The sequence below is a fragment of the Sycon ciliatum genome, chromosome 1 (assembly GCF_964019385.1).
Source record: "Sycon ciliatum chromosome 1, ocSycCili1.1, whole genome shotgun sequence".
Taxonomy (NCBI): domain Eukaryota; kingdom Metazoa; phylum Porifera; class Calcarea; order Leucosolenida; family Sycettidae; genus Sycon; species Sycon ciliatum.
This window is the reverse complement of record NC_088643.1, coordinates 77,045,759-77,189,937: the sequence shown is the minus strand read 5'-3', so window position 1 is coordinate 77,189,937 and position 144,179 is coordinate 77,045,759. Positions and strand designations below refer to the sequence as shown.

The window sequence follows — 144,179 nt, the reverse complement described above, 5'->3', positions numbered from 1 at the left end:
AAATTTTGGCCGGTGAGAAACTTTGGCCGATCTCGAAATGAAACATTTGGCTATGAACAAACTTTGGCCGATTGGGGTTCAATCTAGCATCTTTTGCTCTAGAACAAACTTTAGCCTGCGATTTACTTTGGCCGGTTGGCACCAAGCGGCGATATCAGCGAAATTAAATCGCCTGCGAAAATTAGTTGATTTACAGTATCCTCTTTCCTATGCATGCATGTTGCCAATTGTTGGTGCAGTACAAGTTTAGTGTTGAAAGCAGCATTTCAAGTGTTGTGATTATTGTGAGGTTTTGTTTGAAATCTTAATTTTCAGCTATCACATTTCGTTAATTTCTTACTTTTTAGACGGGGTCCATGGACTAGAACACAATAACTTTTTTTAGAAAACTGCCATAAAGCAGTTTTTATTGCTATAATAGTAAGGTGTGCTTGCACGGCTTCTGGTCATGTCACAGTTCATTCCCATTATGCAGTAGAGAGCACGAAGTCCTTTCTCAAATCACAAGCACTACTAGTACTACTACTACAGCAAGACAAAGTCAAAGCAGAGGCCAGGCCCTACCTCAGCCTAGGCGTGGAGCAGTTCAATGCTTTTCGCAAGATTTGCTGTGTCAGCTTGGCAGGACTACACCTCACTTGGTTCATGTCGTCACGTGTTTTGACACTAGACAGCTTGGCTGGGTGAATAAAATGATCCCGGCTGCAGTTCAATGCATCTTTCCAATAGGGACACCAGTCTCTCCAAAGATATCTCCCATTTAGTCCTATCACGTCATCGCTGTCTGCCGACAACAGGCGCAGAAATGTTGGAATGAACAGTTCGAACTGCAAGCCTCGCAGGCTCTCGATGGCTACCACGGCCAAGAACTCCGGCATCAGTCGCTGGGGCATGTAGCCAAAATCAGACCCATGCTGGAAGATGAGCTCGTCATGGAACAGCGCCGCTTGCCTCTTCTTATAGCGCTGCGGCAGATCACTGTTCCACCTTTGCTGAAACGCAGCATAGTTCAATTGGCCATTGGACGCAAACGGGTTGTTGAATCGCCAAGTGCCAGGATTCTGCTTGACATTGGCAATCCTGATGGCTTCCTCACATCTAGGTACTAGTGAGCTGGTACGATTGTACAGCCATACACGATCCCAGCTAAATCGTTTGTGGGCAAATATCAGGCGGAAGTTGACGAATATGTCATCGGGCATCCATAGCAAACCATCGTATCCTGGATTGTCGCTCCAAGCTTGCGCTATAGTCTGCTGCTGGAGAAATCCTCTCAGAGGATCTACTGTACGCTTGATCCCCAGAGAGCTGTTGGCAACGGGCCCGTAGAACACAACCTTTCCTGCCAGATGCGCATACATGCTTTCGATGTAAGGGATATTGGCGTAGAAGTCGTTGTTGAAAATCACCACGAACAAGATGGACTTGCATGCTGGGTTCCCAACACGTTGATGTGAAGAATAGTCGTTCATTCGGACTGACAGCAGGTCGGTCTTGAAGAAAACTGTAACAGCTACCGCCAGACAAGTGATCACTGATGCGTGCAATCTACCTATGTGTAAAGCCATTGCTAGGATACCTCTGCTAATACCCAGCTACTAGTATTCGTAATAGTCCGCTTATATGACCAAACCTGAAAAGGCCACTCGTATTTCGTTCCCACTATCGGGGCACCCTAATGGAGTAATGCTCTGCTCTTGACTCTACACACCACCTGTACTGCTTTACAGATACCTGACTGACCCAGACTGTTGCTACTTCGATAACTAACTAAATTTTACTTCAGAAACGCGTCGAACCAGGTAATACCACCACACTATACGTAAAAATCGCAGTACAAACTTTCATGCATATCTCAGTACAATTACAACTACAAGTCGGTACGCAACCACACTACACTTTTTTTTTTCGGCATAGAATGATGACGTTTTCACGCGACCAGCACGTGACGTTGTCGTACCAAAGCGTGTGCCATGCGCTGGAAAAAACCGGGAAATTCAAAAACGCTAATGCTAGACGACCAGGTACAAAAACAAAGTTGTACACAGGAGGAGATGGAGCGCGAAAACGACAAACGTGGCTTTCTACACATGACAGGAGTGCGGCAGTTGCTGAAAACCTACAAATCGCATTTTGCATTTCGCACGCGTCGGCATGACGATTTCTACTGTAATGGTATACGCATCCCATATTTGGACCCCCTACCCCTGCATGCAGTAGTTCGTACACACTTTATAACCTCCATATTTGACCCATTAACCCCTACCCCAAAAAAACAAAAAAATTACACCCTACCCCAAGTCCGTGCGCCAGACCCTGTTTTGGCCCGATTTTTATTTTCTGCGCGGGAACCATACATGCAGACGTTATGCAGGGAAAGATGACGACGCCGGTCAGTAAATTGTCGGTCGATTTGTTGCCTACCTCGAGGCCAGTCGGTGAAATGAGGGCTTCCTTCTTCAAGAAATATGTTGCCAGTCGTTAGTCGGATGCCACTCGTCTTCTAAACATCGTACTTGATGCAACCAGCGCAGTTGGATGGACGGGAGGCGAGGAATTTATCGTTTTCGATTTTCACCCTATTCTGGGTTGCCATTACATTGCAGCTGGCAGCACCACGAGGGATTTTTTTGCACAAGGGAGACTAGGTGAATTCAACTCCTCAGAGATATCGCCATGACAGGGTAAGGTTATTTTAGCCCTGAAATTGTGTACAAACCAACGGCACGAAATTATGGAAATATTTATTTTTTCGCAATAATTGCATGTTGGTTGAAAAAATGTAGCCATCTTTGTATTGTGGCATCCTGGCGGTGTATTTCGTAACTATACTGCATGACAATATTATTTATGAGAAATGGCAGCGATTGTGAACAATGTACAATAAACAGCATTGGCAAAATTGATGCAGAGCTGTATGGTACTTTAGTACAATTTGCCTGTATATTGGTATTTTACACACAATGCATGAAACAGAAGAGCAAAATTATTATTGACTTATCAATTTATAGTTAGGACATGAATATGAAACCCATGACCAATGCCAATGACCCAGAGTCTGTGCACCTGCATTCAAATAATTATATAAAAAATCCCTTGTGGCATAATCATGTACGCTGTGCATACACATGCTTGGGGGGCGATACTTGCTGCTTTACATGGTGGAAATTGTGGTGCTATGCTGCTTGGTATGTGTGTGCGCGCGCGTGTGTGCGTGTGTGTGCGTCTGTGTGTGCACACTTCACTTTCCGGCTGTGTATTGATGCCTATGTAGATATCACTATGATCAACAGGGTCAAACGCTTCCAGCGGACAACAGTGGATCACCTCATTTCTCCCACTGGAGTGGTCCTAGCTTGAAGTGATGTATGACTATCAATTCTATTGACTAGCCTTGAGGCATGTACCAAACGTCAGCATGTCTGTGATATCAATACATCACACTTACATTTGAAAGCTATATGCTGGAAGGCAGTCAAGTGGGCTTTTCGTCAAACACAACCCTACCAATGAAATGAAGGCAACGGGCAGAGACCACTAATGGTAGGGCCACACAAGGTGGCTGTGCCAGTGGGGAAGACCCAGCTCAACAAGGTGTTATTGCAAGTTTGATCGGAACAGCACCCTGGTCCAAATCCTCAATATCAGTGAATCTTACTGGTCCATGTGGCTGCTGCCTTGACTCGTGATGCCTACGATTGGATGCAAGCTGCACGAAGTATGTCGCAAAGAAGAGTACAATGGATCTTGAACTTAGCACGAGAGGCGTGCACTTCGTTGATAACAGCAGAACCTTTGCATGACTATCATAACACTCTCCTTATTGCAATATTTAGCCAATGCTCCATTTGTTGTAGCAGCTACCACACAACTACAAGTATGCATTCATTACCTGGCTGTCTTGTATAAACTTGTGAATGCAATCACGTGATGCTTTGTGCACATATGCTCCCATACTTTAGCGGATGTGCGCGTGTGTGTATGTGTGTGCATGTTTATGGGTGTGTATGTTCGTGCACGTACGTACGTGTACATGTCTCTGCGTTTACATGTACATGCAGACGTGTGTGGGTCTGTTGAAAAAAGCGCATGAAAACGTGATGTATGTACGGGTGTATGGTAAACGTATTCTTTGCTCCATGCGTCCGCCGTGAATGAAGGTACGAGACTTTATGTGTCATAGCTTGTGGCGGTTGTTCTCTAAATAGTAGCACCGTATCCAGGCCATCCGCAGATGCCATTTTTTCACTTCAATTCTGCATTGGCTCAGGTGCTGTGTTTGTAGTGTCATCCTCCGTGCATGAATTATTTATATTTCTTTCCCACCTCAGTACTGTATTTGGCTTGATATTGTTGCTGTTGTACATACAAGTATAGGCACATGCATTGATCTGCGAGGGTTTGTGTTTGGAGCTCCAGCAACCTGTTGAGGTTCGTGTTGTTTATAAATTCGTGGTCTACGGATACAATGGTCTGGCTGGTACATCGTAGAATACTAGGACCCCTTGAACGATTCTGTCGGTCGTTCCTAAGTTCACCAATTGAAGACATGTGTGTGTCAAAATGTGTCAAAAATACAGTGTTGACAAAACGGTTGGTATCACCGCTGTCGGATATTTTGCACAAGCCAAAATTGGAGGATGGACTGTTGGCTAATATCTCTTTCTAAATAAATAAGCCGGAAATAGCGAAACCCTTGTACAAACCAACGGCACGAAATTATAGCATGTTCAACCAAAATATCAGCGACATAACGAAAACGCAAACGACGAGCGAGAACTCAACTTCTCGTTATTTGTTATCGCCACGGACAAAACTGAGGGCAGAGAACAACTATTAGGTTGGATTTCGACAACGATCTGAGACAAAGAACTCACGGAGGACGTAAACCAAAGGACGACGAAGGAGACGCCATTGAGTATTCATCTCGCGATATCTTGAGAAAACTGCAAAATCTGACAAATCTGGAAAATAAAAGTGCAACTTTAAAGGGGAAGTTCACCCTAAAATCAAAATCAGATATGTTATTGGGAAAAATCAGCTGAGTCGATTGGTGTATGTCTCGTCTCCATCCGGTGACTATAAGTATAACCGGAGATATACGCAACTGAAATATCACTTTGATCCCCGGTTTTTGGCGCCGCCATGGCGTTACGAATCTGTGACGTCAAAGAGATAGAGGAGCTCCTGGAGCTCGGAACTTTTACTTGGAGTTGGACGGAGAACTTTAGGGTTCACGGATTGGCATGCTAGCGTCGCCAGCTACATCATGCACGTGACAGGCGCGTGCATATACTGTCCCACACAATCGGTCAGTGCTCAAATCGCATTTTCCCATCAATATCACTCACTTTCAACTCTACGGGATTCATTACGGTTGGCTCAAACTGCCTGAATTTTTGAATCCACACGCACGAAAGACGTTCCAAGACTTCCACCGTTCGTATTTTTTCAAACGAGTGCCGGGTTTTCCAGTAACTTTGGCCAAAGTTCGGCTAAAAAAACAGGGGAGCCGTTGCGTTTCCGTAAAATACTGAACGGTAGAAGGATAGCCAAGGTCGAGAGCAAAACAACAAGCCATTATTTGTCAAAATCGAACAAGAAACGGCTCAGCGCATCTATTTTCCGTGCACGCGCGCGCGTACTTTGGCCGACAAGGTGTGGAGAATTTCTGAAGAAGAAGAATAACAAGAGCAGCAGCGCTCGGAACAGCCGTGCTGGATACTTCCAATCCCGACGATGGAGCGTGTTGGCTGTCGTGAGCTGCTGAAACGACCATGACATTTCTTTTTCTTTGTATACCCTAGATATCTTGACGTGCCCTAGCTCAGTTTCGGCCTCTTTACTTACATTTCTTCCATGGCATCAGCGGCCAAACAGCAAGAAGAGCAACAGATCGAGATTTGCAGGGCAAACAAAGGATGCGTGCAGCTACATCTAGTCAGGTTCGATGCAGCTGCGCTTTGCCAGAACCTCAGCAGATAAGAAAAGACGACAGAGTGTCTCAGATGGAGCTGGATCTTTCGCCAAGACCGCCACCCCCGCCATCATCAAGTCCAGGTCAGTCAGAAAAATGCAAAGCCCGAGTGAAGTGAAGCCACTGAAGCCAAGGAAAAATTCAAAAAGTACGCTCTCCGGCTAGACTTCGAGTCGATATTTTTTTACTTCGATAGGCGCTGTCGCGGCCTGTAACGCGCGTCCATAATCCAAAATGGAGGCGCACGTGACGGGTGCTTTTAGTGGCAAGCCGTGAACCCTAAACTTGGAAAGTGAAGTCGTGAATGTCCAATGCGGAAAGTCAAGCAGTATGAGGCTCAGAGCGGAGACGATTCAGGGTAGGTCTACCTCCTTGTCAGGAGATGACAGTGACTCCGAGGAGAGCGAGTTGGACGCCAGCGAAGGAAGCGGAGTATACCGAGGATGAGATCATGCAGATGGCGAGTGCGGAGCAAGTTGGTGTAAATGCTGACGAAACTGCAGCGGCTGCTGCCGACACTGACCCTGCTGCTTGCTTAGAGGACTGCTGGCCACCTGCCGATCGCGTTGGCAATACGTCCTGCTATGAATGTGGCAAATGCGTCGTTCAATTATTGCGGAACGACTGCATTTGCTGCAAAGATGTTCCGGAATCGGCAGCCGCGGATTGGTTACTGAGTCTGGCTGCATTACTTGCACCTCACAGTTCGAGGAAGGCTGCAGCAACCAGCACGCACTGTACATTGTACTGCGTGGCTATTTGGGCAAGATCCATCAGCAGGCCGGATCGAAGCCATCTGAGTTTGGAAACCGGTACGTGCTAATAGTGTAATATTGTCGTCGATTTTGCATCGGAGAACTGTATTTTCTCATCAAAATTTTAAAAATACTGTTCCATGGTGCAAAAATATAACCAGGATATTGGCTTGTATACTTCTTCAAAAATTTGTTGTTGTAGTGTGCTGCTGTTGCACTGAAATGTACGTTGACATGTGAGACTAACAGCAGGAAGATCTACTCCCTTGTTCCCCAAAGCAGCTCGCACCGTTACGCAGCATACCGACAATACATATGGCTGATGTTCGGAAAACTTGGCCAAGGAGTCCGGTGGAACACCTGCATAATGGACAAACGGCAAAGCAATCATAAGCTGTCACTATTTGTAGTCAGCCAGGTGCTTGCACGTGTGTGTGTGTGTGTGTGTGTGTGTGTGTGTGTGTGTGTGTGTGTGTGTGTGTGTGTGTGTGTGTGTGTGTGTGTGTGTGTGTGTGTGTGTGTGTGTGTGTGTGTGTGTGTGTGTGTGTAGCTGTATGGTGTAGACCAGGCTGAATTGTGACGGTCAATTCTTCAGCCTTGCAAGCTGTTGAATGGTGCAATTCCAGCACAAGTTGCTATGGCTTCTGCCGTAGCATTGCCATCATTGCCTCCGGCGATTGGCGTCAAAGGTGTGTGTGTGTGTGTGTGTGTGTGTGTGTGCGCGCGCACGCCCGCACGTGTGTGTGTTTATAGCAAAAGAATAGTCATGAAAATGTACTGCCAGTGTTGCAAGCATATGTACGTGTGGATTTGATCTACACAGTGGGTACCATAACATCACCTCTAAATTTCCCGTGTGCTGACGGGGGTCTGTGTGCACGCATCAGCAGATATCATGCCATCGTCTGGACTCAATGCGCATGCAACTGGAGACCGAAAAGCTGCGGCATATGGCTCAGAATAGGCTTGAGCTAGGATCATACTCGCAAAATACACGCAGATAACAGTGACAATGCAACACAATAAAGACTTTCTTGGAATTGAAACTTACCAAGCAGAGGACAGAGCTAGTGACCACTGTATGCCTTTTCACGACATGTAAAACTTGAATTGAAATAAAACAAAAATATATCGCACGATCTTCTGTCTTCATTCAGTACCTTGCAATCAACACACTGCAAACAGCTTTGTACCGGTATCTGTAAATAATTTTCTCTACAAGTATACGATGTACTCAACACAGTGGGTGAAACTGCCCTCTCCAACTCGCGATGTACAGACAAAATTTCAACACGCTCTCAAAGCACGAAATCACCAGAACCATTCACTCACCTCTTCTCTCTCCTGCCTCTCCTGATACTGCGACATCCTTCGCTTCGCTGGGGGACGCCTGTCCGGGAAAATCGATGGCACAGCGTCTGCTTTCAGCTTTCGGCGGCACGTTTTGCCCATCTCTCCGTGCAAGTTCCTCTGGAAGGCATCTCCTCAAAATGTGCCGAACAAATTGCACAGCTCTCCTCAAACTTATTTGGCAAATTCTCGCGGTGAATCGTTGCAACCCATTCCGCTCGGAGAGCTTTATCCCACGGAATACGATGCACCGTGGTCCCAGGGGGCTTGCCAGACTGGTTAGAGCAGCCGACAGCACAGCAAACCGTCATCGTGGTTGAAACTGTTCAGGTCGCAAGAAAGAAACTCCACAAACGCCACTCTTTCTCGCTCACTGAAAAGCAAGCAGACCGGGAACCTCTATCTCTTTGACGTCACAGGGTGTGGAGGGGGTGTGCGCCGGCCGCATGACGTCATTTTGCATGACGTCATGGTAAATTTCAAATTCAAATATCTCCAGAACGGCGTATCGCACGGCGATGGGACCTTCACCACCGAACTCAGCGCCTCGAAATCTACAAACTGTGAAATTTTGATTTTAGGGTGAACTTCCCCTTTAAAGGGGAACTCCGGTCCAAAATCACCCCCATTTTTTATTGCGGAATCCATTAGAGTATGTCGTAAGTGGTAGAATGGCGAAAACCAGAAGCTTCTACGACAAGGATAACATACCTAAATTACCAATTGCGATTTTCCATATTTGGCACGAGGGGGCCCCCGCCCAGCTGTGACGTAAAACGTTCTCAGTGACCTCCAAATTTTTTTATTCAAATGGTAGACCTGCAGAAATTTTGAAAAAGGTATTCACTGTTTTTTCGTATTCATTCGATCATCATGTTGGAGGAAGAGGAGACCACGGGAGGTATGGAGGTGGACGCCACTTCGGATTCAACAACACCGAGGCCTTTTAGGTTCGAGCCGAAGCGCGCATCAGCGTCTGCGAAACTGTCTACAAGTAATATTTCTGAGACTAATAATAATAATAATTCGCGGGATTCGCGTTGGCATCGCTTGATTGAATGTTCAGAAACACACAAACTAGCCTTCGCTTCCGCAGGCCACCACTATGCCTATGCCTTGCACACCTGAGTGGCGAATGCAGACCTCACAAGTGAGTCAGGGGAGAGTAGGTGAGTCTCTCAACCAATCGGGCGTGTAACGGGCCATAACCCTGTAAACTGCATCCTTGTTACCCTCACTCCGAGCTGTGAGTACCCAGTTGACCGTGGGTGTCGGCGCAGTTCACCACGCATAAAGAGTCTTTACTCACGTAAAAAGTCTTCACACGCTCCCTGCTACCAGCGCGGGTCTCGAACTCGGGACCTCATGATTCGCAGGCAGGCCTGCAAACCAATCGGCCATATGCGTTGGTACTTTCTGTTTCTGAGACTACAAAACAGATGAACGTGAAGAGAACGCTTTGGTTGCAAGTGCTCGCGTGAGAAGCACTGCTTCATGCCGTTGCGGACAATGCAGCATGATGTGGAGCGAGGTCGAGTCGACTTGTTGCTGGGAGGTTCCTGCAGCTTTCAGTAAACGCGGCGAGCAGGAAGGGCTGCAGTGCATCATGCAGCACTCAGAGTTTGCTGTTGTTTGCCTGCAAAAATCAGTGCTCGAGGTGGCATTGCTTTCCTTCGAAGAATTTCGGGCAAGGTGTGGACCGTGGTCAAACAGGTGAGGATTCACTGAATCGGTTTCATTATTTCCTTTCTTTCCATGTTTCATGTACCGGTACAAAATACTAGTAGATGGGAAGTGTTGTGCAATGATTTTGTGTACAGTATTCAATTTCACCAACTTCCATCACACAATCATGAAGTTCTATTGCACCCATGCCAATATAATTATACTGGTACACGATGTCTTTCATTCATACTATTCCTAGCACTGAAAGTGTTTCAACTGTGTGTAAAAGTGATGTAAATTTGAAAAAAGGCCAAAGTGTCTTTAGTATAGTAGCCCGTAGAAATATTAATTCGAATCCGAAACTATTTACACTGAAACTATTTACTTTTACACAATCATGAAGACACTCGTGGTATGTGTATCTACATCTCTCCAACTGTTTTGTGCAGGATTTGGAGACATGTGGCGTATAGACAATACACATGGTTCACCCATGGATACTTTGGACGCAAGCAGCGGCGTGTGATACCGTCTTGCGTGGTATAAGCGTGATAAAGCAGCTGTACCAGAAGCCAATGCAGATGCGCACTGGGGCTTTGAGGAAGCAGTTGGACATGATGATGATGATAATGCTTCTTGGCCTGGTTGACGTTCACATAATCATTGGTACATGTGCATGCAGAATGTAGAAAACAGTTGACAGACACGATTTATAACTATTCTTGACTCGGGCAATATTTGTGTTTTCGGGTGGGCGCATGCTTTGCACCAATGCAGCTGCAGGAACAATCTGGTAAAGTTGACAGATACAATGGCACAAGACTGTACTGTGTTCGGGAGCATGGGGTTGTGCCGGTGCCGTGTGCCGTTGCGAATGCCGAGAATGGTTGTATGCACATCGTTCAACAGGTCCTTCAAGAAGTTGCAGGACATTGTCGTGCAGCTTCTTGGCCACTTTGTGCTCTTGGTGTATTCCAGCCTGTACCTGAGCACACCCTCCTTGGTTTTGGCGTGCGCTCTCCCTATATTGGCATTGTGGGACAGACATGCCGACTGTACCCGTGCTCTCATGCCATTGTACGAAAAGTGGACACGTTTTGGTGCCCACTTCAGTATGACAGCATGGAAAATTTCCAGACTACAAATCATACTGTACCCTGTATTTGTGGCAGTGTAGCTGCAACCGGAAAGTAACGCAATGGAAACTTACAGATAAAGAGAACCGAAATAACACACATGATAACGTTCCATGTACATTACATCAATTCTCGACTTCACTGACTAGGATTTTGAGTAGAGGACTTTGAGTAGGACTGTACTCTGTAGTCGTTTAGAGCTACGTTCTGGACGGCACAAAATCATGCCGTTCACTTACCTCATCGTGCTCACGTTCCTGGAAGTAAATCGAAGATGGTCTGCTTTTGCTGGCAGCAGAGGTAGAGGAGCTACTAACTATTAGTATGACATGCACCGCCAAGTTCAGGATGGCAGAGACCCTGGCTTCAAGCGTCGCTGCTGCTTCTGCTTATAGCCACCAATGCTTTGTGCAAACTCTTGTTGGAAATTTCTTTCATAGCACATCTCAGTGAAATGCTCAGTGCAGACACGATTATTTTTCGTCGGAGAAAAATCCTTCCAACATACTCTCCATAGCCAAGCTGTCGTCAGGTTCGCGTCAGCCAGAGGAAAGCCATGCTACGACAGCCCGCAGGCGCCTCTTTCTTCGTGACATTGTTGCATCCAGAGACGCAGCAGCGAGTCGTGACAATAAATCGGGCATGGCACAGAACAACAAGCACTTCAACAATGGCCAAGGACTTTTCATTCTTGCTTCAATTATTTGAAAATTTCATCTGAGTGGACCGGGCTGAGAACGTTTTACGTCACAGGGTGGGAGGGGGCCCCCTCGTGCCAAATATGGAAAATTGCAATTGGTAATTTAGGTATGTTATCCTTGTCGTAGAAGCTTCCGGTTTTCGCCATTCTACCACTTACGACATACTCTAATGGATTCCGCAATAAAAAATGAGGGTGATTTTGGACCGGAGTTCCCCTTTAAGACGACTTTTTCTGAACTGGCGCACGGACTGTACCCCCAGTCCATGCGCCAGATTCAAAAAAGTCGTCTAAAAGTTGACTTTTCATTTTCCGCACTGGGCAGTTTGCGGGTACTTTTTGAGTCGCATTCTCAATGGTGGGCAATTTTGGAAAATGGGTTTGTGTCTATGGCTCGTTAGTTTTGGCATTTCGCTACCTGTGTGGTGAGCCTAAAAATTGCGCTTAGCCGTGGCAATGCAATGGTGTATTCCGTTTTTCAGCCAGATGACTTGTTTCGCTGTGGTCCGGCATCTTCCTAGATTCTCAGCAGTCGTCGAATTTGAGTATTTTCGAAACATTTTTTAGGGTGCAGGCGTGGGGCAAGGCTCTCACTCCCAGCCAATGGCACCATTTGGCATAACTCAGCCCTATGAACACGTCACCAGGCCCTCGTTAGTGTCCAGCCCATATTTCCAAAAAATGGACTGGACTTGAAACTTGAGTGTACAGACAGTACTATGCATTATGCACGTAATGACCGTATGCAATAATTCTCGCAAGCTACACGACAAGGACTCGCTGCAGAATAACATAATGATATTCACACCATATGCCATTGTGGTGCACCGTGATACCAATGACAGCATATTTATCGGTGATCAATTGCCTACTGAGTCGCTCCGTTGCCGAGAACGTCAACTTTGCGGACTGCGGAATGACCCGCGACACCGCCAACCACCCTGACACAACGCCAAATGCTGAAAGAGCTGACTGATACGGTACCTAACAAGTTAACTGGATAATGCTTATCTTCAACAAAACCAGGGCATAAAACAGTGCTATGATAAACTACCTCCAGTCACCGGAAACAAATACAGTGCATTACGCATACGGATAGAGATTGCACTAGTACATGTATAATAGTATACCAATCTTAGAGTAACAAAACAAGTTATCGGGTCTATACCATCAGAGTTGGCAGCTATATGTATTGGATTCTCCTGGTGTGCAGAATGATGCTGGTGGCGTGGTTCATATCCACTGTTGGCTTGCTGTCGTCGGGGTCAATCACAGTACTTTCACTATCTCACGTCTAAGGCATTTTATAGTCCATATGGCTTGGATCACAACGCCATAATTATCCACACGAGAATGGTAATAAATCCAGATTACTAAGGCCTTCTTCATTGCAGTTGGCGCAATATGTTCACGGGCTCGCGTCTCCGACCTCCAAACTGTAATTATAGTTGGCTAGTCTGTTGTTTATTGGCAGACAAGAATTGTGATGCTTCTTCAAATAGGCATTTAGCGATGTCTGTCCATGACATATTCAGCATTGCTGTGTGTGGAAGGAAAGGTGCAACAACATTAGATTGCTGCTGGCCATAGACATCAAACTGCAACATCTGGGCTTCAGCTGTCACAGGTCCATTGACAGAGAGACTGCCGCATATTGCACATACTGCAAACTATTGACTTCATGCCATTGCCTCATGGATCAGAAGTCACCACACTGAAAGAAGAACAGCAAAGGAAAACAGAACTGATGCAGTTAATTGGCTGCAACAAATTTGCTCCTTCATTTCATTCGACGACTCTTGAATTTGATAGTCGTGCAATGCAAGAAAAAAGTCAGAGAGCAGGATCTAGGGGAGCTATTAATGGGTATGCACCAGTGCTGTGGTGCCTATAATAATTAGATGCTCACAATTTCACCACAATCATGCACATTATACTGACATATTTACACTATGCAACCTAGTAGTCAACAAATTCAGAAAAAAACTAGTATTTCAGCTGGTGAAATATCCCACCTCTATCCCCTAAGCTCAAATGTCCCTGTAAAATTGATAAAGGATTGGTAGATGCTCACTCGGAGTGGTGTTTGAAAAGTAACACAACAGTTCATGACGAATTAGAGCATGCTCAATTGTCTCTTCTCATAAAATCACAATATTGCCTGTGCGTGGTTTATTTCGGGTGCAATTGTGGGGCACATAGGTATCACTCTAATTTCTTGTGCATTCGAAAGATAAAGCTTTGTTCTATCACCCCACAAAGCGGCTTTAGTGTCCGCGATGGGTAAATGCCTTACCTGGTGTGAAATTGGTGACCATATTTCTCGTTTCAGCCATTACCAAAGTGAGACATTCGTCCTTGGTGGCTGCTCACGAACTGCAAGCTCCGAAATAATTTTCCAGGGTACGGCCATAGGTGTCTACATCACTCCGAGCCATCTCTTTAGTGTAGGAAAGGTCTCCTGACGAGACTAGAAGGGCTCTAAGCAGCAAATTTCATTGAAATATTCACCATTCGGAGATAGGCGAAATCAACAGAAAACAAGCCCGCAGGTGCGGCGCCTTGGAGGCTACGATTCCCGCGAGAAAATGAAAATCGGTCTCTCAAGGGCCTTGGCGCACGGACTGCCCCTAGCAGTAGTTCGTACGTACACACTTCATAACCATATTTGACCCATTTCCCCGCTGCCCGGCATGCCCCTGCATGCAATAATTAGTACCAATAAAATAGGAGAGCACCTTTGTGTCATTATTGCAATTTTCGCTGTTTACTTTAGCTATCTTCTTTCTTTCTTTCTTTCTTTTTGCGCTGTTTTACCACCTTCTTACTGTATTTAATCCACTGTTCCTGTTCCTTTTCCCTTGCCTGTATTTCACCTGATGAGAAGGCTTGAAAGTATACTTGTGAAGACAAAAACTTTCAAGATGTTTGTAATGAGCCTGAAGTGTGTCCTTTTTATGAGTATTATCGCATTTTTGTCTCAGAGGAAACTGTAAAAATTTTAAAAAATAAATTTTTCAATTCTCCGATTTAATAGGAGAATTGAAAAATTTATAACATCCTATGCTTTTAAAGCGGGATTCACAGAAGCTTTTTTGCGATGCGACGCGATCTGCGATGGATGCGTGCGATGCGAACTCGCGAAATACCATTCACAGAAGAAGTCAGCGATGCGACAAATTCTTGCTGATTTGGGTACGTCACCACATACTACTGCCGTCACTAGGTCCCAAATCTCTTTTTCTCTGGCCTTGCCTTCTGCCCACACTAAAGCTGGTTTTTCTCGTCTTGGCTACATAGGTTCTGATCGGTGGAATATGCTGCCTTCCACTGTTCGCTCTTGTACAGATTATCGCCCATTTGTTCGTTCATGCTTAACCTTTCTAGGGGCTCCCGTAAGGGCCTGGTCAGACTGCGGCAAATCTTGGTTGCCTGACGAAAAAAGAACAGCGTCCAGAATTTGAATCGCGATCACACTACGGTTGCGTTTGGTTGGGCATTTTCGGAATGTAAATGACAACCATTCTGGAATGGGAATCGGCAAGAATCACCTGACCAAACTAACGCGCCAGAATCAACTAGGAATCACTTGACAAAACAATTCCATGATGTCGTTGTGGAACGGCGGCTGTCTTTTCTTTTACCCGACTCTAGTTTCCTTGAGAGAGTCATGGTACTTCTGAGGGCATGATTTGAGGCACTTGAACCTGTTGCTACATTGTTTGGCTCGTGGCAGCCATTATCATTTTTGATTCCGGAATGAGAATGCTCATTCCAGCATGTGAGGTGGAATTAGGCCTTGACGGATTATGCTAGCATAATTTTTCGCATAATTCCTACCAAAATCGAATAATCGCATAATTCGAGGCAAATTGCATACGAATCGCATAAAATTGGAATAATCCGCCTGTTCGCATCAAATTCCATACAGTTGTACATGTTCTACAAGTACAAGTACAAGTAGATGCACTAGGAAGTTGTGGGTTTACGACTCCCTTGGTAACATGTCCAGTCCACTACAATCAGTGATGGTCGTAGCTAGGTCGGACGGTGCGTTGACCCCGTTGAACTTTTGCTATTACAGTACAACGCCCTCTACAAAAAAAATCCCCTGTTATTTTGCACAGAACCATTATGCATTAGCAGCATATGTGAGCATAATGCGGCATAATATGCTAACTTTTAGCATAAAAATAGCATAATTCTGCAATTTTTTCAGCAATGCGAAAAGCATAATTTCACGAAAATATTAGCATAATCCGTCAAGGCCTATGCCACGGTGTGCGAGCCACCCAGGAGCCAAACAAATGCTTTTACATTTTTTCACATTTTCGTGCCCATTCTGTCCGTGCGCGGGACCCAAACCTAAAACAAGTCCAGAAGCAGCCATGGGTGGTGGGGTAGGGCCCCTCAACGTGGCCCTGGAATCTGTCACAACGGAACGAGTGGGCGTTCTCTCGCGGACTCCCACAGACCAAAGTCAATTTTTTAATTTTTTAGGTTTAGGGTGTGCTACGAGGTCGTACCTTTGATACAACATCCAGTGCTGGGACCTCCACAGCAAGCCATTTCCACAGCGCTGCACACCAAATCCAGGATGCCCTCAGAAACCGGCAAAGACTGCCACTCACGTTTCACTACTGCCTAGTACTGAATCCTACCTGACTTCTTGACACGACTCAAACTTGCCAAAGTCACTAAATCAACGTCAACTACAATAATCAAGCCACATATCTGCAACATCACGAGGGTGCTGGCAAAAGTCCTGCTGCACGGCGGCGGGCTTCGCCCGCCGCCGTGCAGCCCAATACGTGGTTTTTTAACGTGATTTTTTGGACTTTTTTGGACTTGGGGCAAAATTCTGCACACTTTCGCGTGTTTCCATAATACGACAAGTTGCGCACGGTCTGCTCACATTCAAATACAGTGCTGCCAACAAATGACAGCATGCAACAAAAAAATCTTTCCTTGCAAGGGCACATTTTCGGCCATAACTCTTGAACGACTGGTCAGATAGGGACACAATTTTCAGAGAATTTGCAGCTATTCATGCTCTTTCAACTGACGTAGCACTCAATATGAATTTACAAATTAGATTTTTCAGCGAATTTTTGGGTAGTCTGCCACCTTAATGCTGCAAAGGAGCACTCAACCTAGCATTAGCAACCAAAATAACTAGCATTGCCAAAAGCATTTTTGCCCTAAAAAACTAGCATTAGCCGCTGAGGCCTAAGTCTGACCAGGCCCTAAGAAGACCATAGGTCTGTGGGAAACACCCTAGTAAAATAAATAAAATAATAATAATGATATTCGCGCGGTTTGATACAACTTGTACAAATTTATAGGCAACTCTTGAACCTTTGTACAACTTTGCTGTAGAAAAGGTCAAAATCGTACGCCAAATCGCTTTTCGCATCGCATCGCATCGCAAAAGTTGAGCCAAGCTCAACTTCTGCGATGGCCTGCGATGGCCCTGTCACGGCTGTTAGCTGCACTTGGATCGCGGCAACTTAGTTTTCTGCACGTGAACCATGAAAAATCAATGCATGCTCATGCATGTTCATGCATAACCAGTCAGCTGGCCTGCTCGCCCACGCATTTGACAGGTAACAATTCCATCAAATTTGAGATATCGCTTCGTTCTAAGTCTCAAAACAGTTCTAAAGTCACCAAACCACGCTGGTAATCGATGGCTATTCAATGTTAACATCTTCAGGAAGACTTCAGCCGTTTCCCGAGAGTTTGGGCATCGTTGCCGTTATTTTTCACGGTGTTCTTCTTCCTCTTGTCTGGAGCTGCAATTGCATCCTGGAATTATTTGAAAGGTATTTCGTGCGGGCTGTGGGGGGTTCCAACAGGCATAAACTGACATCGCTATAGGATAACTGGTAACTTTCACCCTTCAAGGAGGTAGAGCAATGAGAATTTTTTTGTGGCGGTCGTCCAATTTTTGTGGCGGTCGTGGCTGCATTTGTGCACTTCCAAGGCTTTCATTCTGCCTGATACTACTCTCTACTGTATGGGAATCGTTGTTTAGGCACATGTAGCTGTCTTATTTGGTAGATCTGCTGTTTTCAATCACTTGGGACACTTTGTCTAGCCTATTTGTCTTTCGTTCGTGCCATCTATCAGTTTTGTGGGGTGCCTTGACCTGTATTTGTGAAGTTCTCGAGTAAAGACCCCAATTCTTGACTGGAGTCACGTCTTGAATTTGCTGGGTGAGCCCTCGTTCACGCAGTTGTACTTATCGTAATAGTCAATATCTGCTTGCTGGACGGACTAGCGGCTAGAATAGGGATGACCAAATACATGTAGTCCAAGTGTGTACTAGTACACGATTATTGTTTCCATCATCGTGAAATGAGCGTTGTGGAATTGCAGTCGTCTGCCTTTGACACTGAGGACATGAGGAGAGTTGATTGTTACTTCTGCTCAGCAATGAAGCGATCATCAGCTCTCTTTGTTCTAATTATTGAGAGGACATACAGGCATCGCTATCAAGTAAAGATTAGGCAAACCTCGCCAACCTCCAAAGAGAGTCGAAGATATTTTCTCCAAATGCAAAGACGATCTTTGTGAGTTTGTGACTTGCATTTGCGTGCATACATGAGCAAGTCACGGACCACGGCACGTGCGCGGTTACCATGCCATCTCGAACCGACGCCATCTTTCTAAGTTGCCGCTTCTTGACAGCCGTGCTGTTGCGGCAGTTGCGTGGGGTCCGCGATGGTCGCGATTTGGGGATTTCCCGGTTTCTGGGCCATCGCAGGCCATCGCAGAAGTATAAGGCTGTGTTTACATGAGAAATTTCAACCCGGGTCGAGTTCAGCCCGGGTTGAAAGTCTGTACGATAGACAAAAGAGGTGAGCGTTTACATGAAGACAGTTGACCCGGGTCAAATACTGATATGCCGCCAAAAGTCCACTTCTCCAGTCCTGTATGGTCACGTGAATCCGTTCGCGCGAAATTTGCATCTGCAGTGCCGTTCAAACCTGGCGCGAGATACGCACAGAAGTACGTTTGTACGAATTTCTTGACCCGGGTTGATTTCAACTCTCCCCTTGGGGGGAGGGTTGAAATCAACCCGGGGCGAAATTTCAACCCGGGTCAAGCGCAATGCGTCATGTAAACGCGCCATTCACTTTGTGCACATGGCGGGTTGAAATCTGACCCGGGTCGAACTCAACCCGGGTTGAAACGCTTCATGTAAACACAGCCTAAAGCGGGATTCACAGAAGCTTTTTTGCGATGCGACACGCGATGCGACAGCCGCGAAACCGGGAAATCCCCAAATCGCAACCATCGCGGACCCCACGCAACTGCCGCAACAGGGCCATCGCAGGCCATCGCAGAAGTTGAGCTTGGCTCAACTTTTGCGATGCGATGCGATGCGACAAGCGATTTGGTGTACGATTTTGACCTTTTCTACAGCAAAGTTGTACAAAGGTGCAAGAGTTGCCTTGAAATTTTTACAAGTTGTGTCAAACCGCGCGAATATCATGGTGACGTACTCAAATCAGCAAAACTTTGTCGCATCGCTGACTTCTTCTGTGAATGGTATTTCGCGAGTTCGCATCGCACGCATCCATCGCAGATCGCGTCGCATCGCGTGTCGCATCGCAAAAAAGCTTCTGTGAATCCCGCTTTAGTTGAGCTTGGCTCAACTTTTGCGATGCGATGCGACAAGCGATTTGGTGTACGATTTTGACCTTTTCTACAGCAAAGTTGTACAAAGGTGCAAGAGTTGCCTATAAATTTTTACAAGTTGTGTCAAACCGCGCGAATATCATGGTGACGTACCTAAATGATTAATCAGCAAAACTTTGTCGCATCGCTGACTTCTTCTGTGAATGGTACGAGTCTTTCGCGAGTTCGCATCGCACGCATCCATCGCAGATCGCGTCGCATCGCGTGTCGCATCGCAAAAAAGCTTCTGTGAATCCCGCTTTATGCTCTGGCTTCTAAGGGCCTGGTCAGACTGCGGCAAATTTTGGTTGCCTGACGAAAACAGAACAGCGTCCAGAATTTGAATCGCGATCACACTACACATGTGGGGAGAGTGAAAATTGAAACTTCATTTCGAGCGTCAAGTGGTAATCTCCACGAACGACGTCAAATTCCTTCACCTTGGGGATCGCCAACACCTTCAGTGCAATCCTTGCAACCATCCGTATGAGTTTTGTTGTTGTCCGTGGCCAATTAGCTCCTCGATATCGAGATGAAAAAATCAGTGATTATAAGCGTCAATGGCGTATCAGCGTCAAATCCTGTTTGGAGCGGAAAAGCGTGGTCCGTTCTTGCTTTTTTTTTGGAGCGTCAACTCTCGCTTTTGCCGCTCTGGCGGCAAGTTACTATGGAGATTCGGATTATAATCCTAGGATTATTTCGATTTTGCCGCAGTCTGACCAGGCCCTAAGGGCCTAGGCCAGGGTAGGACTAAAGCCAAGGGACAAGCCCAACTTTTTTTGCAGTTTTCTGTCATAAAAAAATAAACGTCACAGGCTGCTCTTCGCAGGTGTCCGCGTCGGAGCGGTCCGGGCGAGCGACCGCATCTCAGTGGGACACTTGTCCGTGGCCGTTGTACTGGAAATCTGTGGCAGAACCTTGCCATGCCAGAGGCTACACACACCCGGGTACCTATACCGGGATAGACAAATCCTTGGTGTTGCTCCTTTCATTTTTATTTGTTCTTGCTGAGAAAGAAACGTTGCTGCTTGGAAAGCTTTCTGTTCACTCCAGCGACTTTCCTCTAGTAACGTTGCTCGATGATAATGATCATAGCTCGTGATACCAATGGTGAAGAGAAGCTGGGTTTCTTGCCATTTTCAACTTCCTGGCTCTGAAAATATAGCTTGAACAAATAAGAGCTCCAAGTATTTTAGTTTTAGATTTCGATGTGCCAGACCTATCGTTACGAGATGCAGAGATGAGGAGCAAGGGAGGCGTTGGATTAATGCCAATAATGGTGTTTATGGCCCAGACAACGCCAGCGATTTTCACTTGTCAAGAGGACAGTCAAGTTGGAGCAGGCAGATGACAGATTATTTGAGCATTTATAGCGGAGTGGGTGGTTTGCTAAAGAGAATCGTCTCAGTACCTCATGGTTACTAGTATCTGACAAATGCCTCTTATTGCTAGTCTGCATTAGAGCATAGCAGAATTGATCATGTCACAAGTAGTGTCAAGACTTGATGTCCTACGATTATACTCAGATCATGTTGTAACTTCATGGGAATATCCGTCCTGCCACTTTACGCTTTCCCAAAATTGCCTGCAGGAGTCACATGCCTGTGCAAGGGACAATGCGTTTGCATTGCTTACGGATGCAAGCGGATGGAGTGTAGACCAGATGAGAAAAAGTGATCCGGATATTCAACTAGCTTGGACCGCCATTATAAATTTGCCTGATGCCTGGACTATCTGAACATTGCTCCAAACCAATCCACAAACCAATCGCCCATTCATCAGCTATCGAACCTTTCATCAAAACATAATGCAGTGCATGCCTACTACTACTCAAACGAGATCAACGGATGCCACATGCCACACAGATACAACGTGGAGGCTCAGTATTTTCAAGACCCCGTGCAGTCTAGACAACTAGAACAACGAGGTTTGCACCTAATGTCCCTCGATTTGCTTGCCGTATTTAGTTCCTTGCAATTGAAGCAAGCCGTATCCGAGGAGGTCACTGAGTTTGCAGTGTCGTCGTCGCGTGTATGTTGCCGTGGTGCTCTCTACCCTCCTGTACGGCGCGGAGACCTGGACAACGAAGGCTCCGGACCTACGACACCTCAACCTTTTCCACCATCAATGTCTCAGAGCTATCGTTGGAGTGTCGCGACGGCAGCAATGGGAGACCCACGCAACGTCCTCAGCCCTTGCAAAGACCCTTGGAGTGCCTGAGGACATTGGTCACATCATACGGGAATGACGTTTGCGCTGGCTTGGACACGTGGCACGGAGGGAAGATCACCGGTTGCCGAAGTGTGTTCTCTTCGGTGAACAGCCTGCCCCGCGCCCCGCACGTGATCCACGCAAGAGTATGTATATGTTATGTGCCACACCAATTTCGCTATCTGTATAATATTATGCAGCACAGTGGCAGGCATAGAGAGAGAGAGACGTTTTAATGTCTCTGATGTGAATTCTTCACTACTACATAATCTACATCGTACTTGTATGATCGAGCGTATGAGTGTGTGTACTTGCATGATCGAGCGTACAAGTGTGTGTGTGTGTGGGTGTGCATTTGCAGATTTGGTGCTTCTCTTGCGACGGGCGTATACATGGTGTGTGTGGGTGCATCCGTGAATGCCCCACGTGTGGGTAAATATACAGTCATGTACGTGTTCTGTGCCATTCAATTTCACTAACTGTATATGCAGCACAGTGGCAGGCATAGAGAGAGAGAGAGAGAGAGAGAGAAAGAGAGATACGTTTTAATAATGTGTCTGAGGTGAATTCTTCACTACTACATGTACTTGTATGATCGAGCGTACGGATGTGTGTGCGTGTGAATGTCCCACGCATAGCCACGTGCGCGGTGCCACACAATTTCATTATGTGTAGAACAGCGGCTGGTAGAGAGATAGAGACAGAAAGACAGAAACGGAGGGATGCTGCGCATAAAGAGCGACAGACAGAGACACAGACTCAGAGAGAAAGAGACAGAGACAAAGCACAGACTGAGGAGAAAACAGACAGAGACAGACAATCAGACACAGAAAGATCGAGACACAATTAGAGGGACGCACATAATGAATGACAAAAGGAGAGACAGACACAAAGACTCAGAGAGCCAGAGACAGAGGGTCCTTAGGGAGAGACAGAGAGAAAAAAAACTGAGAAAGGGAGAGGCAGATCGAGAAGGAAGAAGACACAGAGACTGAGAGAGGGACAAAGAGAGACAGAAGAAGAGAAGCAAACGGAGAAACAGCGACATAGGTACAGGGCCAAGAAATCAGACAAACATAGAGAGACAAGCAGAGACAGACCAAGACAGGGAGACAGCTGGAGAGTTACACAGACAAACACAGATAGGCAGACAGAAAGGCCGAGACGAAGATTCAGAGAAACACAGAGACAGACAGACAGAGAGAGAGAGAGAGAGAGAGAGAGAAAGAGAGAGAGAAGAAGAAAAAGAAGAAGAGAAGAGAGAGAGACACGCGCACACGCACACACACACACACACACAGAAACAGAGAGAGAAAACTGAGAAAGAGACAGAGAAAAGTGACCGAGTGAGGGACAAAGAGAAACACACAGAGAAAGACTGAAGAAGAGAAGCAGACAGAGAAACAGAGACAGACAGATGGAGACAGAGAAACAGAAAGGAAGACAGACAGACAGACAGACAGACAGATGGACAGACAGACAGATAGGGACAGGCACACGGACAGAACGAGATAGGCAGACAGCTAGAGAATGACAAAGACAGGCATACAGAAAAACCAAAACACAGACAGAGACACATAGACACAGAGAGAAAGAGGGGCAGACAGATAGATAGATTAATAGAATAGAGAGACTGACAGACAGAGAAACATGTGGAGACACACAGATACGAGAGATTTCGTTCGTTGGATTTCTAATACTGAAGTAGTATAATACAAGTAGGTAGCAGCATAATGCACACAGATCTAGAGTGCTGAGAGTTGTCGAATGCGGCGAAAGCAGAGTGTAGTAGACACTACTGTACAGGAGTGAAGCAAAGCTGATTTGTTGTAATGCTGCCTGACTGCTTGCCTGTGTGCAATAATGAGGTGAACTCATAAAACAGTGAGCCGAAAAAAATACGATTAAAAAGCCGATTCACAAACCAGGTAAAGACAGGAAGAGAAGGAAAGATATGTGCGCATATACCCTGCACCCGTGCACGCACACACACACACACACACACACACACACAGAAGGGAGTTGATAGGTGGAGAATTGCGAAAACAGGCACCCAGTGTGCCCTCAAGGAGATAAAGAGATAGAGATAGATAGAGAGATATTTTTGGCACAGTATATTCGGCCCTGGTTTAAATATGGCTTTGGAATTTATTTTTCATTGCAATCAGGTTCGGCCTCATTTCTCTGTGCTGTGCTAATGAGTCCAAAAAGGACGAAACAGTTCTGGCCCCAGATTGGATAGATAGATATAGCTGAAGATAGAGAGAGAGAGGGAAAGAGAGAGAGAGACATAGGCAACTGTCTTGGTCGTTATCATCCGATGTATTCCGTGTGGCGTAGACCAGGTGTGCATTGAGAATCCTTTCACAAGGCATCGCAATAATTATAATTACGGAATTGGGCAGTAATGCGGTGCTAGTCTTGATATGTTTCACTCAGGTCATGTCTGATATCGTTGGCATAAGAGAAAATCAGTGGGTGTACATCCACTGCACTTGCAAACTTGCGTGTCTCTCTTGCGACGAATGCACATGGTACTTGGTGTCTGTGTCAATTGGCTCATTCTGTGGGCGAGTGGTCACTGCCTGAGTTCAATGTCGGAAAAGGTAAGTAGCTCTAGAGTGCAGTATAGAGAAAATTATGCCAAATACGCGGTCATTAGGAGAGACTATACCAGCAACTTCGACTCATGTACTTCAATATCTAATTGGATCTGTATAGAAGACGCTGCTCAGTGGTATTGGAGTTATGGTTGATCAACAGCGTATCTTTTAGGTACATGTGGCATCCATTGGTCTTGTGTGAGTGACACTAGGCATGCAACCGGACAACGTTGGTGAAAGGTTTCATTACCAAAGAACTTGATTGGTTTGCCATTTAGCTTCGCGGCTTCCTGTGTGTCGTCACATCGTTTCCGTGGACTGGTTTAGATTCTTGCCCACGTTTCCAGGAGTCCAGCCAATTATTAGCAGCCGAAGCTATTTGAATAGCCAGATTATGTCTTCTTATCTGCTCTGCACTCCATCCGCTTGCATCAGTAAGCAATGCAAACACGTTGTCCCCTGCACAGGCACGTGACTTCTGCAGGGAATTCCAGGAGAGCGTAAAGTGGCAGGACGAATTACCGTGAAGTTGCCACATGATCCGAGTACAATCGTAGCACATCAAGTCTTGACACTACTAGTACTTGTGACTGGATCAATTCTGCTATGCTCTAATGCAGACTAGCAATAAGAGGCATTTGTCAGATACTAGTAACCATGAGGTACTGAGATGATTCTCTTCGGCAAGCCACCCACTCTGCAAAAAAATGCGCCAAAATTAATAATCTGTCATCTGCCTGCTCCAACTTGACTGTCCTCCTGACAAGTGAAAACCGCTGGCGTTGTCCGGCCATAAACACGATTATTGGCATCAATCCAACGCACTAATCCAACGCCTTCGTTGCTCCTCATCTCTGCAGCTCATACCAATAGGTCTGGCACGTCGAAAAACTAAAATACTCGGAGCTACAAGCTACATTTTCAGAGACAGGGAGTTGCAAATGGCAAGAAACCCAGCTTCCCTTCACCTTTGGCATCACGAGCAATGACCATTTATCAGCCAGCAATGTTTTACTAGAGCAAAGGCGCTGGCGGGAACAGAAACAGCAACGTTTCTTTCTCAGCAAAAACAAATAAAAAGGAAAGGAACAAAAAAGGATCAACACCAGGGATTCGTCCATACCCGGTACCCAGGCCAGGTGTGTACTACCCCTGGAAAGGCTCTCCCACAGATTGCAGTACAAAAGCCACGGCCAAGTGTCCCACTGAGGTGCGGTCGCTTGCCCGGACCGCTGGGACGCGGACACCTACGAAGAGCAGCCTGTGACGTTTATTTTTTATGACAGAAAATCCGCAAAAAAAGTTGGGCTTGTCCCTTTAGCCTTTCGCGGCTACTACGGCTGTCTAAGCGCAAGGAGAGCTACAGCAAAGTCGTTTGCTGGATGCGCTGCTGCTTGGCTTTCTCTCTTGCTAGGTCTGCGATCCGGTGCGTTCGAGGATCACGTTCCGTTCGCCGCCGTCACATCAACCTTGTGCCTGTCGACCTCGTCCAGGCTGAGACTCGCCTTGCTAGGCACATTCACAGCCATTTTAGCTCCCTCCTTATTGGACTGTTTTCACAACCATTGTAGCTTCCTCCGTATAAGGCTGTGTTTACATGAAGCGTTTCAACCCGGGTTGAGTTCGACCCGGGTCAGATTTCAACCCGCCATGTGCACAAAGTGAATGGCGCGTTTACATGACGCATGAGGTATATTATGTATATACATGTAGCAATAAAAACTGCTTTATGGCAGTTTTCTAAAAAAAGTTATTGTATTCTAGTCCATGGACCCCGTCTAAAAAGTAAGAAATTAACGAAATGTGATAGCCGAAAATTAAAATTTCACACAAAACCTCACAATAATCACAACACTTGATGAGGAGTGGAACACGAACGATAGAACAAATACAGACGGTCGTGCGCTAAATTCTGTTTTCAATGATCTTGGCTTGAGTCTGGTGTCAAAGAATTGTGGCACTCGACCGTCCAGCCATTCGAATCCAGCACTAGATTTGGTATTATCAAATGCACCTGATGTCTTTGACAATTGCATTGTGGGGATGCCACTGACGGACCACTGCCCTGTCATATGCTCCGCATCCTGGTCAGCACTGTCTGCAATCTATCGCTCAGTATCAGGAGCAACCAAGGGTCAGACTAGGGAGAACACCACAGAGAAACGAACAATCAATTTCAACAAGTTGCGCACAATACTCAGTACTATGCACTTGGAAGAGTGTATACTTGGGGAGGACGTGCACATTGACTACAGATGCATGGCACTGTGCTCATCGTTAGATCAAGCCATCGCACGGTCCACCCTCGTGACTAACAAAACCTTCCGTGTGAATACACAGCCTTGGTTCACTTCCTCGCATAGAAAAAACCGTCAACGAGTCTCACGCCTGTACAAACTTCACCGCCGAGACCTACACAATCCGACGCTTAAAGCAGCATACATTCTCTGCAGAAACGAGTACCGCAACACCATACGGAAAGCTCGAGACTCGTATTTGTCTACACTGGGGACATCGAGGCTAAGCAAAGGCAGAGCAGGCGGCTACTCGTGGTGGAAAAGAGCAAAGAAGATATGCAACATTGGCAGTAAGCCGCGTGGAATACAACTTCTCGCGGATGATGACGGCACCCACACATCTAGCAAAGCCAAAGCTGAAATCCTTTGTGAATTCTTCAGGAAGCAATGCACCGCAGATTCCCCAAATCAGCAACCAAGTCGTTGTCCATCATCCAGCACCATTGATGACCAAGAGCCATTTTCGTTCACAAAAATCAAATCCACAGATGTCTATGAAGCTGCAAGAACATTGTCTGTGCACAAATCATCTGCTGACAGTTACCTATCAAATGCCGTCCTCAGCCGCTGTGCAGACATCCTGTGTGTACCTCTGGCTAAACTATTCAACTACAGTCTTGAGCAAGGCGAGTTCCCTTCCGCTTGGAAGATGGCCACGATTATCCCAGTGTACAAGGAGAAAGGTTGCCCAACTCACCCTACGAACTACCGCCCAATATCCCTCCTCCCCTGTATAGCAAAACTCTTTGAAAAAATAGTAGCGAAACAACTCCAGGCTTACCTAACAATAAAACAGAAGATATGCAGTCAACAATACGCGTACGTGAAGGAGAAGTCTGCGACAGACCAGCTTATTATACTTACCCAGCAAATGGCCGACTACATTGATGAGCGTCTGAACTTCGACCTGGTCTCGCTAGATTTCTGCAAGGCATTTGACAGAGTAAGCCACTCAACTCTCCTCCGTCAAGTCAGCAACTTCTCGGACCATAAAGTCACTGCCTGGACTAAGAGTTATTTGCAGGATCGAAGCATAGCCGTGAAGATTGAGTCATGCATGTCAATGCCCAAAGTCACCAACTGTGGTGTTCCCCAGGGATCGCATCTGTCTCCTCTACTGTTCGTGATCTACATTAATGACCTACCAGAAGCCATACATCATTCGCACACCTTCTTGTTTGCGGATGATGTCACTCTACTTTTGCCGTACAAAGGCTCTCTGTCAAGTCCTGGTATCCAAGCGGACATTCATGCATGTCAAAACTGGGCCAGGGAAAGAGGCGGAGAGTTTTCGCCCTCAAAAACTTCTATTTTAAGCTTCCGTTATAAGCCAGCGGCAGCATCGTCACCAGCACCAACATCTGCCACCTACACTATGGAGGGTCTACCTCTTCCCAGTATTGACATCCTCAAACATCTGGGAGTTCGCTTCAGTGCAGACCTAAACTTCCGTCAACACTACCTTGACATCAGTCGCAAATTCAAGCAGAGAGTAAGCCTACTTTGTCACATGGCACATCGTCTTACACCGCAGGCCATGATGCTCCTCTACAAGTGCTATGTTAGACCTGTGATTGAGTATAGCGTCGTAGTGTGGTCCTTTCGTCTTCGTTCAAGCGACTTGACTGAGCTGGATAGAGTGACAGTCCAGGCCAGGTTTGCAAGATCCTACCTTAGGAAACGCAAAATCCAAATCGACTTTAATACACCCAAGCAGGATCTTAATAAAAAAGCTAACATTGAATCCCTTCTTTACCGCAGGCAGTTTTTAAGCTTGGTTACCATGCACAAATTTATTTTCAAGTATCGACGTTGCCTAGCTTCATTCCATTTCAATATCACGCAGAGTGCGAGACGCCCTAACAAAATTATTCTCCCTAAAGCAAAGACCACATCAAAATCGTTGTTTCTCTTCCAAACCTCCCTCTTATGGAACTGCCTCCCACCAAGACTAACTGCAGAACCATCCATTATTGTTTTCAAGAATGAGCTTCGCAAACTCACTTGCAAACATAGTGCTTTGCTCTCCGGTATGCCTACGCCATGTACATAACCCCCCCCCCCCCCCCCCCCCGTGTGCTCCCCAACGCATTCACGCTGCACAACTTTTCACTACTTTCACTTTAGCTCATACGTGTACATGTACATCCTTCAAAGCGGTGAACCCCTTGATAGGCGACAAGCCTCTGGGTCATCCTAATAAAGATATTATTATTATTACTTGAAATGCTGCTTTCAACACTTGTACTGCACCAACAATTGGCAACATACATGTCATGCATGCATAGGAAAGAGGATCACGAGGGGAAAAGGTCTTCTACACGTAGCTTTTCATTCTGTGTGTGATTTTTGTGAGGTTTTGTGTGAAATTATAATTTTCGGCTATCACATTTCGTTAATTTCTTACTTTTTAGACGGGGTCCATGGACTAGAACACAATAACTTTTTTTAGAAAACTGCCATAAAGCAGTTTTTATTGCTATAATTTCTTTTGTTTTTTTCTGTCACCAATCAATGGAATGCCCTATATCAAGAGTACATAACCCCCCTACTCTTGCCTATATTATCAGGGAGTCGTAAAGGTATTTACGACTCCCTGGCCTATATCAATACGTAAATTTAAACTAAATGATGGCCTTCACATCATATCAATACCGTATTATACGCATTGATGTGCAAGCTTTTTCTTGCAGAAAATGGCATAATCAAGAGTCTTATCGAACTGAAGAATGCAGCAAGGGTTCCTCGGATTCTCTTGATTTCGGAACAAATTTCCTTCACTTTCACCCTCTCAGTCTCTTCCCCGTGTGCCCTCCATGCATGCACAATGGAGCTTGCATTTCAAATGTTGTTTTTACTTTGGCAGTGCGTTCGATAACGTTAGGACAGTCTAAGTTAGGTGTTCTTCTCTTCAGGCTTATTGGGCCTGTAAAAATTCTAAAAAATAGCTTCCAAAATGTAATGCTAAACGCAGGTCCCTATGATTATGAATACGGTTCTGCTGAGCAATGATGTTTGCACCAATCTACACTCTATGCTGTCACAGCACCCACAACTGATCCTCTCTCTCTCTCTCTGATCACTTTGATAAAGCTAATCTTTAAATCGCTGTTGCACAGGATCTCAAGTGCGAAGAAGCGATGAATCGATACATGGCATTGTGAATAAAAGAAGAACAAATTCACAGTGCACGTGAGACTCGGTTAGAAAGACTGCGTTTCCGCGTCCGTAAGAACGCCACACGTACACCCCGGGGATCATGATCAAGAAAATATGTCGTGAAAATGACTGAAAAAAACTGAAAATATTTTTCGGTATTTGTACGGAAAATCACTCCTTGTTCGCGCTACAGAATTTGGGCAAATGGTACAGAAAATCGATACATGGCAGTGTGAATAAGAAGAAAAAATTCACAGTGCACGTGAGACTCGGTTAGAAAGACTGAGTTTCTGCATTCGTAAGAACGTCACACCCCGGGGATCATGATAAAGAAAATATAGGTCGTCAAAATGACTGAAAGAACCAAAAAAGTATTTGATCTTCCAGCCCGCTTAGCCTGGCACTACCATACTAGCAGTGCTGCCAAGTACCAGCCCTCCATATTTTTCTGTATTTGTACGGAAAATCACTCCTTGTCCGCACTACAGAATTTGAGCAAATGGTATAGAAAATCGAAGAGGATCAATCAGCTGTGTAGAAGCATTGCAAGTGTAAGCTGAGCGATGAATAGTCTTGTACCAAAGTGAGTGCATGCCGTACCACGACAACATGTACATGTAGCACAAAAAATAATGTCGTGAGTGCAAGTATGCATGCAATGTACATGGCAGTACGCAAAACACTGCAAGATACGGAAAATCAGAAGTCTGAGTACGTAAAACAGACTCAATTGGTGGGCAGCTCTGTACTGGCCTGTACGGAGGGAGTGAATCTCAATGTGTGCAATGCATGGACTTCGGCCGACAGTGAAAACTATGCAAGTCATGTAGGTTTGCAGGATGAACGTGAGTCCTTTTAGACAAGCGCCTTAGTGAAGTAGCCCACCGAAAGAAGAATACTTGACACCGCAAAGTGGAGTCTGCGCATTCGACTGTGAGGGGGTAAAATTAGCTATGACTGATTCTGCATGTGTGTCACATTACACTAGCAGATAGGCACACGTGTCAGTGTCTGAATATGTCATGTACCAGGTAATATTGTTGCCAGGATTTCACGGTGAGAGTCAGACTTGGATATGGTATCAATCAGGGGTGAAACGATTACACTTTTCAACTATCGGTTAACCTACCCTTGTACAGTCAGACCTCGCTTATCCGGTCCTCGTTTATCCGGATCCCTCGCCATCCGGAAGAAAATCGTTGGTTACCGATTTACAGCATATGTCATGTACACATACAGTGTGCGTGTCAGATTATCCGGTTCCCTCGCCTATCCGGATATTTTTCTGGAAGACGGATGTGTGCGGTTATGCGAGGTCTGACTGTATCGATTATGATATTGATTACTGCGTCCTAGAAAAGGACAAAGTACAGTATCTAGTAGTGCTGTACATGACATCTTTTGATTATTGCAGGCGTTTCTTTTTTTTAGAATCGCGTAATCGAAACAGACAGCGTAATCGAAATCGTTTCCTTGTAATGATCGATTAGACGGATAACCGATATAATCTTTTCGGCCCTAGTATCAATAGATTATCAATATCATACATCACCACCCAAAGTATAATAGCCGAAGGGCCCGTTTGTGTGGTGGTGTATGATTTCGTGAGCAAGATGAAGTGGCTACAGATGTGTTTTATTTAACACCCTAAGAAAAGATCATCAATACTGGGGAAAGTGATTCTGGTAGCATGTTGTATCCAGTATGGCATGACAGAGACTCCCTCGATTTAGGCTAAGGCCTGTGGAGAATCCATGAATCCATAAATACAATACATACAGGCATCGCAACCTTCGGATTACATGCACTTTTGCTTGCCTCCTGGAGTGTGGTTGTACCTTGGTTCAGTAGACTTTGTTTTTCGAATTCGTTTCTATAACATTAGGTTTCTTTGTGTTGCTGCTATGTCTTTTCATGTGTTTTACAGGATTGCCATCTGTTGATGAATACCACTCTGAGGCACTCTTACGAGCGAAGGTGTTTGAGAATCCATGTCGGAATGATGGTCGTGTTGGCCTAAAGGTGCATTACATTGCCGCTGCTCGCCACCTCCACCCTGGAACATGTTCAATTTCTGTTTCTCGTATGGAAGGACCGAACAGGTTGTTTTCCTGCCTCAGTGGACCACTCAAGACTGAACAGCACTGATGGAAGAAGATTTGCCGTGAATCTCGTTCACATAATCAGCCTGTTAAAGGTGCATTACATTGCCGATGCTCGCCACCTCCACCCTGGAACATGTTCAATTTCTGTTTCTCGTATGGAAGGACCGAACAGGTTGTTTTCCTGCCTCAGTGGACCACTCAAGACTGAACAGCACTGATGGAAGAAGATTTGCCGTGAATCTCGTTCACATAATCAGCCTGTTTAATTGCTGTACTGAGGTGACTGCTTCATAACAATGACCATGCAGCATTAATTTTTGCATAGTACTTTAGTGCCCCTAAAATAATAATTGGAGAATATCGAATTTCTCTGCTCGCATTGTGATTCTTTTGTGAATAAACATCACTACTCTTTTTGAGTAGCATAGCAATGGCAGAGTTCGTTTGATGTATGACAAAAATGGAGCTGCTTTTTAAACCTGTACTGTATAATCAGTACCGCCGGAAGCAGTTTTTGATTGGTCCGGTAGTTTCATGGCCTTTTATACTTTGTGTGTGATATGGCGGGTACACACGTCCTCCACAGCAGGAAACATTTGTTGGTGGCCAACAAGTTGGTCCGGTGATAACCTGACCAACCAGACCGGTTCCGGTGGGCCTGATAATTGTGGGGTTCATGAGCAGCTCAAGTACTTAGCATGGTTTTGGACATGTCCTCAGTTGAAACCGACTTCACCCAAGCGTTCTCTGAGGGGACCGAGGTCTACTCTATCAGTTCATGTATTCTGTGAAGTGCCCTGTCCATTCGTGGGGACCTTAAGTCCTTGTCTGATTTTTCCGCATCAATTGAACGTTGTACATGTGCATGTAGTGAAAGCCACATGCAAAAGGCTGTTCCATGGCACCATGCCACCAAGCTCTGGGTCCATTGGCTGAAAATATTCTTCGGCACAGTAAAGTCGTGTGCCCAAGAGCGTGGAATACTAAGAACATGATTAACACCACAGCCCAAAATTAAGAATTGCTGTGCTGGGTTTGTGCTGTTGTAAAACATGGGGATTGTTATTGATTGTCATGTTGTACATGTATTTGAGCTTTACCACTACATACACGTCTGTCTACTTCAAGAAGTATACACAATACTCAATCTGCGGACAGCATGCTGTTTCGCTCATCAATGCAGCACAGAGAAAATGAGGCAGATGAATGTCCTGCTAGAGAGCATCGAATATAGGTATAGAATCATGCCTTGCAGATCTCGTTACGGCCCCTTCGATGCATGCATGTTTGAACATTAGATGGCTGTGTAGCTTCAGTTATCTCAGAATATTTATTTATCCAGCAGCAACAACGTTGGGTACCGATTAACTGACACACAACTATTCACTATAATGAGTATGCGTTGGAACACTTTACCCCGAGTCATACTATAGCAGTGAATGCCATGCATGGGTTTACCTCACAAACTGAATTTCATAATTTGACATCCAAATCACAGAAGAGTGAGTGGTGTTCCAAACTCACTCCATGTCCTGCGAGCCACAGTAGAATACTTAAATAAAATACTTCTTATAGCACGTTCTTAGAAACAAATCGTATAGGTTTGAGGCTGTCAACCCAGAAATTTGTGATTTCACAGCCATAGATGTTACCAGTCAGGTCACTGTATACAGTAGGTATGCAGAAGAAAATACTAGTAACTCTTTGTGGAAGAGCTGTGCCAAAATGTGTACAGTACAGTAAATTAATAAAAAGTGAGAAAAGCAGTGACAAGGCTGTGCATGATGTAGATCCACCAGTAAGTACAGTGCACCAGTGAAACTGTTGGTGTAGTACCGGTATACCACTATAATGATGGCATGGCCCATGCCACTACAATCAAGAGTACATAACCCTGGGGGTTATGTACTCTTGCTACAATCTATTTGCAGTGGGCCGCAGTAGGCCAGTGCAACAGAAAGCAATTCAGTAGCTGTGTGCAATGTGAACATCTATGACATGCAAGTAAACTGCCATACAGCACAATCGATTACTCTCAGCCCACATAAGTACAATGTAGGCCAAACAGTAGTATAGATACATAGAGCACACTCTGCATCATACATAGTCAGCACCAAATCTATATTGTCGATGTACTTTGCAATGATGAAATGATGGCAAGCGTGCTTGATTCATCATAATACTGCCTTGAACTTGGTTGGAAGTTAGTTGTAAGTTCAGTGGTCGAGGTAAGCAGAGCTGCTCCAGCTTTCAGAATCCTGCATAAAAAAGGCAGGAAGCAAACCATTGCCTTTGGGTTATCCGTCATAATAATAATAATAATAATAATAATAATAATAAATGTTGGGGTTCTTTGTGTGGATGTATACAGCTTCCAAAACATTCAGCAATCTAGCACTGCGTACACGTGACACAATCGAAAAACAATCATCTGAATACACAGCACGACAATCAGGATGCTCAAACAAATGACTAGCAATGGACGACTCATACTTATCAGAACTAACACCAGAACAATCAGCATGTGCGGTGGACACATCCGATTTCACATGGCTAGTCGAGTGAATAACGAGAGAGCTTTGAAGCTCAGGGCCCTGCGCACGGCTGTTAGCTGCACTTGGATCGCGGCAACTTAGTTTTCTGCACGTGAACCATGAAAAATCAATGCATGCTCATGCATCTTCATGCATAACCAGTCAGCTGGCCTGCTCGCCCACGCATTTGACAGGTAACAATTCCATCAAATTTGAGATATCGCTTCGTTCTAAGTCTCAAAACAGTTCTAAAGTCACCAAACCACGCTGGTAATCGATGGCTATTCAATGTTAACATCTTCAGGAAGACTTCAGCCGTTTCCCGAGAGTTTGGGCATCGTTGCCGTTATTTTTCACGTGTTCTTCTTCCTCCTGTCTGGAGCTGCAATTGCATCCTGGAATTATTTGAAAGGTATTTCGTGCGGGCTGTGGGGGGTTCCAACAGGCATAAACTGACATCGCTATAGGATAACTGGTAACTTTCACCGTTCAAGGAGGTAGAGCAATGAGAATTTTTTTGTGGCGGTCGTCCAATTTTTGTGGCGGTCGTGGCTGTATTTGTGCACTTCCAAGGCTTTCATTCTGCCTGATACTACTCTGTACTGTATGGGAATCGTTGTTTAGGCACATGTAGCTGTCTTATTTGGTAGATCTGCTGTTTTCAATCACTTGGGACACTTTGTCTAGCCTATTTGTCTTTCGTTCGTGCCATCTATCAGTTTTGTGGGGTGCCTTGACCTGTATTTGTGAAGTTCTCGAGTAAAGACCCTAATTCTTGACTGGAGTCACGTCTTGAATTGAATTTGCTGGGTGAGCCCACGTTCACGCAGTTGTACTTATCGTAATAGTCAATATCTGCTTGCTGGACGGACTAGCGGCTAGAATAGGGATGACCAAATGGTCCAAGTGTGTACTAGTACACGATTATTGTTTCCATCATCGTGAAATGAGCGTTGTGGAATTGTAGTCGTCTGCCTTTGGCACTGAGGACATGAGGAGAGTTGATTGTTACTTCTGCTCAGCAATGAAGCGATCATCAGCTCTCTTTGTTCTAATTATTGAGAGGACATACCGGCATCGCAATCAAGTAAAGATTAGGCAAACCTCGCCAACCTCCAAAGAGAGTCGAAGATATTTTCTCCAAATGCAAAGACGATCTTTGTGAGTTTGTGACTTGCATTTGCGTGCATACATGAGCAAGTCACGGACCACGGCACGTGCGCGGTTACCATGCCATCTCGAACCGACGCCATCTTTCTAAGTTGCCGCTTCTTGACAGCCGTGTGCGTGCGCTATGCTTGTTGCCTAGCTCATCGTGCATGTTGTTAGAACTGATGAAAATGCTTTTTCCTTTGATTAGCTACATCATTGTATTGCAAAAACGTTTCAATGAGATACTGAAGTAACGCCTTCTGCATAGCTGACCCTGCCGATCACGGGCGTTCTGAAGTGGACGGGATGTCTGTCCTGACGTTTCCTGGGACCGGCGCTGACTCTGCCGATCACCATGATCACGGGCGTTCTTCTTCTTATCATTACTATACTGACGGCAACTAACATCCATTCTGATTGCATTTACTCGTCTCCCTACTTCGTATTTTTTTCCAGAAAATCTCCCCATACAGCAGGGAGTCGTTTAAATATTATGACTCCCTGCTATACATCTACATGACTGTATATACGTTATAATTATTATGGTATCGGCGTACATGCGATTCCCGGGCTGGTCGACAGGCGGCCCAGCCAGCCTGCTAGTGGGATCTCGGCCTCGCACACAAATCCACACAAAATGTTACTGCACTGAATGCATTCCCCCGATACACTTCGCATATATACTCATTCCCTTCATGGTACCGTACTCTTGATGGTACGGGACAGGTACGGGATAGCGCCAGACATGTCGATGGCACAAACAAACAAAAATATTGTGGCCAGCTGTCTTTGCTGGTACGGTACAGTACGGGACAGATACGGGATAGCGCCAGGCGTGACACAAACAAACAAACACACAAACAAACACCAAATTAAAGCTGTGTGGACCCTGGCTAGCGCCAGACGTTACTGAAGTAACGTCTTCTGCATAGCTACGGGAATAAATGTAGCAAGCTGACGTATTACCTGTCAAGTCTGCAGTGCGCTCTATAAGTAGGGGAGAAAAAATTCCTTCGATATCTCTCCGAAGATGTAGCATACGTTTGGTGTTTTCGCTGACGTTATCGGTCGCTTCCATCATGGTGGCTCTGAGGGAAGCGGTTTGCTCTTGTAATGTTGATGAATCTACCTTATTCTCTAAGGCATTGCGAACGTGCTCCACCATTGCGCCGCGCGTTACAGCGCAAGTAACGCTCCTCACGTCATCACCCATAAAACATACAGCGTTGTAGTCCATGTTGAGTCGTGCATCCATAGAAATTGAACCATCTCTGCGGATGGCATTTTCTTTCAAGTCTGCCAACTCTTTGGCTAGGTCTTCAGCTGTTGCAGGATCCCAGGGGGACATGTATGCGCTTTGCGTTTGATTTTTCCACATGAGCGCCATTCTTGATTCCGCCGGCTGTGATCGTTGGTACATCAGTTTGATAGCAGTATTTATTTTTTAAGCTATGATTCTGTCCCTCGCTCTTTGCAGCGCCTGCTCCGCTCTAAGATAGTCTTGCTGCAACTTCATATTCCCAGGAGATCTTTCGTGCGCCTTCTTTGCTCTGACATAGACTTGATACAGCTTCTTTATCTTAGGGGACAACCATCGACCCTCATGCTTTTTCCGATGTCCAAAGACTTTTTTCAGTTTATCGATGATCTCCGGTGCATTCTCAATAAGTTTCATGCCTATCTCAAGACCTGCTTCGGCTCCTTCGCCGCCCCCATACTGCAGTCGTCTGCGACGCCCCCGTCGTCCAGCCATCTTTACAACAGGAACACGTCTGTCGATAGTAGTAGGATTAAATATTTTTATTCGAATACGCCCGTAGAATGTTTAGACTTTCTCATCCCTTACATACTACCCCCATACGCGCTCATGTCGGGGCATGTCTTTGATTCGTCTCGACACGTAGCCGCTGGCTGCTGGCTGCCCCCGGCTGGCCCCGGCTGCCCGGACGTGCCTTCGGCACGGAGCTCGTGCATAAATTTAAAGGTGCTGAACTACGATAAAGCCATGCACGTCCACCCGAACCTGTTCAACATAGGGTACTTGCAGCTACCCACTACGTTAAAGGGAAACTGAACGCCAAAAATAAGTATGGCTTATCCGAAGGAGAATTGGGCACTGATTCCGATGAGCTATGTCTCGAGCCGATCAGAGAAGAGGAACTGTGTCAAATTTCATAAATAACACCTCCCATATTTGGAAATTGGCCTTGATGACGTGCGTACTGCTTAGCTGTCACCATGCTGTGCATGTTCAGCAGTGTAATTGAATGGAAGAAAACAATAATTACTTTGGTGTTTTGCAGCTCTGTTTCGTTCCCTGACGGTAACCAAATCTAGATGTAGGAATCTGTTGAGCAGGAGAGTGACACATGTCTTCCCGAAGGCTGTCCAGGCTGCAGTGGTGATGAAGAAGACACGATCATCACCCCGAGATCGATCGTAGCGAATTGGAAAACTCATGGTGAATTTGCTTCCACTCCAAGGCAATGTCGAGGTATGAAGGGTGCTTGTACTGCCTTCCAAAGTGAAGAGGAGATGAACATGGCTTTGCATAGCTGTTGTTCTATGCCAACTTACCTACTCTTGCTGGTACTGTAGTGGCATATTGCAAATTTCGTGGACGAACAACTCTAGTCACTAGTGGCTAGTGAGCAACACTAACAGGTGAGATTTTTCAATTCGACAAAAATTGTTTTTGTTTGAGAACTGACAGTGCCAGTCATTAGACTCAGTAGGTGTCTCTCTGCTGCTTCTTTCCCTTCATCGGTAGGGTTGCGCTTGAAGTAAAAATAAATAGAAAATGTGGAACAAAAATCTGATCATGTAATTCGAATTTGAACTTCAAAGTATGTGTACATCAAATCACAAAAATAACTGTCAAGGTGGTGCTGTGCATTGAAAAAAACTGGGAGCTGGCAGCAATGGAAAGGGTAGAAACGAAACCAGTAATGCAGAGTATTCATAAGGTAGAGGGAGATGAAAACGGGAGAGGAGTAGTGAGCACTTCAGTTTGAAGTAGTGTCAATAGACAGCATCGTGTTGCATACGTTGTGAATATTGTGTGAATCTAATAATTGTCACGAAATTGATATCCAAAATTATTATCCCCTGAGTAGTATTATGGTGTTCTCCTGTGTTTACATGCAGAGCCTTGACGTTGCTGGACGAGCGACAATATAAATAAACATGTAGCTCGTTATGTGGGATGACTGCCGTATCGCATTGCCAACGCAAACCCATCCTGTGTCAGTGCAGCCATCCAGCAACTTGAACTCCCCGGACCAGATGCCGCTGCAGCTGAACACCATGCCGATGGAAAGCCAAGAGTTGATAGCGAAGCATTCTGGTCTGCACAGTACAAGGCAAAGAACAATTATGAATTATAATGCATTGTAGTCTTTCCCACACTTCTTTGTAAAAACAAACAAACAGTGCCATTATCACAACACTTGATCAAGCATCTTGATGGAGGTATTTTCCATTGTGCTGGCTCAGCATCTGCACCAGGAAGACCATATACACTTACACGTATCTTGTGTGTGTGTGTTCGTGCGTGTTGTTTTTTTTTTTTTTTTTTTTTTTTAATGTTTATTTGAATTCGGATAGCTCAACAGTACAGAAGTACAACTACAAAGAGTACCGAATAGAAGGCCCCGAGAACGGGAAACCAAAAAAAAACAAAAAAACAAAAAAAGCAACATCAAGTTACTGATTATGCACATTGCTTGAAAGCAAATCACAACAATGATTAAGAGTTAAGCTGTCTTTTAGCCAAATAGCCAATTTGACGCGGAAATCTGCGATAGTAGTGCAGGACTTCAGGTCGTCTGGTAAATAATTCCAAACAAGAGCCGATTTACTTGAAAAGGACAGAAAGCCAGACATAGATCTATAGCGATTGATACTCATGTTATGAGTTGTAGAGCCGCGAGTAGTTCGGGTAGACGTACAGATGGGAAAGAGGGACTGCAAGCAAACAGCCGGCTTAATACAGTAACAGTGGAAAATGAATACAAGGAACAAAAATACTGATCGATATTGGAAAGAGGAAACATTGAGGTGGTGAAGAAGTGGCGTGATATTAGCTTGGGGTGATGCGCCACAAGCAACTCGTACAGCGCGCCGGTGGAGTGAGGCTAGCTTGTTTCTATTTTTAGCGGATATAAACGAAAGGTATACAGGGAGAGCATATTCTAGATCAGGCTGAATAACACCGACAACGAAAGTACGGCGGGCAAACAGGTTCATCTGGCGGAAAGATCGACGCAGTACACCGATCTTCCGTGAGGCTTTCCGGACGACATTGTTAATGTGTTGGTCAAAAGACAGCTTATTGTCAACAACGACTCCTAAGCATCTGGTGCTTTCCACTTCCCCTAGCGTAACATTTGACAAGGTGATTTGCAGTTGTTGCCTTTGTTGTTGTTGCTGACTCCCTGTGGCACGTTTGGGATGGATTTGCATGACAACGGTTTTGTCGGTATTTATCTGCATACCAATGGAGCCAAGGTGGTTGTTTAGAATCTCCAGTGCGGATGACAACTTGGCTTCGGAACGCGCCTTCGACGGATCACTAGAGTAGACTGTCTTGTCATCTGCGAACATCAGTAGTTTTGAACCCGCTGTCTCCGCAAGCCGGGGAAGGTCCCTCAGGTAGACATTAAAGAGGGTAGGGCCTAAAATACTTCCCTGAGGAACTCCTCGAGACACTGCAAGACTTGAGGACTGGCTGGCTGGCGTGACGACACGCTGAGATCTCCCGGCGAGGTACGACGCAAACCAACGCAGGGCGCTTGCATGAACACCCATGCCATGGAGCGCAATGAGTAACTGTTGATGCTGGACGCGATCAAACGCCTTGCTGAGGTCGACAAAGGCTACACTGGTAGTCTCTCCGCGGTCCTGGGCCAGTTTCCAATCATTTACAGCAAGTGTGAGCAGTTGTGTCGTGGAACGAGCTGGTCGGAACCCAAATTGGTGATCGTGGAGGTGATTTTCGATGGTCAAACTGTCACATACCTGATTTAGAACCAGGCGTTCCAGAGTCTTAGCCAGAATCGACGTGAGTGACACAGGACGATAGTTCGAAGGAGAAGTAGGATCGCCCATACGGGATTTCAATATCGGCGTGACATTAGCCAACTTGAATTGTGTCGGGAACACAGCAGTGCACAAAGAGGTATTAAATATTAGGGTGAGGGAGAAGGCGATAACTGGTGCAACGGCCTTCAGGATGCTCGGGAGGAGACCATCTGGCCCAGGCGCTTTCGTACCGTCGAGTTTCTGAAGGTGCCGAAGTACCTCATCCTCAGAAATAGGGCGAAACTCGTGCAAGTCACACGGTCTTGAGGTACCACTTGGAACAACATAAGCCGGGTTCGGATCTGACACAATACTATGGAAATACCTGTTCAAGGTATCTGCCTGGACGAGAGGCTCAGTTCTAGGGTTTGTGCGCCGGGTGACTGAGTTGATGGTGCTCCAAAGACGCCTAGGATCTCGCCGGTAATCGTCACAGATGGAGCGGAAGTGGGCATTTCGGAGTTGGCGATAAAGGTTATTGCATTTGCTGCGCAAAACTTTGAACTCCTTCTGTAGAACCGTACTACTGCAGTCAGACGAGCGGTACTTTCTGTAGACGGTTTTACGTCGCCTAATGAGAGCTAGTAATTCCGGTGTCATGAATGGGCACTTCTTCCTTTTTCCAGGGGATTGTCTCCGTGATATTATGTAGGGTGCAACCACATCCAAGGCGTCTTCAAATTTTCCTTGCCACTCTTCTAGCATTACATCGACCGACTGGGACGAGAAGGATCCGAGATCAGAAATTGACAATAAATGAGAGAGATCAGAGGCAGAGGCCTTACTGTAATCACGGCGGCGGGATCGATATATTTGTCCTTGTGTTGGAATTGACTTCGGAAAAATAATACTGGTGTGAACAAACTCATGATCGGTGAACTCACAGGAGTGAACGCTTCCGTGCTCGAAACAATCCATGTTCGTTAGTACACAGTCGAGAAGTGTTTTAGATGTAGGTGTGATCCGTGTAGGGTGCGTAATCATATTCTTCAGATCAAGGGGAAGTAGCAGGTATGTGTTCAAATTGTCAAAATGATGCGTTTGAGGGGACAAGAAATCAACATTTAAGTCGCCCATCAGAATGAGATCTTCGCCCTGAATGTCATACATGACTTGCTGTAAAGATTGCCAAAAAGCCGCCGGTGCGGACGGTGGCCTGTAGAGACAGCCAATGAGGAATGATTCACCTGCTTCTCGTTTTTTGGAACGCAACCAAACCATTTCCAGGTCGATGTGCTGAATCAACATCCGCTTAAACCCAAGTTGCAACCTGCTGTAAATCACTACACCGCCGCGCTTTTGGCAAGGTGTTCCATTTGTACAGGAGCAGTTGTAATTGCACTTTCTGTCGAGACGGTGCATTGAGAACCCCCGGATGTCGACTTCTGAGTCCGAGATGCTGTTGTCGAGCCATGTTTCTGATACTGCTAAAATGTCTAAGTTATGGAACCGGACAAGCTTGGACAACACGAAAAGCTTATTTCGCAAACTACAAATATTAATATGACCAATAGATATAGAAGAATATGTAATGCAATGAGGGGAAGGGTGTGAAGAACTTGCGTGGGGCACAAAGGGTTGGGCAAGAGGATTTAGATTTGATCTGACTTCATTCATTGTTTCTCGTCCGTTGAGTAGCGACGCTGGTCTTCTCTGCCTGAAGTGCGATCATCATCGGATTTGAATCTCCAGGGTCGGGCAGAGACGTTTGACGGCCAGAAGTCGGGTTTGCTGACTGTGTCCATGTCCTTTGCGTCTATCAGCACATGTGCAAAAGCGGTGCCAAAGTATTTCGATTCTGAAATGTTGCATGATACGACCTCAACGTCCCGATCCCTGCACCAATGTACGATTCCATCTGCGTGGCAGCCAGGATTAATCCCTCCCACATATAGAGCTGCATATTTGACGGGCTGGACGCCACAGAGCTGCGACTTCCCTGGTGCAGGGGGGCGGGGTTTTTTGTAGCTGGAGGTGATAGTGCGCCTAAGTGCGGGTTCCGTACTCTTTGGATCTTCCCCTATCTCTGCAGGGGTGCTGGCGCCATGTGAAAGTGGGCCCTGTCTGTCGCGTTCCTGTTGAGTACGGGCACGACGTTCGCGCCTGGTTTCTTGTTGTTGCCAGTCTGAATCAAGCTGGGGGTTTGGTCGCGTAGGCATGGTCTGCTGCTGGTCCGGTGCACCCATGACCTTTCTGGTTGAATGTGCGTAAGGGTCCATAGTGCTGTACGGTGCAACATGTGCATTTGGTGAGCGTGTGTCTGCTGTGTGCGTACATTGTGGTTGGGTGCAGGTTGATGGGCTGCATACGATTGCTTTCTGGTGTGCTGTGATTGCGGTGCAGTAGTGATGGATGTGTCAGTTTCATACAGGGAGGGCTCTACGGTAACTTCGTTGTGTGTTTGTGTATCTGTATGTGCACACGTGTGTGTGTGGGGGGGGGGGGGGGACGCACATGTGTATGGGTAGGAATGTGTGTGTGGGGGGGGGGGGGGTACACGCACGTGTGTATGGATGTGCGCGCTGCATGCGTGTGTCTGTGGGATGGGGTGGGGCTGCACGCACATGTGTACATGTGTGTGCGCAATACAGCATGTGTGTATGTGTTCGTTGAACACAGGGTGTACTCCTGATTACATAAACTTCGTGATCATTGTGATTTCATGTGCTTTGAAGTTGAAATTCGCAATACATGTACTGATGCTTGATTAGATTTATGTTCCACATGTTCTATTTATTTTATTTTACTTCAAGCACTTGTACTATTCAAGCACAACCCTACCAATGAAGGGAAAGAAGCAGCAAAGACACCTACTGAGTCTAATGACTGCCACTGTCAGTTCTCAAACAAAAACAATTTTTGTCGAATTGAAAAATCTCACCTGTTAGTGTTGCTCACTAGCCACTAGTGACTAGAGTTGTTCGTCCACGAAATTTGCAATATGCCACTACGGTACCAGCAAGAGTAGGTAAGTTGGCATAGAACAACAGCTATGCAAAGCCATGTTCATCTCCTCTTCACTTTGGAAGGCAGTACAAGCACCCTTCATACCTTGACATTGCCTTGGAGTGGAAGCAAATTCACCATGAGTTTTCCAATTCGCTACGATCGATCTCGGGTGATGATCGTGTCTTCTTCATCACCACTGCAGCCTGGACAGCCTTCGGGAAGACATGTGTCACTCTCCTGCTCAACAGATTCCTACATCTAGATTTGGTTACCGTCAGGGAACGAAACAGAGCTGCAAAACACCAAAGTAATTATTGTTTTCTTCCATTCAATTACACTGCTGAACATGCACAGCATGGTGACAGCTAAGCAGTACGCACGTCATCAAGGCCAATTTCCAAATATGGGAGGTGTTATTTATGAAATTTGACACAGTTCCTCTTCTCTGATCGGCTCGAGACATAGCTCATCGGAATCAGTGCCCAATTCTCCTTCGGATAAGCCATACTTATTTTTGGCGTTCAGTTTCCCTTTAACTTAATCACATCGAACTTCAACATGCCAAACCCATCGACTCGGAACATGCAATCGAATGAGTACTCGACCCCCATCCAGACACACACATTAAGCACAGATATGTTGGTTTTAAATTTTTTAATTATAATTTATATAGCTCGATCTCGGCTGCCTTGAGCGTGATTATGCTGTTTATCGGTATTTGACCATAGTAGTTCCGGACCTTGTCGAAGTAGTGGGTTACGTGGCTTCGTGTTCTTGAATGCTCTTGCATGGCGGAGAGGTTCCGCCATTGATTGTCGCTGCATGGGAGGAACAGATAAAAAACAACATGTATAAGATCTCTGGTATTTCAAATAAAGAGAATTGCACGACAGATCACTTACCACGAACAAAGAAACAGAGTCTGCAGACCGGCCTCCAGCTTCTTCCTATGCCCCTTGGATCGCAAATGATCGACGAACGGCTGGAGGCCGGTCATCGTCTTCGAGCACAAGGAACAAGAGAGCAGCATTTTCTATCATTGAGGTTTGTGGAATGGGGCTGATCAAGGTGGATCGAATCACTTTTATCCCCAACCGGTTGTTCCTTGGTTGAAGGCGGCGCGCTCAACATTATAACTCGGTTCGACGGGAGGGTTCGGGTGCGCCTTTTATGTATCTCCTGCACGCGACACCCTCACTCGGCTTGGTTGCGAAATCTTGTAGCTAAATGTACTTTCAACTAAACAAACTTACCTCCACGTTTCTTCATCGAAGGAAAATTAATAAATTATTATGAGCAAGTAAAAGGAACAGCATCTAGAGTACTTCGACAGCGTTCTGTTTGAACGTCTCCAAACTTACTTGTCGTGGGTTCTAGTTGATTCCAGAAACTTCCGCGTGATCGGAGTACGCTGTGCGTACTCTGAGCATAGCGAGGAGTAAAAATTAATGAAGTTTTTTATTATTCCCTTATGCAGATTTTTTTTTTTTTTTTTTTTTTTCTCAAACCATGCCTCTTGTACGGGCAAAACATAAGATAAAGACAATCAATGATTAGATCGAGCGCACGCGATGATGATCATGTACAATGTCATTAATGACACTTGACAGATAATAATAATAATGTAAGTGTTGCAGTTAGACTGGTGCAGCATGCTGGCTGTTAGAGTACAATCATTCATGCGTGATATGGATAGGCGAATGTGTTAGAGCTATGATCCATGTGTGCTTCTATTCATGCATTCCCAGCAAGAAGGCCATGTGTCAGGTCTATTCAGTACTCTGGTGTCTAGACGTCTGCATTCTATTGTTGTATCACATTACATGGTCGAGTGTTGCCATAGGGTCTTTCTATACCATGTATGTGCGTGCACTGTTATTAGCTATTGCTATCTTTTGTTAGGTCAGAGTTGGTTTTAGCCTAGTTGTGGAGATGTTCAGGTTTTAGTTCTTGGAGAGTTGTGACTGTTTTCAGATCATGAGTCAGTGTAAACATTGTGTCCTGGAGATCTTTGTGTGTGGATAATCCCGGTTCCGGGGAGAAACGGAATATCTGGTCCTTCGAGCCGGATCTGGAAAAAGTCATCATGGAAGGTGAAGATAGGAGTACGCGCAGAAGTGCGCGGTCAACGAGAGGTGTAGCACCTCCCCGTTTGGGTTTTGAAGAAGAGCGCTCGATGCGCAGTAGTAGGAGATCAGGAGGAGGACAGTCCCGATCTTCATACGAGACTCAGCGTCGAGTTCTGGAAGCAGAAAAGAGGCTCCTGGAGAAGGAGCTTGAGCTCGTGAGGTTAGCTCAAGACGAAGCGTCGTCAAGTGGCCAAGGGGCCAAAGGATCGTCCTCTCCCAAGATGGCCTCCGAAGTCTTCGCAGAGGAGCTCATAGAAGGCCATGAAGCTGATGCAGCCGTTGACGCTGGCCAAGGAGATGAGGCTAGTATGGGTGAAGTAGAAGTTGCGCACCTGCCAGAACATGCAGTGGCTGTTTCTCACGATCCAGAGCCGCACGCAGTGCCGAGTCCCAGTGTAGCCGGAACTGTCAGTGCCCACACAAGCAGGAGTTTGCCTGTGGCGGTGAGGACTGAGTCTGAGGTCGCACGTGCGTCGACGAATACGGAGCAGGCCAATCTGTCAGGGTTGCGAGTGCAACAAGAGTTTGTGCTGAAAGAGAAGCGCTATCAGCGGGAACTGAGCGAAGCTCAATCAATAGCGGACGCCGAGCAGCGACGTGTAGCGAAATAATCGTAGATTCCGCTAGGACCCGCAGGGTCCGACGTGGAATCGGGGTTACACGAGGAGTGAAGGCGAAGAATGTGACAGTGTGTTTGGCCTCAAATCGCTCTAGTTTTCCATAAATTTCCAGCGGTTTAAAGATAAAAATGCAAATGCACGCCTTGATTGCACCTAGCACCTCTTGCTTTCTTTGGCCTTTTCTGAGCGACCAAAATGATAGTGCAATCAAGAGTAGTGACAGTGAGGGGTGGGCGACACCAGCACAATGGGCGGGAACACACTGTCACATTCTTCGCCTTCACTCCTCGTGTAACCCCGATTCCACGTCGGACCCTGCGGGTCCTAGCGGAATCTACGATTACACTTCGGAGCTTCGGCTTCGAATGTGACAGTGTGACTTTTAAAGTGATCCACCGCCTCAACCAAGGCAAGGGCGTAGCCAAGCATTATGCGCGAAGGAGAAGTGCGCATGTGGAGTGAAGGAACAGGCATCACGCAGAGTGCCTGATATACAGTAAAAATGTCTCTATCACCGGACACAGATAATAATACTGCGACACCATGGCGAGGCTGTGTCAAAATATGGAATGTCACAGTACTCCTCGAGCCAGGAATGTGGACAAAGAAGTTTGTCCCTTGCAAACCAGGAAGGTCTTAGATCTGGAACCCTAGACATTCGTCTTGCTGACGAAGGCAAGGGCGAACACAACACGTACCTTCGGGAGTTGATAGCAGTGGAATACGGACAGACTGTGAAGCTCCGAGGTGAACGGGGAGCCTGAGTCAAAACCATCTACATGAGAACGTGCCGCGTCAGACGTTTCCGAGGCAATTGGGATTGGGTCCCCAAGCCTGCAGAACCTCCAGAACATTGATGACACTCCATGTGCTGGCAGGCCAGCAGTAATAGACATCGGGCATCAAATGGGTGGTCGCTACATCAGCCTGACCAATACTCCAAGAGGCCCTGAACACGTAGCTGGAGTGTCGACGAGAGAGGAGAAAGATGCATTGGTAATTGGTCCATACTGCCTCCCTACACCGCACTGGGTGGCTAAGGAGTTGGTCCGACTGCGATGAACTCCAGACCGGACCCACCAAGAGCACTTGCTATATGTGGTGAATAGCACTAACCATCAGGATGAGGGAGAATGGAGGGTGCAGAAGTGCATTCTCCCACTGGTCTGGTCTGCCGGAAGGACCAAGGAAGCCTGGCCCTCGGCCTCAGGATCTGAGCGCTAACTCACATACTGATCCAGTTAGCGGGTATGGCTGTCCACAAATAGGGCAAGTGGGTTGTACCAATGATGTAACTTTGTAAGGACCTACCTGTCCAACAGGTAGTTGCCGCTGTCTGCAGACCGTGACGGTCGTTTGGGTCGTGGACGATGGCCCGAACATTGACGGCGACTAGGTGGAGCCAACGGGGTCGCGCCAATAGTAATAGTTATGTACTCTTGGTAGCGCTAACAGACAGATAGTTATCCAATGTTTCTTTCCTTGGATACGTAAGCAACAGCCATCACATGATCAATCTCGACATGCAAAGGTACTCCCGTTATGCCATGCACTGGGGCTTGCAGACCAAGGCACTCCGCCCACAAGCAGTAGATGAATGGAGTTTAACTCCTGCAGAGTCATGTGGTTATGGGTGGCTGCTGTGCATGGGTCCTGAACTGACGGGCTCTCGTAGCGCAGCGATGGCACCTGTGAGGTGACTGGCTGGCCATCCCCGACTGAAAAGTGACAGACCCAGTAATGGAGACTTGTCAATTGAATCACCGGACCATATATCGAGGTTGCACAGCCCAGGCTGTGGAGCTCTATCCTGCAAGCACTATATTCTGTAATGAATTGATCGACTGTGAAGCTGGGCTAGCGGGAACGCCTTCCTCAATTCCGGACGCTTCACGTTCAGGCGCCTCAAGTGGCTTGGTGATGGCAGAGATGGTGAGCCTCATACATTCCAGGGACTGCACCAGCTACAAGCCGGACTTGTGCAGGTTCACTTGGAGCTCGAGATGCTCCAGGAGGCGGATCGTTGCTTGCACTATGGTGTGCCGCAACCAGACCGCACACAATAATGAGGCAGGTGGCAATGTACATCACTACCTTCACCGCCCATGTCCGGAAAATGCAGACGATCGATGCAGACACTTGGTGTATGTGCGGAGTGAATAACACATGCCGAACGGTAGACATGTGTACCGCCAGCCACTTCCGGATGGATGCCGGTCGAGTGACACATGTCCTGCATGGCCAAATAGCACATTGGCTCTATGAGGCTGGCAACATCGCCAGTGGCCGTACCGGGTCTCCAGCTTGCAGGGACCTGTGGTGATATAATCGTCATATTCAAGTGCGCAGCGATGGTAGAGATGACGCAGGATGCGGAGCCAATGGCTGCTTGGATGGTCATTTGAACTGGACATAGTTTATATCCGTAGATCTCAGGTATATGTATGGCTTACTCAGCTATTGCACAACATGGTCATGGACCTTGGGAGTGCACAGGACGTCTACGGCAAGACTAGGGTGAATGTACATGTAGGTCATCAAGTTCTTCCTCGACGGTGAGAACACAAAGACATCACATATTCACTGATTTCCTCCTGCGCTAGGAAAGCAGTTTTCTATACAATATACATAACTGTATATTTGTTTACAAAGAGGCGTCTTTTCGAGGGTAGAGGGCTAAACACGACGCGGAGCACTATGATGATTTCATTGCGTAAGGAACTCAGAGTTGCAACAAACTCTATGACCTCCTTGTGCCTGTTCTGTATATATTTTATACTTGAAGTACATTTATGCAAATGTACTCGTATGCGTACCAAGTAAGGCACACCGTGAAAGGCCACCGACAGTAGGGATGTCAGCGCGGACACTGCGCAGGGCTTTGCGCATTCAATGATGTAATCGATTTTTCAACGCGGCGATGGCAGACTGAAAGAAAATGGCGATCGCCAAAAACCGGCTCAGTGAGTCGCTATTTGACGACTCCCCGATGCAGCTCGACCTAGATTTTGAAGTTTGGAACATTTTTAGAGAGAAAGAGAGGGAGAGAGAGAGAGAAAGAGAGGGCTAGAAAGAAAGATTACTCAAGCTAATGCTTCAGTAGAGTCACTAGAAGTTCTGGGCACACTGATAGGCTAATATCATCTGACGATTTCCACAGCTTGTGCCGCTTGTTGCAGAGCATAAGTGAAAATGCGCCGCCAGAAGATCGGCGATCGTGAAGTCGGCTTTGGGTAGATTTGGCTTTCGCCATCCCGAGGAGCCGCTCCTGTTGCCTGTGAGAACCAAACCACGTCTCCACACGACTACTCGAACAAAACCCTGTCCACACCTGACAATCGATGTCTCTGGAACAACGGCCCATATGCACGGCGATATGTCAGAAATGCAGAAATAATTAATTCACAAGAACGAACACCGTCACGTGGAGCATGAACGCTTCGGTCAAATTTCCTACAAACTCTCAACATCCAACATCAAGTATTTCTGCCGGGTTTACCATTGAATCCAGAGCTTTTCCCCGGTTAAATCCAGAGATTTTCAACTCGGAGATCGTGGCAACGATCGGCATGGTCGCCATTTTCCGCTCTGAAAGAACCCTGTCGTTTGGAACGAAAACGGCTTCGCGCCTTCCAACGAAAGCTACAAATCGATTCCAGAACACATGGGCGGCCAACATACCAAACAAGATCCCATTCTGGTAAGCAGGTAGCCTGTAACCACCATCTCCTTGCAAGGAAATTTCAGCCATTTCTCCTTCGTTCAAGGTCTCAATTTTCTGCAAAAAATAGCCAGTGTTTGGCAAAAATTCTGCATGCCACTTCTGATGCGCGTTTGGCTGCATGCGCGAACTGCATGCGCAGTGCACGCGCTGAGATCCCTACCGACAGCCGAGCAGGCTGGTAGTGTGGACCATTGGCTGCACCAGTACGGGATTGGCACGACATGCATCCAGCTGCTTCAGCTCGTCTGCCAAGCCCTTGTTGGTAACGAAAGCCTGGTACATGGTGGGTCGGGCACAAGGCACACGTGCATGCAGTACCGGCGTATCCGCCATATCAGTACGAGACTGATCTGGTTGCTAGCTATGGGTGCTAGCTATAATAATTATAAGTAGATTCCTTCTGGGTGCGTAGATATTCCAGGATACGTACGATGAAATGCTATCCACAGTAGTAAATTACAGATATGGTTACTTGGACCTGCCGTTGTACGGAAAGGGCCGCAATGATATGCACATATCATATGGGCAATGAATTGATCCCAGTTATGGATGCGGCAGTAATCGTGCAAGGCCTTGGCTGGCCAGACCAAGAAGGGGGGTGGTCCCTCGCGGTGCCCGAGGTGGACACTAACTTGAGTAGTGGAAGGCAGTATACCATGGTATACCACAAGTCATAGCGTACACAAAGGCAAGTGTACATGACATTGCACTCTTGGCACTACGCTCAGCAGATAGCTGGAGCGCGCGTGTCCGCATGTGCTCCAGCCACCTAAGGTCAGACTGAGGTATGGCAACAGTAAAAGTGTTATATGCTTCACCACTTCGAGGTTGCTATCACAAAAGGTGCTTGAGCAATAGGAGTGGCAGTACATTGTTGGCACTGCACAAATGGCAACCATTTGATGTTTATTTTTCATTGCTCACAGAGGTGCATCATCCACCTCTGACATCGTGATCATGCTTCCAGAACCATGTATCTACATACAGGTAAACCTGCCTTAACCGGACGCCCGTGGTGCAGCGGAAACTGGTCTGATATGACATTATTCCGCTTGACACAGGGATGCACGTTCGATCCACAGCCCTTTGGTGCAGGAACATTTCCCGGTCAATACGGGATTCTGCTTGGTATAGGAGCAAGCAAACACAGGTAGAACTGTACTTGCGAAACAACAATATGAGCATGGCAGAACGGCATTAAGTTATGGGCGTGACTCTGGGCATGAAACAAAGCACTCGCCGGTGCTTGCAAAGCCACGAGACCATCGTTCATCACCAATGAACTAATGGTTAGAGTGTGGCAAGGCCCCCGACAGGGCCTGCCCACTGGCGTGACGGAAGCCACCATATCTACAATGACCGCACAGTCCACCGACATGGGTGCATGCGAGTTAGGCACAGACATTGGAATGGCACTCCTGCTTTTCATGAAATTGCCCTGACCACACCAGGAAGGCACGACTCAGGGCAAGAAACAAAGCACTCGCTGGTGCGTGCAAATCTACGAGTCCATCGTCCATGGATAATGGATGGATGGATAGAGTGGTTAGAGTGCGGCAAGGCACGCGACAGGGCCTGCCCACTGTAGAGACCATCGTCCATCGACAGTGGACGGATGGTTAGAGTGTAGCAAGGCACGCGGCAGGGCCTGCCCACTGGTTCGACCATCGTCCATCCGCAGTGGATGGAGGGTTAGAGTGGCTAGAGTGTGGCAAGGCACGCGGCAGGGCCTGCTCACTGTAGACTATCGTCCATGGACGGTTGACGTATGGTTAGAGTGCGGCAAGGCACACGACAGGGCCTGCCCAGTGGTGTGACCATCGTCCATCGACAGTGGATGGATGGCTAGAGTGTGGCAAGGCACGCGACAGGGCCTGCCCACTGGTGAGACCGTCGTCCATCGACAGTGGACGGATGGTCTGAGTGTGGCAAGACACGCGACAGGGCCTGCCCACTGCCGTGACAGAAGCCGCCGCATATCCGCGTCGTCCATCGATGGGGTTGGATACCAGTTACTTGTAGGTACAGAGATTGGCAAGGCACTCGTCAAGGCCTGCCCAATGACGTGACGGAAGCCGTCTGTTGATGTTGCTACGCGCTAAGCGCAGAGCCTTGGCAAGGCACTCGAAAGAGCCTGCCGAACTCGTGAAGGCCGCCCTGACCCAACAGGGAAATCGTGACTCGGGGCATGAAACAAGGCACTCGTCGGTGCTTGCAAACCCACGGGACCATCGCAGCTCGCCATCAGCATTGGCCGCCGAAAAGGCCGAAATTTCCATATCGGCACAAACTAGTTACTTCAGCACTTACCTACACGGACAGCACGTCGATCCGGTAGGAACTCTTACTAGTCCTAGGCCTGGACTGCGAGCTTCAGCTTCGGAGTCATTATTACACAATAGACACTGCCATAGCGGCAGTAGAAGACTTACTGAGTCTCAAGGATACTAGACAAAGGAAAAAGGTAACCTATCAGCAAAGAAGCGAAAGAAAAGGCCAAAGAAAGCAAGAGGTGCTAGGTGCAATCAAGGCGTGCATTTGCATTTTTATCTTTAAACCGCTGGAAATTTATGGAAAACTAGAGCGATTTGAGGCCAAACACACTGTCACATTCGAAGCCGAAGCTCCGAAGTGTAATCCAGGACAGGTTTGGCGTACATACGGGGCCAAAGTATCAGTTGGTGCAGGCGTAATTCTGACATGAATTATTGTCCTAAAATTGAAAAGTCTCTCGGACAAATTCTTCTAATTTTCCTACTGAAAATTTTAAGCTATTGGCCATCAAAATCGGGCAAGAGACGGGTACAAACCAGGGAGTCGTATAGACCCTGGTACAAACGAACATTTCGAAGGCGACGCTATCTGCAGTACAGGTGCTAGGAAGAACCGCGCGCGCGCGCTGGACCGGTTGTGAATGCGGAAACAACACTACAGCAAGGCAAATTTTCGAAATGTTTTGCTACTCGCCTGGCGCTTCATCGCTGTGTCCTTCAGGAGTTATGGCCGACTGAAGAAATACATGGCCAGCACAACGGCGAAGCCACTGGACGTGTTCTCTTGCAACGAAACGGAGTGGCGAATCAAATAATTCACAACTCCACATCGTCACTAATGCGTTGCGCGGCTCTTCGCAGCGGACCAGGCGTATATTTACATTGGACACAACAGGACTTCACGGCGGAGAAACTAAAACTAGAACACTACGTGAGTCATTGCTCCATGCCTTCAACATCAAGGAGTGCATGTCCTCTCCCTCTCCCGATCCCGTCACCCGCGCCTGTGCATTAGCGGCGTAGCTGCCGGGCAGTAGATGTTGAACTCTTTCGTGTTCAACGAATGCAGAAATCTGCTCGGGGCTACTCCTCGCAGGACTCCGTGTGTGGACAGTCTGAAGGAAGAATTCGGCCGATGAGGCCAACAATGCTCGCGAAATAGTCCATTCGGAAGGAAACAATAACAACCGAAACAAATGGAGAACTGTCTCCGTCTCCTTCACCATCCACGGCTCAGTTCTTGTCACAGCAACTCAGCCCAAGCAAGTCAAAATCTCCTTGCGACTGTGAGTGCTACGCCTGCGCTTAGCAGTCACGCGTGCCCGTTTCTATGGTGATCAGATCCAATATGTCCTCCCACGTAATCGAGGTTTTGGCATACCGGCTGTGAGCCCTGAGAATTACGCCTGCACCAACTGATACTTTGGCCCCGTATGTACGCCAAACCGTATCGATTAAAACAAAAAACTCTCGGACAAATCCTTACAATGGGTATTGAGAGTATGTTCCTAGAGTTTGAAAGGCCTAGGAGAAAGCATCAGTACAAATGAACATTTTGAATGCACCCCACTTTCAAGCTTCGTGAGATATTTGCCCGATCGCATGTACACGATTCTGGCATACTGCCTGGCTCGCGTGACAGCTCACGTGACAGCTACCTGTCCAAAATGGCGCCCACGCTTTTGTACGCGGCTGTGAGTAGGCCTCCGCGGAATATGCTCGTATTTTTACCGATAATTCCTTTGAGCGCTCTCCTCACGAGCATTGCATTGCTCAAATTTTCGACCGATAATTCTCACAATAATTCTTTTTTTCTTCCCTTTTTTTGCAGATACCGAACCGCGTACGGGTTTTTTTGCCACTTGTACGGGCAAAAAATCACGGTTCGCGTGAATTATGCATGAAACTCGGCTGGAAGCTTTTTTTCTTTCTTTTTTGAAATACCGGGCGATCGACTTCAGGATCACAAGCGTTTTGGTACAAATCAGGGTGTTATAAATGGAAAAAAAATTGAAAAAAGGGGGGCATTGCTCAAATTTTACCGATTATTCCACAAAAATTGCCAATAATTCCCGTTTTAAAAATCACACCGATAATTCCCGAAATTATGCCGGCATATTCCGCGGAGGCCTAGCTGTGAGCCCTGAAATTGAACAAGGATCTTGCGAGCGCTCGTGCAGACCTGTCATCGCTGCAGGCGGAAAATAGGCGAGTCACGCAGGAAAAAGAGGTGTGCGAAGCTGAGCGGGATGTATCGGAAAGGGAACTGCGCGAGCTGCAGCCGCATCTCGAGCGCCTGGAAAGAGAACACCAGGAGGGGCGCATGTGTTTGGAAGATCTCCGCGATCAGAATGACCGCTTGCTGACGCGAGCCGAGCAGGTTTCAGCAGAGCAACACGCGCAGCGAGCTGAACTGCTCGACAAGCTCGAACGCCTTCGCGCGGAGAACGCCAGCCTGCAACAGCGGGCGGATCGAGGCGGAGGCCGAGGGCCGGATGAGCAGCGAACACAGCGAGCGGAGTTGCTAGTTCAGCTGGACCAGCTTCGCGGAGAAAATGATCGCCTGCGGAGGCGTGCGGACCACGACCAGTACACCGCACAGTGTTCTAGTGCGCAGCAACAGGAGCTACGCAGTCGGATTCAGAGCGATCAAGAGCCGGAGGAGATAGTGAAGACGCACCAAGCAGCTGGTTCCACGGTCAAAGGCCTTCAGCAGGATGGACGTGGGCAAGCAGATGAGGGTCTGCAAAGCCAGCTATCAAGGCTCACCGCGCGACAAGCCAAGATCAACACCGACTTGCCAGCGTTCTCGGGTGCAGCAGAAGAGTGGCCAGCATTCCACCACATGTTTCAGTCTACGACCAAGCAATGTGGCTTCACGGAGGCTGAAAACATTCAGAGATTGCGGGTCTGCCTAAAAGGTCCTGCAAAAGAGGCAGTAAGAATGCTCCTCATCGTGCCAGAGAACCTGCCGAAAGTTCTCTCAACGCTGGAAAGGAGGTTCGGGCGGCCAGAACTAGTAGTCACGGAGCTCGTATCGAAGGCGAAATCAGCTAAGCCGGTACGCAGTGACGATGTAGAGACCTTGGTGTCGTACAGCACCTCGGTTAAGAATGTAGTGTTATGTATGAAGCTGCTTGGTAGCTGTGGACATATGTCCAACCCTACCCTCCGACAGGAGCTAGTGAATAAGCTGCCAGTTGCACTGAAGATGCAGTGGGGCGAATACTTGGCGGAGAAAAGGACCCAGATGGATTCCCTCGACCTGGAGGTCTTCGCAGACTGGCTAGAAAATCGAGCAGAGGCTGCGCTGAATGTGGCCGGGCCGTTTGCCAAAGCGGCCCCTCGAGCAAGTAATGCAACAGCTATGCACACCACAGGTGGTCCAGCCAGCACAACTAAGCCAGTGTTGCAGTGCGCCAAGTGTGGTAAAGCGCACTCCCTCACCAGCTGTGATGTCTTCCGCCAACTGTCAGTGAAGCAGCGGTGGGACTTCGTGCTTGGAACATCGCTATGTGTGTGCTGCTTCAAGACAGGCCACTGGAAGTCCGAATGCAGAGGCAGTGGTTGCAACAAGTGCCGAGGCAGACACCACCCTGACCTCCACCAAGAGCGCGCACCTCCGGCCAACCAAGGCTCCACGAGCAGGAGCACAAAGCCACGAGAGAATGTGGTTCCGCAACACAGCACGAATACGTCTGTGGCAACCACGCAGAAGACCGCTTTTATGGTAGTCCCTGTCGTGTTATGCCATCAGGACAAGACGGTGCGGGCCACAGCCATGATGGACAGCGGTTCTTCAACAACATACCTGAAAGACAGTGTGGCAAACGACCTCGGGCTGCAGGGAACACCAACGGCATTTACGGCGTCGGTTCTGGGGGGAAAGACAGTCTCAGGAAAGCACCGCCGCGTAAAAGTGACAATGGCGTCGGAAGACGGCTCATATGAAACCCAGCTGGAAGCATGGACGCAGCCAATAGTTACAGCACCGATGGAGATGATCGAGTGGAACTCGAGGAGACACATGCACAAGCACCTCCAAGAGGTTACCTTCCCGCAGGTGACTGGGGACCAAGTCGACCTGCTGATAGGACTCAACGTGCCAGAAGCGCACAGAGTACTGGAAGAGCTGGCAGGACAGCCGGGCGAGCCAGTTGCTCGAAAACTTCCCCTCGGATGGGTATGTTTCGGTCCCGTCAAGTCGCAAGCGGCAGAGTTCACAGAGACGTCCCTGCATGCGAATCTCAGCGATAGGAGCAACGCAGTTCTCGACGACCTCGTCGCAAAGTTCTGGGAGGTAGAGAGCGTTGGTTTGGTTCCTAAGGCTACGAAAACGGTCGCGGAGGAGGAAGCACAACGTATGGTTGAAGGAAGCATGAAATTGATGGATGGCAGAGTGTCGACGGCCATACCGTGGATCAGCACCGATAAGAAGCCAGATCTCCCACCGAATCGTGAAATGGCTGAACAGCGACTGAGAAACCTGGAGAGGACTCTGAGGAAACGACCGGAAGTCTACCAGCAGTATTCCGACGTCATCAAGTCCCATATAGCCAAGGGCTACATCCATCCGTGCCAGGAGACAGACCAACAGTGGTTGCTTCCTCATCTGGCGGTGGTACGAGCAGATAAAACTACGACGAAAGTACGAGTGGTATTCGATGCCGCTGCCCGATGCCAGGGCAAGTCACTCAACGACGAGATGCACTCTGGACCGAAGTTGCAGAGAGATCTGGTACACGTGCTGATGAAGTTTTGCCTAGAGCCTATAGCGCTAGTCGGCGATATTGCAGAGATGTTTCTGCAGGTGGAAATCGCTCCAGAAGATCGCAAGTATTTGCGCTTCCTGTGGCGCGACACACCGGATGAGCCAGCCGCCATGTATGAGTTCCCTCGGTTGGTATTTGGGCTGAAGGCATCGCCATACCTGGCATGTCGGGCTCTGAAGGCAACGTCAGCAGAGCACGGCGCATCCTTCAGCAAGTTGGCTCGGGAAGCAGTTGATGAAGCGTTTTACGTTGATGACCTGCTCGACTCACTACCGACTGTGGAGTCCGCCATCAACACTCGACAGGAAGTCCAGAGTCTGCTCGGAAAGGCGTCTTTCCACGTCCGCAAATGGAGGAGCAACAGTCAAGCCGTGCTAGAGTCTATACCGGACGAGGACTTGGCCAAAGAGGCACTGCTATGCATCAGCAACGACAGTCAGCAAATACCAGCGGTGGTGAAGACTCTCGGTGTGGTGTGGGACGCCAAGACAGACACCTTCAGCTATACGCACCGTGCTCCTGAAGAACAACAGTGGACCAAGCGTCAAGTGCTGTCGAAGATGGCGAGCATCTTCGACCCTAGAGGCCACATTGTGCCCTTTACCATGCGGGCGCGGCTGATGTTTCAGGAGCTTTGTGCAGCTGGGATCGGGTGGGACGACCAGATTCCGGCCGAGCTGAACGAGAAGTGGTACAGGTGGTTTGCCGAGCTGGAGCACCTCAGCAAGATCAAGATACAGAGATGTCTCAAGGAAACGGATCGCCCAGCCCATGAGGCATCACTGTCGGTACATGTGTTCACCGACGCTTCGGCCCATGCAACAGCGGCAGTGGGTTATGTCCGAGCGGAGTACCCCGATGGACATGTGCGCATCAGCATTGCGCTTGCTAGAGCCAGAGCCACACCACTGAAGAAAGTCACGATTCCGAAGCTGGAGCTCCGCGGTGCAGTGCTGGGTGTGCAAGTAAGTGCCGCCATCAGTGAGGCCCTCCACATCCCCATGTCCGAACACAACTTCTGGACTGATTCGATGAACGTCGTACACTGGGTGAGGAGTCCGGCTAAGAACTTTACTTCAGACGTCGCTAATCGAATAGCGGCAATACAGGAGTCGACAAAGCCGACGCAGTGGAGGCACGTGCCTGGAAAGATCAACCCAGCAGACTTGCCAACTCGGGGGGTGAAGGCCGAGGATCTACCCGGTAACGAGTGCTGGTGGCAAGGGCCTGCATTTCTCCGCAACACCAAGGAGTCCTGGCCGCAGACTGAGTTGACCAACAAACCGCAGCTTCCGGGCCAGGTGAAGCGACGTGCCATTCAGCGAGTAGTGCCGTTGACTGCAGACGGCGAATGAGAAAGAGACATATTCATTATTGACTCGGTCAGAATACTCTAGTACTGTGGTGTGATTGGTCACTTTCATATGTTTAGTCTTTGCATATTTAGCTACACGTATGTTTGTAGAGCACATCGTTCATCTTTTGTTTTTTTTGGCTCTGAGGGGGTTGCCTTTTTGGTTTCTTGTTTTGTTTCACCCTCGGAACTCCTCGTGTGAGAGGGGGAGAATGTTGCAGTTAGACTGGTGCAGTTAGACTGGTGCAGCATGCTGGCTGTTAGAGTACAATCATTCATGCGTGATATGGATAGGCGAATGTGTTAGAGCTATGATCCATGTGTGCTTCTATTCATGCATTCCCAGCAAGAAGGCCATGTGTCAGGTCTATTCAGTACTCTGGTGTCTAGACGTCTGCATTCTATTGTTGTATCACATTACATGGTCGAGTGTTGCCATAGGGTCTTTCTATACCATGTATGTGCGTGCACTGTTATTAGCTATTGCTATCTTTTGTTAGGTCAGAGTTGGTTTTAGCCTAGTTGTGGAGATGTTCAGGTTTTAGTTCTTGGAGAGTTGTGACTGTTTTCAGATCATGAGTCAGTGTAAACATTGTGTCCTGGAGATCTTTGTGTGTGGATAATCCCGGTTCCGGGGAGAAACGGAATAGTAAGCCTCAAGCTGAGATTCTTGCTTCAGCAACAACAAGCGCTGCCGAGTCTGAGGCCATTGCTGGTAAGAATGCCTTGCGTGCACCACGCAAGCACATCAGCGCTGAACGGACCAGTGCAAAGCCAATCTGGCAGCGGATGGCAGCTAGGGTGATGCTGTATGGCTCCCCAGTCTTGGCAGCGAGGAGAGATGCGATGCGTTTGTAGAGCGAAGCACCATGCTTTCCCATGCCTCCGGTGGTCGAGAAGATGGCGGGGACAAAGCTGGAATGCTCCACCTCCCTCAGGCGCTGCTCATACGCACGACGCTTAGCCTTTTCATGACGGACATAGGTAGCAGCAAGTGAGTTGGAACGGTTCGAAGACGCATGGGGGTTGAATACCCGTACATCAATGTAGGTGCGTTCGAACCGTCCTCCCCAAATGCCACTAGCCACGACGTCTAGGCGTGCCTGGTCGTCAGCAATAGCAGTGCGATAACGGAGTTGCTCTCCGGAGAGTGGCTGGAGGTGTGGCTCAACTGCCACCTGATGGGCCACCCGCCTGAGCAGACGAGCAGTGAGGTCCCTCACCTTGTTGTGACGAATGGACGGAAATCCACCCGTCGGACACGAGAGGGAGTGAGACACAGTGAACTGCTGCCCACACGCACACAGTGATGGTAGCCGGACCGGCAGCCAGTTGAAGCGAAGGCAAACAGCATCCCGAAACTCCGACTTCGTCAGGGTGAAGCCATGGCGTTGAAGGGGTCGGCACGTGAGCCAGCTTGAGGCACCCGGTTCCGAAGCCAGAGCGATCACTCGCTGCAGCTCTGAACTGGCGGAGGAAGAGAAGGCCTGGGCTGCTGCGCGAATTGACTCCCCGGCTGTCGCCATCACGCGCTTCTTGGCAGCGCGAACATCATGGATGGCCGTGCCAAGAACTGGATCTTGGGCGAGAACACGGCAGGTGAGGGAGGCAGTGATGTCAAGGGAGGACTGGTGCTGTTCGGCCCGGGACGACGGATGAGGTATGCCAAGGCCTCCAAAGCGACATGGCAATGCTATCAGGGTGCGCTCCTCAGCATTGACGGGGCGACCTAGGAGAGCAGGAATGAAGGTGTTGGTGATAGCAGCATCAAGCGGAGCTAGGTGCTCAGCCATACCAGGTTGTGCCCTACAGAGAAAAGTCCATTTGCTCTGCAGGCCGTACACATACGCTGAGTAGGCTGCTTGCGGCTCAGTGATAGCATACTGGCTAAGGCGGTGAACTTGTGTGCTCCACTCCTCAACCTTCTGCTGCAGGTAGCTGGTGACAAAGGCTGGCGTGCCGATTGCAGCGCCGAGGTATCTTGCACCATCGGGTTGGATGGTGACACCTGTGCCGTCGAAAATACGGATAGCCTCATCGAGGAACTGAGGTTTCACAACCAGGATGGATTTGGACGGGTTGGGAAAGTATCCGTACTGGGGGCCCTTTCCGACTAGCCGATCCCACCACTTGCGCACCCGCAGCAGCTTGCCACCCGACCCAGCGTCGTCAGCATACCAGGACTGTACCGCACCTTCAGTTGCCACAGACTTCATCAGCGGGGCGATGCCAATAGCATACATGGCCATTGCCACAGGGTCGCCTTGAGTCGTACCTTCCTCCGATAGGATTGTTTCACCACCAACAAATAGTTTTGCGGGCCAACGGTATGTGTTGACAACCAGATGGGCGAGAGACGGACACGCGTGCTGCACATTCCTAAGGCAAACTTCGCGGTTCAGGCAATTGAACGCATTGGATGCGTCGGCAAGCAAAAGACACTCTGTGGACGGATCATCAAACACAGTCCCCATCGCATGGATGGCAGCTTCGATACCTCCGTCCTGGCCTGCACATAACTGAAGGCTTCCTGCAGCCTCCATGATTTCAGGGCGGATGACAGAGAGGATGGCCTTGCCCAGGATTCGGCGGAGAACCTCCCCAATGCCGATCGGTCTGACACCTGGGCTCTTGTCCAGAGGAATTAATCTGCAGGACGTGTAAGCTTCCAGTGCGGTAGGATCGACATACGTAGTTGCGAGGCGGCGCGCACATTGAGCCATAGCATCGCATAGCTGGTCAGATGCATCGGAGAAGCCGGTGCACATATGGCGCCACGTGTCCGCGTTCACTCCCGATGGGCCAGCACCTCCCTGCGTGTGTAGTGCGGCACGTCGGATGGAGGCTCTATTAAGAGCTTCGAACTGCACAGGATGAGGTGGTATGGGCGCTTGCCCGGGAATCAGTGCATCTGGGTTTGCTGGCTGGCCGATAGGGTGCTTGCTCTTGAGTACGTCACGAACAGTGCTGTCACCCACTCTGTCGTCCAGTTCCAATACACCGCCACGACCACCCTCCTGCAACATGTGGATGGCGGAGGTTAACTTTCCACCCGTCACAAGGTTGGCAAAGTGCCGAGCGTCTGTGGACTGAGCAGTTGTGGATGACTGACTTTGAAGAAGCTGTTGGATCGTGCGACATTCATGGCGTAGTTGATCTATCTCGCCGTTATTCCACTGGTGCAAGCGGGTTTGGAGACACTTTGCGAGTGACTGTGATGGTGGTCTTGTTTTCTGAAGTAGTAGTTGCTGGAACACCATGGCAATTCTGAGGGCTTGACCCTCAAAGGGTCCTGAATCTCCAAAGCCCTGCAGATAGACACTCAGTTGTGCTACAAATGCCTTTCCAGAAGATCCATGTGGCACATTGAAGGTATTTGGCCTGAAATGTACTGCCTCCTCATATGCGGCATTGATGGTGGCTGCCGTAGTTTGGCTGTCCATAGTTCCCAGGGTGAATGCACCAGTCGCTGCAGGCGAATGGTGTGGCAGCGTATTGTTGTCCTGCCTGTTTGCATCTTGATGGAGGGTCTCGTCCAAGGGCAAGGTTGCATGAATCTGTGTTGCTTGACTACTATCTAGACCTGCAAGCAGATGTGCGGCTTCCGCGAGAGAGTCATCTGGATCGGCTCTAGCACTGTCCAGTAATACTTGCCCCGTTTCTGCCGAATCCGTACCTGGTTCATCCGCATCGAGTCGAAGCTGGCTCGTGCCGCCGGCCGGTGTTCTAGCTGCCTGCTCCGCTCGGCCGCCCGCAAAACTAGAACTACTACTACTACTACTACCAAGAGTAGATAAACAAGAGTGTGCAACTCGCGGATGGGTTGGCCCACGGCGGAATTTTTTGTTGACGTAATCTTTTCGACGACGCACGCGCTGCGAGCCTTTTGGAGAGGTTTCCCTCGTGCACTTGGCCGGGCTTTACACTACAAGGTCGGTGCCCAGCACGTGCTCTCACACTGCTCTGCGGCAAAGTCCGCGTTTCTCTGAAAAAAGGTGACGTCAACAAAAAATTCCGCCGTGGGCGGGGGTATCTGCAGATTGTGCAGGAGAGATCCGGAGTTGCACACTCTTGTTTATCTACTCTTGCTACTACTACTACTACTACTACTACCCGCATGGGCAGCACCCGGGTCGCGACACTCTGCAGCTTGGGCATGTGTGTGGATTTCGCGTGGGTCAGTGTCATGCTGTTGGTCTAATATGTCCCACGCCAGCTGAGAATTTGAACCTTATGCGGTACGCGACTCCCGTTTTGCCTGGCTTTGTGGTTTGATGCGTACGAACTTGAAAATTTCAAACTCGTCGGAGCAAGTGGTGTGCACGTCCTGTATTTAGAAAAGCGATCCTGTCAGCTTTTCTATTATTGTGTTCACATGGCAAGAAAAACGACACCGCTATGCTACGTAAGTTTCTACGTAAGGTGCTCGGTATTTCACTTAGGCTACGTAAGTCTCTACGTAAGGTGCTCGGTATTAGATCTACCAACGGGTGGTAGCCGCGTGCTGTGCACGTGCACGGCAGACATTGTGTTGCATGCTGTGCAGTCCGTTTTCGGATGTGCATGCGCGAGGAACTTCCTTCTTTGGAACTGCTTCTTGCATGAGCTGTTTCGGATATTTCGTGTCCTGGCTTATTTCGCTTCGGCTCTGCTGAGACCTCTTTTCACGGAATATTACTCAATGACAGGTGAGTTGACCAGTTCCCTTTGATTCATTTGCTTGTGTTCACTCTTTCATTTACGAAAAGTGTGCTGATTTTGGGCGGAATGCAATAAATATTGGAAAAGCTGACAGGATCTCTTTTCTAAATTTAGCTTTTCCGCTGCCGAGGCCTCCTTTTACTGAATACTCGATGACAGGTGATCTCTGAGTTGACCGGTTTCCTTCGATTCATTTTCTTATGCTCACCCTTTCATTTACGGAAACGTGTGCTGATTTTATTCGGATTTAGATCCATTTGTATCTCTTTGCCCTTGTCTACAGTGTACGAAGAACGCGAGTTCACCTTCTTGACGGTAAGGCTTTTGTCGAAATACTCATATTCATTGTACATTGGTACGTTACAAGTAAGGCACTGGTCAGTGACATACTATCGTTGGCAGTTCCCAATCTGGAGGGAAAGGTTCAAGGACCCATTGACCGAGTTTGCAAAATAAATTCGCATATCAGGGAAAATCTCCATTGTGGAGAGGTTAAGTAAACTTGTTTGCTTCATACGAAACAAGTCAAAGGGTGCAGTCTCGTCTCGTGAAGATCTCGTACTTGTATGATTGGGTTTGTTTACTCAAGTCTGGGCTTTTGATTTATTATTTGTGAGTACCGCCGGGATTGCACTGCCCCAAATAAAGTTTCGTGCCGCCAAAGCAAGAATTACGATCTGCAATCTGTTTGTAGTACCTGCAAGAATGTGCTGTACATGTATCGTACTTTTTTTCGTTGCTGTTTCAGTTGCCGTCATGTTGCTAAAGAAACGTTCAGTAGAGAGGTTCTGCAAAACGAAAATTCGAACGAAGTTTCGCGACAGTCCTTGCGAAAATGTGTACGAATTTTTGCACGAACTTTGTGTTCTGCACATTTTCGTAGTTTGCGCGGGCCAAGTGCACGTACGCCATGACCCGATCTCACGAAATGTCCTACGACAGTTCATTTCGCGTTCCCTGCAAGTTTCGCGTCCAAAGTTGCGAAAGTTCGTGCGAAGTTTTGCACTTCATGACAATGAACGAACGTTTGTACGCATTTTCGTTTTGCAGAACCTCTCTAGTGACTCATTTGTTTCATACGAGACAAGTCAATGAGTTGGTGTGGCTTAGAATCTTTCGCTGTAGAAGAAATCTATTTGTATGTCTATTGGAGAAATAATTGTATTCACTGGTTATAAAATAGGTTAAGACAAACTCACAGAATAAATACCATTGGTAGCTTGGTGTTCGTCCTAAAGAGGATATCATTCATACTCACCAAAATATGTGTAAGATTTTATTATTATGGAGTGCCTTGTTTATCTCTCAGTACCTCCAACCATAGCCTTGCCCCTTTTATCCTCAGGATCAGTGTAGTTGTTGGAACGAGGTGTCGGACTGAGCAATGTATTTGTTTACATTTTTATACATGTTTATTGTTTCTCCTTTGCTGTGTTGTTTTAGAAAATCGTGGACTACCAGTTTGAAGTCTTTGAACGACATTGTACTTCCAAAAGTTGTATCGACATCAACAGGATTACGATTTCAGTGCAATATGATGCAGGATGACCTTATCACGATAACCCATGATTATAAACCATTATAAACACAGAATCAACAAAAACATCTGCGACACGCACCTGGTTACATTTCTCAAATAAATCTGATCGAGGGTGGGGAAATCTGAAATATCTGAAAGGCAAGACAATTTTATGACAGAGTCATGAAATTCTGCTACAGCAACATGCACAGATTGACCTCCGTATAAAAAAAGTATCACCACGGTCCACCACTACTCACATGTATCCCTGCAGAAGAACATGCTAGTGCCATTTTCTGCAAGACAAGGCTTGCACATCATTGCGTATGATACGGTGTAATTGATATGATGTGAAGGCCATCATTTACATATTGATATAGGGCATTCCATTGATTGGTGACAGAAAAAACAAAAGAAATTATAGCAATAAAAACTGCTTTATGGCAGTTTTCTAAAAAAAGTTATTGTGTTCTAGTCCATGGACCCCGTCTAAAAAGTAAGAAATTAACGAAATGTGATAGCCGAAAATTAAAATTTCACACAAAACCTCACAATAATCACATACAGAATGAAAGGCTACATGCAGAAGTAGAATAGTAGTAGTAGAATTTATTATTTTGATAGGGAAGGCCCTACAGACGTTGCCGTCTTGTTACAGGGAACCCTAAGTGCTCTTTACAGAGCGAAACAAAAACGGATAGATGCTCAACCTGACGACACGAGACAGGCAGAGAATTCCACCTATCAGCGCCAAGGAAAGAAGACCTGTAAAAAGGCCCTAGGCCTGTGGGACAGCCCTATTCAAAATTTAATAATAATAATAATAATAAGACCTTTTCCCCTCGTGATCCTCTTTCCTATGCATGCATGACATGCATGTTGCCAATTGTTGTGCAGTACAAGTTTAGTGTTGAAAGCAGCATTTCAAGTGTTGTGATTATTGTGAGGTTTTGTGTGAAATTTTAATTTTCGGCTATCACATTTCGTTAATTTCTTACTTTTTAGACGGGGTCCATGGACTAGAACACAATAACTTTTTTTAGAAAACTGCCATAAAGCAGTTTTTATTGCTATAATAATTATGGAAGGCGAAGGACTAAAGCCGTAAAGGGACGCTGGTCTAGGAGGGCCGGATTTCTCGCACCACGGCAACCAGAAGCGCGCGGAACGCGAGAGCCACCATGTACCAGCGCAAAGCGCTCCAGACTTGCGGCGGTAGAGCGAGTGAGACACTTCGCCGTGACCCAGTACGAGTGCAGTCTTGAGCTACAGCTACGGCCTGGGCTAGCTACATAAGTCATTGTAGGCCCGCGGCCAAGGGAAAAATATTTGCCGAACGTGTGTTCGAAGCGGTTCATGTTCACTCCTTTCGATGATTATTATCAATATCATGATGTCTTTTTCAATTACTTCTAATAATTCTACCACTGTACCAGTGAATATTATTACTTCAATATTATTTATTAGTGCAGTAATTGCCAAGACAGAAGACTGCAATACGAACTCGTACTCGTAGCAGCAGCAATGCCAAGAAGAGCAGGCAGCGTAGCAAAAGCAGTCACAACAACGCAGACGCAATAACATTTTCAGCAGCCGTTCATCTCAGAGGGGATGCAGCGCCAAACTGCGAGGGTGAGGTGGTAACTCTCACAACCAATGCCTCCGCAGGTAAGTACTAGTAAAGCCTCTTGTGCGGGAAAAATGAATTGCACATATCATCAAACAAATTCAAATTCAGTAAACTACTTTGAAGTACAAAAATCAATTTAAATGCATGAATCTTCACTAGTTTGAGGGAAAGAGACAAACGGGAAAAGTCTGAACAAAAAATTGACTGTCACCACCAGGACTCGAACCAGGGACCCTCGCTTGTAGCTAGCGATGCTCTAACCACTGAGCTATGGTGTAGTCGTCATCCCAGCAGAGACCGTTCAACATTTTCTTCAGACTTCGTAACTCACACTTCCTGTGAATCCACACAGGCGGGTGGGACGCAGCCCTCACTGTACCCACACACTTCACGTACACTCTAGCACGCGTGCAGCCCCAAGTCATAAAAATGCATGAATGTTAGTATTAAACACAAAAAAAAAGTAAAAATCAATTGGAACACAAAAAAGAGACAAAAACCCTAGGTAAAAGAGCCCACAGAAACATTACCGTACTGGCAAAGAACGGCAGCTATTTACAAAGGCCCTATTCCTACGCCTGTATGATGCTCGGGACCCTCTGATACAGACAAGTACTATTATATAAGGCCAAGTAAAAAAAAAAGCTAGATGATCGTCCCCGTCCGCCCCAGTTTTTGTCAGCGCCCCAAGAAATATTTTATTTTTTAAATCGTGAGTTTTACTATATGGACCACATACTACTAGTATATCACAACGTCAGTATCGATCTGCTGAAGAAAGAAAAAGAAAAAAAGAAAAAAAAAGAAAAAAAGAGAAAAAAAACCTTGATGTTGTTGTGTACACTGTGTGCATGAGAGGGTAAAAAGTAAAAAAATAAAAATAAAATCCTCCCGCCCTCCCCGATTTTTCCAAAAAAAAGGACGATCATCTAGTAATTTTTTTTACTCGGCCTAACCCTGTTCTTACTCGAACATGCCTCCGGATAGCACACGACTCGTTGTTTTAGAAGACTGTATTATAATGTTTTAGTCTGACTCTGATCGAAATCATCTTGCAGTACAAAGGAAAGTTCTGCTTCTCTCGAAGCAGAAGCGGAGATTCAAAAAACATTCAAATCAAAAGATTGCGCGAAAGCAGTGTACGCGACTACGCGCATCAGACGTGAATACAACATGAGAAGTGAAAGCAGTGTACGCGACTACGCGCATCCAGACGTGAATACAACATGAGGAATGAAAGCAGTGTACGCGACTACGCGCATCAGACGTGAATACAACATGAGGAACGAATGCGTAGTAGCATGATAATGCACAACAGTACAACAAGCAGTGCTGATAGACACATAAAACGGAGTGGCTCTGCACCATTATCAGTGGGCTGGATATAGACTGTACAAACCCAATACTAGTACAATACTAGTATTAGATAAACCTTGTTATAGTTCACACATGTTGTTAGTTTGACAGCATGAAACAAGGTGGAGGACACAACACCCAGCTGGAGAAACTAAAGAAGTCAGTTACGACTGCCCTTGAAGCTGAGAAGTTGTGTGAGCTCAGTCTGTGCGAACGGTAGGTTCATTATCCAAACAAATGGCGAAATAAAAAGTTGCCAGAAGAATAACCTCTACAAATAACCACTTGTGTTATCCACACGTATCAACTACTTATCAGCATTTCAAAGAATATTCTGATTCTGAAAACAATCGTTTCAATGCTCGACCTTATTATAATGATGATAAACTGAACACAATTCAAGAATACTATAACTCAACACATAAGAGATTAGAACTCAGACGGTGAGCCAAGAAAAAATTGTAACATGGAAAAATGTGGGCACAAGGCACTTTCATGCCGTGGAATGTCTCCGTGCTCCTTGTCAGTTTTGTGCTGGATTGTGCACGTCTGACTCTTCAAAATCTGGCTTAGTTGGTAGACTCAATCGCATAACTTGTGCCCACATTTGTCCATGTTACATAAGTGATATGAATGTTATCTAATCTGGCACTCAATGTGTGACATTTTGTGTGACATTTTGTGTGTTATCTTGCAATATCACGCGACTCAATATCACATCAGACTAATTATACCAAAGTTTCTCTGCAGGGACTGGGAGGATGGGAGTTGAAAAATCCACAGCTGATGCAAACCGGATTTTTAATGTATGATGTATATGTGTTTTTTTTCTGCACCCCACTAGGTTCATCGTTAGCTACCCCACAGCTGAGTGCCATACTGGTCATGACGTAACTACAGAAACAGGAAAACTTGCCGGGGAGCTGAGCGAAAGGCAAGGTAAGAAACTAAGAATCACTCCGCGACATCTGAGGCTTCATGCAAACGGTGATAACGGCACACGCGCCATGACTTTGTTTTGTAGGCTCTGTTGAGAAGCGACACTCCAACGCGTTCACCTGTGACCACCACGGCACAATGTATAGCGCGACAAGGCTGGTGTGATATTCAGTACTGAGAACGTGACCGCGGTCCGAGCAACAAACAACACCTTTGTGCAGTTGACAAGACCCTTGTTCACCCTTGACCATTCCTGGAGCAATATAAATCTAAATCTGCAAAAAACAAACTCTCTCTACAGCTACTTGTTTTCTCCTGCAACCTTCTCCGGGACTGTGCTGCTTTTTAAAACTACTGTCATGTCCAGCAAAATCCAGCCTTATCATGCTCAACTAGGGTCAGGACCATACAGTTGTTGCCCACAGGGACAGTTGTCTGTGTACTGCTGCGGGGTACTGATGTTTTATTTGGCTGGATTTCATCAACAACGACTACTTTACCATTCAAATGGTTGGTTGTTACCTGTGATCTCTGTGTTCTCTTTGTAGAACTTTATACCTGTGCATGGCCATGATCCCATGTACAAACAGCCCCAGAGAGTACCCATGCGTGCTGTACCCAGCGTGTGGCGCACGGCAGTCGGCCCAACAACAGCACGCGAGCAAGGTACGTCAGAACACTGCTACGTATATGAGTATTCGTGTGCCTGTGTGTATGAGTGTGCGCTCGTTTGTGTGTGTCCGTATTTGTTTTAAAGTTTGATGCAGTGGTTTGTACTAGGTGCTTTCCCGCCTACTCAGTTCTCACCAACCAGACTGATATCTATGATAAAGCTCTGGTCTACGGTACATGAGTAGATGATGCTCTCCGGATATCTAGCAGCATCTAGACCCTCCTGGAATACGGAGAACTTAATTATGGGCTGCTTATCGCTATAGGCTACTGACATGTATTGTACTATGGTACTTGAAGTCTTGAATAGTAGTCGTTGGTGGGAAAGGATCATCCCTCTAGGCTATGTGTGGGTTCGTGTTATGACAAGTTCTTGTGGACCTACAATGTCCTCTGCAGGTATGTTCAATTTGTAAAGATGTTCCCATCCATCAACCTCCGCTCAGAACGAGCTAAGAATCGTGGACAGCTTATCAAGGACAAGGTATGTTGCGGGTGCTCCGCCGGCTGATGTGACCAGTAATGGATGTGTCTGTCCTGCTGCTAAGTATACGAGATCTCGTAGTCCTTAGGCTGTTTTGTTGTCCTGCTGCTGCCTAGCGGATCATGTGATTGTTCGCTTCCCTGTGTGTGCTCTGGGTACTGCCCCTCGCGTTGTTTCCTGTAGCTGTGTGCTTATTGTGCTGTTGTCTGTGTTCTTGTATTCACATGCCGGATTCCCTTGCATTCATGTATCCACATCATCCGGGTGACGTCACATGCCTATCATAGTGCCAGTGGTGTAACGATGTGCTAGTATTGTTTTCCTGTGTGATGACATTCCCCAAACTGTCTCCTGTCTCGCATGCGCACGTGTGATATGAGCATGCATGATTCGTGAGTCTTCAGTCAGCGAGTCTTGATACACACATGTAACACAGTGTTATCTCTGTGTTTACACGGTGTACTTGTAGGTTGAACTAGCTGGTGTCGACTTGACTGACCTGGGCAAGAAGCTGTTTGCCCTCAAGGCATGGGCATCCGCGCACACGAAGGTGCCCCGCGCCAAGGCTAAGAAAAAGACATAGACTACGTGTTCGCATGGCTCTTTGTACATTCACAGTTGAGTGCCTCGTTTATGTGTGTATGTTTAAATCATGTACACCCTCTGATGGGAGTATGATAATGTAGTCATCTAGGACGGCTGGACTGTCCCTAGTGTTCCAAGTGCATATTGACGCTAACCTCCAATGTTATATCCAGCAAGTATCAGATCTGCACTATCGCACATAGAACTGGTGTATATTTCTTTACTGTGTTGACTCACTACCCTACTAGCCACAGTCATATTTATATCAACAATAACGTGGGCACCGCATTATTTTTTGTTTAGGAGCTGTCGGTATGCCGGTAGCATGGGTCACGCTAGTGCAAAATAGGCTAGACTACATGCAGCCAAGAACCAGGCACTATTCCATCCAAGAAATAGTGGGAGTAACTATCCTGATGCCTTGCAACATGTCCAAACCACTTCAACTTGATGCTTGGTAACGAGAGAGCTTGGAAGCTCAGGGCCCTACGCTATGCTTTTTTGCCTTGATGACCGAGACAAAAAAAAGCATAGGGACCGGATGTCATAAATTCTTATAAGTTTCTACTTTTTGTTTTTAGACATATTAAACCTGGGATTCGAACCCGCACTATCGCCCTGCATGCATCCCCCGATACACTTCGCATACATACTATTTCTTTCAAGTTGCTTCACGTTATGATCTTGTATTTGAAAGCCCTATTGGAATATGCATTGTGGCCAGCCGTTTTTGATTGTACGGTACGGTCGGGATAGGTACGGTCGAGGGTAATACGACACCGTCTACCGCCTTGATGACGGCAAAAAAAGAAAAGGGATGTTATAAATTTTTCAATTCTCCTATTTTTTTCGGGCATTACCTGGGATTCGAACCCGCACTATCGCCCTACATGCATTCCCCCATACACTTCGCATTCATACTCATTCTTCCAAGTTGCTTCACGTTGCTTGCGGTTGAAAGCCCTATTTGAATATTGCGGCCAGCTGTGTTTGATGGTACGGTACGGGACAGATACGGGATAGCGCCAGGCGTGACACAAACACACAAACACCAAATTAAAGCTGTGTGGACCCTGGCTAGCGCCAGACGTTACTGAAGTAACGTCTTCTGCATAGCTACGGGAAGAAAACTAATTATGGACCTTACTTAAGTATTTTTTTTAAATAGTTCAATACTCGTAAAATGAGTGCCAATGGGCAAATGTCCGGTGCTGCACTGAGAACGCATGAGTGGTGACATCTCGTACTGCAATAGGGACTACTTGTATCACGACTAAACATCTTGGTCGTGTTGCTTGATTGCTGCGTCCATCAACTCAATGCACACGCCGGTGGCTTGCTGCGCCAAGCGGCTGACTGCGTGGAAGTTGAGGAAGCCATGGGATATTCCGTCGAATGGGCGTAGTGTCACATCCTTGCCGAGTGCGTGCAGACGACGCGCCATGACGATGGAATCATCCAAGAGGGGGTCAAATGAACTTGGCTGAAAGGTACAACAGAACGGATGGAGAGAGAGAGAGGGAGAGAGAGAGAGTGTGTGAGAGAGAGAGTGTGTGTGTGTGTGTGTGAGAGAGAGAGAGAGAGAGAGAGAGAGAGAGAGAGAGAGAGAGAGAGAGAGAGAGAGAGAGAGAGAGAGAGAGACATGCACACACACACACACCTGTACTTGTACTTGTTGCTCACTGCCAAAACTGGTCACGTGGGTCTCCCCGGGAGAGGGGAGAGAGACTCTAAAGGAATCTTGGAAAGATGACTCAATTGGTTATTGAACCGCCCAACGGCCGACACCCCCTGAAATCCCCAAAACTCTGGGTGGACTTGAAAACGATCCCACTTATGGGCTCACCACACCTCAGTAAGTGGGTGTGGACAAGGTGCAGAAAAAGGATTGACGGCATCAGGGTATCCGTCCTGGGATCCAACTGCAGTTACCCCTGCCCCCAGTGGAGGTAATACTTGCTACTAGTGCGGGTGGCTAAATCAGGCTGGATCTGATTTAGACATCACTAGCACCATCGATTACACAAGAGTTAATCTAGCCAGAAGCAGTCCATGGTTAACAGGTATGTATACTTCAAATAGAAAGTATACGAACCCTGGAACCAACAAAGGTGGCAAGTACAACATTACACCTTCAAGCAGCCGAGCCCGTTGGCAACATACCCAACACAATCAGGCATAAGTGTACCCACCAACTGAACTAGCTGGCACACACACACACACACACACACACACACACACACACACACACACACACAGAGTAAGAGATGACCCATAGCACGAAGAAATCTATCGGCAAAGAAACATAGCTTTCTTACTTGAACACCCACAAAGGAGCACAATAATGTAGCATTTTGAAATGTTCTTGTACTCAAAGATACCGATAAGAAGTACGGCTGAGCCTCAGGCAACTCTTCCACTAGACAGCAGGGGTCCTTCTCCAATGGAGGTCGCTGTCATGGAAGTTCTATCAGCTCATACTGCACACTACTCTCTGTGGAAGGGGTGCTAGTAACCCACCTTCCCATTCCTAGCAGGGTCCAGCACATACATGTAGATGATCTATATGTGCTTACCAAGGTGCTCTGTGCACACTTCACATGACTGACTATTAGAGAGAGGTTAAGCTGCACGTTATTTCTGACGTGATGCGCAATATCACGTCAAATTAGGCGTAAACCTCCAAATTTCGACGTGAGCTGCAGGTCACTTGCGTTGTTTTCCAACGCGCGAGCTGAACTTTCGTGTCACGTAAAGCTTAACCTCTCTATTAACACCCCTTCCCAGACACGCAATATGTCTCAGGCACAATCGATTTTCTATGGAACTCACATGGCCAGCTACTCATTACACACAGACTAGCTGCTCCAGACATAGCTACTCATTACACACAGACTGCTCCTTGCATTGATCAGTAAGGCTTGAAAATGCTAACAGTACAGTCAGACCTCGCTTAACCGCACACATCCGTTTTCCACAAAAATATCCGGATAGGCGAGGGAACTGGATAACCGAACACCGGTTACATTGGATGCATCACGCAGACTAGCTGCTCCAGACATAGCTACTCATTACACACAGACTGCTCCTTGCATTGATCAGTAAGGCTTGAAAATGCTAACAGTACAGTCAGACCTCGCTTAACCGCACACATCCGTTTTCCACAAAAATATCCGGATAGGCGAGGGAACTGGATAACCGAACACCGGTTACATTGGATGCATCACGTATGCTGTAAATCTGTAGCCAGCTATTTTCTTCCGGGTCGCGAGGGATCCGGATAAGCGAGATCTGACTGTACATCACACCCAGACCCAGAGCTACAGGCCAGGGCCTGTCACAACATTGCTGACCTCTGACTCTGTGGCTCCAGCAGATCCTGTGAAGTACGTACATGTGCATGACTGTACTTCAGAATTAGGTTGTTAACATGCTCATCATGTCACATGTAGAGACTACACAGAAGACTCTCTACTCTAGGTCTCCTTTTTGGTGAAACAGACTTCCAACATTGCACATGTTGTAAGGTTGCCTAACTTAGTTACATGTACATGACTATTGCATCTAGTCACAATTCACACACCTACGTGTGGTATAGCAGTGCTTGGGTTTTCCGGGGCATCGGAAAGGTTCCTTCTCGAAAGAGTTTTGGACAGGGGTGTATTTGCGGACAGTTCCTGATCAATAGGCCAGTTTGTCAATACGATAAGTACGGAATTAGCACTCCTCAGCTACTGGTATGTGAATGCATAGCTCATACCGTACTGCCATGTGTGCTATAGTGGCTTACCAGCAATGCAACCGATGGTAAGCTGTGCAGCATCTCATCACTGGCCAGCAGTGGAGAGAGGTAGGCCGGCGAAGCATTCAGGATGGTGGCATGACGTTGGTGGATGCCCGACTGCAGCTGTGACAGGTGACCGGTGTTCGGGTGATACTCTGGCGTGCTGGACAGGACAAGAGAAGAACACCATGAACTGGTACTCACAGAGCAATCAGCATTGCGGAGTACATCCACAGCATAGCCTAGCAGTGCGAGCACAGAGAGACTGAGAGAGTGGATTCCGATGACTTTAAGGAGACTATAGCAAGGGCAAAGGCAAGTCACACGGTCCACGTCCACCAAACACCTGCCTCTAGTCACAGAGCTCTCTGTCCTCATCCATCACCAACGTTGCATCAGATAAAGAAAGCAGGACAAAGGAAGCGACGCAGTTTTGTTTCAATTCCAGGTGGTGAAAATCAAAGCTCGAAGTGATGAAAATCAAAGCTTGAGGTGATGTGCACACAGCTACCCAGAAAGTGACAAAACCATACAATGCTGCTCAATGAAATCCGGTTGTGCACAGCATACACAGCTACCCAGAAAGTGACAAAATCACAGCTAACCAGAAAGTGACAAAGTCACAGCAAAGCACTTTAAAGTACAGTCTGTATCGGCTATAGAGTGACCGGATATAAGAATATATCGGCTACAGTGATATTGGTACGAAATATCAAAAGCAAAACGTATTTTATCCAGTACAAATATCACTATAACCAATATTATCGGATGTAATGATATTATCGGATATTATGATGGCAACAAAGAATCAAAACATGCATAACACACTACATTATTATCGGCTATAGTGATAACTTTAAAATACATGTTGCAATAATATCAAAGGCCCTATTTTTTTACTTTCTTCACGTTACTTATTTTGACAGTGACACATGTACACGTACATAACAGAATTTTTTTATGGAAATGCGGGCACTGTCAACTATGCAGCATGCTCATTTGTCAAAACGCCATGCTGGAAGTATTTCCTTGCCTTTAATGTGTCGATCGAAAGAAATCGATCGTATCGCATATAGTGATGCATCGGTTATAGTGATACAATCACGGAAATCAAAAGGGTACGCTATAGCCGATACAGACTGTACAGTGCTGCTCAATGAAATCCGGTCACGTGAGTCAAGTTTGCGCCTTGCACCATTTCGCAGCCCAATGTTCGCAGGTCTAGGGCAACGCCCAGCACGTACGTGAGTGACTCGACTGGATTTCATTGAGCAGCACTGTAGGTTCTTTCACATTTCATAAGCACAAGACATGAAGTGTGAAAGTTGATTGTCGATGTGCTAAGAACGTGACTTGGTGTAGTTTCACCGTAGTACACGTGGACACACACACGCACGCAGAGGGAGACTGCAGCCTACAGCCAATTCCGTCCCATATTGTGCGAACAGCTCTCACATTGGGTGCACTGAGCAACCTCCCAGAGAAGGTGCCTACGTTGGCGTGGACAAAGTAATGTAACGCCTATCATTGTCACTACGTCGCATACAGTCAAACTTCAGTAGAACGTATGAGGGAGTAGTAAAACGCTGGTATTTACGTACTCCCTGAGCGTACCTCTAGGGGACATCCACCTCAGTGATTCACAGGTGAGGTACTTCACACCTGAGGTCTGGGAAAGGATACGCAGGGTCGTCGAAACAGCACTCCACACCCGATGAAAGGAGAAAAGGGTGTTAGACCCTGGGTATTTAACCCTTTCCGTGCTGACCCCTTTTACTCCAGCAAACTGCCTTTCCAGCGCACTGACTCTCCTGGTGTCGTTTTCGCGCAAAGGTCCGAACGAATTTTTCTCTCAATTCAGTTCACCTTGATGGATTTTCGTCATCCTGGGCTTGTTGGAAAGATCAGGACCAAGCGAATCCATCCTGGTAGCTCTCCTCTCAATATGCACAGAGGTGCAACTTCTATGTCCTCTTGAAACTACTTCACGATGCCTCGGAATGGCACAGCAACTCGACCTCACATTCTTTTCGATTTCTTCTTCCAGTTCAGCCGATTTTCACGATTCAAACTGCGCTGCAAAGCTGAGATCCACGTGCTTCCGCTGGTGTCCATTACGCATGCGCTGCGCCAAAGGGAAATCCCCTGGCACGCAACAAAAAAACTGCGTGAACAAAACGCTCAGTGCCGTGAATTCCGTGTTCACACCGTCGCCGCTCCGTCAATCTTTCACCTATCGCGAAGAACTTTATATTGCTAGAAAGCTGAGCTCAATACCTTTCCAACAGCGTATCGATTATAGCGATAGACTTATTTTTGACGGAGTTACAAAAGTTTGTACACTCATCTATGCGCTGTGAAGTACTGCGCAAATCTCATGACGTCTATAGACGTCATTAGTCGTTTGGCGTACAGCGCGCATGACGTCTATAGACGTCATTAGCATGGAAAGGGTTAATGTTGAAGTTTAACTTTTATTTCATGCCACCTTGCTTGTCACACACCAATATCGCAACCACGTTAGCTATAATTTTAAAAGTTACTGTCTCCACGCCGACTGTTCACATTACAAGGTAAGGGTATATATTGTGAAATGGGCAATCCTATTTGCACCGAAGGAATTTTTACTGGAGTGACAGTCTATGCACCTCTTATCAGCTGTCACTATCCAAAGATGCCAACGTTTGCCAATTCTAATTTGCTAATCCCAGGAATGCACTATACAGTGAAATTTCCAAGGAAAAGAAGAACTGGTATCTCACCTGCCACTCCCCCGGTACGCATTCAAACATGCCCGCAGCGTTCCAATGGGTAACAGCGGATCCATTACGCTTAGGCAGCGTGCCGGTGACAGATCTAGTGAGATTTTCAGAGCAGGGTACGCGCCCAGCACCAGACATGGCTTCCGAAGCTGGTACTGCGCAGCGAGGAATGCCACTCCGAAGACAAAGTTACCTCCGGCCGAGTCGCCGGCCAGGATGACTTTCTCGGCAGTGGTGCCCAGGCTGGTGGCGTTCCTCAGCACCCAGGCGTACGCGTAGAAACAGTCGTTGACGGCACGTGGGTACGGGTGCTCGGGGGCCGTCATGTAGTCAACGGACACCACGGGAACGTTGAGCTGGTTGGCCCAGTGGCTTAGATAGCTCTGCATGAACAATACACCACAAGGAAGACACATGCATAGGGTATACTAATATTATGTACAGTGATGCTCAATGAAATCCGGTCACGTGAGTCAAGTTTGCGCCTTGCACCATTTCGCAGCCCAGTGTTCACAGGTCTAGGGCTGCGCAACGCCCGGCACGTACTTGAGTGACGCGACTGGATGTCATGGAGCAGTACTGTACTATTGTATATGGGGCCAAATGAAAACCTGGTGCACATCCGTGTTACACACATGATACAGTATCTTTTTATTGGCTACGGCAGCGGAGAAATGGATGGAGCATGGTGGCAGCAAAGCACACCCATTTGTTTCCAATGACCTAGCACATGTGACTGTGACGTTTGCGCCAGAAACCCTCCACCATGGAAGTGAATGATGACTGCCTTAGAAGGCTCAGAGCTGGCACTCTGCAGCAAAAAGAGAGTGTTGAGCATGGTACAGAACAAATCGTCAACGTCAACCGCACATGGCATGCTAACACCTTTGTTTGTTTGTTTTGAAACTCGGATGTTTTTCTTCTTCTTTTTTTTCTCTACAAAATCCACATTATCTCCAGACACTGGGGTGAATAATGGAGTGTGCATGTGGTGGTGGGGCCCATTAAGCTCAGCCGACCAGAGGTCTCGGCTTTATAGCTCCATGGACGCACCAAAGGGGGATCGGGTAGGAGTATCCAAAAGACCACGGACAGCTATTGTACTCTACGGTCGCAGAGCACACATACAAATGTCACCTTACTTCTCACAGTGACTTACATGAAGGCCGAGGCACCGTCCATAGAAGCTTCTCCGCTCCATACTCTCAGCAGTGTCCAGAAAATCGTCCGGAAACTGAGTATGATCAACGATCAGGTCGCCAGTCTTGTCCATGCCACTTGCACGACAGCGTAGATGACTTTAAAAAGCTGCGCGTGATCCCTGAGCAGCTCTGAATGTTCTTCAAGTGCTGACACAGCCTGTGCGAAATCTCTCTTAGTATTCGATGACGTAAGCAGTGACTTGATGATGTCATCAAGCGCCAATGTACACGTGGAGAATATGGATACACTAGATCGCAGTCCGTTGCTGGCTACACCCGGGTAAGCATTGTAACGGGAACATTGCTGCAGCAAGTAAGGGATGGTGCTGAGCAACGACCCGATCGCAGCGCACAGCATATGACAAGCGGAAGCCAATCGGGACCTCTGCTCCGGGCTCAGTGCTCCGCCACCTTTGCTGCGCTGTTCCTGCTGGAGACGCTGCACTTGCGCTAGCAGCCCTTGCAACGCTGCGGTTGTGACACGCGGTGGAGTGGAATAGTGACGCGCTGCACTGCGTGACGCGGGGCATTGCCAGTGATGGTGTGTCACCAGCGACGCAGTGTACTCGCCACGACCTGTGTCCGCTACACTCACCAAGTTCCTGGTACTGACAACAGCTACTGAGCAGGGAGCACCGGTATGCTGTTTCACCACACGGTGCAGCTGGGCAATACGCCGAACTGATACAGCGGGAGCGAGAAAGCAGCCGCTGTGAAGCAACGACAGGTCGAGTGGCGTTACGTGCTACTGTTGATGCCGCCATAACAACAAGCTAGGCAATAAGAGTCCCTTGCCAGGGCAGGCAGTCCAATTGGTTTCAAAGGTCAGGCAAAATCACAAGTCCTGCGGAGCACGTACACGAACACATGTTCAAAGCGCATGCAAGGCAATTGCAAGCGCATACACACACAAAACAGTTGTGCACGGCACATTCAAAGTACACACTGCTCACACATGAAGACACATAAGCACATATGCGCGCGCACGCGCACACACACACACCGACACACAAGCAAACAGAGAGACACACACACACACAGATGAGACCCTGACCAAACACATGTACTAGTAAAAGACCGCATGCACAATGTCAATGTGATGCACACCTCCAAGACGGAATGGGCGCTTTCAATAGTACACATACTACTTCTGGTGCTTTGAAGATCCAGAAAACCCCAGTGTAACACCGGCTTTAGCCTACAGGTTTGTACACACTGTGGGTGACATTGCATACAAGTAGATCATCACATCTAGTACGATTGTTCTTCCACTTCAAGAATCGTCCCTTCGTTTCACAGCACAGAATAGCTGTCTCTCAGCTGGTAATCAGCAGGGACATTCTCTACTTGCGAAGACTGAGTGATTGCCAGCACTCGCCCTTTCCTTCCACAAGCGATGTATAGAATAATAATATCACTGTTCGAGTATTTTTCTTTCAAATCTGAGACCATTGACAGGATCGGAAGGAGAGCTCTACTGCAAGCCAGAAGTCAGGCTGGCGTCAGGCTGGCGTCAGGCTGTCGTGAAAAGTAACGAATTCAAACCGCTCCTCAACAAAATCATTACAGTTAGCAAAGAAGCTAGTTCCAACCAATCCAAGTAGAGTGACTTTCAGGAACTATTATTAAATCCAACGTCTTGTTCATTCAAAGACAGTGCTTTTTTCGCTTCTGCACTGTCTTTGAGTTACGAGATGTATGCGCTCAGCCGCTCACCTGGGTCACGGCGAAGTGTCGTCGCTCTCCCTGCTCTCCGCGTAGCTCCGGATCTCCGCACGCGCAGCCTACACAACGCTTTGCGCTGGTGGCTGTCGCGTGCGCGCACTCCTGGTTGCCATGGTGCAAAAACTGCCGCCCTCCTAGACCAGCGTCGCATATGGAAGCAATCTTCATTTCCTCAAATCATTTCGTAGTGACAGTGTTCCTTTTTTCATGTAATAGGGAGGTTCTGCTCTACGTTTTGGGAACGCGACGCAAAGAATCACGCGAACTTTCTTCGCGTTCCCGTAACGTAAAGAAATGCTGTTCTGCTCTACGTTTCACCTAGAGAAGTCACGTGGAATGTGTACTGGGAATTTCCCCTTCCATATTTGGCAGTTTTCTGCATGCAGTTGATCGATACCCAGCAAATCCGTACGCATTTTCTCTGCGTGTGCCACAACGTAGAGAACCCCATCTCCGCGTAGAAATCTGGAGCCAAAACACGCGAAGCCGTAGACTCTAACCCAGACACCTGCTCTCTACGTGATTTCTCTACGTTTCACGTATAGCAGAACCTCCCTAGTCCTGGAATTATTTTCGCCTAGTCGTTTAGTCGGACAAGAGAAGGACATCCCTCTTCATCTCCTTGGCATTGCTTCGTACAAGGTATGTGATCGTCGGCCATTGCATGTCTATCCGATTAGGATCGTACACAATTCTTGCTCGTAGTCTGATTCCATATATAGACATATTTATTTTTTAGTAATTTTTCAGCGTTTGATTTATTTGTTCGTAATTTTTCGTCGTTTGCAGCTACATGTACAACACTATCGTCATACATCTGCGCGTGTGAATGCACATGTGCATCTTACCTGGCGATGAGCATGACCCTCCCCCTGATTGAATTGTTGTATAAATTCATGCAAGGTAAGTAAAATAGTTGACTAAGTCTTGCTGTTAGGTAAATCGGGGGGAGGATTTTTTTCAACAACTCTCCAGTACCTGTAGACACGTATGTGATGGTGATTGGGTTATTACGGTCGTCATCAAAGAGTTGATGGGGGTTGCGATGGTGATTGGGTTAGCATAACGATAGGATCTGTACACATACATGTACAATGTAGCAACAAGATTTGCAAATAGGGTATATAGGACCTGTACACACACACACATAAGAATAACGATAGGATCTGTGCACGTAACAACTAGATCTAGGGCATATAGGACTTGTACACATAATTATAAGATGATTATTAGGGTTTGCTGAGTGTTGTTGCTGTTGTCGTTGTGATCTGTAGTACCAAGAGTCCATAACCCCCCAGAGTGTGCAACTCCAGGTTGGGGTCTGGCGCAACGAAATCCAAACATTGCGTCATCCGGTCCCCGGGCAAGCATGGGCGGATGGGGCCATGTGCATATCTGGTACATCCGGCGGGGGTTCCAAGTGGAAGCAAGCCACGGAAGTGTCACGTAAAACGTTTGCTCCACGGGCTATGCAGTGTCAGCAGAACGGCTTTGATTTCACAGTCACAGAATTTTTTTATTTGAAGAGAGTTTCTCTGCTCGTTGTCTGAAAAGCTTGTATTGGGAGAGTTCGTGACTCCGGGATAGCAAGAATAGGCATGGATATAGATTTACAAGATTTGATGGAAATAGCTCTTGGCACGGCATGAAGACCCGATCGATTTCGAAGTAGATGTGCTTCAACCTGCTCCTCAGCCCCATTTTGGTACAATTTCCAACACTCGACAATCGAGAGAAGAAAATGAGGAGCCCAGATCGAGCAAAAACTGACGAATATCGTCCACAGAGACACTGCACTCCGGCGACAATGGGGAGCGCTTTGCTTTAGGTTCAACAGTGGCCATTGTTCTTCTCTTATCGGAGAGACACTCAAAAGAGAAAACTGTTCGACAACTCTAAAATAATTCTTTGTGTACTTGAGCCTTTCAGTTTCAGGCGTGTTACGTGGCCGTGGATTCGTAAAGAAAGACCCCAAATTGGGCAAACGGGCGAAGTAGGTCCGGGCCAAACTTCCCATTTCGTCATAGCTACTCACTACATGACGTATGAAGTTTGGATTTCGTTGCGGCACTGATTTGTGCTGAGAAGGATCACGAGTTGCACACTCTGGGGGGTTATGGACTCTTGGTAGTACCTGCACACATAAAAAGAGTAGAGTTGACATGGCAATAGGATTGTTATGGTGATAGGGTTATGAGCAGGGAGTCGTAAAATACCGGGAGGCGACACGAGATGCACAACCGCGTCGGATGATTGCCTCAGCTCGGGCACGAGTGCTGAGACCTCACGCGCTGCATGCATGGCGAGGGACTTCCCATGAGGTCAAAGCGGCGCAGGTCATGCAAAAGGACGCGTTCGCTGTTTGGTCCAAAAAATTTGAAAACTCAATAAAGTTATCCTGCACACAACGAATCCAGTGTCAGCAGTTCGTTTTGTTTTTCTAAGTAATAATACTTTGTGCCTTGGCCTTCGAAGTAAAGGATGATGGAGCTTGACAGAGATGACTGCCAAAGTGATGAGTCCACCGTGGAAGATGTAGATGACGCCACGTATTCACTTGGTGACCTGAGTTGTGGGGATGTTCAGCTGTGGGCTACAGGTGAGATTCTTTCGTTTGCATGTTTTTGTCTCTTCCTTGTGGACACGAATGTATAATCTGTAGCATACCTAAGTGCCCGAACTGACCCGATAAATTAGGTGGTCGACACCATCCTTTTCATCCTAGTCTGCCCACGATGCATTGTCTGTTCACTGTGACAGGATATTTATTGAAGTCCTGAAAATTTACGTGTGTACCTAGTATGTATCATCACCGTAGATGATGTAAACCTCCATCCTCAAACCATACTTTGTCTATGTGCAGATCGATGTAAGAGTGGTAGTGCCATCATGGTGTACAGGCCTATGGAAGGTGCAGTGATCCATGGAATTTGCAAACTGCTGGCAATGAGACAGGCGAGTGTTACTGAGGCGACGGAGTCATTCCTGCATGTTATTACGACACGGTTACACAAGGCATCAGGTACTGCAAATCTGCTACGCCAGGAAGTGTGCCAGCTGAAGGCATGCAAGGGTGCTGATATTTCGCAAGCATGGCAACAAATGCTGTCCGTCAAGACAAGACAGTGGTGCCCCAGTTGTCGCGTTCGAGTCATTGCCAGGGGCCGAGCATTTCTCCGCTCTCTCCTCGTGGGTTGTAAGCTCTGTATAAGACAAAATACAACACAGAGTGAACATTGGTGATACGATTATTTTTGTTATGGCATTCACCTGTTCGAATTTGCACAGGGTGCATCAAACCCTGTAGCCTTTGCACAAGTCTGACCATTACTACGGGCAGATACGACTGGCTATGTGCAATAACTTAGGGTGTGGGGTGGTTCTCATAGCGTTCCAATAAATTGCTTTCCCTTGTTTGTTTGTTTTTCTGCAGGCATTTCATGGATTCTCTTGATGTTCTGACTGAGTATTAATAACTCAACTACATGCTCTGCAGTGCACGTGCACATACTGTGTGTGTATGATACTGTGATAAGCGGTACAAGCAGTATACAGGATATTGACGGGTATTCACCTTGAGTGCATTCGCCGATAGTGTGACTTTCGTCGCAGAGAACTTTGCTCAGTCGGTGAGGCGACTCGGCCTTACGTTTCCTGAAGGCAATGTGTTCAGAACAGTTATGAACAGCTATGAACAGTTAAGAAATGACAAATATTGTTTGCAGTTCATGGGCCATATAGATGTGAAACACTTTGAATGCAGAAGAATGAGGATAGTGGCATCAAATACTGCATGGATTCTGTTTGATATGCTACTTTTTTTTCCCTTCCATGGAGAGGTGAGTACATCGTCGAACTTCATCTCGAAACTTCACACAAACCTAGAATGGAACTTGGACAACATGAAGGGGCCATGGGCATGGTGTGTTTAGTGGAGAACTATTCCGAAAACAGGGTGTCATTCGCATTGACTCAATTCAAATTTGAGTACATTTCGTGAATAACTTACCTTGACATTCCGTCGTCTCCAAAGCAGTGAACTTCCAAAAAAAATTAAAAGCCACGGCTCAATCTAAGGTAATGCGTGGTACGTATCAGAAACAACCAGCTTTCGCTCTGGAGATCCAGAATAGCCTCGAAGCATATAGCAAAAACAATTGAGAAAAAGAAGATGACGACGACGTTTCAATCACGCTTCAAATTTCGCGGGTCGAGTGCGGCAATCCTCGGATCGTGAAATGTGTGGCGTGTCGCCTCCCGGTATTTTACGACTCCCTGGTTATGAGGGCTACTAGGGTTATCATCTCTCGAAATATTAGGGTTATCGTCATGGTGATAGCCCTAGGGTTAGGGTTATCGTCATGGTGATAGGGTTAGGGTTATAGGGTTATGGTCATGGTCTTATCAGAAATATTAGGGTTATTGCCATGGTGATAGCCCTAGGGTTATGGCCATGGTGTTAGGGTTATCAGAAATATTAGGGTTATCGCCATGGTGATAGCCCTAGGGTTAGGGTTATCGTCATGTTGATAGGGTTAGGGTTATCATCGTCAGGAATATTAGGGTTATCAGGAATATTAGGGTTATGGTTATCAGGATTATTAGGGTTATCGCCATGGTGATAGGGTTAGGTGTTATCAGAAATATTAGGGTTATCGCCATGGTGATAGGGTTACCAGGATTATTAGCAAGAGTACATGAAAACCAGAGTGTGCAGCTTGGGGCCTTTTCTGCTATGGGTGTCTGTCACGGCGAAATTCCGTGATTACATCATATTTGGCCCAGATCTGAGGCGGGAAATGGCGTAGTGCGTACAACTGAGCTGCAGTTGTGCAGAAAGAGACCTGCTTGAATCCTGCTTGTACGCACTACATCACTAAAATGATGTAATCACGGAATTTCGCCGTGACAGCAACCCATCGGAGCTGCACACTCTGGTTTTCATGTACTCTTGTTATTAGGGTTATCATCATCCGGAATATTAGGGTTATCGTCATGGTGATAGCCCTAGGGTTAGGGTTATCAGGAATATTAGGGTTATCGTCATGGTGATAGCCCTAGGGTTAGGGTTATCGTCATGTTGATAGGGTTAGGGTTATCATCGTCAGGAATATTAGGGTTATCGCCATGGTGATAGCCCTAGGGTTAGGGTTATCGTCATGGTGATAGGGTTACAGGGTTTATTAGGGTTAATATGCCCCGATTTTTAGGGTTAAACGTACAGATTTAGGGTTAAATCGCACAATTTAGGGTTAAAACGCCCAGGTTTTAGGGTTAAATCACATTACGTCATCGATGACGTCATGTGTAAAACGCTCCGATTTTAGGTTAAATCGCAAAAATTTGCCGTAAATCGCAAAAATTTGCCGTAAATCAAAAAAAATAGGGTTAAAACCCCCCGGTTTTTAGGGTTAAATCGCTATGACGTCATCGATGACGTCAGTGAGTTGGTACACGCCTAATACTTTCTACTTGTATCAAACCGCGCGAATATCATGGTGACGTAGCCAAATCAGCAAGATGTTGTCGCATCACTGACTTCTTCTGTGAATGGTATTTCGCGAGTTCGCATCGCACGCGTCTGTCGCAGATCGCGTCGCATCACGTGTCGCATTGCAAAAAAGCTTCTGTGAATCCCGCTTTACTTTTATTTTTCGCCAATCACCCACTCTCTATAATATTGGCCCGTGTTTCCACAGAGTCTTGAGATCATTGTTGTAATAAATATAATGTCACTTGATGTCATGAAAGGAGGAAACAGTAAAGGCGGAAGAAGAGAAGAGGCACAGCCAACAGCAATGGACAACACGACTGCTACCTGAATGTTCAGGGCTAGCCTAATGGCCTTTCTCACCAGCATAGTACTTAGCAGCCAGCGCTATTAAGTGTGTTATTTTTGCAGAATTTATCCGTTGTTGAGTGTGCATGGTTAGTGGCATTGCATCTTTGGATGAATTAAGGTTGTGTACATCATAACCTTGTAGATCAGGCCGATCCAGTAGACTCAGGTTGTAGTCGACTCTAGCAAGCAAACTAATGGCCACATCATCGCCATACTTTGCACGGCGACAATGCTTATAGACATCGGGATGGCTGAACAAGCTCTGCTGGTCCGCACGCACACGGTCCATCAAACCTTTGCTATAGACAACTCCAGCTGCTGTTGAACCTACTGTCATCAATGAGGACCGAGCAGTTTTTCTGGGATACCAATGTAGTTTCTGAGCAGGGCACAGGGTAAGAAACTGCGGCTTAGAGGAATACAACGTCGAAAAGTACTTTGGCACATTATCCCGAATGACGAACGTATCATCGTCAACGAATGTCATCCACTTAATGTTCATATAGTCCTCCTCTTTCAAGACTTTCCCAAGGTTGATCCAGGTAGTACCACAGCTGGCAGCATGAAACCAGTGCTCAGCTTCTTTCTGGAAAGACACATCTCCAGGTTGATCGAATGGCTCTATGCGCTGTAATCGCTTAGGAATGCCATCCAGCAACTGGTCAGTTGAGAAGAAACGCTTGCATGCTTTCACAAAGTACAGAATATCATTATCTCCTACAGGATCAACACCCTGGCTCGCCTTGCCTGATGCTGGAGGTGATGTCTTGCGTGGCCTGGTAACCGTTGCCCGATTTAGTGTGCTCGTCGTCTCTCGGGCCACAATCCGTAATTCCGCTTCTGTAATGTTCCCCTTTGTATCAGGCCTGATGAGCACGTGAACAGGGTATATTTGCCCGGACAGGTTGCTCCGTCGATGCTGTCCCACACGTGGACGATATTGGTGCGATGGTTTCTCAAGCGAAACGAACCAAAGAGTAGCAAGGACTACTAGTAAACAACTACCAACGCATGCAAGAAGCGCGCGCATGTCGGTCAAGATTGAGGACAGGAGTAGAGTGGGACTGTACGAAGCTCGCAGAACTCTTTCGAGAAGCTCCAGGTCTCAGGAGTGAGTGAAAGGAGTCCTGGAGCCGACAGCGTTTGGAGAAAACTAAAAGGCAAACTAAACGTTACTAATTCAAGTTTATCCAGCATGCAAGCTGATCTGAGACCGACAGGCACGCTTTCACAGACAGAGTAACAGTACATGTGCATTACGTATAATTATAATAGCACATGGTACGGAGGGCATTATGGCTATGGCTGATTTATGCCCTAGTGCGTAGGCCTCGGTCGTGCACCGTAGCCCAAGGGCCGCAGGCCGGCGGGCTACGGTGCACGACTTAGGGCTACGCACTAGGGCATAATGCACGACGCACCATGTGTTTATTAGGGGTGTCATCGATTGGCGAATCTGGATTGAGTGCGAGCAGGCGGTGTGGTCCGAGCAACGCTGGCCCAATCGAACAAAACAAGGGTGTAGTACGCAAAATGTACGCATATCGTACAAAGATTCTGTGAAAGCTGTCCAAAAACGGCAAAGTCCATTTCCACTCCAGCCACTCCCGCGATCCCGGTGTGGGGGCCGGTGTGGTCGGATTCCACTCCAAGTACACCTACTCCGGATTCGACCAAACGATCACGCTCACTCTGGAGGTATATTATCAAGAGTAGATAAACAAGAGTGTACAACTCGCGGATGGGTTGGCCCATGGCGGAATTTTTTGTTGACGTAATCTTTTCGACGACGCACGCGCTGCGAGCCTTTTGGAGAGTTTTCCCTCGTGCACTTGGCTGGGCTTTACACTACAAGGTCGGTGCCCAGCACGTGCTCTCACCCTGCTCTGCGGCAAAATCCGCGTTTCTCTGAAAAAAGGTGACGTAAACAAAAAATTCCGCCGTGGGCGCGGGGTATCTGCAGATTGTGCAGGAGAGATCCGGAGTGAGGTATATTATGCTCGAGGTATATTATGATTGTATCAGATTGCGACGACCATTATAAGTACTAAGGGTGCGTTCTTAAATCCTCTCGGAAAAGTTGGAGACTCTCCGAAAAGTTCGAGAGCTGTTCTTATATCCTCTCCGAATTTTAGGAGGCTCTCCAAAGCTCTCCAAGCTTCAGAGGTGGTTGAAACTTGGAGATTCCCGCGGTTTGGGATCAGCGCATGCGAACTAGGCTAAAAGCCACGTGTTGATCATGAGTGTACGCATTTCCCTTTTCGCATACGCACAGCGCATACTATATTCGTGGCACTCAAGATCGCGGCCCCTTTGGCGCTTCATTTTGCTTGACATCTGCAAAATATCTCCGAATTCTTCGAGACCCGTTCTTGAAGAATCCCAGTTTCTTCGACTTCTCTTTTCTTCTTCTCCTAGAAGCTAGAGAATTTAAGAACGCACCCTAAGTAGTGGCTGCAAATGACCGATATCCGTCACTTGCAGCTCTGCATCAGAGACCTGTAGCTGGCCTGAAGAGTTGTAAAATTACTCCTTCGTAGCCGGGCAAGTCAGAGCGAGGGCGATTCACGAGGTATATTATGTATCAGATTGCAACGACCAGGAGGCTCTTATTAGTGGCTGCAAATGACCGATATCCGTCACTTGCAGCTCTGCATCAGAGACCTGTTGCTGGCCTGAAGAGTTGTAAAATTACTCCTTCGTAGCCGGGGGAGTCAGAGCGAGGGCGATTCACGGCTTGGTCAAAAAACTGTCGGCCTGGAACGTAAACGTCGATCTGCCGACACAGTTCACTTGGTTCAAACGCCTGACCTGGCATGCTGCCTTGCGTGAAAGGAACATTTTTTCCGAAAGCAAGCTTCTTCTCCAAAATTCGAAATTTCTTTCCAAAAATGCCGTCGTCCTTGACCTCGAAGCTGAATGTTGTTAGGATAGAAAATTAGCGAAGATGTAGCCGACCCATTCTGGCAAGCCGTGTGCCCTCTGGATATGCAGTTGTTCGCCATGGTCAACAATCTTCTTCTCCTTCGTTCGTACTTTCACTTTCCTGACCACGAATACAAGCGGTACCCATGCTCAGGTTAGTGTTTATTTGTCTGTCTATGCACATACATGTAATACAATGTACTGTTCGTGCTGCAGGCACTGGCCGATCATGGAAATAGAGGAAGCAGCCAGCTTTCTTTGAATTCTCGTGCTTTCAACAAAAATATGTACACACTTTCCTTGGCCCCTCTTTCCCACCGCCACCATGCATGCACAATCGAGTTTGCTTTAATGCCCTGCAGTGCAGAATGCTCCCACCACCGCAACTACCACCGCCGCCACCACTACCAGCAGCAGCAGCACCGTGACCACCACCACCACCACTGTGACCACCACCACCACCACCACTGTGACCACCACCACCACCACCACCACCACCACCACCACCACCACCACCACCACCACCACCACCACCACCACCACCACCACCACCACTGTGGCCACCACCACCACCACTGTGACCACCACCACCACCACCACTGTGACCACCACCACAACCACCACCACCACCACCACCACCACCACCACCACCACCACCACCACCACCATTCGCTCCCTTGTCACTGGACAGTTCTGTCCGTTTGGTTTTAGCGAATTCAAATAAAGAAAACAACAACAACAACACCACCACCACCACCACCACCACCACCACCACCACCACCACCACCACCACCACCACCACCACCACCACCATATCGCACTTGCCCCTAAGGCAGTTAGGGCAACTGTCACTGGCAGCCCAGGGTTGAACCCACATTATTAATTTTTGAAATTTTCTAGGGTGACACGAAAAGCTTCATGCACTGGGTGGTCACTCTCTATTCATGTATACCACTCTGCCGATAGTGCATAGAGCTCTCTTTTGAGCTGCCCAGCTGGCCCTCGTTATGATTTAGGCTGAAAGTCTACCGTGCCGTCTCCCTTATGCTATGACTCCATAATGCATATGTACAGAAGAGAAAATCCAGGGGCTCCGTTGATGAAATTCTGTTTTGTCAAGTGGGCATTTTTGATTATTGTGGATGGCGTGTAGTGCCATAGTACAGTTCCTTTTGCTACGTAACATTTGCACAAGTCACGTTTCAGCAATTGAACTAGGAAGATCTATGTCTCTGATCTTGTCATTTGGCCCGGCTGGTGCTGTGCATTAACAACCATTGTCAGGCACCCTCGAAAGACCAACAGCGATGAGTTCATGACCCAAGCATTATTTGGGCCGTTAAGTTGACTAAACGGGAGTGTAGCAAGCTTTGATCGGCGTACTTCCTTCCGTACGTAGTGAAATGTTGTCCGAGCTGAATAGATTCTATCTCCTGCGGTTTAGTACAACAGTTTCACACCTAATACTGTAGATTCGACGTTTCCAAGAAAAACCTCCATGGAGACTGGAAACTATAGCAGATCATAAATGATGCAGCAGCTCAGCTGATTCCTCAGCTCGTGTCTAGGTTCATGTACTTTGGTAAACGTGCTGTGGCAGACTCCATGTGTAAAGCTGCATACTCTTGGGGTTATTGATTCTTGCTGATAATTCCATTAACGTTATTGCATAGATATGAACATCATAATAATTGAATGTTGGCAAGACCCAACAAGGTGTCCCTAATGACTTACATCAGATCTTCACAAAATGCACATACTGTAAGACATGATTTTATAATATACAATCATGTCTTACAGTATATATTATATATTTAAACGAGGAAGCAAATCTAACGTTTTAACGGATGACATTTCTTCGTTATAATAGATCCGTTGAGGCCGTACTGCTTCATATATGCTGTGTGTGGATATGGCAGAATACTGCAAGATTGTTAACATATCTTCTCGTTAACCTATGAATTTTGGACAATCGTTAAATTTGCGACTCGTTATAACAGAATGTCTTACAGTACATCTTGAAAAGCCATATTTTGGTTTCACATACACGTCCAGGGCCGGCGGAACCGGTCAGGCTGGTCCGGCCATGGCCGGACCACTTTCCCAGCTGGATGGTCCATGTGATTCGTGCAAAACCGGTGTAAAAAAATCCAGAGGTACATGGCTCGACTGTACTGCCGACGTGTGATGTGCTTCGAAGTAGCTCAGGACTCCATGACCGGCACTGTATGGCTTTAATGATATGGATAAAAAAAAGTTGTGTTTGTGTTCTTTTACTATAATTTCCTGCATTTTCTGGAGCCTTTAAAGAGGTGCCCAAATTCGCTCTATTTCACGTAAATTTTAAATATTTCTCCGGGGGAGGTCCCCCGGACCCCCCTCAAAGGTTGGCCGGACCACTCCAAAACTCCTTCCTCCGGCCCTGACGTCTCATTTCTATCACAGAGATCAGTAGCCATGGGCCATTGGTGGCAATACTGGTAGGAGTCGCCCGAGGCTTAGCCAATAATTTCCGTTCTATACCCAATATACATACCCGAACTGGGCACAAATCTATCCCATTCCTTGGTGCTGACCCCTTTGATGCACCACCGAATCCCTTAGCATTATTAGCACCTCCAATTCATTTCGTCATCAGCTCACCGCATGCTCAGTACTGTGTTGTAAAGTATGCAAATTTTCGACGCTTTTAAATTGCAGCCTCCCCAGGGCAAAAACACATCTCGGCCACATTGAAATTTCAGCCTGTACTGCTGATGCCTGTATACACTGTCACATTGAACCTTGCAAAACAAATTTTAGGCTACAAATGCCCAGTAAATAAAAGGGGAGAAGGCACTGAACGAAGTGTCAACCTACGAATACAACCTCAGTGCAACAACATGCTCTTTCTCTTTCTGCTTGTGTAAGCAGAAAGAGCACGTTGTTGCACTGAGGTTGTATTCGTAGGTTGACAGTTCGTTCAGTGCCTTCTCACCTTTGGTTACGTAATCTTGTTACCTTTTGCGTTTCCTCTAGTAAATAAATGACAACCGCTCTATTCAGTTGCTATTCGCTCCTGGCGCATGCGCTGGACGCAAAATTATTTTATTTGTGATGTCGAAAAAGTATGCGGTTGTCAGTTGACAAACCCCCTTTTATTTACAATTCAGTTGCGTGATGTCCACCACTTTCCGAATTACAAATGCGCAGGCCGATAATAGCCGAAAATAAAATATGCGCCGAATATGCAGTACCTTGCGCACTCTGTTAGAAGACATTAGGGCTACTGGGAATGAATGCTCAAGTAAAATGATGAAGTACAGTAATACAATACTATATGGAGTTCATTTGGCATGAATACACCAAGCCAACTCTCCTATACAAACAGTATAGTGTTGCTGCCAAAAATATGATTAGCTAAAGTTGCCTTTTTGCATTATTATGGTTGAACTTTTTTTTCCTGTAGCCTCGTTCCCATGCTGGGGATTTAATCACGAAATTTGTTAGCAAGACGAAGAGGTTTTATGTGAGCTTACTATTATTCTACCTGCACTTGCTTTTATCTTTTTTGTGCAGGACTCTGAGAAGCTGGAGGGACCCCACAAACCTCAAGCATTGAGGATACAACTTTTAACCAAGAACCAGGCAACATGATGTGCATGTATCACGTTCGCTGTGATTGCATCGTTTCAGGGTACACTGACAACATACTAGCACTAGTAACTAGTCCTTGATTAGCAGCAGTGGCCTGAATTATTGCCTGGCCGCTATTCATATAATCCTTTGGTGCTTACTCATCGCCTTGTTCTGTCTCTAAAATGGCGTATGGGTGTTCTGAGGCTTGTAATATTTGCTCAAGCCGCGCATTGGCATTGGTGCATGTCGGTAAATGCCAGCCACTGCTGCCTAGCTCAACATGTTTTGTATGATGTAGAATGCGCTCTGTGTATCTACAATCGAGTGACCTGCTTGTGTGGGCTAACTGTAACTACACCAACAGTTGCACTAGTATGTGCACTGTGCTGGCACAGTGTATCATACTCAGTCTTGTCACTTCTTCTCCCACTTTTACTGTATTGTTTAATTCACTGTACACATCTTGCCCAGCTCCTCTAAGGCCACACAGAATTAGTTTGTTGTTTTGGGCCGCTACACTCAGCTGGTGTAAGGTTGGTCTGCTTCTCTCTTCCTTCTCTTCGACGTGTCCAGCCAATCATTCATGTCAAGCTTTGCATAACTTAGATCACTGTATATACAGTCACCTGGCTGGAAACGTCCAAGTCTGCAAAATCCCATCTTTCTTGAGGGACCCCATTTTATAGAGTGGACGACATTCACTTTCCTGATAGACTCACCTCAGATGTTGGTACACTGTATTGTACCCATCCCTGATTTGTACATGCACCACTTTTTTGGCAACTCCGAACAGTGAGAATGTCTGCTGTGGATAGTTCTCATGCTTTAAACTCATTCGTAAACAAGTACGGTATAATACCACCAAAATGTAGTTCATTACAAGTCGTCGATTATGATCCTTTGTTGAGACGAAAGCTTCGGGACCTGGGAGTACTTGTGACATACCCATATCATACTCTCTCAGGTTCTGAAGCTGTGTGCTGTGTGCCAGGGGTTATGGCGATCGAGTGCATGTATGTTCGGATAAGGGCGTGGGAAAACACTCATCTAAAACATACTCATTTCCTCATGCATACTTTCATTTCTCATTCTTTTTGGCACACACTCCAGCTCCTCGAAATTATCATGGGATGCATGTTGATGACAGCCTGCTGCCATGCAGCCTGAGCAGTTCGGACAATCAATCATTCGGATAATCAGCATTCTATATTACTACAGTTGTAGCAGCTGTATTTCATGTACAGTACTACAGTAGAGTCAGGCGCCGAAGAACGTGTTGCCCAAGAATGTCCAGCCTGAAATGCTAAGAACACCACCGCCTTAAGTTTAAAAGAATGGCGGTGTTGGTTTTCCGGTAGCTTTCGGGATACATAATTATGATCCTAACATGATTGTTTCTAAGAACATGCTATAAGAGCGCAGCCGGATGGCTGAAAAATAAGAACACCCCAGGCTAACCTCTTGGACACAACGTTCTTGGACGCTCGACTCTACTGTAGTATGGAAGAACGCTCTTCGGCAGGGATGTTACATGTTAGAAATCATGCATGCAAGATGCCTATTTAAGTCTGCTCTTCTTTTATGACAAGCTTTGGCATGCATGCAGCTCTTAATAAATCCCAAAGGTGGAGTGCAATGACATGTTTAACAAGTCCCAAAGGTGGAGTGCAATGACATGCATTTGGAACCGTGATCACTAAAATCCTGCGCTTACCGGTAATTCTAAGATTTAGAACTATAAGTGATGTTGCACACCAAAGAACGTCGTTCCGACGGCCTAGGTCGGGGGCGTTCTTGGAAGAACATCATGCTGGATTGTAGATAAACTATATAACCCGCATGTGTGTGATAACAAAAGCTGCGGTACAGTGCGGAGAAACTAGTATAACATACTAATATCACCAGTAGGTTTTTTAAACTTCTTGTTCTATACTGGAGAATATTCCAGCGAGTGAATCCAGAGCAAGTGCTATGGAAATGGACTAGCGAGAGCTCACAATAGCCAGACAGACCCACGAGTCCTTTCTTGAACCGAACAATAATCATCTATGGCATTCAACATTCAGTTTGGGAAGCCATGCAGTCCTGGGACAATTATCCAAATGCATTCTTGTCTCCAGACCAAACAATGATTGTTATCATACTTGACAATTTCCAACTCTACGACCACCATGCCAGCTCAAGCAAAAAGAAGCAAAGGAAGATGGAGATTTCTACTTGTGCAGCCATTCAGGGAGGAGCACGAAGGCTGTTTTAACATTACATGATTCGACTGTGCACGCACTTTCCAAAAGTGTACTTATCACACACCATGTGAACTCTTAGGCTGTTTGCAGTGCGATATACTTACATGTGCATGCACTTGCCGCACATTCACACTCCAGTACAAAACATAATTATGCAAATATGTAATGCACATAATGTAACATTCTACGCTTGAAAGCAGATCAGCATTCGAACTTTTTCATTGCCTTCAGGCTGCAACAGCATATTGCAAGAGGGCACAATGGTCCAACCCAACATCTTCCAGTGAACACCATCGGCCATGGCGGTACAGACCATCTGACATTCACTCACACCACCCACATAGAAGAGAAGCAATGTTGATACTTCATAGTTAACACGTTACAAATACTACTGAGGGTGCATAAAGGCAGTACACCAGGTTCAGGATGCATTGATCCATTCTTCTGCTTCAACTACCTTAGCTGCTCATTTGATCTATGGCTATGCATGCTGTCGTCAGTGAGCCACATCATTGCGAAAGACTGATGACGGAGAGATCATTGCGCGTGTGTAGTCACAATACTATCAGAGAAATACGTTTGGCAAATATAGGAATACTGTGGACAAAATTGTACACAATAACCTGCCTTGAAGCAAATCTCAGAAAGAAAGCGCTGTGCAGATGCATGTCAGCCGCTTCAGATTCAGTCACTTCGTGAGATCCAATATTCTTCCAACTGTACTGCTCAGCCTTCGGTGATCCACAGAGACAGACAAACAATCTGTTCCGTCCTTCCACATGAGAAACAGAGAGTGAACATGTTCCAGTTCATTCCAGTATGAAGGTGGCGGATACAGGCAATGAAAGTCATCGTTGGGCCAACATGACCAGCCTTCAGACATGAGTTCTCAGAGACCTTCGCTCATGATAATGGTATTCACCCTTGGCTACAATCCTGCAAAACACATGAAAAGATTGCAGCAAAACAAACTGGATGTTATAAAGAAGCAATTTAGGAAAACTAAGCCTATCGTATTTGTAGTACAGTGAAGCTAAGATACAACACCCAGCAGGCAGGCAAACTTGCTAATATCCGATGAATTAGCATGCCTGGTCATGGCACACCGGGTACCAAATATGCAACCAGCATAACGTTTCCACCAGTATTAATAACCTATTGTAACGTTATTATCAAACTACATAACTGCTAAGAATGTGCAACTACTAACATAAGGTACGATCGGCTTCGAAATCCAATGGTTATGAGCAAGCGCGTATATATTTCTACATGTGCCATGTAGATAGAGTGTTTCATCAGGTTCAGTAGGCATGGATTCACAGTTCATTGTTCTGCTTCAACTGCCGTAGCTGTGATGTACAAGTTTTGATCTCTGGCTACGCATGATGGTATTAATGAGCCCAATGGCCCACAAAAACCGAAGTGATGAAACTTTCTGCCGTGGGCAGAGGGATCATCGAGTTGCCCACTCTTGGTTATGTACTCATTCCATTACCAACTATCAGTGCACAAGTACTGCTACGCCCTCACTATGATCCATTGCAACAATATCATCAGGTACTTGCATGCTACTGCACCCAAGCTGGACTCAATTTCCCGTGATAGGACCTGTGATGGAGCTGCAACAACCAGCGATGCAAGTTTGCAGTCCAATTATTTGAAACTGGCCCGCTATGTTGCTGAGAATGTACTCAAGGCAACATTTGAGAAATTACCTTTCGAAAAAATGTTCGGTACAAACATGGCCGGATATTGTTTAAACTTTACGGTACTGTGTGAAGAAAACAACTATTTTATTGCATAGACTAAAGGAGCTATCCAGCATTATCGATAATTTTCACGAAATGAAAGAAGGACCCTCCTCCACCCCCACCCCCACCCCCCCCCCCCCCCCCCGATTGATGTCCGTAATATCAATATTTTTTCGAAACGAAACTCCCCTTGACCCACCAACAAACGAAACTTTTTCTCTTCGTGTAAAAGATCGACAATTATGGACCCGGCATTATCGATAATTTTCACGAAATGAAAAGTTTAGTTATGAGCAACTTGTGACCGTCCCCCACCCCCACCTACTCACCCCTCCACGAAAAATAGCTGGAATGGACTAGTGTTTCAGCTATCAATATTTTTCATTACGAAACCCTTCTTGACCCACCCGCCCATGAACGATTTTTTTCTCGTTTCGTGTTAAAGATACTCAATCTGTTAAAGATAGATAATTATGGACGGCCCCTAACGTGCCAGGTTAAAAATGAATGGACCGTAGAAGATTGTTAGTGATATCACACGATCAGAACAGGTGACAACCAACACTACATGGCTGTATACTTGATGTGCTGCATTTACTGGGTGCAACGCAGGGAGTTGTAGCATCTAGGGAGACGACACAGGCGACTGTAAAGCTAAATGACATGGGGTTCAACCCAGGGGTTCCTGTTTCAGCCACCCTTGGGGCACCATTGGGCAGATCTATACACGCTCGTACATGGTATTGCTAACCTGGGCCGTTCTCAGGGTCAGTAGGTCAATGCCGTGATCGCGGGTTGCACAGATCACGGAAAACCTCCAAATCCTGACCCAAAATTCTATAAAGTATTGTGTAGTCTCCCTACAGTGTAGGTGCTATGACTCCCTGGTGCGATGTACCTGCTGGTGAATAGACAAATTGCAACCAGGCCATAATTCGGATAGAGCAGACGATCCTGTCCTGGACCCTGTTCCACATTCAAAGTATCTAGACTCAAATAGTGAGGGAGGAATATTGTGGTACTGACTCCGATTTTCATGCGCTAAGAAATTATCAAGTACATTGTATATGTAACTGTAAGTGATAATCACTCAAAGTACGAAGCTAACAGTAATATTCACTGGTTAGAGGGAAAGGCACAAACGGGAAAGGTCTGAAGAAAAATTGACTGTCACCACCAGGATTCGAACCAGGGACCTTCGCTTGAGGCCAGCGATGCTCTAATCACTGAGCTAAGGTGTAGCCGTCATCCCAGCCGAGATCGTTCAACATTTTCTTCAGACTTCGTAACGCACACTAACAAGTCAACATCAGCTAATGGTATATGTACTCTTTTTCGATTGTACATGCAAGCTCTACCTTGTGATATTGAGCTCTCTTCGTTTGGTGGGGCTACTCCGATCGTCTAATGTGAACCACAGTCCACCTACAATTCTACATTTGCAACGTTGTCCAATGTGCATCGGCACGCATTGTACATAACTGTTACAGCAAAGTGTAGATTATCCGCACCCCTCGGGCGCACGCTTTCTCCAGGGGGTTCGGATGGGGAAAAATTCGGATAACGGAGCAGTCACACATCCATCTAAGACTTGCACATTCCTTCACGTTTCCATCATTTCTCACATTCTCTTCACAGGAACTAGACACACTCTAGCTCCTCAATATGAATCCACGGTGATACATTGTTGCTCCAACCTGTTGCAAACTATCTTGTGCACCGCTTGAATGGTGCTTGGGGTTGGCGAAAATGAGCAGAAGCTCATTTTCGTCCCTTCAATTCAATGGAAACTGGCATTTCGAAAAAGTGATTGTTCGGATTATCGGCATTCTACTGTATCATAAAGTCGCGGATAAAAGCCGGGCTTATAAGCACATGAGCCGCTTTCTGCATCAGGTACCGTCTGCAGGTGCCATTGCGCTGCAAGCGACAGTCCACGCACGGCAGCATCTAGCTCCGCCACATTGATGTGCTTCTTATCGGCTGTGTCCCGCAGCCATGTACCGTCTTCGATGACTTGGCCGTTCAGCTGGAGGACCACACCGACTGCCAGATCCGAGGCATCGCAGAACACAGCCCAATCTCCATCGGACTCGGCTGATGCATGCCACACACCACGGACGGGGTCTTGCGCGGACAGCTGCTCAGCAACTTCGTCAGCACACTGAAGAACGCTAGGTGGAACCGGCGTGTCCCATCTGTCCACTGCACTTGATAGCCGCTTCAACATTGAGCAGGCTGGGCGAAGCCATGCGCACACTGGATAGTGGCTTGTGAGCCGGCCCGTCCATTGGAATACACCACGCTTCGTCAGCGGTTGGCGGAAGCTGAGGTCGACTCCATCGCGGCGAGCCCACATGATGGTACCATCAGCAGTCGTCGATAGCTTCAGGCCAAGCACTCGCGCCTCGGGTAGATGCTCTGGTGGCTTTGTCGGCAAGCCATACCGTGCTAGCTCTGCAGCGACGGCCTTGCGCTTCTCCGCTGGCGTGAGGACGTCATCAACGTAGTTGTCCACATCAGGCCATCGTCGCGTCACCCACCGAACAATGATGTCCATGAATTTTGGTGCAATCGATAGACCAAAACCCATCCGTGACATGGCGTACAGCTTCCCACGCCACACCACGACTTGGTAGCGCAAGAGGGATGGGTCGACTCGTACCTGCAAGTACGCCTTACGTATGTCGACAAGTTCAAACTGGCTGTCTGCAACCTGTCGCCACTTGCGGATCTTCTCACCGCATGCTGGGGCATCAGTGCCTGGGTTCGACTTAATCACCGCATTCAAGCCACGGTAATCAAGACAAGGACGAACTGGGGTCGACTCCTTGTGGGCTTGGTCCTTGGCGAGCAGCGGAATGATGGCCGCCGGAGGACCGTACGTAGCCTCGTCGTACTCGATCAGGTAGCCATTCTCGACCCAGGCGTCCATCTCGTCACAGAACTGCGACTCTTGCTTGTCTGACAGGTTGTGCCTCGCGTACTGTCCGATCCCTGAGCCGATCGGAGATGTAGGAGCTTGCCCATCACGCCACTGCCAGTGCAACGTCCAATGCTGCTTGTCGTTGTCCCACCGGAGCTCTCCGTCTTCGGCCTTCAGGGTCACACCACGATCGTCCTCTGTGACGTCCACATGACGGAGTGTGCTCTCAACGTCAGCTGCAGCAGTAGCGGCTGCACCGGTATCTCTAGGCTGAGGACCAAAGCACACGCCATTGACCTCGCCGTCCTGGCCATAACTGAGTCGAACGCCACCAACACCAGCTATAACGTCAGCACCGAGGAGGAGGTCTGCTGCCACAGCCGTCAATGAGTCGACAACGCAGGCATTCACACGCACTCTTGGCAGACTAACCGGTTCACCATCCCCTTGGCGCTGCAGTTCCACATCAACTGCTCCTCTGATCTTCACCTTGCTGCTATCCACGGATACAACAGACACACGTGGCTGAGCAGTGAACGGAATCTTGTGAAGTTTGAGGAACTCGACCGTAACCATTGTGTAACTTGCACAAGTGTCCACTGCTGCTCTAGCACGTGCCCATTCGCTGCCTACCACGCCTCGCACGTCAACGTAGATTCTGGGCAGTGAAGCTCTAGTAGCCTCGGCTACAGTGCACAAACACGCACCCCTCGCCAGGGAGCCACTGTCTGCAGCCGTTGCTGCTCCAGACGATTTCCGCTCTTGCCAGGCTTTACGCTCCGGACAGTCACTCTTCATGTGACCTGGCTTGTCACAGAAGTAACAGGTTCGAGGGCCAGTACGCTCGCCGCGCGTTCCTTTACCAGCACCACTCTTGCGACCAGATTTCTTCGCTTTCGGGCACTGCCGCGCCATGTGGCCAACTCCGCCACAGTTGAAACACGCCTGCTCATCCGTGGTGGCAGCTGCCACAACAACATCGCCACGCACTCGTGTCAAGTGGTCCGAGGTCGCAGCCTTCAACGCCCGTACCACGTCCAGGCAACCCGTCACACTCAACTCTTTGCCCGCCATCGTAAGTCTTAGCTCTCGGGCAAACTCTACCGGCAGTCCCTTGATCAGCTGCTCTATGATCATCGGGTCCTTGTCGTCATCAGCCTTGTGCCCCGCCATAGTACTCAGTCGCTGCAAATCGGCAACGTAGGCGTCGGGGGACTCATCCACGCGCATCGTCCGTGAGGTGAATCTGGCGTACGCCTGCGCCTTCGTCAGAGTGAACGACAGTCCCATTTTCGCCAAGACTTTATCTTTGTCTTTCTGATCGCTTGCCGGCATCCGTGAAAATACAAGAAACGCGTCATCCGTCAGGAACAACGGAAAATTCTTCACTTTCTTGTCGTCCGTGTCCCAACCTTGTATGTTTGCAAGCACCAGAAACTTATCCCAAAAACGTCCGAAATCGTCCCCGTTCCCACGGAACGGCTGGAGGAAGTTGTCAAACTTGAGCGACATCTCGCTGGCGTGGCAGGGTTTGCACTCGTCAATACAACACACACGTCCCGGGTTTCGGCACCAGTTGTAGTGGAACCCACGTTCGACCAGCCAGCACTATCGCAACACTTCGGATTAGGGAATGAATTATTTACAAGAGAATTGGAAGAGACATAGAAGTTAGAAGTAAGTTATCAGAACCAGACTGAAGCACACTGAACTAAAGGATCGACTCAACTACTGAAGTACAGAAAGACGGGCATGCAATCTGAGAAAGGAGTGCAGCTACGCACGTGGACACATGCACAGCATGAGAGGTGTACACATAAAGCAGAGGCGCGCGCATATGGGTGAGCGTGTACACAGCATGCATAGCAACATACAGTGTGACACAAGAGTCATAAGGCACCTAATATAGCAGTTCATAACACGCATGAGTGGCCATTCAATATACCGGTATAGTAAAACATGTCCATAATTATCGGAGAAAGGATCGGATGTGGCTAAATAATTTGAAACTGTTCACCTCTCCTCACTGCGCTCTTGGCCCACATTTACCACACCATAGCGAGGAAGTTCGTTCTTGGATAGATGCTCTACATCCTCCAGACATCTATCCAAGAACAAACTTCCTCGCTATGGTGTGGTGATTGTGAGCCAAGAGTGCAGTGGTGGACAGTTGCAAATAATTTTACTACAATGTGCTAAGCAGAACAGAGGTACTAGCACCTGGGTGGAAACTATTCTGAATTTTGAATGCCAGGGAAGGCTGAAGGATACCTATGAAACCACTGCCAAAGCAAACACGAATTTGAAAAGCAGTGCATGCATGGTGGCGGTGGGAAAAAGCAGCCAAGGAAAGTGTGTACATATTTTCGTTGAAAGCACGAGAATTCAAAGAAAGCTGGCTGCTTCCTCTATTTCCATGATCGGCCAGTGCCTGCAGCACGAACTGTACATTGTATTACATGTATGTGCATAGACAGACAAATAAACACTAACCTGAGCATGGGTACCGCTTGTATTCGTGGTCAGGAAAGTGAAAGTACGAACGAAGGAGAAGAAGATTGTTGACCATGGCGAACAACTGCATATCCAGAGGGCACACGGCTTGCCAGAATGGGTCGGCTACATCTTCGCTAATTTTCTATCCTAGCAACATTCAGCTTCGAGGTCAAGGACGACGGCATTTTTGGAAGGAAATTTCGAATTTTGGAGAAGAAGCTTGCTTTCGGAAAAATGTTCCTTTCACGCAAGGCAGCATGCCAGGTCAGGCGTGTGAACCATGCAGGGCCGGGTTCCACTGCGGCTCCGCTGCCCCGCTGCTCGTCTTTGAGGTATATTATGCTCGGCAGGCCGCGAAAGAGAGCCCGTTACCTGGACCCCTACTCGCGTGGGTAGAGCGAAACTGAGCACCCTGGGATGCGAGCAGCTTTTTAGTACTCCCGGGTCCAAAATCTCACCACCAGGCCGGGATGATCAAAACGTCTGCCGGGTCTGCAGCCTACAAACGTGGATCTGCCGACACTGTGCTGTCGACGACATGTCCGGCAAGGCACCTCCTTGCGTGAAAGCAAGGAACGCTTTTTTTTTAGAAAGGAAGCTTCTTCTCCAAAATTTAAAATTTTTGAAAATTATTCCTTCTGAAAATATCATCGCGTTCTTGACCTCGAAGCTGACTGCTGAATGCGATTAGGAAAGAAGATTCCTGAAGATACACCAGACTGATTCTGGCAAGCCGTCTGTCGTCTAGATATGCAGTTGTTCGTCATGCATGGTCAGCAATCTTCCTCGTTCGTCCTTTCGTTTTCCTGACCACGATGATGACAAGCAGCTCTCATGCTCAGGTTAGTGCTGTACTTGTATGTCTGGGCACACAACACATCTGAGATTCACCCACTGACGTTATCGAACTGAAGAATGCAGCAAGGGTTCCTCGGATTCTCTTGATTTCGGAACAAATTTCCTTCACTTTCACCCTCTCAGTCTCTTCCCCATGCCCTCCATGCATGCACAATCGAGTTTGCATTTCAAATGTTGTTTTTACTTTGGCAGTGCGTTCGATAACGTTAGGACAGTCTAAGTTAGGTGTTCTTCTCTTCAGGCTTATTGGACGTGTACAAATTCTAAAAAAATAGCTTCCATATGCTAAACGCAGATCCCTGTGAATACGGTTCTGCTGGGCAATGATGTTTACACCAATCTACACTCTATGCTGTCACAGCATCCACAACTGATCCTCTCTCTCTGAATTAACTATTTGATAAAGCCAATCTTTAAATCGCTGTTGCATAGGATCTCGGGTGGGAAGAAGCGATGAATCGATACATGGCATTGTGAAGAAAAGAAGAACAAATTCACATTGCACGTGAGACTCGGTTAGAAAGACTGAGTTTCTGCATTCATAAGAATGTCACACCCCGGGGATCATGATAAAGAAAACATATGTCGTGAAAATGACTGAAAGAACCAAAGAAGTATTTGATCTTCCAGCCAGCTTAGCCTGGTACTACCATACTAGCAGTGCTACCAAGTACCAGCCCTCCATATTTTCTGTATTTGTACGGAAAATCACTCCTTGTGCGCACTACAGAAATTGAGCAAATGGTATAGAAAATCGGAGAGGATCAATCAGCTGTGTAGAAGCATTGCAAGTGTAAGCTGAGTGATGAATAGTCTTGTACCAAAGCGAGTGCATGCCGTACCACAACAACATGTACATGTAGCACAAAAATAATAATGTCGTGAGTGCAAGTCACACATGTTTTACACTACCAAATGCAGCCACCGACATGCATGTGCGTGTCAAAAAACATTACAGTGCAAGTTTGCATGCAATGTACACGGCAGTACGCAAAACACTGCAAGATACGGAAAATCAGAAGTCTGAGTACGCAAAACAGACTCAATTGGTGGGCAGCTCTGTACTGGCCTGTGCGGAGGGAGTGAATCTCAATGTGTGCAATGCACGCACTTTGGCCGACAGTGAAAACTATGCAAGTCGTGTTGGTTTGCAGGATGAATGTGAGTCCTTTTAGACAAGCGCCTTAGTGGAGTAGCCCACCGAAAGAAGAGTACTTGACACTGCGAAGTGGAGTCTGCGCATACAACAGTGAGGGGGTAAAATTAGCTATGACTGATTCTGCATGTGTTCTGCATGTGTGTCACATTACACTAGCAGATAGGCACACCTGTTGTTCCAAAAAGATGCTTATGTCAGTGTCTGAATATGTCGTGTACCAGGTAATATTGTTGCCAGGATCTCACGGTGAGAGTCAGACTTGAATATGGTATCAATAGATTATCAATATCATACATCACCATGTACCACCCAAAGTATAATAGCCGAAGGACCCGTTTGTGTGGTGGTGTATGATTTCGTGAGCAAGATGAAGTGGCTACAGATGTGTCTTATATAACACCCTAAGAAAAGATCATCAATTCTGGGGAAAGTGATTCTGGTAGCATGTTGTATCCAGTGTGGCATGACAAAGACTCCCTCGATTTAGCCTGTGGAGAATCCGTAAATACATAAATACAATACATACAGGCATCGCAACCTTCGGATTATATGCTCTTTTGCTTGCCTCCTGGAGTGTGGTTGTACCTTGGTTCACTGTATTAGAATAATAGTAGACTTTGTTTTTCGAATTCGTTTCTATAACATTAGGTTTCTTTCTGTTGCTGCTATGTCTTTTCATGTGTTTTACAGGATTGCCATCTGTTGATGAATACCACTCTGAGGCACTCTCACGAGCGAAGGTGTTTGAAAATCCATGTCGGAATGATGGTCATGTTGGCCTAAAGGTGCATTACATTGCCGATACTCGCCACCTCCACCCTGGAACATGTTCAATTTCTGTTTCTCGTATGGAAGGACCGAACAGGTTGTTTTCCTGTCTCAGTGGACCACTCAAGACTGAACAGCACTGATGGAAGAAGATTTGCCGTGAATCTCGTTCACATAATCAGCCTGTTTAATTGCTGTACTGAGGTGACTGCTTCATAACAATGACCATGCAGCATTAATTTTGGATAGTATTGCAGTGCCCCTAAAATTGGAGAATATCGAATTTCTCTGATAGCATTGTGATTCATTTGTGAATAAACATCACTACTCTTTTTGAGTAGCATAGCAATGACAGAGTTGGTTTAATGTATGACAAAATGGAGCCGCTTTTTAACTTAAACCTGTACTATAATCAGTACCGCCGGAAGCAGTTTTTGATTGGTCCGGTAGTTTCATGGCGGGTACACACGTCCTCCACGGTAGGAAACGTTTGTTGGTGGCCAACAAGTTGGTCTGGTGATAACCTGACCAACCAGACCGGCGGGCCTGATAATTGTGGGGCTCATGAGCAGCTCAAGTACTTAGTATGGTTTTGGACATGTCCCCAGTAATATTTTATGAACCAGTGTACAGAGATGGTGCTTATGACGAAAGGAGAGAGGAGAAGTGTGTGAAAGTCGATAAAGGGCATCCGAAGGAACACATCGATCCTTGTTGTAAAGAATATTAAGTATAAATCTATGGTTGAAACCTACTTCCCCAAGCGTTCTCTGTTAAGTATAAATCTATGGTTGAACCCGACTTCCCCAAGCGTTCTCTGAGGGGACCGAGGTCTACTCTATCAGTTCATGTATTCTGTGAAGTGACATGACCATTCGTGGGGACCTTGCTCATAACTGCAAAAGTCCTCGTCTGATTTTTCCGCATCAATTGAACGTTATACATGTGCATGTAGTGAAAGCCACATGCAAAAGGCTGTTCCATGGCACTCATCTGCCACCAAGCTCTGGGTTCATTGGCTGAAAATATTCTTCGGCACAGTAAAGTCGTGCGCCCAAGAACATGGAAGCCTACAGAACATCCAACCTGGAATACTAAGAACACCACAGCCCAAAATTAAGAATTGCGGTGTAGGTTTGTGCTGTTGTCAAACACCGGGATTGTTATGTTGCACATGTATCTGAGCTTTACCACTACATACACGTCTGTCTTTACACAATTACCAATCTGCAGACAGCATGCTGTTTCGTCCTTTAGTTACTAATGGACTCATCAATGCAGCACAGAGAAAATGAGGCAGGTGAATGTCCTAGGCTAGAGAGCATCAAATACAGGTATAGAATCATGCCTTGCAGATCTCGTTACGGCCCCTTCGATGCATGTCTGAACATTAGATGGCTGTGTAGCTTCAGTTATCTCAGAATATGTACTATTTATCCAGCAGCAACAACGTTGGTCACACAACTATTCACTATAAAGAGTATGCGTTGGAACACTTTACCCCGAGTCATACTATAGCAGTGTATGCCATGCATGGGTTTACCTCACACACTGAATTTCATAATTTGACATCCAAATCACAGAAGAGTGGTGTTCCAAACTTTACGTAATTGCACTCCATGTCCTGCGAGCTACAGTAGAATACTTCAATAGAAAATTTCTTATAGCACGTTCTTAGAAACAAATCGTATAGGTTCGAGGCTGTCAACCCAGAAATTTGTGATTTCACAGCCATAGATGTTACCAGTCAGGTCACTGTATACAGTAGGTATGCAGAAGAAAATACAAGTAACTCTTTGTGGAAGAGCTGTGCCAAAATGTGTACAGTACAGTAAATTAATAAAAAAATGAGAAAAGCAGTGACAAGGCTGTGCATGATGTAGATCTACTCGTACCAGTAAGTACAGTGCACCAGTGAAATTGTTGGTGTAGTACCGGTATACTACTATAATTATGGCATGGCCCATGCCACTACAATCTATTTGCAGTGGGCCGCAGTAGGCCAGTGCAACAGAAAGCATTTCAGAAGCTGTGTGCAATGTTAACATCTATGACATACAAGTAAACTGCCATATAGCACAATCGATTACTCTCAGCCCACATAAGTACAATGTAGGCCAATCAGTAGTATAGATACATAGAGCACACTCTACATCATACATAGTCGGCACCAAATCTATGTTGTCGATGTACTTTGCAATGACGACATGATGGCAAGCGTGCTTGATTCATCATAATATTGCCTTGTACTTGGTTGGAAGTTAGTTGTAAGTTCAGTGGTCGAGGTAAGCAGAGCTGCTCCAGCTTTCAGAATCCTGCATGAAAAAGGCAGAAAGCAAATGTAGGTATAATAGTAGCAAGCTGATGTAAAGAGCCTGTCTTTCAATGCAATAATTCTATCCACTGCATGGACAGACCTGGTGCTTCATTCACCTCTGTTTCTTGCTTTCTCAGAAAACCTACTTCCTCCTTCAGCCATCTAGCTCATGATATACATTAATTTTTCTTTATGCCTTTTCAGCCGTGGTCGACTTTCGCCCCTCCTGTTTGATTGACAATTGCAGTCAACCTGGGGAATACTGACCCTCGATTGTGAATGAGAAAAGTGTCGCTATTCGCATTGTTGTTACTCGTGAGGTTGGAAGTATGCAATCAAATGTTCACTAGATCTGAAGATTGTGTCGTTATTTGCGAGTTGTTTTGTAAACCCGAGGTAGATTATTCACAAGGTTGATTGTACATGCTATGGGATGTACAATAACTAACCAAACAATAATGGTGTAACAATGATTTGAGTCCATATCCAATTGGATGAACCTAGAGTGCATGATCCATTCCAGAAAGGCGACTTCAGTGAGTCTTGAATTGTCAGCAGCATCATACTTCCATCGAGCTTTTTTTCTTTTTCGAAACGACCCTCTCTTTTCAATTCGAACGAAGGTCAACATACGATTATGGCAGGCATGCACGCACTGATCTTCACTGTATACATGTGCATGTATACTGTACTGTAGTCTGTGCAGTCAACTAGTCGTGTTCCACTTGGCTTACGGTAAGTATCACTACAAGTGCATAGTAGCCCCCCCCCCCCCCCCCCCCACCCCGGGGAGTGCGCGTGAACGGCAACTGTGAACTGGTAAAAGAATTATTCGACACCTTCGTTCGTTTCGATGGAGAAGGTTCATCTGGCAAATTGAGGCCTTCGTTTCACTCCTAGCCCCAGGAGCGAAATTTTCACTCCTTGGCTGCCTGTTTGAGCCGTCCTTGTGGAAGGGTTGATTTATGCATGCCCGCATATACATGTAGACCTTATTCAATAAACGTCACAATCACGTGAACCAGGGTCCCGGGAACCAGGGAGCGGCAAGAGACCTGCACTCAGTGCACAGTGGACTCGGCGTGGGAACATAGGAGTAGAAAAATACCGGTATTTTACTACTCCCTTGTACGAACTGGGCCTTTCTTGCCACTCGTTTCACGTACGCGTGCCCCAGCTTACAACAAATCCCTGGAGGCGAGTCCAAAAATCACGTTATCGAATAAGGTCTATAGAAACACAGATCACGTAGAACTACCCCATCCGGGGTCACAACTCACAACATTTTGGGTACTTAGGTCTCATGTCGTCTCCCCACGGTGCTATGAATCCCTGATGCACATGTATCTACATATACAATGTAACCGTAACTCTACCAATATTGCGGACGATGACCCTCCCCCCCCCCCCCCCCCGGCAAAGAGAAAGTCGCTATGTCCTGGCCGAGTTTATCTTTTAATTAAATGGTTTTCTCGGTTGGGATTTCATACCTGACAACCATCCCGATTTGGCCGGGACCGTCCCGATATCGAGGGCGGTAATAGGCACCCAAAAGTGCACTAGTTCCATGCCTCACCGCGAGCTTCTTTTGTATACATTTTCATGCCTAGGTATGTCATTGGATCTCAGGTTTGCAAAGGTTGGCAGGTATGGGATTTGTAGAGTGACCAGTTTTGACTATTGCCACCTGCTGTGCAGAAGTGTCATTCCTACATCCTGGCTGCAAACGTACCCCCCCCCCCCCCCCCCCACACACACACCACCACCAACAATGTTCGATCCTATTTACAGGACCTCACTCTATATGAAAGTGTAGCAGAGGCACTGCCAAAGTATAAAAAACAGCAATTGAAATGCAAGCTGCATTGTGCATGCATGGAGGGCATGGGGAAGAGACTGAGAGGGTGAAAGTGAAGGAAATTTGTTCCGAAATCAAGAGAATCCGAGGAACCCTTGCTGCATTCTTCAGTTCGATAACGTCAGTGGGTGAATCTCAGATGTGTTGTGTGCCCAGACATACAAGTACAGCACTAACCTGAGCATGAGAGCTGCTTGTCATCATCGTGGTCAGGAAAACGAAAGGACGAACGAGGAAGATTGCTGACCATGCATGACGAACAACTGCATATCTAGACGACAGACGGCTTGCCAGAATCAGTCTGGTGTATCTTCAGGAATCTTCTTTCCTAATCGCATTCAGCAGTCAGCTTCGAGGTCAAGAACGCGATGATATTTTCAGAAGGAATAATTTTCAAAAATTTTAAATTTTGGAGAAGAAGCTTCCTTTCTAAAAAAAAAGCGTTCCTTGCTTTCACGCAAGGAGGTGCCTTGCCGGACATGTCGTCGACAGCACAGTGTCGGCAGATCCACGTTTGTAGGCTGCAGACCCGGCAGACGTTTTGATCATCCCGGCCTGGTGGTGAGATTTTGGACCCGGGAGTACTAAAAAGCTGCTCGCATCCCAGGGTGCTCAGTTTCGCTCTACCCACGCGAGTAGGGGTCCAGGTAACGGGCTCTCTTTCGCGGCCTGCCGAGCATAATATACCTCCGTCTTTCGCGAGGTATATTAGGGAGGTTTAGTCCCACGTAATCCGTGGGTACTTTACGTGGGTGTACCACGTGATACTCAGTGACCCACGTACAGACGTTTTCTGTTTCACGACTTACCGTGTATGGAGGCTCACCCACGTTCCGCCAGAACGTGGGTGAAAATCAGAATGGAGCGCATTGTGCGAGCTGTGAGGGTGCTCAGCTGAAGAAGTTTCCGAAGCACGAAATCAAAACATTCGATGAGCTTCTTAGGCCGGGGTAGCTTCGTCTTTGACCAGGTTTTGGCCTTTAGCTTCATGCTTTTGTTTGTTCCGTGTGACTAAACACAACATTGCAACGTGGGTGCCCTTCATCCACTTTACGTGGATCACCCACGTACGCGTTTCCGTTACGTGGGAACTAAACCTCCCTATTATGGCACCGCAGGCCGCGCACCTGAGGGCCTTTCTGGAAGCCTTACTCGATCGGATAGAGCGAAACTGAGCACCCTGGCCTGGGATGCGAGCAGTTTTTAGTACTCCCGGGTCCGAAATCTCACCACCAGGCCGGGCTGATCAAAACGTCTGCCGGGTCTGCAGCCTACAAACGTGGATCTGCCGACACTGTGCTGTCGACGACATGTCCCGCAAGGCACCTTGCGTGAAAGCAAGGAACGCTTTTTTTTAGAAAGGAAGCTTCTTCTCCAAATTTAAAAAAAATTGAAAATTATTCCTTCTGAAAAGCTTGACCTCGAAGCTGACTGCTGAATGCGATTAGGAAAGAAGATTCCTGAAGATGCACCAGACTGATTCTGGCAAGCCGTCTGTCGTCTGGATATGCACTGTTGTTCGTCATGGTCACCAATCTTCTACGTTCGTCCTTTCGTTTTCCTGACCACGATGATGACAAGCAGCTCTCATGCTCAGGTTAGTGCTACTTGTATGTCTGGGCACACAACACATCTGAGATGCACCCACTGACGTTATCGTACTGAAGAATGCAGCAAGGGTTCCTCGGATTCTCTTGATTTCGGAACAAATTTCCTTCACTTTCACCCTCTCCGTATCTTCCCCATGCCCTCCATTCATACACAATCGAGTTTGCACTTCAAATGTTGTTTTTACTTTGGTAGTGCGTTCGATAACGTTAGGACAGTCTAAGTTAGGTGTTCTTTTCTTCAGGCTTATTGGGCCTGTAAAAATTCTAAAAAATAGCTTCCAAATGCTAAACGCAGGTCCCTATGAATACGGTTCTGCTGGGCAATGATGTTTGCACCAATCTACACTCTATGCAGCTGTCACAGCAGCCACAACTGATCCTCTCTCTCTCTCTCTGATCACTATTAATTTTGATAAAGCCAATCTTTAAATCACTGTTGCACAGGATCTCGGGTGGGAAGAAGCGATGAATCGATACATGGCAGTGTGAATAAAAGAAGAACAAATTCACAGTGCACGTGAGACTCGGTTAGAAAGACTGAGTTTCTGCATTCGCAAGAACGTCACACCCCGGGGATCATGATAAAGAAAATATAGGTCGTGAAAATGACTGAAAGAACCAAAAAAGTATTTGATCTTCCAGCCAGCTTAGCCTGGCACTACCATACTAGCAGTGCTACCAAGTACCAGCCCTCCATATTTTTCTGTATTTGTACGGAAAATCACTCCTTGTCCGCACTACAGAATTTGAGCAAATGGTATAGAAAATCGAAGAGGATCAATCAGCTGTGTAGAAGCATTGCAAGTGTAAGCTGAGCGATGAATAGTCTTGTACCAAAGCGAGTGCATGCCGTACCACGACAACATGTACATGTAGCACAAAAAAATAATGTCGTGAGTGCAAGTCACACATGTGTTACACTACTAAATGCAGCCACCGACATGCATGTGCATGTCAAAAAACTTTGTAGTGCAAGTTGCATGCAATGTACACGGCAGTACGCAACACACTGCAAGATACGGAAAATCAGAAGTCTGAGTACGCAAAACAGACTCAATTGGTGGGCAGCTCTGTACTGGCCTGTACGGAGGGAGTGAATCTCAATGTGTGCAATGCACGCACTTCGGCCGACAGTGAAAACTATGCAAATCGTGTAGGTTTGTAGGATGAATGTGAGTCCTTTAAGACAAGCGCCTGAGTGGAGTAGCCCACCGAAAGAAGAGTACTTGACACCGCGAAGTGGAGTCTGCGCATACAACAGTGAGGGGGTAAAATTAGCTCTGACTGATTCTGCATGTGTGTCACATTACTCTAGCAGATAGGCACACGTGTTGTTCCAAAAAGATGCTTATGTCAGTGTCTAAATATGTCATGTACCAGGTAATATTGTTGCCAGGATCTCACGGTGAGAGTCAGACTTGGATATGGTATCAATTAGGGGTGAAACGATTACACTTTTCAACTATCGGTTAACCTACCCTTGCATCGATTCGATTATCGATTATGATATCAATTACTGTGTCCTAGAAATTGTCGCGCCAGACCAGCACAAAGTATGCCGTGTTGACATATACACATATACATGTACATACACACATGCAGATAAACCGGGTACTCTACACAATGCAGTGGCACATCACGTGCAGGTGCAGACAGTAAGTTTTTTATTTTTTTATTTTTTCACGGCCCCTACTGGAAAACATATGGACAAGAAAAAGAAACGAGGAAAAGGACAAAGTACAGTATCTAGTAGTGCTGTACATGACATCTTTTGATTCTTGCAGGCGTTTCTTTTTTTTAGAATCGCGTAATTGAAAAAGACAGCGCAATCGAAATCGTTTCCTTGTAATGATCAATTAGACGGATAACCGATATAATCGTTTCAGCCCTAGTATCAATAGATTATCAATATCATACATCACCACCCAAAGTATAATAGCCGAAGGGCCCGTTTGTGTGGTGGTGTATGATTTCGTGAGCAAGATGAAGTGGCTACAGATGTGTTTTATATAACACCCTAAGGGGCCGTCCGTAATTATCGAACGTTTTTCACCAAACGGATTATTTTAGTTTAGACCCAACCCCTCCCTCCCCCTCAGAACGTAAAAAAAGTTTGACATATGCATGCATAATACAACAAAAGTTGCAAGTGTGTAACTGCTCCTATGGGCATGCACATGTATCAATGTTTTCTGAAACGAAATTGGTCAACCCCCTCCCACCCCATAACGAAATTATTTCGTTTTGTGAAAAAAGTTCGATAATTATGGACGACCCCTAAGAAAAGATCATCAATACTGGGAAAAGTGATTCTGGTAGCATGTTGTATCCAGTGTGGCATGACAGAGACTCCCTCGATTTAGGCTATTTATATAAAGGCCTGTGGAGAATACATAAATACAATACATACAGGCATCCCAACCTTCGGATTATATGCACTTTTGCTTGCCTCCTGGAGTGTGGTTGTACCTTGGTTCAGTAGACTTTGTTTTTCGAATTCGTTTCTATAACATTAGGTTTCTTTGTGTTGCTGCTATGTCTTTTCATGTGTTTTACAGGATTGCCATCTGTTGATGAATACCACTCTGAGGCACACTCACGAGCGAAGGTGTTTGAGAATCCATGTCGGAATGATGGTCGTGTTGGCCTAAAGGTGCATTACATTGCCGATACTCGCCACCTCCACCCTGGAACATGTTCAATTTCTGTTTCTCGTATGGAAGGACCGAACAGGTTGTTTTCCTGCCTCAGTGGACCACTCAAGACTAAACAGCATTGATGGAAGAAGATTTGCCGTGAATCTCGTTCACATAATCAGCCTGTTTAATTGCTGTACTGAGGTGACTGATAACAATGACCAAGCAGCATTAATTTTTGCATAGTACTGCAGTGCCCCTAAAATTGGAGAATATCAAAGTTCTCTGATAGCATTGTGATTCATTTGTGAATAAACATCACTACTCTTTTTGAGTAGCATAGCAATGACAGAGTTGGTTTGATGTATGACAAAAATGGAGCCGCTTTTTAAACCTGTACTATAATCAGTACCGCCGGAAGCAGTTTTTGATTGGTCCATGGCCTTTTATACTTTGTGTGTGATATGGCGGGTACACACGTCCTCCACAGCAGGAAACATTTGTTGGTGGCCAACCAGACCGGTTCCAGCGGGCCTGATAATTGTGGGGGTCATGAGCAGCTCAAGTACTTTGCATGGTTTTGGATATGTCCTCAGTTGAAACCGACTTCCCCAAGCGTTCTCTGAGGGGACCTCCGTCTACTCTATCAGTTCATGTATTCTGTGAAGTGACATGACCATTCGTGGGGACCTTGCTCATAACTGCAAAAGTCCTCGTCTGATTTTTCCGAATCAATTGAACGTTGTACGTGTGAATGTAGTGAAAGCCACATGCAAAATGCTGTTCCATGACACTCATTTGCCACCAATCACTGGGTTCATTGGCTGAAAATATTCTTCGGCACAGTAAAGTCGTGCGCCCAAGAGCGTGGAAGCCTAGAACATCCAGCCTGAAATACTAAGAACACCACAGCCCAAAATTAAGAATTGCTGTGCTGGGTTTGTGCTGTTGTAAAACACGGGGATTGTTATTGATTGTTATGTGTACATGTATTTGAGCTTTACCACTACATACACAATACTCAATCTGAGGACAACATGCGGTTTCGCTCATCAATGCAGCACAGAGAAAATGAGGCAGATGAATGTCCTGCTAGAGAGCATCGAATACTGTAAGACATGTTATTATAACGATTGTCCAAAATTCATAGGTTATTAAACGAGAAGATATGTTTAACGACCTCGAGGTATTCCGGCATATCCACACACAACATATATGAAGCAGTATGGCCTCAACGGATCTTATTATAACGAAGAAATGTCATCCGTTAAAAAGCGTTAGATTTACTTCCTCGTTATAATTATATACATGTCTTATTACAGTACAGGTATAGAATCATGCCTTGCAGATCTCGTTACGGCCCCTTCGATGCATGTTTGAACCAGGGAGTAGTACAATACCGGTATTGTACTACTCCCTGGTTTGAACATTAGATGGCTGTGTAGCTTCAGTTATCTCGGAATATGTTATCCAGCAGCAACAACGTTGGGCACCGATTAACTGACACACACCTATTCACTATAATGAGTATGCGTTGGAACACTTTACCCCGAGTCATACTATAGCAGTGAATGCCATGCATGGGTTTTAACGCAATTCAGTAGCTGAGTGCAATGTGAACATCTATGACATGCAAGTAAACTGCCATACAGCACAATCGATTACTCTCAGCCCACATAAGTACAATGTAGGCCAATCAGTAGTATAGATACATAGAGCACACTCTACATCATACATAGTTAGCACCAAATCTATATTGTCGATGTACTTTGCAATGACGAAATGATGGCAAGCGTGCTTGATTCATCATAATACTGCCTTGAACTTGGTTGGAAGTTAGTTGGAAGTTCAGTGGTCGAGGTAAGCAGAGCTGCTCCAGCTTTCAGAATCCTGCATGAAAAAGGCAGAAAGCAAATGTAGGTATAATAGTAGCAAGCTGACGTAAAGAGCCTGTCTTTCAATACAATAATTCTATCCACTGCATGGACAGACCTGGTGCTTCATTCACATCTGTTTCTTGCTTTAGAAAACCTACTTCCTCCTTCTGCCATGTAGCTCATGACATACATTTTCTTTACGCCTTTTCAGCCGTGGTCGACTTTCGCCCCTCCTGTTTGATTGGCAATTGCAGTCAACCTGGGGAATATTGACCCTCGATTGTGAATGAGAAAAGTGTCGTTATTGGTGTATTGTTGTTACTCGCGAGGTTGGAAGTATGCAATCAAATGGTCACTAGATCTGAAGATTGTGTTGTTATTTGTGAGTTGTTTTGTAAACCCGAGGTACATTATTCACAAGGTGGATTGTACATGCTATGGGATGTAGAATAACTAACCAAACAAGAATGGTGTAACAATGATTTGAGTCCATATCCAATTGGATGAACCAAGAGCGCATGATCCATTCCAGAAAGGCGATTTCAGTGAGTCTTGAATTGTCAGCAGCATCATACTTCCATTGAGCTTTTTTTCTTTTTCGAAACGACCCTCTCTTTTCAATTCGAACGAAGGTCAACATACGATTACGGCAGGCATGCATGCACTGATCTTCACTGTATACATGTGCATGTATACTGTACTGTAGTCTGTACAGTCAACTAGTCGTGTTCCACTTGGCTTCCATAGGTGCAACTTGGCTTACGGTAAGTGTCACTACAAGTGCATAGTAGCCCCCCTCCGGGAGTGCGCGTGAACAGGAACTGTGAACTGGTAAAAGAATCATTCGACACCTTCGTTCGTTTCGATGGAGAAAGTTCATTTGGCAAATTGAGGCCTTCGTTTCACCCCTAGCCACAGGAGTGAATTTTTCACTCCTTGGCTGCCTGTTTGAGCCGTCCTTGTGGAAGGGTTTATTTATGCATGTCTGCATATAGACCTTATTCGATAAACATCACAATCACGTGAACCGGGGTCCCGGGAACCAGGGAGCGGCAAGAGACCTGCACTCAGTGCACAGAGGACTTGGCGTGGGAACATAGGAGAAGAAAAATACCGGTATTTTACTACTCCCTTGTACGAACTGGGCCTTTCTTGCCACTTGTTTCACGTACGCGTGCCCCAGCTTACGACAAATCCCTGGAGGCGAGTCCAAAAATCATGTTATCGAATAAGGTCTATAGAATTGTTGATCTAGACGTTTGGGTTTAACAGAGCAAGCCTGTGATTAAGAGCTGCACAGATCACAGATCACGTAGAACTACCCAATATGGGGTCAAAACTCACAACGCGTTGGGTACTTTGGTCTCATGTCGTCTCCCCAGGTGCTATGAATCCCTGATGCACATGTATCTACATATACAATGTAACTGTAACTCTACCAATCTTGCGGACGATGACCCCCCCCCCCCCCGGCATACAGAAAGTTGCTCATGATGTCCTGGCCCTCATACAGCATTGGGGAGGCACTGAATCACTTTTGCAAAAGGACTAGCCGAAAGTGGCATTACACATTTTCTATTCCCAGAAAAGCGGCGTTCCAGCCGAGTTTATCTTTTAATTTAATGGTTTTCTCGGTTGCGATTTCATACCTGACAACCATCTCGATTTAGCCGGGATCGTCCCGACATCGAGGGTGGTAATAGGCACCCAAAAGTGCATTAGTTCCATGCCTCACCGCGAGCTACATTTGTATACATTTTCATGCCTAGGTATGTCATTCGATCTCAGGTTTGCAAAGGTTGGCAGGTATGGGATTTGTAGAGTGACCAGTTCTGACTATTGCCACCTGCTGCGCAGAAGTGTCATTCCTACATCCTGGCTGCAAACCTACCTCCCCCCCCCCCCCCCCCCACACACACACCACCAACAATGTTGGATCCTATTTACAGGACCTCACTCTCTATGAAAGTGTAGCAGAGGCACTGCCAAAGTATAAAAACAACATTTGAAATACAAGCTCCATTGTGCATGCATGGAGGGCATGGGGAAGAGACGGAGAGGGTGAAAGTGAAGGAAATTTGTTCCGAAATCAAGAGAATCCGAGGAACCCTTGCTGCATTCTTCAGTTCGATAACGTCAGTGGGTGCATCTCAGATGTGTTGTGTGCCCAGACATACAAGTAGCACTAACCTGAGCATGAGAGCTGCTTGTCATCATCGTGGTCAGGAAAACGAAAGGACGAACGAAGAAGATTGCTGACCATAACGAACAACAGTGCATATCCAGACGACAGACGGCTTGCCAGAATCAGTCTGGTGCATCTTCAGGAATCTTCTTTCCTAATCGCATTCAGCAGTCAGCTTCGAGGTCAAGAGCGCGATGATATTTTCAGAAGGAATAATTTTCAATTTTTTTTAAATTTTGGAGAAGAAGCTTCCTTTCTAAAAAAAAGCGTTCCTTGCTTTCACGCAAGGTGCCTTGCGGGACATGTCGTCGACAGCACAGTGTTGGCAGATCCACGTTTGTAGGCTGCAGACCCGGCAGACGTTTTGATCAGCCCGGCCTGGTGGTGAGATTTTGGACCCGGGAGTACTAAAAACTGCTCGCATCCCAGGGTGCTCAGTTTCGCTCTATCCGATCGAGTAAGGCTTCCAGAAAGGCCCTCAGGTGCGCGGCCTGCGGTGCCATAATATACCTCCTTTCGCGGCTTGAAACGTCATCATTACCATAGAGACCGCGGCTCGAGCTGGAGCAGCGAGTCCGCGGCTCACCGCGAGCTTTTGCTACGATTCTTGACCAAAAACTGCGAGCCGCGGTCGCGGCTCGACCTGTTTCCCGTACTTTGCATTGTTTTGTACGCCAGAATTTTAAAATTCAAATTTTAATTCGTTGCGCAGGCCAGAACACGAGGATTTGTTTGATTTCGCGCGCGCAGGCAGGTGAAACGTCATCAAAAAGTGTGGACCACGAGGTATATTATCAAGAGTAGATAAACAAGAGTGTGCAACTCGCCATGAGTTGGCCCACGGCGGAATTTTTTGTTGACGTAATCTTTTCGACGACGCACGCGCTGCGAGCCTTTTGGAGAGTTTTCCCTCGTGCACTTGGCTGGGCTTTACACTACAAGGTCGGTGCCCAGCACGTGCTCTCACACTGCTCTGTGGCAAAATCCGCGTTTCTCTGAAAAAAGGTGACGTAAACAAAAAATTCCGCCGTGGGCGCGGGGTATCTGCAGATTGTGCAGGAGAGATCCGGAGTTGCACACTCTTGTTTATCTACTCTTGATACTAGGGACCTTTCGCACCCCGCGGACGGATACGAAACGAATGCTGATTCGTCACCTGGGTTCGAGGATTCGTCTGAGTCCCTGCGGAGAACTCGTTTTCACGAATGGAGGCCTCTTCATTCGTGGCACGCTCCGAATCCGTCAGGTACACATTTATTTGGATAGGTACACATGTTTTGCAAGGTACACATTTTTCCCTTGATTCCATGATCCATGCACGTGTGCGTGTAAAAACCCGTAGACCCGGGTGCTCGAATCAGAAACGATTTGACAGGTGTGCAATTTCTCATCTGTAAATCTCAACAATGTCAGAATATACTTTTGGAGAGGCGATGGAACAGGGAAGAGAGTCTGGCTTGACCCACCCAGCAGGAATTCAGAACCTGGGTGCGCTACAACACAAGCTACAGTACGCAGTAAAATTGTCGTATTTCCTTCGGATTTTTTATTTGAAAATTGGGTGCTCGAATCAGAAACAGCGAACTCGTCAGATCGTCTCCGATTCAAGCACACGGGTCTGCCATCGTCTACGCTTGGTGTGGCAGTTGAGGGCAGGGAGTAGTAACTTACTACTTCATTTTTGAGAGCAAGATGGTCAGTGGAGCCGCAGATTCAGCAGGTCTTTGGCAGCACCGTACAGGAGACCCATATCCTCGAATCAAGGACCCAGCAAAAAGTGGGTCGCGAGTATTTCAAAAAGTGTTTACCGGGCAGCGCTGAAATTTGGCATACCGTTAGCAGGCCGTATGTTGATGGTATTTGTGAAAATTAAACGAAATCGGAACAAGTTTAGGTACAATTTCAGGGTGTTTCTGTTTTGGTACCCTGTGTCTCATTCGAGCACCCGGGTCTACGCCAAGCTACCGGCGCCCGCGGCCGTATTCGTAGTTGCCATGCACATTTGCATGACGACTTGCGAAACCTGAAATCTGTTTTCAACGAAACGATTACGAGCCGAATCAAACTTTCGTTTCGCATTCGTTTCGTAGCAAATGCGAAAGGTCCCTATTATGTATCAGATTCCAACGACCAGGAGGCCCTAAGTAGTGGCTGCAAATGACCGATATCCGTCACTTGCAGCTCTGCATCAGAGACCTGTAGCTGGCCTGAAGAGTTGTAAAATTACTCCTTCGTAGCCGGGCGAGTCAGAGCGAGGGCGATTCACGGCTTGGTCAAAAAACTGTCGGCCTGGAACGTAAACGTCGATCTGCCGACACAGTTCACCTGGTTCACACGCCTGACCTGGCATGCTGCCTTGCGTGAAAGGAACATTTTTTCCGAAAGCAAGCTTCTTCTCCAAAATTCGAAATTTCCTTCCAAAAATGCCGTCGTCCTTGACCTCGAAGCTGAATGTTGTTAGGATAGAAAATTAGCGAAGATGTAGCCGACCCATTCTGGCAAACCGTGTGCCCTCTGGATATGCAGTTGTTCGCCATGGTCAACAATCTTCTTCTCCTTCGTTCGTACTTTCACTTTCCTGACCACGAATACAAGCGGTACCCATGCTCAGGTTAGTGTTTATTTGTCTGTCTATGCACATACATGTATTACAATGTACTGTTCGTGCTGCAGGCACTGGCCGATCATGGAAATAGAGGAAGCAGCCAGCTTTCTTTGAATTCTCGTGCTTTCAACAAAAAATATGTACACATTTTCCTTGGCTCCTCTTTCCCACCGCCACCATGCATGCACAATCGAGCTTGCTTTAATGCCCTGCAGTGCAGAATTCTCCCACCACCGCAACTACCACCGCCGCCACCACTACCAGCAGCAGCAGCAGCACCACCACCACCACCACCACCACCACCACCACTGTGACCACCACCACCACCACACCACCACCACCACCACCACCACCACCACCACCACACTACCACCACCACCACCACCACCACACTACCATCACTATAGAAGCATTGTCGTGCACGGCACGTCTGCAAGAGAAAATAATAGTACGCCAGTGTGGAAATGCCCTGCAGTGCAGTATGCTCCCGCCACCACCACCACCACCACCACCACTATGGAAGCATTGTCACGCACTGTACATCGATCCACAAGAGAAAATATGCCAGTGACTTACTAGCACCTCCATGCTGCATGCGGACCTGGACACAGCACTGTTCCCTCTGCAGGAAAGGGGGCGGGGTGTATTTCATTGTCCCTGCTTGAAGTAATAATGACTACATGACAAGATGTCCAGCTAACTTTGCCAGTAACGAACGACCCTTGATCGGGCATGAGAAAAGTGTTGCTATTTGGGAGTTGGCGTCATTCACAGGGTTGAAAATATACGGCTATATTGTTACTAGGTCTGAAGATAGTCTCACTATCCGTGGGTTGTTATACCCGTGGTTGACTGCAGATACGTTTGGATTATTCTATGAGTATGTGAAGGGTATACGTTAAATATTTTCCCGAGGATATAGCATGAGGAAATTATGGGGAATGCAGTACATGTATAGAATGGTGCAATCCATTTCTCCCAGGGCACTTTCCCAAGACTCCTTCCAATATTCACTCTTGGCGCGACCCATGTGAACTGAGCGGGGTGTATCGTTGAATATACCCCTCTCAGAACGTCTACTGATTGGCTGAAATCGTCCAAATCATACCGTGCCATGGATCAATGCATGTCAGGGAGTCGTAGCACCCAAGGAAACAACACGAGATCATGATACCCAAAATGATGTACTGTAAAAGCGGAAATTTTCAGTGGTGTTTTATTTTCGGTAACTTCGGTGCCGACAATTTTTACCGAAAAAATGCACCGAAATTTTTCGGTACTACTTAGTAGTGCTAGCACCCTTACCTGGGAAGCGGGTATTACCGAAAATTTCCCTCCACCGAACCACCGATTTTGGAGAATTCCGAAAATATTACACCATCAAAAATGTCTGCTTTTACAGTACACAGATTGGATCCATGGAGATTCTACATGATCCGTGGTTTATGCAACTCGTGATCGCGGACTTGACCCACTGGCCCCAAGCATGGGTCAGTCAAGCGATGCTATATGCGAGCATGTATGTATCGCACTTGCCCCTAAGGCAGTAAGGGCAACTGTCACTGGCAGCCCGGGGTTGAACCCACATTATTAATTTTTGAAATTTTCTAGGGTGACACGAAAAGCTTCACGCACTGGGTGGTCACTCTCTATTCATGTATACCACTCTGCCAATAGTGCATAGAGCTCTCTTTTGAGCTACCCAGCTGGCCCTCGTTATGATTTAGGCTGAAAGTCTACCGTGCCGTCTCCCTTATTATTATTATTTATGCTATGACTCCATAATGCATATTATCAAGAGTACATAACCCCCCAGAGTGTGCAACGCCGATCCAGCTCTGCATAGGGTCTTGGTCGAGCGGAATCGGATCTTCTGATGTCATGCGTACACTCCACACCAGCTCAAGGCCGGTCTCGAGGCAGGGCACCATTGTTTTTGATCCAAGAGTACCCGCGACTCCCCGGGTTCCCCTCAGATGTGTACGGTATTATGACGCAAAGATCCGATTCCGCTCGACCAAGACCCTATACCTGTATACAGAGCTGGATCAGGCGTTGCACACTCTGGGGGGTTATGTACTCTTGATATTATGTACAGAAGAAAAAATCCCGGGGCTCCGTTGATGAAATTCTGTTTTGTCAAGTGGGCATTTTTGATTATTGTGAATGGCGTGTAGTGCCATAGTACAGTTCCTTTTGCTACGTAACGTTTGCACAAGTCACGTTTCAGCAATTGAACTAGGAAGATCTATGTCTCTGATCTTGTCATTTGGCCCGGCTGGTACTGTGCATTAACAACCATTGTCAGGCACCCTCGAAAGACCAACAGCGATGAGTTCATGACCCAAGCATTATTTGGGCCGTTAAGTTGACTAAACGGGAGTGTAGCAAGCTTTGATCGGCGTACTTCCTTCCGTACGTAGTGAAATGTTGTCTGAGCTGTATAGATTCTATCTCCTGCGGTTTAGTACAATAGTTCCACACCTAATACTGTACATTCGACGTCTCCAAGAAAAATCTCCATGGAGACTGGAAACTATAGCAGATCATAAATGACGCAGCAGCTCAGCTGATTCCCTAGCTCGTGTCTAGGTTCATGTACTTTGGTCAACGTGTTGTGGCAGACTCCATGTGCAAAGCTGCATACTCTTGGGGTTATTGATTCTTGCTTATAATTCATGCATAGATATGAACATCATAATAATTGAATGTTGGCAAGACCCAACAAGGTGTCCCTTAGATCAGATCTTCACAAAATGCACATACTGTAAGACATGTATATATAACGAGGAAGCAAATCTAACGTTTTAACGGATGACATTTCTTCGTTATAATAGATCCATTGAGGCCGTACTGCTTCATATATGCTGTGTGTGTATATGGCAGAATACTGCAAGATTGTTAACATATCTTCTCGTTAACCTATGAATTTTGGACAATCGTTAAATGTGCGACTCGTTATAATAACATGTCTTACAGTACATCTTGAAAAGCCGTATTTTGGTTTCACATACACGTCTCATTTCTATCACAGAGATCAGCAGCCATGGGCCATTGGTGGCAATACTGGTAGGAGTCGCCCGAGGCTTAGCCAATAATTTCCGTTCTATACCCAATATACATACCCGAACTGGGCACAAATCTATCCCATTTCTTGGTGCTGACCCCTTTGATGCGCCCCCGAATCCCTTAGCATTATTAGTACGTCCAATTCATTTCGTGATCAGCTCACCGCATGCTCAGTACTGTGTTGTAAAGTATGCAAATTTCCGACGCTTTTAAATTGCAGCCTCCCCAGGGCAAAAACACATCTCGGTCACATTGAAATTTCAGCCTGTACTGCTGATGCCTGTATGCACTGTCACGTTGAACCTTGCAAAACGAATTTTAGGCTACAAATGCCCAGTAAATAAAAGGGGAGAAGGCACTGAACGAAGCGTCAACCTACGAATACAACCTCAGTGCAACAACGTGCTCTTTCTCTTTCTGCTTGTGTAAGCAGAAAGAGCATGTTGTTACACTGAGGTTGTATTCGTAGGTTGACAGTTCGTTCAGTGCCTTCTCACCTTGGGTTACGTAATCTTGTTACCTTTTGCGTTTCCTCTAGTAAATAAAAGGGGGGTTGTCAAATGACAACCGCTCTATTCAGTTGCTATTCACTCCTGGCGCATGCGCTGGACGAAAAATTCTTTTATTAGTGATGTCGAAAAAGTATGCGGTTGTCAGTTGACAAACCTCCTTTTATTTACAATTTAGTTGCGTGATGTCCACCACTTTCCGAATTAAAAATGCACAGGCCGTTAATAGCCGAAAATAAAATATGCGCCGAATATGCAGTACCTTGCGCACTCTGTTAGAAGACATTAGGGCTACTGGGAATGAATGCCCAAGTAAAATGATGAAGTACAGTAATACAATACTATAGGGAGTGCATTTGCCATGAATGCACCAAGCCAACTCTCCTATACAAACAGTATAGTGTTTCTGCCAAAAATATGATTAGCTAAAGTTGCCTTTTTGCATTATTATGGTTGAACTTTTTTTTCCTGTAGCCTCGTTCCCATGCTGTGGATTTAATCACGAAATTTGTTAGCAAGACGAAGAGGTTTTATGTGAGCTTACTGTTATTCTACCTGCACTTGCTTTTATCTTTTTTTGTGCAGGACTCTGAGAAGCTGGAGGGACCCCACAAACCTCAAGCATTGAGGATACAACTTTTAACCAAGAACCAGGCAACATGATGTGCATGTATCACGTTCGCTGTGATTGCATCGTTTCAGGGTACACTGACAACATACTAGTACTAGTAACTAGTCCTTGATTAGCAGCAGTGGCCTGAATTATTGCCTGGCCGCTATTCATATAATCCTTTGGTGCTTACTCATCGCCTTGTTCTGTCTCTAAAATGGCGTATGGGTGTTCCGAGGCTTGTAATATTTGCTCAAGCCGCGCATTGGCATTGGTGTATGTCGGTAAATGCCAGCCACTGCTGCCTAGCTCAACATGTTTTGTATGATGTAGAATGCGCTCTGTGTATCTACAATCGAGTGACCTGCTTGTGTGGGCCAACTGCAACTACACCAACAGTTGCACTAGTATGTGCACTGTGCTGGCACAGTGTATCATACTCAGTCTTGTCACTTCTTCTCCCACGTTTACTGTATTGTTTAATTCACTGTACACATCTTGCCCAGCTCCTCTAAGGCCACACAGAATTAGAATTAGTTTGTTGTTTTGGGCCACTACACTCAGCTGGTGTAAGGTTGGTCTGCTTCTCTTTTCCTTCTCTTTGACGTGTCCAGCCAATCATTCATGGCAAGCTTTGCATAACTTAGATCACTGTATATACAGTCACCTGGCTGGAAACGTCCATGCCTGCAAAATCGCATCTTTCTTGAGGGACCCCATTTTATAGAGTGGACGACATTCACTTTCCTGATAGACTCACCTCAGATGTTGGTATTGTACCCATCCCTGATTTGTACATGCACCACGTTTTTGGCAACTCCGAACAGTGAGAATGTCTGCTGTGGATAGTTCTCATGCTTTAAACTCATTCCTAAATTGAATGTAAACAAGTACAGTATAATACCACCAAAATGTAGTTCATTACAAGTCGTCGATTATGATCCTTTGTTGAGACGAAAGCTTCGGGACCTGGGAGTACTTGTGACATACCCATATCATACTCTCTCAGGTTCTGAAGCTGTATGCTGTGTGCCAGGGGTTATGGCGATCGAGTGCATGTATGTTCGGATAAGGGCGTGGGAAACACTCATCTAAAACATACTCATTTCCTCATGCATACTTTCATTTCTCATTCTTTTTGGCACACACTCCAGCTCCTCGAAATTATCAAGGGATGCATGTTGATGACAGCCTGCTGCCATGCAGCCTGAGCAGTTCAGACAATCAATCATTCGGATAATCGGCATTCTATATTACTACAGTTGTAGTAGCTGTATTTCATGTACAGTACTACAGTAGAGTCGGGCGCCAAAGAACGTGTTGCCCAAGAATGTCCAGCCTGAAATGCTAAGAACGCCACCGCCTTAAGTTTAAAAGAATGGCGGTGTTGGTTTTCCGGCAGCTTTCGGGATACATAATAATATGATCCTAACATGATTGTTTCTAAGAACATGCTACAAGAGCGCAGCCGGATGGCTGAAAAATACGAACACCCAAGGCTAACCTCTTGGACACAACGTTCTTGGACGCTCGACTCTACTGTAGTATGGAAGAACGCTCTTCGGCAGGGATGTTACATGTTAGAAATCATGCGTACAAGATGCCTATTTAAGTCTGCTCTTCTTTTATGACAAGCTTTGGCATGCATGCAGCTCTTAAAATTAATCCCAAAGGTGGAGTGCAATGACATGTTTAATAAGTCCCAAAGGCGGAGTGCAATGACATGCATTTGGAACCGTGATCACTAAAATCCTGCGCTTAATTCTAAGATTTAGAACTATAAGTGATGTTGCACACCCAAGAACGTCGTTCCGAGGGCCTAGGTCGGGGCGTTCTTGGAAGAACATCATACTGGATTGTAGATAAACTACTGTATATAACCCGCATGTGTGTGATAACAAAAGCTGCGGTACAGTGCGGAGAAACTAGTATAACATACTAATATCACCAGTAGGTTTTCTAAACTTCTTGTTCTATACTGGAGAATATTCCAGCGAGTGAATCCAGAGCAAGTGCTATGGAAATGGACTAGCGAGAGCTCACAATAGCCAGACAGACCCACGAGTCCTTTCTTGAACCGAACAATAATCATCTATGGCATTCAACATGCAGTTTGGGAAGCCATGCAGTCCTGGGACAAATATCCAAATGCATTCTTGTCTCCAGACCAAACAACGATTGTTATCATACTTAACAATTTCCAACTCTACGACCACCATGCCAGCTCAAGCAGAAAGAAGCAAAGGAAGACGGAGATTTCTACTTGTGCAGCCATTCAGGGAGGAGCACGAAGGCTGTTTTAACATTACATGATTCGACTGTGCACGCACTTTCCAAAAGTGTACTTATCACATACCACGTGAACTCTTAGGCTGTTTGCAGTGCGATATACTTACATGTGCATGCCCTTGCCGCACATTCACACTCCAGTACAAAACATAATTATGCAAATATGTAATGCACATAATGTAACATTCTACGCTTGAAAGCAGATCAGCATTCGAACTTTTTCATTGCCTTCAGGCTGCAACAGCATATTGCAAGAGGGCACAATGGCCCAACCCAACATCTTCCCGTGAACACCATCGGCCATGGCAGTACAGACCATCTGACATCACTCACACCACCCACATAGAAGAGAAGCAATGTTGATACTTCATAGTTAACACGTTACAAATACTACTGAGAGTGCATATAGGCAGTACACCAGGTTCAGGATGCATTGATCCATTCTTCTGCTTCAACTACCTTAGCTGCTCATTTGATCTATGGCTATGCATGCTGTCATCAGCGAGCCACATCATTTCGAAAGACTGATGACGGAGAGATCATTGTGCGTGTGTAGTCACAATACTATCAGAGAAATACGTTTGGCTAATATAGGAATACTGTGGACAAAATCGTACACAATAACCTGCCTTGAAGCAAATCTCAGAAAGAAAGCGCTGTGCAGATGCATATCAGCCGCTTCAGATTCAGTCACTTCGTGAGATCCAATATTCTTCCAACTGTACTGTTCAGCCTTCGGTGATCCACAGAGACAGACAAACAATCTGTTCCGTCCTTCCACATGAGAAACAGAGAGGGAACATGTTCCAGTTCATTCCAGTATGAAGGTGGCGGAAACAGGCAATGAAAGTCATCGTTGGGCCAACATGACCAGCCTTCAGATATGAGTTCTCAGAGACCTTCGCTCATCATAATGGTATTCACCCTTGGCTACAATCCTGCAAAACACGTGAAAAGATTGCAGCAAAACAAACTGAATGTTATAAAGAAGCAATTTAGGAAAACTATGCCTATCGTATTTGTAGTACAGTGAAGCTAAGATACAACACCCAGCAGGCAGGCAAACTTGATAATATCCGATGAATTAGCATGCCTGGTCATGGCACACCGGGTACAAAATATGCAACCAGCATAACGTTTCCACCAGTATTGATAATCTATCGTAACGTTATTATCAAACTACATAACTGCTAAGAATGTGCAACTACTAACATAAGGTACGATCGGCTTCGAAATCCAATGATTATGAGCAAGCGCGCATATATTTCTACATGTGCCATGTAGATAGAGTGTTTCATCAGGTTCAGTAGGCATGGATCCACAGTTCATTGTTCTGCTTCAACTACCGTAGCTGTGATGTACAAGTTTTGATCTCTGGCTATGCATGATGGTATTAGTGAGCCCAATGGCCTACAAAAGCCGAAGTGATGAAACTTTCTGCCGTGGGCAGAGGGATCATCGAGTTGCCCACTCTTGGTTATGTACTCATGCCATGACCAACTATCAGTGCACAAGTCCTGCTACGCCCTCACTATGATCCATTGCAACAATATCACCAGGCACATGCATGCTACTGCACCCATTAAACCAAGAGTCGCAAATAGGAAAATCTTTGCTGTGAACCACAGCTATAAGAGTCCAGTTTTGTGGGAAAGTTGCACTGCACGATGCACAATACCACATTGAGCGAAATTCTTTTTTTTCACATAGCGTGAAGTGTCTCTCGAGAAATGCAATGCACAATGCATAGCACATCGCAGAAAAATCTTGTATTGCACCTGCAGTCTAAAACTACTTGCCAGCCAGAGCTCTTGAGTCACATGCACCAGCATGCAGGAAGTGATGCCCATCACGTGTCACCCAACCTTGAAGTGGAGCTGGACTCAATTTCCCGTGATACGACCTGTGATGGAGCTGGAACAACCAGCGATGCAAGTTGGCAGTCCAATTATTTGAAACTGGCCCGCTATGTTGCTGAGAACGTACTCAAGGCAACATTTGAGAAATTACCTTTCGAAAAAATGTTCGGTACAAACCTGGCCGGATATTGTTTAAACTTTACGGTCTGTGTGAAGAAAGCAACTATTTTATTGCATAGACTAAAGCTATCCAGCTTTATCGATAATTTTCACGAAATGAAAGAAGGACCCTCCTCCACCCACCCACCCACCACCCCTCCCCCCCCCCCCCCGATTGATGTCTGTAATATCAGTATTTTTTCGAAATGAAACTCCCCTTGACCCACCCACCAACGAAACTTTTTCTCTTCGTGTAAAAGATCGACAATTATGGACCCGGCATTATCGATAATTTTCACGAAATGAAAAGTTTAGTGATGAGTAACTTGTGACCGTCCCCCACCCCCACCTACTCACCCCTCAACGAAAAATAGCTGGAATGGACTAGTGTTTCAGCTATCAATATTTTTCATTACGAAACCCTTCTTGACCCACCCGCCCATGAACGATTTTTTTCTCGTTTCTTGTTAAAGATAGATAATTATGGATGGCCCTATATAAACGTGCCAGGTTCGAATGAATGGACCGTAGAAGATTGTTTGTGATATCACACGATCAGAACAGGTGACAACCAACACTACATGGCTGTATACTTGATGTGCTGCATTTACTGGGTGCAACGCAGGGAGTTGTAGCATCTAGGTAGATGGCACAGGCGACTGTAAAGCTAAATGACATGGGGTTCGACCCAGGGGTTCCTGTTTCAGCCACCCCTGGGGCACCATTGGGCAGATCTATACACGCTCGTACATGGCATTGCTAATCTGGGCCGTTCTCAGGGTCAGTAGGTCAAGGCCGTGATTGCACAGATCACGGAGAACCTCCAAATCCTGACCCAAAATTCTATAAAGTATTGTGTAGTCTCCCTACAGTGTAGGTGCTATGACTCCCTGGCGCGATGTACCTGCTGGTAAATAGACAAATTGCAACCAGGCCATAATTTGGATAGAGCAGACGATCCTGTCCTGGACCCTGTTCCACATTCAAAGTATCTAGACTCATTATAGTGAGGTAGGAATATTGTGGTACTGACTCCGATTTTCATGCGCTAAGAAATTATCAAGTATATGTAACTGTAAGTGATAATCACTCAAAGTACGAAGCTAACAGTAATATTCACTGGTTAGAGGGAAATGCACAAACGGGAAAGGTCTGAAGAAAAAATTGACTGTCATCACCAGGATTCGAACCAGGGACCTTCGCTTGAGGCCAGCGATGCTCTAATCACTGAGCTAAGGTGTAGCCGTCATCCCAGCCGAGATCGTTCAACATTTTCTTCAGACTTCGTAACGCACACTAACAGCATCAGCTAATGGTATATGTACTCTTTTTCGATTGTACATGCAAGCTCTACCTTGTGATGTTGAGCTCTCTTCGTTTGGTGGGGGTACTCCGATCGTCTAATGTGAACCACAGTCCACCTACAATTCTACATTTGCAACGTTGTCCAATGTGCATCGGCACTCATTGTACATAACTGTTACAGCAGAGTGTAGATTATCCGCACCCCTCGGGCGCACGCTTTCTCCAGGGGGTTCGGATGGGGAAAAATTCTGATAAGGGAGCAGTCACACATCCATCTAAGACTTGCACATTCCTTCACGTTTCCATCATTTCTCACATTCTCTTCACAGGAACTAGACACACTCTAGCTCCTCAATATGACACCACGGTGATACATTGTTGCTCCAACCTGTTGCAAACTATCTTGTGCACCGCTTGAATGGTGCTTGGGGTTGGGGAAAATGAGCAGAAGCTCATTTTCGTCCCTTCAATTCAATGGAAACTGGCATTTCGAATAAGGGAGCATCTCATAAGTTCGCATTTTGTTTCTAAACGTAACGCATTTCGAAACGGGGGTAGGGGGGTAGCGGCCATTTCGAATAGAAAAATGACTGTTATTTCTGCATTCCAAGAAGGACGGCACAATGGTGAGTGGAACTTCGTGGGTGTGCAGCCTTGCTAGTTGAATTGTAAATCAACCATTCTTCCTGTCTCTCACTTCTTCAATGTCCTCCTCAGTGTCGGACTGTCCGCGTCGCATTGAACTGGTCCGATGAGGCTGCTATTGCACACACAGTGAGGGAACTCCCATACGGGAACTCGGAAGTACTGCTACAGTACAGGTAAGGTGGCCATTGCTTATGTGCGTGCGCCGTTGTTGTCAACTTCTAAGCCAGCTGTACTCCAACCTACATGGAGTTTGAAAGTAGTCAGCTGGCGAACTACAATTGAAGTTTAGACGTTATGTGCCGCGGCTTGGTCAGCTTTTTCAGTTTCACAATGCATTGCACTCAGCACCGCTTCTCGGAATATCTTGTCAGGATAGCTGTGGAACGCATCCTCCCCAGTGGGGGAACGGCAAATGTGCTGTTCATTTTTTAGGCTTGCTTTTATGGTACGTACAAATCCCCATTGAAAAGACATAGTGGAGACCAGAAACTGCAAATAGATGTTGGGAACCGCGAAGACCACCCTTCCTTGTCAAGTTCCATGAGGGTGTGGAGGGGGGGGGGGAGCGGAGGAGGGACATTCCTGCACTGCTTAAAGCAGGATTCACAGGAGCATTTTCAGAAATTGCTTGTACATTTGTACCAGTTGTAACCGACAAACGCATTCTCATTGAGCTTTGACTTGAGGCACGTCAGCAAGGCGCTGTTGCATCGCTGACGTCTTGTCCTGATTCTGTGAATGGTATTTTGTGCGAGTTCGCATCGCACGCAGAATCGCAGGTCGTGTCGCATTGCGCAGTACACTGCCAAATTGCTTCTGTGAATCCCACGTGAATGGGAATTCCAATGGGAATGTAATCCATTGCCAACAGGTGTATTCCCGAGCTGCGCATCATACTGCAAAATTGCTCCTGTGCATGCAAATGGATTTCATTGCTCTTCTGTAGTTTGGGAAATTCTCGATTATGATAATTCTGCGTGTGTGTGTACACCAGCCCTGAACATACATGTAGGTGACCCATTTGTGGTGTCTCATAGCCTACCTCACGACCTTATGCTTTCTTCCTGTATCACTTGTATCTTGCAGGTATATCACCCCGTGACGACCACATCGAAGTCTGAAATTGAAGTGTGAAGATGCTTCAGCAACCCCTTCATATTTTTCCATTGCTTTTATTGTGCTTCTACTGTGCATGTGTGTAACCTGTGGGGTATGCATGTGATGACAATGTATGCCGGTGACACGGTCAGATTTTGTCCATGCGTGTAACGTACACCTGCATGCTATCGTTGAAAAGGATCTGCCACTTACGATCTTCGGACGAGTATCAGGTCAGCTTGGTTTTGTGTGGGCTGTACCAGATGCTGTTCACTTCTCTATCTGTTGGATATGTGACTTTCTGCAAGTTTCTGGTGTGTGGTGGCCACTTCTTTGCTTGTCTTTGTATGACATTACAATAATTCTGTATTCACTGCTTCCATGGTGTGGTCTGCAAACTGCAATCCTTAGGCAAATATCATCACGGTTTGCAATGTTGTGCTTTGGCCGCTAGCTTACCTACACATTGTAGTTGAATTATTTTTGTTTCACAACTGACTTCCTGAAGTATGGTGGCCACTGCTTTGCATGGCATTATACAATCAAGAATTTCCTGTTTGGGTCGTGTGTGTGTATGTATGTGTGTGCGCGCCCATGTGTGTGTGTGTGCCATGTGCATGTGCGTGTTTGTCACAAGGTGTCTGTGTGCGGGGTAGCGAGGTGGGGAGGGCTGGAATGTATCAGTGTGCTACTGCAGTCGCATGGCTACATACAGTGCATCGCGCGCGTGCTCACCATGTTTATCTTCGGAGCTGGGCTAGGGTGGGGGAGGGAACAGAAAAAGAACTGAAATTACCCATATAAAAACCGCTCTGTGAGCGGTTCTGAAAAACCTCTACTGGTGCAGCCCCGTCGTAAAAGTAAGAAATTAGAACTGGCGCATTGTCCTCCCAAATGTGAACTGATCCACCTAAATCGCGATTGACGGGACCCGAACGCACCAGTAGCACGAGGTCGGGAGGGAACAGGATCACAGCCGGCGTCGGCGCTGATCAAGTTACCATACAACACTCATCTACCCCGAAGCCCACCTTTGCCGCTTTGGCTTTGGCTATGGACCAGCGTCCCCAGCTCAGCTGCATCCACAGGTAGGAACCTCGTGCTACTGGTGCGTTCGGGTCCCGTCAATCGCGATTTAGGTGGATCAGTTCACATTTGGGAGGACAATGCGCCAGTTCTAATTTCTTACTTTTACGACGGGGCTGCACCAGTAGAGGTTTTTCAGAACCGCTCACAGAGCGGTTTTTATATGGGTAAATAGGGAGGTTCTGCTCTACGTGTTGGGAACGCGACGCAAAGAATCACGCGAACTTTCTTCGCGTTCCCGTAACGTAAAGAAATGCTGTTCTGCTCTACGTTTCACCTAGAGAAGTCACGTGGAATGTGTACTGGGAATTTCCCCTTCCATATTTGGCAGTTTTCTGCATCCAGTTGATCGATACCCAGCAAATCCGTACGCATTTTCTCTGCGTGTGCCACAACGTAGAGAACCCCATCTCCGCGTAGAAATCTGGAGCCAAAACACGCGAAGCCGTAGACTCTAACCCAGACACCTGCTCTCTACGTGATTTCTCTACGTTTCACGTATAGCAGAACCTCTCTATTGTGTTCACATGGCAGAAAAAACGACACCGCTATGCTACGTAAGTTTCTACGTAAGGTGCTCGGTACTTAACTTCACTTAGGCTACGTTAGTTTCTACGTAAGGTGCTCGGTATTAGATCTACCAACGCTTGGTAGCCGCGTGCTGTGCACGTGCACGGCAGACATTGTGTTGCGTGCAGTGCATGCAGTCCGTTTTCGGATGTGCATGCGCGAAGAACTTCCTTCTTTGGAACTGCTTCTTGCATGAGCTGTTTCGGATATTTCGTGTCCTGGCTTATTTCGCTTCGGCTCTGCTGAGAACTCTTTTCACGGAATATTACTCAATGACAGGCGAGTTGACCAGTTCCCTTTGATTCATTTGCTTGTGTTGACTCTTTCATTTACGAAAAGTGTGCTGATTTTAGGTGGAATACAATAAAATTAATAATGGAAAAGCTGACAGGATCTCTTTTCTATATTATTAACTTTTCTGCTGTCGAGGCCTCCTTTTACGGGATACTCAATGACAGGTGATCTCTGAATAGATGACTTGCACAAAGATTGTCTGGGTTCGAGACGGGGCAAGTGGACAGGCGATGCGCCGTTTTGCGAAAAGTCGACGTTTAGAGGTAGTTTTATTATCCCAAATGCCAAAGCGCGGGAAAATTCAAATGCAAACAGCTGCATTTTGGAGACGTATTTTTTATCGACAGTCGGGCAGTCAATGCCAATTTTCTCAAGAAGAAGAGTATTCAGAGGCATTGTTGTGCATTTTCCGTTGATACTATACGTGTGCCCTAGTGTTTGCATGAGCGAGGGTGGTGGTTTTGCTAAACCGTTCGCATGGCGGGCGGGTTTGTAAGAAGAAAGGCTTCAGCCATTGACGAGCGACGAGAAACCTGTCATTTCGTGCCATTTGAGTTAGCAGTAGCACCGGACAATACTGACACATGTCTGCGGCAGCAAACATAGTGTACTAACGGATCAAAAACAGCCACAATGTGTGTCACTGCGGAAACGGGCTGTAGAGGTGCATTTGCAAAGCTGCTGATTTTCATCGTCTTTCCATGCACAGGGTACGTATCATGCCCTTGGCATAGGCCAAAGCACGAAAGCTTTAGCTGGACACCACCCACAATCTCCACGTGGGTCCCAGTGTACCTGCTGCTGCCGATGAGAACCGCCCTATAAGCGGTTTACCCACCCATGTGTCCTCAATACGACTGAGAATACATCAGAAGTACGCCATAAGCATTGGAAACCTGTACAGTTGAATCCAATTTCGACCAGAATGACTGTATTGGTTGGAAATGCATTGCACCATTCCACTGAAACGTTAACACACAAGAACAGGAAAAGGATGTAACAGAAAACGAAAGAATGTAACACAAAAGATAATCCCAAACCAGCGGAAAAAAAGAACGTGGGAAGAAAAGCACTGTGGCTGGTGTAGGAAGCAAATACTGCAAATACTAGGCTAAACAGGAAGTACCAAATTATGTGGTTGTTGAGCATCTCCTCAGAGTCGACAAAGGGATAACGGAATGAGAGAGACCGACTATTTTTTGTCAAAACTGTCACAACCCAGCAGCTGATGATTGTTGAGGAAGGTAGTTACACCACACTGACCGACACCACTGCTGTGGGTAATGATTACGTGCATCGATCATTGTGCAGCACCTGGCAGCAATAAACCAGACAAAGCAGTACAATACCATGCAGAAGATGAAATGCTTGACGGAGTATAAGTAGTAGCAGACAAACTGTTACACAATGGAGCAACATTATTTGCTATTAAAATGGCATAAATATATTATTACTTTGACGAATACCCGACACATAACATTCCCGCTACAAGCATTACTAACTCTACTGTCCCTGATGCAGGAGGGACTAGTGGCACACATTCCTACTGCATACCCCAAAGCTAAGAAAGGTGGCATCATGCTCATGTGAGCCGTTTGGGTACCACCCAAGCTCTGCACCAGGCTCTGTCCAGGTGCCTACACACAACCCTGGAGGATGAATGCAACCCCAAAACACGATGTAGTAAAGGGCAAGTCTATGGACACAGCTGTCAAAGTTATCCACCAAATTGACCTACAGCAGGCCAATGTACAGTGGAGGAGAGTACCGAGAAACTAAGAATAAAGGACTTATTGCTTGTTTGTCAGACGATCCACCCCAAGCTATGGTCATGAGGGTGGACAATATTGGATGGTGACAATTCCACCTCGCTCTCGTTTTCTCCCCTGGAATGAAGCTTCACACACATACCTGTAGTACCTGTGGTGTCTACAAGTAGTATAAACAGTCCTTCACTTACTCCACTGCTTTGTATAAAAGCCTGTCTTATGCAGAAGCCTGTTCTGAACACAAGCCTGAGTTCCAAGATAGGCAATTAGCACTGTCCTCGGGGAAAATTGCGGAAAAAATCGCAAAAAACGCGGCATAATATGGCATAATTTGCGGTGAATTTGCGGTAAATATGCGGTGAATAATATTGAAGTGCGGCAATTTTCAGTGAGTATGTAGTGAAATCAATCAGTTACAAGTCTCTGGTGTAAGCACTCGTCATATTTGAGTAAAAAGCCGCCATGATGAGACGTTGCTGACCGAACAGTGCACTGTGTGTACGTGTAGTGCAACAAAAAAGTTCAAAAAACGCGGGAAAATCGCGGAAAACGCGGTCATTTAAAAAATCGCAAAAAACGCGGAAAAAAACGCGGCCGCGGAATCGCAATTTTCCCCGGGGACAGAATAGTGTGGATTTTGCATCGGCAACCATAAAAAGTTTGGTTTGACTACAAACATAATGCAACATCATGTAAATAGAGGCCTAGCCACCACACCGGCTTCTACAGAAATACGCCTGGCTTTCATAAACGACATTACAGTAAGTCATCCAGTTCGCACTCACCCACTTCAGTTGGTGCTTGCAGACGTGTTAGACACATACAGCCAGTCAAGTACACTTGCAGGGATCTTTTCTCAATGGGGAGTAACGGCTGGCCATAATACCTACAATACATACAGAATAACAATGGTGAACATAGCAAAAGGGAAAGGCATTCAAGACCTGCAGCTCCATGTATACATGCCGAGTGTAAGCGTGGTGTCTGTGGACAAAATCGACAAAGAGGTACCCTGGCAACAACATGTAGTGCCAGGATGCCAGCAGAAGGCTACGTGGCACACCAGTCCAACATGTAAATCAACTACCATCCAGTTGTCACATTAGAGCCCAATTGTTGAAGTTCCACGGCCATTTGCCTGCCACATGCCAATCACAACAAGCACTGAGGAAGAAACTGAGACAAAGCGACGTCGAAGCAAAACACTAACACAGACAGGCGGGTTCCCCACACAGTGAAACTTCAGTATGAAGTACTAGTAGTACCAAGAGTCCATGACGTCAAGAGTATGCGACTGCACGTGGGTTCTGGCACTGCGCTCGGCCCACATTACGTATCCACGAACTGGGGAATCAGCCCATAGTCCGCAAATCAGAGTTGCACGCTTGTGGGTTGTGGGGTTGGGTTATGCGGACACCTGACAGTATGGATATACATGTAACATACTACGGGATATAAAGTACTTGTACTATTATGCAGAACCTTGCACCATGCAATACGCTATATCGGTACAGACCAATTTGGTATTGGAGGTTTGCTGTACAGTGTACTGAAGTATCACTGCAATGCTGAATTGCCAATACATGTACATGTAGTGGAACATGAAGCTGTACAACCAGTTGACGTGTATTTGTGACGAAATCACACTACGACTGCAAGACTCAAAATGTATAACAAACATGTAATTTGATGGGGATCTTTCACCGAGGAGTCAGGTGATGGCGGTGCCGTAAAACCTACACGTGGAATTCAGCTGAACTGGAATTGTTGTCTCTGGAGTATTGCATAATTTAAGCAACAAAATCTACTATCAACTACCCACCTCTTCAAGGTAGGGATGGTGAAGAACCAATGACCAAGTCATGGTGTGGGGCTCTGACAAACATCTTGCAGCAGTCAGACAGCCTGTCACAGGCCTGACAAAAGGCTGTGGGTGCAAGTCCGGCTGCAGGATCATACAATACGAGTGCAAAAAGGCAAATCTGTTATGCAGGCCAGGGCTAAAATGCCACACTTTCAACAACACCTCCGCGAGGGAAGAATCCAACAGTTCCAGAAAGCAAAAAGTTGTTTAATTTGAGGAGACTGAAAAGCAAGAAACCAGCAACGAATTGGACCAAGATTGAGTCAATGTGCACACAGGTGATGCGTGCGTGTTATTGTTTACTGGATTTATGGCGTATATGCTAGAAACATGGAATGCACTACGAATTCTGACCTGAAATACACAAATATACACATTTGCCCGAGTTTCAATGAGCATGGATAGATGTGGAACACAATACTTCCACTGGAAATGGTGATATACCGGGAACACAATCCATCTGCTGCTAGATGGGCGAGAAACTATTGTAACCTGGGATATATTGAAACTTAGGTGTGATGAAATGTCACTTTCGTGGATTTTACACGTATTACAAAAAAATTCTTTCATTTCGTGCCATTTGAGTTAGCAGTAGGTCTGGACATAGACATGACCAAATCTTTACACAGGTTTGTTGGGACTATCTTTCTGCTATCTCGGATATTGTGTAAGATTTGATGGAGTCCATTACTGGCTGAATACCAAAGGAGGGAGGAAATTTCTACGACTGTACTGTAAGAAAACGACAACACGAAACTTCCCAATGGCTCAATAGCTGACCCCAAAAATATTATGGATCACTTTAGTACTTACTCAAGTCACATCGAATTCCTTATCGGCGGGCTCCAGGCAGTGGAACGCCTCCAGTGGGTCTGAATGTTCGACAACGTCAGCCATTACTTCTTCACGGAATCGTCATCTTCACCTCTGTACAAAATGAGCTGACCGGGATAATAAAAAACGGCTTTTTTTCGCTCTGGCGCATCGACTGTTCTGGACTGTACTTCTGACTCTGACTTCCCCACCTTTTGAGTTCGTGACTTTCGAAGTTTCGCTTTTTGCCTGACGAACACTGAGCTATTTTTTTTGGCTAGAGAGTAGAGTTGTTTTGATTCGGCTTGTATCGTCATGCCGAAGCGCTGCTACGCTCCTGAATGCACTAGCAGACGAGAGATGGAACTGAGGCTCCCATTCCATACGTTCCTTTCCGAGCCGGCCGGCCGGGAGGCAGAAAAAATGAGGGAATATTATTTTAGTATCATTGGTGTAGGCTGCAACAAGCACGTCGTGGTCCTGAAGTGTGACAACTTTCCCGCAGTGGAAGCGAAGTCAAGCACAACGAAAGTTTGTGGACGTCTGAGAAAGAACTCGATTCCCTTCGATTCGGCTGCACTAGCTCCAGAGCGACCCCCTCCTGAGGACAGACTGCGGAGAGGCCAGGAACCTGCCGAGTCAAGAGTGGAAGCCCGAACCACGAAAATGAGGGGTGGAAGGACTGAGTGTGAGAGCCAGATGGCCTTTAGTAGTACTTCAAGTAGTATCTGAGTTGAAGGAGAGAACAAGTGTGCTGGAGAAACGCTGCGAAGTCCTCAGGCCTGATGTGTACTAGCTACTGTTGAAGTCTCACTTGTTCCGATATGAACACTTCATCAGCCCTGACTCTGAGCAGCTGTATCTAGACTTGGACTTAGGCCAGAGACATAGCATTGTTAACCTTACTGAAGCCATATGTATCCAATGCCTGGCTCTAGTGAGAAAGCAGTTTGGCGCAAGCTCGCAAACTATGATTGAATCAGGGAGTGGTGGAAAGTCACATTATACCTCCCCATGATTAGCTGGTAATGACGACGATGCGGCTCCGGCTGGGTCTCAGTCTCAGAAAGGATTTGTTGGAGCATCATCAAACAGTGCATTCGCCTTCATCATACACTGGCTCCGTTGCCTACAGTAATTCACATTTTGACGGGGCGCGCTGGGACGATACGGAAGGAGCGGCGGGAACCATTGGAGTGCTCATGATGCTGGTTAGCGAAGACCGATGTGTCAGGAACGGGAACGCAACCGCACTACTGTACAGATCAGGAAGCGATGGAAGAGTTGAATCTGCTCAGCCTTCCATGCCGTGTACAGGGACATAAACGTAAAAATAGCTACATTTCAAATGTGAACTGGCGATGGCATTGTGTGGCGACGAACACAACTGCAACTGTTCAAATTTCAGCATTTCGAACATTATGCTTCCCATGATAACTCACCGAATGGCTCACATGACGGAGTTGGACATTACCAGGCTAGGATAATCATTTGCTGTATTTATGGATAGTCCTTGAGTTTTCAGATGAAGTGCTTTATCTTTTACCTGTCGTTCCTTTAGTATGGCACAATGTCCATGGCTGCTTCCTTGTCTTCATAACAGACTGGTATAATCAGCATGATTCTGCTTTTTTGAGAAGAAATAAAACTTTCCTTTCGGAAAGGAAGCCCAGAAACGTCAACCCCCATGAGTAGGAAGGGACGAGCGGGTTCTGGGACAGGGGGCGCCCGGGTCCCAAAAAATGGGGTATTATTGAAAAATGGGGTACTAATAGTACCCCATTTTTGCGGTGAAAATTATTTTTGGCCCGGTTTTTTTGCGGATAAAAATATGTGCCAGGGGGTGCCCCTACCTCAAAAAAAAAAGGGGGTATTATTGAAAATATGTATTGGGGTGTTATGCTCTACCCTAAACAATAAGGTAATATGGTGTCATGATTATGTAAGTATAAAAGGTGTGTTCTTGAATGATGATCCAGTCAGTTTCAAGTTGTTGTGGTGCAGTGAAAATGGATTCTGAATTTGAGATCCTGTATGCTTATGTACGTTCAAAGAAGCAATGTGCGCTGGAGGAAAAGAAGAAGAAGAAGAAGAAGGAGATAGAGGAAAGTGAAGAAGTGTGTTATCATCGTGAAGAACAAGTTGAGCATGCTGGTCATAGAGTTTGTTCTCAGTGTGGATTGGTAATGGCTGACATTTACATGCCCGAGGTAAAGTGGAGAGAGCGTTGTACTAGCATAAAGACCTACACGGATTCCGATCGCATTCAAGGTGTGAATCGTCATCTTGTACATTTTCTCAACAAGATCGACTTCACTTTACCGCATGCACAGTTTCACCCTGTTCAAGAGGCACTGCAAGCAATGAAGAAGTCCAGCAGCTATAAAAGCATGAACTATGCAATAGCATTATCGTGTATACTTCATGAGGATCATGATGCAGTGCGCACACTGCGTTCTTCTTTACCGCGCAGTAATGTATCATGGTTGAGAAGCAGCCGCATTACACAACCTCTTCCATCATGTTTTCCACTGATGTTTCTTCTACATCTCATGGAACACATCAAGGGTCCTCTGTCCGCTAGACAGCTGAACACTCTGAAAGTTAATTTGTCCTTGATGTCACCTGCAGACCTGTCCATGATGCATCTTCTAATAGATGCCTATTGTTGGCATGACTACAGTCTGGATTATTTAGTAGATCACGTGACCTCTCTCCCACCTGATCTTGCCAACATACTCTATCAATTTACCAAGACTGCAGTACGTCATCAATGTTAGCAATGCGTTGGAGATTTACACTCTCGGGAACCTGTTCTGAGACATGGTCGAGACACGTTCAGTCATGACCGAGACATGTTCCGACAGGTCAAGTGCAAGTCGTGCTGTGATTGGTTAAATCTTATCATCTGCTCACCGTGTCCTCTGATTGGTTGATTCTTGAACAATTTCACCGTGTTCTCCAAGGTCGTCACCTCCCATAGGATGTTATTTCAAACTCTGCGGCGGTCAAAAGGGTATATATGTGCAAGCACAGTCCTCCATTCACTCACAACTGCCTTTGTTGTTTCGTTGCTCAAGCCTTCTCTCTCTCTCTCTCCCTCTGGATCTCACTGGATCTCTCGTGACTGATATCATGATGGCCACTGATGCTGTTGTTGCTGGTGAAGATGTTGTGGACTGTTTGGGTATTGACCCGTTCGCTATCAAGACGATAAAGAAACCCGGTCTCTACAAGCGACGTGCTAGCCGTAATCCGAATCTGGAGCCTCTGCCTAAGATCAAGATGCCATCTCCTCGTCCTACCATACTACCAGGTGTCGCCACCATTATTACGGATGGGGCAGCAGAGTGTGTTCAAGCAATGTACAGCAAGACCGCCCACGACTATCATGTTGCTCCTGGCACCGATTTCTACTATACGCGCGGTGATTTACCGGGCATGCTTGTCAATGGCACGGTATGTGAAGGACGTTTTGGTCAACTTAAGCTGTACGTCCAGGCTTCACAAGACGATCTCATTCAATTCTTCCTGAAGACCTCAACACCTTTGAGACGTGCCGTGAGATCTCCACATATCAACAGGATACGGAGTAACATCTTCCCTGCAATGTACCAAGGGAAGAGTGTGACTGCTTTGTATCTCAAGCCAACCAAGGGTGTGCCCAACTTCCCGATGAACGAAGAGTGTCAGCTCTATCTGCATCCTTCCACTATATCTTTCAACAGGGAGAAGTGCGAATTCAAGGCATGGCTTTCGGCAATCCCCCTGATGTTTGTAGACTCACGGCTTTGTGAAAGGGATCACGACACCGTGCAAGACCTTCCCGAGACTGAATTGACTCGACTGGTGATTGCATTCCTCAAGAAGTGGAGCACTGCTGACAACGTGACTGCTGACATTGCGTTTGATACAACGGTGGCGGCGGCAGCGTCTCTCCCTGACACCCTACCGGACAATTCACTGGACTTGAATCTGCTAAATGCTTAGTCTATCTTACCACATTGATTGATCAGAAAGACTTTATATCCTAACCCTTTTTTTTTTTTTTTCATGCTCTCTTGCTCTCTCTCTCTCTCTCTTGCTAACATATCATCGCTTCATTAGATTACCACTAGCACACATGAGTATCATAATGATTTATTTGAGAAAGAAAATATTTCCTATCATAATTAGAACAGTGTGTGTGTGTGTGTGTGTGTGTGTGTGTGAAGATGGCGTACTGGGCTACGCATTTCCATAGGAGTGATGGGGAGGAGACTTCCCTCAAGCACATGCAAAGCATGCGGAATGATATTACCGAAATACAATCAGTTGTGGGGAACGATGACACCGAAAACACCTTGGTTCATGATGTGGAGAAACTGAAAGAGGTGAAAGCCGATGAGAGCAAAGTGGAAGATGTGGAAAACAGATCTACGCGCTACACAGATCAAGCCATAGCAGCTGATGAGCTGCACGTGAAAACAGATGGATCCGTGTCCATGGATGCTAACCTCAACATGAACGAGCATTCCATCTGTAATTTGGCGTACGATGATAGTTCTTTGACATGTGCTGTCCCTGCCGGTTGGGTCAAGAATGAAATCCAACAAGCATCATCGAGATTGCAAACTGGTATGGACACTGTGCGCAAGATGAAAGGACCTCGTGGTGATCGGGGATTGGGATGGCTTAGCGGAGGTGGCATGCCACTGAACTCTGTAGGGAGAAATGGTGACTTCTATCTCGATGCAACCACGCTCATCGTGTACAAGAAATTCAGCTCGAAATGGAAGGCGTTTGGTCGGCTTCATGGATCAAGAGGTGAAGCTGGTCCACGTGGAGAACGTGGATTGATCGGTCCTGAAGGTGAGACTGGACCTAGAGGAGCTGATGGGCAAGGTGGTGAACGCGGTCAAAAAGGTGATCAAGGAATACCTGGTCCAGAAGGTCCCAGAGGTGAAGTTGGACCACGTGGAGAACGTGGATTGGTCGGGCCTGAAGGTGAGATTGGACCTAGAGGAGAAGATGGGCAAGACGGCCCACAAGGTGAACGTGGTGTGCAAGGTGATCAAGGAACCACAGGTCCCATGGGTCCCCAAGGAACCATCGGTCCAACCGGTCCTCCAGGAAACAGAGGTCCCGTGGGTCTCCAAGGAATCATCGGCCCCATAGGTCCTCAAGGAACCAGAGGCCCCATGGGTCCGCAATCAAATCAGAACCTATCCGATCCGTTTCATCTACTACCTCTCATTCGGAGAAACGCCTACCTCTACATATACTCTCATCCTAGCAGATTTGAATCCGTCACCAGGGTGAGCAGAAACAGATACAGAGGGATAAATCTCGTTGACATGAAGGACAAGAGAATCAACGTGAACAGCATCGACATGTTCCGAGACGATCACTTCTACCTCAACATTACACAACCCAGCCAAGTTTCCATTAGAGAACGATTCGTCAATCTGTTTCACGACAACATGTCTTTTGCAATGTTCCAAGTAATTCAAGTGGACGCACCTGACCCTAGAAACATGGCATTGAAGGCATTCGATATCGATACTGTCGGAAATTTCAGCTTGGATAGTTTGTACGTGTTGTTCACTGCCACCCACATAAGCGGCAACTACTTCACGCGTCCCGGCCATTCATCATTCAACATACCCGTTTCGTCTGTAGTCAGCCAATTATCGGCGGCTTTGGATAAACCTGTGTCGAGTATGACGGATCTCTTGGGTACAAAGTGTGTCATAAGTTACGCTCGGAATTCAGAAGGCCTGTTCACTCTATACGTAAACTCCATTTTGATACATTCCAACTTAGACACTGTCCCATTTTCCAGGACCAATGGAATCGAAGATTGCAATTATAGTATTGGTGGTACTCAATTCTTCAACGGCACTTCATCAAAGTTGTTCTGTCATTTGCACTTTGCAGAGAGTTTATCTTCTCACACAATCCAGCGCATCCACACAGAACTCATGGCACACTACGATATATGAAAGTGCTACTTTGATTGTACATAATATATAGCACACATGCTACACTACATTCTTGAGATGAAAATGAAAAATAAAACCTATCTATAGTGAGTGTCATCACAACACCAGAATGTCTGTGATATTGACAGTGGCGAACAACACGTCGGGCGTGAGCAGGGGATTGCACAAACCGAACTTTACTCTAAATGTGAAGGAGCTCGATACGCGTGATAAAGTCCTGCATGTTGAATCGGCTCAGTTTGAAGTACACTTTGAGAACATAGACGAGGCAACGAACAAACTCTATGTGGTACATGGTGTAGAAGAAGAAGAAGAAGAGGATAGACTTTCCATCAAGACGGGAACATACAGCGATGTAGACGATTTGGTGTCTATTATCAATGCCACTCTGAAACGAGCAGGACACGGAGACATTGTGTTTTCCTACTCTCGTCACACCAGCCGCATAAGTGTCTCGGTACCCAGGAATAAACGGTGCTTGTTGAAGAAGGACTCACCCGCATTGGTGCTGGGTGTGGGCACTATTCTCAAGCCATACACGATCGAGGGATCTCACACGTTCCCGTTCGCTGTGGATCTGACGAAAGGCAGAAGACTTGTCCTGCTCTACACCGACCTCATTGGACCTGCTGTGGAGTACGAAGACAATACTGATTCGAGGGTGCTGAAGACTTTTCTTATTCAAACCCTCAACGGTTTGAATAACTACGTGTTCGGGAAAGAAGACAAACGACTGCTGCTTCCACACGAAAACGTGACTAGCATTTCGTTCTGGTTGAAATTCAACACCGGTGAACACATTACTTCCGGATATCCCGTCTACCTTGATCTTCGGATCACCAACACAACTACTTAGATGGATCTTCCAGATGTTCGTGTCCGTCACGTGCGTGACATGGTGGATGATATAGCAAAACGAAAGAAATTGGAGAGCGAAAAGGTGCGTTGCCGGGAGAAGTACGTGATTTACAACACTGCAATCTT

At 46.6% G+C, this 144,179-nt stretch overlaps 2 protein-coding genes and 13 long non-coding RNA genes across 16 annotated transcripts; 10 read left to right on the top strand and 5 right to left on the bottom strand.

Annotated features, from left to right (window-relative positions):
• The first annotated feature begins 2,331 nt into the window (after nucleotides 1–2,331).
• On the top strand, nucleotides 2,332–3,961 carry LOC135805569 (uncharacterized). The gene is made up of 2 exons (XR_010551153.1): nucleotides 2,332–2,684; nucleotides 3,275–3,961. It is a non-coding gene; the product is annotated as an uncharacterized LOC135805569 (long non-coding RNA).
• Nucleotides 3,962–9,307: 5,346 nt separating this feature from the next.
• On the top strand, nucleotides 9,308–10,473 carry LOC135807116 (uncharacterized). Its single transcript, XR_010551471.1, has 2 exons — nucleotides 9,308–9,795; nucleotides 10,197–10,473. It is a non-coding gene; the product is annotated as an uncharacterized LOC135807116 (long non-coding RNA).
• A 27,658-nt stretch (nucleotides 10,474–38,131) lies between these two features.
• Nucleotides 38,132–43,705, bottom strand: LOC135805568 (uncharacterized). The gene is made up of 2 exons (XR_010551152.1): nucleotides 43,294–43,705; nucleotides 38,132–38,678 (listed from the first exon to the last, which is right to left on the bottom strand). It is a non-coding gene; the product is annotated as an uncharacterized LOC135805568 (long non-coding RNA).
• Nucleotides 43,706–54,430: 10,725 nt separating this feature from the next.
• On the top strand, nucleotides 54,431–58,234 carry LOC135807541 (uncharacterized). Its single transcript, XM_065321242.1, has one exon. It carries the CDS (start codon nucleotides 54,431–54,433, stop codon nucleotides 58,232–58,234), a length of 3,804 nt encoding a protein of 1,267 aa, XP_065177314.1.
• A 7,611-nt stretch (nucleotides 58,235–65,845) lies between these two features.
• Nucleotides 65,846–70,846, top strand: LOC135805567 (uncharacterized). The gene is made up of 5 exons (XR_010551151.1): nucleotides 65,846–66,121; nucleotides 68,284–68,378; nucleotides 68,927–69,044; nucleotides 69,450–69,534; nucleotides 70,004–70,846. It is a non-coding gene; the product is annotated as an uncharacterized LOC135805567 (long non-coding RNA).
• Nucleotides 70,847–71,182: 336 nt separating this feature from the next.
• On the bottom strand, nucleotides 71,183–79,511 carry LOC135805566 (hormone-sensitive lipase-like). Its single transcript, XM_065319622.1, has 4 exons — nucleotides 77,825–79,511; nucleotides 76,666–77,048; nucleotides 73,910–74,066; nucleotides 71,183–71,602 (listed from the first exon to the last, which is right to left on the bottom strand). Exons 1-4 carry the CDS (start codon nucleotides 77,936–77,938, stop codon nucleotides 71,393–71,395), a joined length of 864 nt encoding a protein of 287 aa, XP_065175694.1. The 5' UTR covers nucleotides 77,939–79,511; the 3' UTR covers nucleotides 71,183–71,392.
• A 2,305-nt stretch (nucleotides 79,512–81,816) lies between these two features.
• LOC135807115 (uncharacterized) lies at nucleotides 81,817–83,078 on the top strand. The gene is made up of 2 exons (XR_010551470.1): nucleotides 81,817–82,191; nucleotides 82,456–83,078. It is a non-coding gene; the product is annotated as an uncharacterized LOC135807115 (long non-coding RNA).
• Nucleotides 83,079–88,015: 4,937 nt separating this feature from the next.
• On the top strand, nucleotides 88,016–92,873 carry LOC135805582 (uncharacterized). The gene is made up of 2 exons (XR_010551159.1): nucleotides 88,016–88,513; nucleotides 91,918–92,873. It is a non-coding gene; the product is annotated as an uncharacterized LOC135805582 (long non-coding RNA).
• A 1,705-nt stretch (nucleotides 92,874–94,578) lies between these two features.
• LOC135807114 (uncharacterized) lies at nucleotides 94,579–101,639 on the bottom strand. Its single transcript, XR_010551469.1, has 2 exons — nucleotides 101,394–101,639; nucleotides 94,579–95,159 (listed from the first exon to the last, which is right to left on the bottom strand). It is a non-coding gene; the product is annotated as an uncharacterized LOC135807114 (long non-coding RNA).
• A 148-nt stretch (nucleotides 101,640–101,787) lies between these two features.
• LOC135807113 (uncharacterized) lies at nucleotides 101,788–104,575 on the top strand. Its single transcript, XR_010551468.1, has 2 exons — nucleotides 101,788–102,238; nucleotides 104,104–104,575. It is a non-coding gene; the product is annotated as an uncharacterized LOC135807113 (long non-coding RNA).
• Nucleotides 104,576–105,769: 1,194 nt separating this feature from the next.
• On the bottom strand, nucleotides 105,770–108,844 carry LOC135807112 (uncharacterized). The gene is made up of 2 exons (XR_010551467.1): nucleotides 108,534–108,844; nucleotides 105,770–106,496 (listed from the first exon to the last, which is right to left on the bottom strand). It is a non-coding gene; the product is annotated as an uncharacterized LOC135807112 (long non-coding RNA).
• Nucleotides 108,845–109,711: 867 nt separating this feature from the next.
• LOC135807111 (uncharacterized) lies at nucleotides 109,712–113,039 on the top strand. Its single transcript, XR_010551466.1, has 2 exons — nucleotides 109,712–109,953; nucleotides 112,525–113,039. It is a non-coding gene; the product is annotated as an uncharacterized LOC135807111 (long non-coding RNA).
• A 5,890-nt stretch (nucleotides 113,040–118,929) lies between these two features.
• Nucleotides 118,930–124,384, top strand: LOC135807110 (uncharacterized). Its single transcript, XR_010551465.1, has 2 exons — nucleotides 118,930–119,275; nucleotides 123,433–124,384. It is a non-coding gene; the product is annotated as an uncharacterized LOC135807110 (long non-coding RNA).
• A 5,275-nt stretch (nucleotides 124,385–129,659) lies between these two features.
• On the top strand, nucleotides 129,660–131,014 carry LOC135807109 (uncharacterized). Of its 2 annotated transcripts, XR_010551464.1 has the most exons (3): nucleotides 129,660–129,695; nucleotides 129,787–129,890; nucleotides 130,804–131,014. It is a non-coding gene; the product is annotated as an uncharacterized LOC135807109 (long non-coding RNA). The 2 variants fall into 2 exon arrangements; XR_010551463.1 differs by lacking the exon at nucleotides 129,660–129,695 and having other exon boundaries at nucleotides 129,704–129,890.
• A 2,650-nt stretch (nucleotides 131,015–133,664) lies between these two features.
• On the bottom strand, nucleotides 133,665–137,402 carry LOC135805565 (uncharacterized). Its single transcript, XR_010551150.1, has 4 exons — nucleotides 137,212–137,402; nucleotides 136,357–136,479; nucleotides 135,320–135,420; nucleotides 133,665–134,079 (listed from the first exon to the last, which is right to left on the bottom strand). It is a non-coding gene; the product is annotated as an uncharacterized LOC135805565 (long non-coding RNA).
• Nucleotides 137,403–144,179: the final 6,777 nt, after the last annotated feature.

Excerpts from the sequence above, each read along its gene's own strand:
- LOC135807541 (XM_065321242.1), top strand. The coding sequence starts at position 54,431 with ATGTGTTTGGAAGATCTCCGCGATCAGAATGACCGCTTGCTGACGCGA.
- LOC135805566 (XM_065319622.1), bottom strand. The coding sequence starts at position 77,938 with ATGGACAAGACTGGCGACCTGATCGTTGATCATACTCAGTTTCCGGAC. Across the intron at positions 74,067-76,665 it reads GCGTACCGGGGGAGTGGCAG|CACGCCAGAGTATCACCCGA; the intron begins GTGAGATACCAG and ends TGTCCTGTCCAG. Across the intron at positions 71,603-73,909 it reads TACCATCGGTTGCATTGCTG|CCAAGTTCATTTGACCCCCT; the intron begins GTAAGCCACTAT and ends TGTACCTTTCAG.